This window comes from Mobula hypostoma, chromosome 3 (genome assembly GCF_963921235.1).
Source record: "Mobula hypostoma chromosome 3, sMobHyp1.1, whole genome shotgun sequence".
NCBI lineage: Eukaryota > Metazoa > Chordata > Chondrichthyes > Myliobatiformes > Myliobatidae > Mobula > Mobula hypostoma.
Window position 1 is genome coordinate 196739942 of NC_086099.1, and position 144179 is coordinate 196884120.

Sequence of the window (144179 nt, forward strand, 5' to 3'; positions counted from 1 at the left end):
AGTCCTTCCAGGCGAGGAGACACTTCACCTGTGGGTCTGTTGGGGTCATCTACTGTATCTCGTGCTCCCGGTGTGGCCTATTGTATATTGGTAAGACCCAAAGTAGATTTGAAGACTGCTTTGCCAAGCACCTATGCTCTGTCCGCCAGAAAAAGCACGATCTCCCAGTCGCCACCCACTTCAATTCTACTTCTCATTTCCATTCCGACATGTCAGTCCCTGGCCTCCTCTTGTGCCGCAATGAGTCAACACTCAGGTTGGAAGAGCAACACTTTATATTCCATCTGGGTAACCTCCAGCCTGATGGCATGAACATCAATTTCTCAAACTTCCGTTAATTGCCCCCCACTTTCACCATTCCCCATTTTCCTCTCTCACCTTACCTCCTTCATCACCACCTTCTGGTGCTTCTCCCCATTCCCTTTCTTCCAATGGCCTTCTGTTCTCTCCTATCGGTTTTCCCCTTTCTCCAGCCCTTTATCTCTTTCGACTACCAACTTCTCAGCTCTTTACTTCACCACTCCCCCTCTCCCGGTTTCACCAATCACCTTGTACTTCTTCCTCCCCTCTTCCACCTTCTCATCTTTTTTTCTAGTACCGATGAAGGGTTTCGGCCCAAAATATTGACTGTTTACTCTTTTCCACAGATGCTGCTAGCTTGCAGAGTTCCTCCAGTATTTAGTGTATGTTGATTAGATTTAAGTTTTGTATTGGCCAAAAGTGTATGAACATGCATTATGTGCAGAATAATCGGTTTAATCCAGACCAGTACGGGATTTCACTTTGGGAGGTCAACTGCCAGAGAAAAATATGTAGTGATTGCAGAGCCTTTGGATCATTTATCTACATAAAGCACCTTGGGTTGCAAGTCAGTAACTCCCTGGAAGTGCCAAGTTGTAAAGAAGGCATTTGGTCTTCATTGATTGGAAGTCACATTTGGAGCATTATGAGCAATTCTGGTCTCCACATTGCAGGATGTTGAGAGACTGCAGGAGAGGTTTATGAGCATGCTGCATGGCTGAGAGAATATTTGTTATGAGGAGAGTTTGGAGCAGCTTGGCTTATTTTCTTTGGAGGGCGAGTGGAGGTGTGAAAGGAGTATATAAAATTATTTAAATCATAGATCAGGCAAGTAGAGTCTTTTACCCACTAAGTGGAAATGTCAGAGGGAGAACTTTTAAGGGACAATTTAAAGCAAACTTAGGAGCTATGTTTTTTTTAACAAAAATCACAGAGGTGCATTGTCAACCATATTGTCAAGGGAGGCAGTTGAAGTTGATAATGTAACGATGCTTAAAGGCCTCCAGAAAGGCACATTAACAGGTTGGGTATGGAGGGAAACAGACCACATGTACACAGGGTTTGTTCCTATGCTGTATCAATCAAAATTAAATGCAATTTTTATATGTAACATAGCTGCACAAAACAATCTTACATTGGTTTAATTTCATATTCACAGTGTTTTGATTACCCTGAACAAGAACCCCTGCACGATAGGGGTACATTAAAAAAATTAGGATGGCGAAAATGTATATTGAGGTAGGTGGTTTATTGCCGGCAAGATTAAATACACTTGATCTGCTGCATTTAATTTAAAATACCAAGTGATCAGATGGAAACATACGAGGTTTATCAGTACAGAATCTTTTTCAACAGTCTAGAGTCAAGGATAACACCTTGCTTTTTTGAGTTTTGAAATATCTGATGAAGTCAATGTATGGCAGAAAATTCTTCGGCAGATGAGACAGGTGTGGGCAGGTAAAAGGTTTTGAAGTGCCACACTCCTATTGCTGCTGCCCACAGAACTCGTATACTCCCAATGCATGGCCTCCTGGTTTTCAATACCATTTAAAAATAAATGCAGATGTTTTCAGTTTCTGCCAACTTCTGACAAAAGGTTTACATCATGAAATGCTAACTTTTTCTTTTTCCACGTATTGCCTAATCGGTTGAGCATTGTTTCGAATAAGCATCTTTTCTGATTTTGTATTTGGTGTAGTTGAAATAAAAAGCCTGAAACATAATTGTTTATTTCCACCCCACCTTCCCTACCGCCAAAACAAAAGAAAAAAAAATGGGAAGAAGGGAAACAGTTTATTTTGGCTTAATTCAGTAACTGCAGCAGCTTCACTAACACCACGTTACCACGTGGAGGCGTCTACATTTCGAAGTGTGTCAGTGTTATGCGAGGTTCAATGTCACGCTTTAAAATACCAAGTTTCAACAAAGGGAAACTCCAATCTCTCCATTCAGCAAAAGCTGAAGCTGAAGCAGAACTAGAAGCGCTTAACAGTCACAGTAACGCGCGCCACTCAAAACACTGGACATAAAGGATTGCAAAAATCTCGGACTTGGTATTGCAAACATCAATTTTTACGAACGTTTATTCTGGGTGGGGAAGAAAATTTGCACCACAGCCACGAACCATCAGGCAGAAACAAAAACAGATGCTTCAAGCACCGCCGACATTACGGCGTCCCTAACCTCACCGCTGACCAGAATAGAAATCATCGACAGCAAATGACTAAATTTTACAGTACAATTGAATAAACGCATTAAAAAATTATTTTTGGGGGGTTTCCCACTAAATCTTCGTTTGCACCCCACCCCCCCGCCATGTCGCTCGGTTTCCCCCACAATGGAAACGGTGCCAAAGGAAGAAAGAAATGAGATCCGGGCTCGGCGCAGGGGAAGGCGGACTAGAAGCAAGAACACGAGAAGCAGGCGGCGCGGACCAATGGCTGCAGGGGGCGGCTCTCGCGAGGTTTGGAAGGCCGGGCCGTTGGGGGTCGGATCCAATCCGGCGTCGAGTTGGGGCAGCGGCGGCGCAACGATCGCGGGTGCGCGTGAGCCGAGTGCTGCGGCCTCGGCTGGTTTGAGGGGACTGTAGGTGACGCTCTCAGTGTATATTTTTGACGTGGCGGCTACGTATCAGCACAGCCATCCACTCCTAGCGCACCGTAATCTGTGACGAGTAAAACTACGTAAGTGGTAAGTGAGAGAGACGGAGGGAGAAGTCAATTGAGAGATGGTGGCACTAACAGCACACGCACGGCATGCACGTAGCATTAATGCAAAGAAGAGAAAGCCGGGTGGGGAATAGAGAGATAGAAAGAGAGGGAAAAGATTAAGGTGGCAATTGCACCGCTCCCCACCCCCACCCCACCTTTCTGCTTCCTCTTTTTTGCAGGGTTAAATTGAGGAGATCGGGATGGGGGGGAGGTGGAAGAAACTAGTGACTGGTGATGAGATCAGACTTTGCAGCCGATCGGTACTTTCAGCTCTGCGTTCAGATGGAGGAAACAGGCTTTTTAAACTCTTCGCGTTTCATTAAAATTAATAAAACCAGCCCCTCAAGTGCATCTTAAGTCCATGGTTAAACCACGGTGGCACAGTGAGAACCGTGATCGTCACTTTTCTTTCCTTTTAATATTCTCCCCATCCTGCAAGTTTGTTTTGGTATGAGTTGTATGATTGTTAGGCTTATAAATACAGAAGCAGATTTTTTTCCCTATCACTTTCTTTGTGGAATATTACAAGCAAAGGCTCCCATCGCTGGAGTGGGTTTATTTTGGTGGCATTTTAACAAATGTCTTCTTTAAAAAAATGTTGCCAATTTTAATTTATTTATTCCTAGTTTGAAATTGCAATTTTCAAGTGAGAAATTAGAAGACGCAATCTGGTGTTTTTTTTTAAAAAATCCTTAAATAGTCGGAGTTAACGACAGCTATCGGGGGAAAACAAGGCTCACCGACCCGTTTGTATGTGTATGTATTTTTGCAAAACAAAATGCATATTTTATTTTTGTTTGAATTTTATGTTTCCCTAACTATTTGCAGTCCCGAAATGCACAACTTGGTTAAATATGGGCAGAAGAGATGTTTAACGGGGTTTCTTTCTTAGTTGCGTGAGATGGCGAATCGCTCTATCACCCGCGCTTTGAATTAGCCCCCGTTTGTGTCGTTGTCAGAGTCTGGTTATTTTATGAATATCTGTGAGTATTTCTCCCACCTCCAAACACTGTAAAGATGACAGAAGAGGTGCTCGCCGTGTCTCCTTTTACTTTAGCCGCCCATTTTTTGTATGTAAGCTCCTGACGTTTGTCCACTTGCGACAACATGATCTGCTACAGTGTAACAACATGACGTTATCCTGGTTAGACTTTGTCACAGAAAATACGATCGAGACTGTCGGTGTGTGCGTGTGAGAGGGAGAGTGAGTGAGGAGAGAGACGTGGAAATTTATTTAAAGGGATTTTGATAGGGAGACACTCGGAGTCTCTGCGCCGTCTTTCCCGCTTTGCCATAAAAAGGAGATTCGGGTCTGGGAGTCACATCGTGGCCAAACAAAACATGTCGGGAAAGGCACAGCACGAAAGTATTCGGCGCCTGGACACAGATTCTTTCAGCAAACTTCACTTCGGGATTGTTTTAAACTATAAAATATCTCGCTTTAAAAATCGAATCTAAATTTAGATCAACGCGTTCTTGATGGAATATAACACCTATTAATGTGCCAGAATTTTTTTGTCTGTTCGGCTTAGCGCAGGGGAGGGGTGACGAGTTAATCTATGTGTTTTATTTTAAAACTGGAATCGGAGCTTTCGACAATCTTCCTTGATGCTTTTGAAACGATTTTCTCCAGTTTCAGTTCCGTTCAACTGAAACGTTTAACTGAGTGGAATCCCTTCTCTTTAAATCTAAGCCGGATCCTCGCGATTCATCTGCCTTGGTCGGAATATTCATGCGTGAAGCAGTTTCGTGTTTTAGGGTAAAAACCAACCGTCGTTAGTCCAAAATCCAAGGCTGCGGTTGTTGGAGCAATTTTTTAAAAAAATTCGGAAACCTAACTGCAACCGCAATAGGGCGGCGAATTTTGTGTTTTTAAAAACAATGAAAGTGAAATGTTGACACTTGGACTCATCTTAATTACTTAAACGTCGTGGTATTTTTTTCTTGGTAGGAGGATGAGAATAAGATAAAATAAGTTTATTTTTGGAGGTTCCCCTTAATTAAAATGGCGGCGGCTTGATCTGCAATGGAAGGTTCTAGAAATGGCGCAGTGTCTTCTGTAGTCTGGTTCGCCAGCACCCTCTTCCTAGTTAGTCTGTGAAATTGCAGTGGAAATGTACTGATGCGGCTCGGATGTAATTATGCAGTTGAACTGCAGGCGCTCTATCGCCTTCCATGTCTTCTATCCTCCCAAGCCCCTTGTGAATTGTGCTTATAAGTGGGAACAAGAGACAGTTTAATGCCAGAGAGTGATAGCTTTAGGTAATATTTACTCCACTTCCCCAAGCAAAGAACTGTCCAGTGGTTTTTTTTTTGTGCAACTGAATCGCAGGCAATTTTTTTCTACCCAAAAGCAATTTAAAATGTTGGAGTACTCAGTGTTGTCATCATCCAACTATAATAAGAAAAAAAGTATTTTGCTGTTTATCTTCAAGAAATTCGGGGGTGATTTCCTACAAGTGGATGTTAGATGTTTGGGAGAGAGAGGAAAAAACACTTAAATTTGCAAGCAGAGTGTTACGGTATTTGGAAATGGATTGCCTAAAAGGATAATGGAACAAAAATGGTCCTAACTTTCGAAACGGCAGTAGATACGTATCGGTAGAAGGAAAATGATAAATTCATTCGCCGTGGGACGAATAGTTTTTCAAACGGTGTCAGTTATTTCCCTCTGTGCTCCTTCGTGCATAGTGTGAATACGATGAAGGTACTGCCGAGATTGCCCTTAAAGTGGCATAGCTTGTTTTTGAAGTGAAAGTGAATTGTCAGTGGCCCTTTTAAGTAATATCGGCAGATTACTTCACTATCACTGAATAGGCAGACGCTATTTCCAATATTTCTATCCTCCAAATTTAAAAAAAGGTGGACTTGCATAAATGAAGACAAGGAGTTATGTAATTAGTTTATGCTCGACCTCCATCGATTTGTCGTTTGCAGCCTTTAAGGAAAAAGAATGCTAATTCTGATATTATGGTAATTGTTTATTTTGAATAAGTTTTGTTAATTTAGTGCTGATTTTTTTTATGGACAGTAGGAGGAATTTGGTAACACTTAAATGACCACTACCTTGGAATAATTTTGAGGTGATTGGTGGGATGTATAGGGGAATGTCACAGACAAGTTTTTTGAAAATATACTGTTGAGTATGAGGAACACCCTGCCAGGGTGGCAAATGACATTATGGACATTTATAAAAGCTCTTAGATAGGCACATGGATGATAGAGAAAAAATAAAGGGGTAAGTGGGAAGCAACACACAAAATGCTGGAGGAACTCAGTCGACTCGACAGCATCTCTGGAAAAGAGTACAGTGGACGTTTCAGGCAGAGACCTTCCAGAGGCTGAAGTTCCTCCAACATTTTGTGTGTTGTTTGGATTTCCTGCATCTGCAGATTTTCTCTTGTTTGTGATTAGACCATTCTTGATCTATTCACTCTATCAGTACAAGGCCCTGTAGGATCTTCATGAGAGAGAGTGCAGTTCAGTTGTATAGCAGTAATCGATCTTAGATTAAAATCGGTTAACAGGTTGGTGTAACACTGTTGGTGGAATGGCCTAGACTGTGCTGTAATGTTCTATGTTTGTGCCAACATGCATGTTAGTGCATCACGTTTGCTGTCAGATGTTAATTTAACAGATCTGTTCCTATGCTTGAAATACACAGTGAATTAAAATTTTATTGCATTTCATTGCCTTGTTTAATGAAAATTTAGTCAGAGGCCTTTACAAAATGGGGTTGAGTGTGTTTACACATGGTTAGAGATGTTCATGACTAAATAGGACTACATTGCAATTGGGAGGAACGTGAAATAGCTTCTCAAAAATTCTAGAAGGGGCCAAATTAGTTGGATTTGTGATTCTAGCAATCTTTGCTTTTCTGTATATCCCAAATTGTTCTGATAGTCATTGTCAAATTGGCTGTCTTTTGGGGGCACAAAACAATCATGAAATGGGCCCTCTATTAAAAACTAGCCAGTAAGGATTACCTAAATGATTTACTGTCTAGTTTTGTAATGGGAGAGGATGGATGGGGGAAAATATAACTCAATAAGACCAGGTCCATAAATTATTGTTTTATGTTAAAGTCTTTATCACCATTTGTCAAATTCACCATCAGTTTCCAACTCTGAGAGAATAGTTTATTTTGCCTGGCAATGTTGCTTATTGAACTATGGTGGTAAGTTCACTGGATTTTTGAGGTCTTTAAATACAGGTATATTTTGAAACATTTGTGTGACAAAATCAATGATCAAGGATATTGGATGAATTCTTGCCTCTTCATTTTAACTTAGAAAGTTATTTTCTAGTGGTGCCAACTGTGGTGTATAGAAAATACCCATTGAGAGAATTAGTTTGCTGAGTTCTAAGTAATCAGATAAAGCTATCAAGTTTTCAATTGTAAAATGCCAAGTAGCAACAATTAAATAGAGAATGAAATGATCATGGTTTATTACAATGGCATTACATTTGCAATTGACTGTAAATTTACATTTTTGGTTTTGCCAAATATAAATTGGCAAGGTGAATTTTGGGTTTGAACCTAGCTTAAAAAGTTAGTCAGATACTCCATAATTAAAACATTTAACTCTTAATATTAAAAGTATTATTTATAAAAATTCTGAAAAAGTACGAAAGGGAGAAGCAATCAATTCAACTAATCCATGCAGGTGTTTTTTTCCCCTGCTGTCTTCCTGCTTTCTCCCCTTTCAGCATTTTGTGTGTGTTGCTTGGATTTCCAGCATCTGCAGATTTTCTCTTGTTTGTGATTAGAGCATTCTTGATCTATTTACTCTATCAGTACAAGGCCCTATAGGATCTTCATGAGAGAGAGTGCAGTTCATTTGGATAGCAGCAATCGATTTGTATTGCTCTCAGCATGGATATGTGGCGCCTGGGTAAATGTATCTTTTTAAACCAGTTATTCAGCTGGATTGGATTATTTCTGGTCAGTATAACCACATAATCTTTAATAACCTTTATGCTGGAGAAACACTGTCATATCTTTATAGACAAGTGGCTAAATGAAGAAAATAAAAAGCTATCTTGGAGCTAATATTGAACTTCAGTGCTTGAAATGTTTTCACTTTTTACTGTAAAGCAGAGTATTTGAAACCAAATCCTCATTTTAAGGCCCCCAGCCAAGTCATGTTCAAGTATAAATTTCATGTTTCTTCTCATTCAGTCATTTTTGGAGGAAACTACTTAATGCTGATGCTGTCAAGGGAAGATGTGTCATTTTAAGGAACCTTTTTTTCCATTGGATACTGGGTGAAGAAAGATAGGTTTGTATGAGCCTGAGTAACGTGCATTTACCATAACCCAGTCAACTATGTACAACAAAAAATAGGGGTTCCAGCGTGATAAACAGATGAACTTGTGTTTTATTATATTTAACCACTTTGTTTTAGGGCTGTAAGTATATGCAGAATCTAATATGAATATGCTTGGAATTCTGTGAAAAATGGAATAAAACAATTTTGAATGGTGAAAAATACTTCTAAATATTCAGATATTGATTGATTTATCTATTTGATAAATTTGTCTTGTTATTTTCCTATATTATTGAAATAATTTTGTTGTCCACCTTGTCTTTTCAACCCCGTGGCCAAGTGGAACAAATTTGGATTAAATGCTCTCAGAACCCTTTATTTATGCACCTCTGTTAATTTTCACCTTTGCTGCTGCTTAATGGAAAACGAGAACAGCTTGTCAAATAACTGAATAGATCATTTTTTTTGATTCATGGTAAATATTTGTATACTCTAAAATTCGGTAATCCGAACAGTTGGGCTGAGTCAGTGATTCATAATAGTCAATCATGACTTTGATTTTTTTTTACACAGCTTGTTATTCTATATGCCCTATCCATTGCCTTGCCATTTTCAAAGATGTGCACATCTTTTATAAGGTGGGCGTTCAAGACTTGTAATACACACAAAAAATGCTGGTGAACGCAACAGGCCAGACAGCACCTATCGGAAGAAATACAGTCGACGTTTTGGGCTGGGAGACTTTTCCTCAGAATTGTGATTATGCTGTTTGCAATTTTTTCCCCTTCAAAATGCATAACTGTCTTGTTGTCTATGCTCATATAATCAGTAGACTAGGCTAGTAATTAATCACTGTTTTTGCTTCCTTTACCCATTTCCTGATAATTATACCTTTCAATAAATATTTGTGCTGCTTTCTCCCCTATAGTCAGGCACATAGCTATTCCAACATCAACTTCTGCCGCTGTGGTGAGCTACCACTGTTTCCCTGTTTGGTATGATGGGGAGGGGGGCTACTGCGCAAGATTGAAGGCAGTTTCAGAAAGTTGTAAAATTAGTCAGTTCTATCTTGTGTACTAGCCTCCGTAGTATCCAAGACATCTGCGAGGAACAGTGCCTCAGAAGGGCGGCACCCACTATTTAAGAACTCCTTCGCCCAGGACAAGCCCTTCTCTCATTGTTACAGTCAGAAAGGAGATACCGAAGTCTGAAGTCACACACTCAGCGATTCAGGGACTGTTTCTTTGCCTCTGCCATCTGATTACAAAATACACATTGCGCCCACGTTCTAAAAAATATATATTTTTGCACTATTTTTAATTTAACTTTATTAGACATACTGTAATTGGTTTATTTTTTAAATATGTATTGCATTCTGCTGCTGCTAAGTTAACAAATTCCAGGACATATGCTGGTGATATTAAAACTGATGGTGTTTCATTGATATGAAGTTTTTATTTCTTCCCCATGGAAGCATTACCTGGTTTCTTAAAATAGCTGGCCATTTTTTCAAAATGGTCATCTAAGCATTTTATATGTGCAGCAGTTGCTGTCCATTGATTTGGTTCATCAAAGATCATCATTCCTTCAGTTACACATGACATTCCTTTCACAAATCTCTGCTGATTGTTTATTAACTAAATCCAAATTTTGTACCACTACATCAATGAACATTTTCAATTTTGTGCAGAGAGGCTATGGGGCACTCATGCTCCCAAGGTGAACATAAGTGTAAGAGAATGAAGTAAAGGAAATGATTTAAAAGATATCCACATTGTATTAAGGACCAGAATAAATGTTTGATATTGAGTTAAAGTACTATTAATGGCTAACTGGGTAAGATGACAAAACTAGACAATTAATGGACCTCTTAATTGTACCCTGTGGCAATTCTTACGAAGGCTCTTGGTGTCATTGGATGATGGCAAAATATTTGAAATTCCTTCTAATTTCTCAAATAAAACTTCTTTGAGATGCAGCTGCTATTGTAGGGTATACAAAGGACTCAATTTTTTGAAAATTCAAAGCTGTCACTTTATAGTTATAGAGATTGGAAGCATTTTCAAGTGGGTGACCTCTGTGGGTAATGGGTTCATGAAAGGCCAGTGTGATACAATGCACTATGGACTGGGGCGGGGAGGAAGGGAGAACAACACTTTCATAAAAGGAATGGAGAGAGATGTAGTGAAATTTTGAGATTTGTTGAGTATGGGTTGAGTGAGTCTGTGTCTCGACTATAGATACTTGTACTCAAAGGACTTAAAGAAGTATTATCTTTTATGTCTCAAGAACAGGAGTGCAAACACAAGCTATTTAAATCCCTGATTGGGCCAGACCTTGAATAGAATGAATATTTAAGGACAGTTCCAGTTAAGAAACATCGGCTTTCAATGGAGGGGAGTGTGCGACATAGGAGAGTGATACTTGGTCTTTGAAGATATTACTGCAAGGGGAAGTGACATGATTCAAGTGCCTGGAATTCAGTGAGGGTAATTTAGTAAAAGTTTTCAAATTAGGGGAATAAAAGAAAGCTATTTTTTTTAAGTGATTGTGGAGCATAAGATTAGGGGACATAGTCTTGTAAATTTAGTGGACCTGTACAAAATACTTCTGCGAAGTGTTTTTGAAATTGGAAATTAACTCTAATCTGTAAGTGGGTAGTAATTGATTTTCTTTTAATTCTAAGAATTTATTAAATTATTGCGAGATGGAGGAAAACAATGTATTAACCAATCATATTCTCCTGAATATAACTGAATAGACACAAACTGATGAGCATGTTCCTCTGCTGCTAACAATAAAGAATGCAAGCAAGTGGATGATACCGATTGTAAGCTTTTTCCAGGATCATTCATTTGCAAACTTCATAAATGGTTTAAACAAAAAAATTACAAAATAATTGAGAGTGATTATCCTTAATATTTAACCTTTAAGTATAATGTGGAGCTTGAAAAGAAAAAGAAGTGGAAACTCAAAGTGAAAATGCCTTTTATTAGAGACATAGTTGTGGGAGCCTAGTTATATCACTTTGGATTTTGTTGCTGTGATGCCCAAGACAGGGTTTTCAAGTTAATATACATGGCTGCTCAGTGGGAAGTAAGATTTCTGCTCCATAGGTGCTTGGTAATTATCTCCATTAAATAGTGCGACTAGTTTCTCTTTCAATTTCATTAGAAACACTGCTAAATTCTCTCCTCCATGATACCTGATTAGAAACAAGTGAACCCAGTGCATCAACTAGAAAAGATCATTTTTTAAGTGTCACTGGCCGGGTCCAAAGTCTTTCCACCATCTGCAAGACACAAATTGAAAGCAAAATGACTCAATGAATGTAAGTCTAAAAATATTTATTCAGCACTATCAAGGATGAGACACCACTTGTTTCATTCATTTTCTTCACTATTTGCTAGGTTCCATCTGTAAAATATACTGCAGTAGAGCTATTAGGACTTGATGTTTCAATCCCTAGGGTAAGTGGGCACCCTTGATGGCAGTGGGCTTGGAGTGGTGACAAGGAGGGAGGGTAGGTATGTCATCGGGGTCATCAGGTGGGCACCCTCCTTCTCTGACATTTTGTTGATAAGCCTGCGACGTCTCCAGAGGGCTCAACGGTGCTACCTGGCATCCCAGATACACCCCCCTCAGTTCCATACCCTCCTGCCTTCATCTTGCAGCCCAGTTGTTGTCTTTCCTTTTAATCGAAATTCAATTGCTGTTTTCTTCTGCTGAGTTTGACAAGGACTTGATTGCTTGTTGGAGGGAGTGACCCCTCACCCCGATCTTCTTCAGTAGACTGGTCGTAGGTGTAGCAAAGAATCCCCTGCGTCCCACTTCTACGGGGAAAATCTTGGTCTTCCAGCCATTCTGGGCAGCTTCAGTTGCCAGTTCAGAGTACTTGGTCTTTTTCCTCTCAAGCTTCTTCGACACCATCTTCCCATGGTACTGTCAATTCCACAACATATGCCAGCTTGGCTGTTGTGGACCACAGGACCATGTCTGGCCGCAGTGTCTGGGGGAAACACAAGCTTTTTTTTCCAGGTCCACGGCCATTTTCCAATCCCAAGCAACCTGCAGAATGCTTACATCTTTTGATGTTATGTGGTGCCCTGGAGGTTGGCCTGCTGGTACAAATCGTGTGATGTGGACATTTCCTGCCGATGTTTGTGGGAGAGCATTTGTGATGATTCGCCTCTGTTCCAAGATTGATGCCAGCTGTCTGAGAACTTGGTTATGCTGCCAAGTGTACTGCCCCTGGATGAGGCTCGTGGTGCATCCTGCTAAAATGTGCCTTAGTGATCCAGGTGCTTGACAAAGAGAGTAAGCGGGGTCTTCTCCCCACCACTGGTTCAGGTTCTGGGGTGTGGGTAGGAGGTCATAAGTGGCTCTGATGACTGAACTTAGCTGAGATCCTGCCATCTCCCAGATGTCACACCAGCTAAGTTTCCTCTTTTCCAGGTTCTCCCAATTAGTCCAGTGGCCCTGCTTGGTCATTGAGATGGCCCTGGCATGTTGCTCTGCCTCCTCCTGTCAAAGCTTCCTTAACAATATTTATTTGAAACTTTGTCCAATTAGAGTCAAGGGGACAGTGGTGTACAGAATGTGAATACCACAACTTGCAGATTCTCTTGTTACAACGTGATTTCAAAGCTTATCTTTGCCCATCATTGGATAAAAATCTTTGAATTTACCTCATTACACCATAGAACATTACACAGACAGCCCACCCTGCAAAAACTCATTTCAGGGAGGTAGCATCATCAATTTGCGGGAGACTCCAGGAACTTCCGGGAGAGGTGGGATGTCTGCAATAGAGTAGCTCCTTAGCAGCTAGCCAGCTAGTTTAAATAATGTTAGCTATGCTAATGAATGAATGACACCTGTTAAACTCACCTCAACATGTCTTTTACAGTCTTAACCCACCATGGGCAATAGAAATGTCACTGTTGCAAACAGTGCAGTGAGCAACACTGTCATTATTTTTGACCCCTATTAGGCAGGGGTACACTTTAGTGTAGTCTGGGATGACGTACGTTTTATTTTGTTTGGAACACTCTGCCATGGCTCTCCCGCGCTCTCTCTCGCTGGCTCTCAAAAAAATCAATTTCCGGGATATTGTATATAATTTCTGGGCATCAGGGAGCCGCTATCAATATGCGGGAGAGTTCCAGGAGAGGTGGGATGTCTGCATTACAGCACAGAAACAGGCCTTTGGCCCTTCTTGGCTGTGCTGAACCATTTTTCTGCCTAATCCCACTGACCTGCACCTGGACCATATCCTTCCATACACCTCTCATCCATGTACCTGTCCAAGTTTTTCTTAAATGTTAAAAGTGAGCCCATATTTACCACTTCATCTGGCAGCTCATTCCACACTCCCACCACTCTCTGTGTGAAGAAGCCCTCCCAATGTTCCCTTTAAACTTCTTCCCCTTAAAACTGTATTCAAAACTGAGCTGGATCTGGAAGTGAAGCCTGAGAATTTAGTAACCTGGGGATTTGTCAGCACCATTCTGTACCAAGATGCAGACATGTCAGTGTCATCCAATTTGGGATTCCCATGTGCATTTTTTTGTGCTTAATTTTTGTTTTTCTTCTTAAGTTTTGCAGCACAGAGTAAACTTGCTGCATTTGTGTGTATTTACACAATGGAATATGCTTAGGTGAACATGGCCCAAGTTTGATTCCATTTATTTGAGTTGAATGGAAGGACTATGAAGAACCCAAAAAATTCAAAGTATTTTTGTCTTTAACTTGGTCTGTTCAAATATGAATAATTTTTCTAGTAGCTTGAGTATTGTGTTAAGGGACTTTTAATCATTAACTTTTAAATCATGTACAAAACAGTTGTTGCCTGTTGGATTTTTCTCTAGCTTTGCTGGTATTTTTTTGCACGGCCATATGCCAGTACAGTATTGTGCAAAACCTCAACGTTGTAAAGGTGTGAATATTTTGGATTAGCTTGTCTGTCATCAGTGTAGACGCCCATGGATCTGGAAAATGTTTTGTTTACTTACCCATATGGCTGGTTTATTGAGTGCAAGCAGCAAGTTTCCACTAACCAATTATGTTTTACTATTTCTAATTAAGTGTCATTTAGGATTTGGATGTAGCAATGCTGATCAATGAACTGGTATGAGCTGAGATTGACAATGGCTTAATACAGGAGTTTTAAACATGAGTAATGTAAATGAAAAATATGAACTCATTTTTAGTAGTTTCTGAAAATAGAGTAAGTTCAGATGCTTACACGTGCGGTATTGTGTTCTGTTCTGCTTGCCTCATTTTCGGGAGAACACAAAAACTTTAGCGGGGGTGTAGTGGATAGTGGAAACTTGCCAAGATTAGAGAGCATGTCTTATGAGATATACAACAAATACTGTAGTTAAACATACAGTATAATACCATTGGTGTTGTCATAAATAGTGTGTTGTTCAGAAGTCTCACAGCCTGGGGGAAGAAGTTGTTACCGAGCCTAACATTATCTGCATTTTCTGTGCAAGTTAGTTTTCATTAGAATCACTCAACTTGATGGTGACTTGACATTTGATGGAAAACACGAGCCTAAGGTGAAGTTAAAGTGACAGTTCCTGCTGTTTTCTGATAAAGTATCATTTCAAAAGCTGCTTGTGGAGAAGAAGTCGAGGGGAAAGCAGTCTAATGGTTGGAGTCATAGCTTGCATAAAGGAAGACTTATGGTTCTTGGTAATTAATCAATCTTTTCTCACAACGTAAGTGTACGAGTTTCTCAATGACTTTCCTACTAGAAATGGAGAAATCTTCCAATCATTGCACGATGTTCATTTGCAACAGCTCTGGTAATGAACTATTCTTCTCCAGCATGCAGAAAAACCAAGAGAACATTAAACACAGTCTGTTAAAAATTTATGGCAGAAAATCATAAGAAAGTAACCTACAACTTACATGTGATTTTCTGTGGCATTCCTTTCTGGACCCTTCTGTGATTGTTGTCCCATTGGTCACCATTATTTAGAAATTTACTTGGACAATTCACAGGTACCATGGCTACAAAAGCAGATCAGAGGTTGGGAATCACATTACATATCACTTGCCTTCCAACATTAAAACTTTACTGAATTAAGCCTTGTGGACAATAGAGTATGATGGAATATTATCCACTTGCCAGGGTGAAAATGATTCCAACAATAGAGTAATTCAGTGTCATTCAGGATTTAAAAAAAAGAGCCTCTTCAATTGATACCTAATTTACCATCCTGAACATTAGCAACAGACACAAAATACTGAAGGAACTTGGCAATTCAGGCAGTTTCTTTTGGGGAGTGGACATCTTGAGCTGAGACCCTTTATTGGGATTGGAACTATAGGAGGCAGAAGCCAAAATAAGTTGCAGGGAAGGAAATGAGTACAAGCTGGTAGGTGCGGGCCAAGACCTTTCATCAGTCCTGATGAAGGGTCTCGGCCTGAAACGTTGACAGTGGGCTCTTCCATAAATACTACCTGACCTGTTGAGTTTCTCCAGCATTTTGTGTATGTTGCTTGGATTTTCAGCATCTGCAGATGTTCTCTTTCTTGTTTGTGACAAGCTGTAAGGTGATAGGTGAAGGGGAAGGAAGGTTGGTGAGGGAGAGGAGATAGGTGGAAGAGGTAAAGGGCTAAAGATGAAAGAATCTAATAGGAGGGCATAGTGGACCATGGAAGAAAGAAAAGAACTTGTGTAACCAGGAGGAGGTGATGACCAAGTGAGAAAAAGGGCTGAGAGTGTAACCAGAATGGGGAATGGAAACACTTTACTTTTCCAGAAATCCAAAATGTTGACTTTTCCCCCCTCCATCAGTGATGCCTGACTTGCTGAGTTTCTCCAGCATCGTGTGTTGCTCAAGATTTCCAACATCTTCAGAATCTCTTGTGTTTATGACCCTAAACAGTAATTCCCTTTTCTATTCTCAAAGACATATCATTTTAGCTAAAGTGAACAACAGTAAACAGCTTTTATATATACATTCTCTTTAACTATGAAGGGCGAGGGCAGCAGGCATATGGGACTGTCACTTGCAAGGTTTCAGCTGGAAACGTCGACAGTTGTTTTCCTCCTACAGATACTGCATGACCCGATGAGTTCATCCAGCAGACTGTTTATTGCACCACCTACAGGCTTTCCTTCAAGTTGAAAATTTTTCTTCCTGGAAGTATGTTTTAGTTCCTTTTTCATTATCGGGTCTAAATCTTGGAACTCCCTACTCAATAGCAGGTACGCTTACGTGTAAATTATTTTCTTTTCTGAATGGTTAGTCTGAGGTATAACTGTTTGCTCAACATTCTGAGCTTCCCTACTATTAGTAGCGTTTCACTCAGTGGCCACTATATTGGGTAATTCGTACATTTGCTCATTAATGCAAATATCTAATCACTCATTAATTCAAATACCTAATCAGACAATTGTGGCAGCAATTCAAATGTATAAAAGCATACAAACATGATTAAGAGGTTCAGTTGTTGTTGTTTAGACTGAAACAAATATCAGAATAAGAAATAAATCTCTGACTTTGACTGTGGAATGATTGTTGGTGCCAGATGGGGTGGTTTGAGTATCACAGAAACTGCTGATCTCCTGGGATTTTCATGCACAAAAGTCTGTAGAGCTAACGGAGAATGGTGTGAAAAACAATAAGCATCCAGTTGTGTGGATGAAAACACCTTGTTAATGAGAGAGGGCAGAGAAGATTGGCCAGACTGGTTCAAGCTCACCAGGAAGGTAACCGTAATTCAAATAACAACGCGTTACAACAGTGACAACAAGAACATTGAACCTTGAAGTGATGGCCTGCAAAAGCAGAAGAACATACTGAGTACACTCCTATACCAAATAAAGTGACCACTCAGTGAAAATATGATTAGGTGCTTTGTTTTGCTGTGTGTATTTGCACATTGGAACATCAAGGACCTTTGTGCTGCTTTACATGATTACATTGCTATTGTGCTTTTTGAGACGAACCGAGGTTTCACATTTCTGTGTTTTAATTCCAACTTGTTTCTGTACATCTTGGTATGCTGTCTTCAATAAGGAAATTTGGGATTGTATCAATGAATTAAAAATTGGTTTATTATTGTTATATGTATCCAAGAATAGTGAAAAACTTGAATATGTTTCATAAAGACTAATTCATTACAGCATCACATTGAGGTAGTATGAGCTCAAACAATAACAGAATGAAGAGTAACACCTACGGAGAAGCTCAGTGTTGGTGGACAATGAGGTGCAAGAACACAATGAAGTAGATTATGAGGTCAAAAGTTCATCGTATAGTACTTAGAAACCATTCAACTATACAATAACAATGTAGTACAGATGCACATTCCTTTATCCGAAATTCTGAAATCCAAAAAGCTCTGAAAACCGAAGTTTTTTTTTGCCAACAGCTGACGTCACTCAAGTGTGATGTGGCAGCACTAGCAGAGGCCGCCAGACGTCAGTTGTGGCTCAGCGCTCGTACTGGTTACACGTGCATTTGCTGTTCACTGATATTTTGTGTTCACTGTTGACTTTGTGTTTAATTTCACTGTGAAAATGTCAAAAAGAGCTGCAGATACCCCTGTGGGTAACAATGAGAAAAAGAGAAGGAATCTTCGCTATCAATAATGCAGACAGTGGAGTTATTGCAGAAGCTTGATCGTGGTGTGTCTGTGCGTCGTTTTACTGAAGAAAATAGTGTTGGAACTACCACTGTATATGATTTAAATAAACAGAAAGACAAGTTATTGAAGTTTTATAGTGACAGTGACATTCTACATTTATTCCAATAAGTCGTTTATCATGTGTTTAATTCGGTTCGTTAGAAGCTGTATATTTTTTATGTTTTATTGAATGTTTTTATTGAAATAAAATTTCTTCTTGTCATTATTCCCTAAACAATACCGTATAACAATTATTTACATAGCATTTACATTGTATGAGGTATTATAAGTAATCTAAAGATGATTTAAAGTATACGGGAGGATGTGTGCAGGTTTGGTGTGCCGCTGGGTCCTAAAGTCCACTGCACTGAGACAGGTTAAATAAGGGACTTGAGCATATGTGTTTTTTGGTATCCGAAAAATTCTGAATTCTGAAATGCAACTGGCCCCAAGGATTTCGGATAAGGGATTGTGGACCTGTAGTTATTTCAAAATGACATGGGACAAATATGAAATCATAAGTACTTCAGTTGTATTTGGCTAAGTGTTTTAATATTTTTCATTTGAAGATTTTTTTTGTTTTCTAAAATATCTAAATCTCAAGGCTAACTGGAAATGTTCCAAATCCTTGACAAGTTTGACATTTGCAAATCCTGAATGAAAGAGCAATACATATCTTCGTCTGGATATTGTCTGACTTTCAGGACAATTCTGGGGTGCTAGTCTTCCATGTACAACTTGCTGTTTTTCATGGTGGTTCAGGCTTTGGGATTTGCAGGCTAAGGATAAATGTCGCAAAAGGAAAAGTATGTCGTATCTGGAGTTTCTCCGGTTAGTGGACGATTTCCCTCCACGCCTCTGACGTAGTGGGGAACCATGTACGCGGCAAGTTACAGCAATGGTTTGCCATTGCCTTCTGCTGGGTGAGTTTCCAAAGAGATCACCAGCTTGTAACCCAGCACAGTTGGAGAGTGTGCAGGGGAGCCAGCTGGATTCGAACTCAGGACCTTTCATTCCAAAGTCCGGCACTGATGCCACTATGCCACATTAATGTATTTCACAGTAAATCCAAGGTCGATTGGTGGTGGAGATATAGAAGTGATCAGGTGGTGATGGATGATCTATCAATAAATGGATTTTTTTTGGTCCTCTATTGTCATAGTTTTAGTGTTGCTTTATCTGTATGCAAATCTGCCATAAGACAGAAGAATTAGGTCATTCAGCCCATTGAGTTTGCTCCGCTATTCTATCATAACTGATACATTATTCCTCTCAACCCCATTTGCCTGCTTTCTCTCTGTAACTATTTGATGCCCGGACTAATCAAGAACCTATCAACCTCCACTTTTAAATATACTCATTGACTTCTTGGCCCTCACATTGTCTGTGGCAATGAATTCTACAGATTTACCATACTGTGGCAAAAGAAATTCCTCCACATCTTTGTTCTAACTGGACATTCCTGTATTCTGAGGCTGTGCCCTCTGGTCCTGGACTTGTCCACTATGGGAAATATCCTCTACATATTCACTATGTCTAGACCTTTTAATATTCATAGTGTTATGTTTTGTAATTTAAAAACATTAAACTAATTCAAAGGAAAACAAGGGAGCCCAAAATGTGAGTCTAACTTCATGTTTACTTTAAGTGAGATGAGGACTTTATCACATGGTAACGTGATGACATACAATTTCTGCATTTGTACATATAGCCCATATTGAATTTTTTAAACAAACAAGAATACTTATTCTCTCTCTCTATATATATGTATGTGTGTATTTTATATACACACTCAAATATTAAATACGCAACAGATAGATTTCAATGAGATCATACCTCATTCTTCCAAACTCCAGCAAGTGAGGCCCAGAGCCTTCACACAGTCCTCATTAACCATTTAATTCCCAGAATCATTCTCGTGACCCTCTTCCAATGCTAGCATGTCTTTTATTTGGTAAGGGGCCTATAACTGTTCACAATACTCCAAGGGTGTATTACTTCATAGTCTCAGCATTACATTCTTGCTTTTATATTCTAATCATCTCAAAACGAATACATTTGTCTTCTTACCATTAACTCAACCTGCAGGGAATCTTGCACAAGGATTCTTGTCATTTTACACCTCTGACTTTTGAATTTTCTCCCTGTTTAGAACATAGTTTATGCTTTGATTCCTTCTGCCAAAGTGCATGACCATACACTTGGTGACATTGTATTCCATCTGCCACTTCTCTGCCCATTTTCCCAATCTGTTGAAGTCCTCCTTCTTCAATACTACATGCTTGTACACCTATCCTCATCTCATCTGTAAACTTGGCCACAAAACCATCAACTCTGTCATCCAGATCATTGACTTATAACATGAAAAGAAGTGGTCCCAATACTAACCCTTGTGGAACACCTAATCACTGGCAGCCTATCAGAAAAGGCCCTTTTATTCCCACTGTTTGTCTCCAGCCAGTCAGCCAATCTGTCTTCTGTAATACCATGAGCTCATGTTAAGTAGCCTCATGAGTGACACCTTGTCAAAGGCCTTCTGAAAATCCAAATAAAAAACATCCGTTGACTCTCCTTTGCCTATTTTGCCTGTTATTTCCTCAAAGAATTCCAACAGGTTTGTCAGGTAAGATTTCCCCTTAAGGAAACTACTCTGACTTTGACCTATTTTATGTGCCTCCAAGTACCCTAAAACCACATCCTTAACAATCAGCTCTAACATTTTCCCAACCACTGGCCCATAATGTCCTTTCTTCTGCCTCCCTCCCTTCTTAGAGTGGATTGATAGTTGCAGTTTTCCAGAACCATTCCAGAATCTAGTGGTTCTTGAAAGATCATTACTAATGTCTCTGATTTCTTCAGCTACCTCTTTCAAAACTTCAGGGTGTTGTCCATCTGGTCCAGATGACTTTTCTACATTCAGACCTTTCAGTTTCCCAAGCACCTTTCTCCATAGTAATAGCAATTACACTCACTTCTGTCTCCTGGCACTTTGAATTTCTAGCATGCTGCCAGTGTTTTCCACTGTGAAGACTGATTCTGTGGATTCTGGCTAATTGGGACACATAGAGACCAGTACATTTTGGCCCAATAGGAAGCTGCCCCAATTAGCTGAAGTTCCTTGGAAATAGTAAACAAAGTATACAATAGACAGTCCATTGTTTAACTGAGTAACGTATTAGGTATTTACATGAAATGCAGAACAAATTGGAACATTACCAAGATTACTGGTGGTTGTTTGTCATATCCTATGATGACAGGAAATCTTAGCAGGAGAGTTTATAAAGTGGAAAAGCTGTTATACTGGGTCTGTTCCACTGCCTCGAGCTTGGATGTCTGGGTTTAGTGGGATGAGTAGACTGGTGTCTTACCTGGTTGTAGTGGGTGACCATGACAACTACTTCGTCTTGTCATGCCCTTTGTTATGTTATGTTGTAGAATTGCTCTCCTTACCATTAGATCTTATTGTAGGTCTCATATGCTCAGTCCACCAGAGCTGACTTCTCATGCTGGGACAGGCCAGGGGTGAGAGCTGAGTGTTGGGACCAAAGGTAACATTCAGGATGACTGTTGATACCTTCAAATTCTTGGTAATTTTTTTAACTTGTTGAAGTAGTGAAATGGTTTCATTTTCACTCCAGGCTGTTTCTGACATATCCAAACTTGAATGTTTGAAATTGTAGTAAATGAAACAATTCTGAATTGTCTTACTGCTTGCTTCTCGCCAACTATCAGCCACAAATGTCACTGTATTTTGAACACAAATGTACAGAGTTGATGTTATTTAAAAAGCCGATTGCTCTAAGCACAGTGTAGTGCAAATGTATGCGACTGATGCTCGTTAGAAACTGTCAGGCAACAGTCTCCTGTCCCATTTAAGTGGCATGGTGTCCCAAATAAACAAAGGGAATTCCAGCTGTTTTCTTGTTTCCATTTTCGTTGTTTTAAGAGTTGTCCCAAATAAATGACTGCCCTGATTCACCGTTGGCCTAATTAACCAGATTGATTTAAGTTCGCCTGCCATTTTTTCCTCCCCCATTACTACCTCTCCAGCATCTTTTTCCAGTGATCTGGTATCCACCCTCACCTCTTTTTTTACTTTTTATATTATTTGCAAAAACTTTTGGTATCCACTTTTATATTATTGGCTAGATTATTTTATTTAGATAAGTGAAGAGAATATTCATCACAGTCTTGATTTGTTCCTTGTTGATGTTTTGGAAAGTTCGGATATGATTCACTTCTGATATCCAGCTCGTACAGCACAGTAGTTATATGATATGTTGTTTTAAGCTTCTGGTCAGTTGTGTTCCCTAGATATTTGGCAGTGGGAATAGAGCTGAATGTCAAGATGAGTAATCATACAGTCATAAGTATTAGGCCACAATCAGATACTGTACACTTGCGACTATCTCTTGGTAAATACTTGAGCCATTAGAAAATGTTGTTACCGTTTCTTTCGCATGATGATAACTGTTATGAGGATTTGAATGGTAGAATTTTTTTGACACAGAAATGCCATTCAGCCAATTGAGTCTCAATTTAGAACTATATTTGCTGTGGCAGAAAGGATTCAAGGAAATGTTACAAATTTAACAATAATTTGAATCTGATTATTTTAAAAGCTTCAGAAAGCCCCAAGGTGCTAGAGAAGTGCTTTAGAAATAAAAATCAACTTCAGGCCCCATGATATTAGAGGACTTGACCAAAAGCAAATTGTGAGGGAGTTCAACTTCCCTAATATTGATTGACATCTCCTGAGTACAAAAGATTTGGATGGGGCAGGAAGGATCCCTGACTCAATATGTAGATAGGCTGACCAGAGGAGAGGCCATATTGTATTGGTACGAGGCAATGGACCATGTCAGGTGTCAGATCTCTTAGTTGGAGACAGAGATCACAACTCACTGACATTTACTATAGCCTTGGATAGGGATAGGAGCAGATATTTTTGGTAAATATTTAATGGGGGGGAGGGAGGAAGAATTATAATGTTAGTAGGTAGGAACTGTGGAGAACAAATTGGCAACAGATGTACTTGGGGGAACGCACATCAAAAATGTGGAAGTTGATCAGGGAGCACTTGATGGGGGTGGGTCTGGATAAGTTTGTCCCATTGAGTAAGGAAAAAATGGTAGGGTGAAGGAACCATGGTTGGCAAGAGAAGTGTAACATCTAGTCAAGAGGAAGAAGGAATCGTACTGAAGGTTTAGGAAGCAAGAATGGAGTTGGCAAGCTAGAGGAAAGAATGAGAAGACCTAGGTAGAAGGAGGCAGAGGAGCTATTTAATGAATACTTTGCTTCAGTATTCACCATGAGAGCGATGTTTAAGTTCACACTGGTCTCATAAAACATTCTGATATGCTTGAACTGTTGATATTAAGAAAGTGGACGTCTTAGAACTTTTGAAAAGTATTAGTATGGATATGTCCCCGGGGCTGGATGGAATATACCCCAGGTTACTACAAAAAGCAAGGGAACAGATTTTTGGGCTTTTGGTGATGATCTTTGTTTCCTCACTATCACAGGATTAGTCCCAGATGATTAGAATACTGCAAATGTTATTCCTTTGTTCAAGAAAAGGCGTAGGGATAACCCAGGGAATTATAGACCAATGAGTCTTAATCAGTCGTGGGCAAATTATTGGGGAAGTTTCTTACAGACAGGATTATGAGAATTTGGAGAAGCCTAGTTTGATTAGGGGTAGTCAAAATAGCTGTGCGAGGGGCAAGACATTCCTCATGAGCCTGATTGAATTCTTTGAGGATGTGACAAAACAAGTTGGTGAAGGTAGAGCGGTGGATGTGGTATATATGGATTTTAGTAAGGAGTTTGATAACGTTCCACTTGGTAAGCTCATTTAGAAAGTCACGAGCCATTGAGTACAGGGAAACTTGTCCGTGTGTATAGAGGATTCTTGGGCAGTATAAAGGAACAGAGGGATCTTGGGGTCTTGAGATCCGTTAAAGTTGCCACACAAGTTGATAGGGTTGTTGAGAAGATGTATGGTGAATTGGCTTGCCCATAGAAGGCAGAGGGTGGTAGTAGATAGAGAATACTCTTCCTGGAAGTCAGTGACTGGTGGTGTTCCTGTGATCTATCCTGCTTTTCCTGATTTAAAAAAAAATATATATAAGTGACTCAGATAAGGAAGTGGAAGGGTGGGTTAGCAAGTTTAATGGCAGGATTCTTGGGCAATGTGGAGGAACAAAGGGATCTTGGGGTCTTGAGACAAGTTGATAGGGTTGTTGAGATGGTGTATGGTGAGTAGTCAGGGAATTGAGTTCAAGAGCTACAAGGTAATGTTGCAGCTCTATAAAACCCTGGTTAGACCACACTTGGAATATTGTGTTCAGTTCTGGTTGCCTCATTATAGGAAGGATGGAAAAGCTTTTGGGAAGGTGGTGCAGAGGAGATTTACCAGGATACTTCCGGGATTAGAAGGCGTGTTTTATAAGTTAAGTTTAGTGAGCCAGGGCTTTTCTCTTTGGAGGGAGGAAAGATGAGAGATGACTTGATAGAGGTATACAAGATGATAAGAGGTATGGATAGAGTGCATAGCCAGAGACTTTTTCCCAGAGCAGATATAGCTATAATACAAAGAGATATAATTTTAATATGATTAGAGGAAAGGGTGAGGGAGATGTCAGAGGTAAATTCTGTACCAAGAGCCGTGGGTGCATGGAATGTCCTGCAAGAGGTGGTGGTAGAGGCAGATACATTAAGGGCATATAAGAAACTCTCAGAGAGGCACATGGATGATGGAAAAATGGAGGGCTATGTTGGAGGGAATGGTTAGATTGATCTTAGAAAAAGTTAAAAGGTTGGTCCAACATTGTGGATCGAAGGTCTTGTACTGTGCTGTTATGTTCTCTGTTCTAAATTTTAACCTGATAGTAGTCCAGAGGGAAAGGTACATGGTAGGGAATTGCAGAGCTATGTCAGAAGCAGAATCAAGTTTAATATCACTGGCATATGTCGTGAAATATGTTACGTGGCAGCAGTACATTGCAATACATAATAGAAGCTAAGTTGTAGTAAGAAGTATATGTAGTTACTGGAACAATAGTGCCACTGATTTAGCAACTGAAAACACAGTCATCAAATATGGAGCAATTAACTATTTAGATGGTCAAAAGGCAAGAAGTGGAATGCATTTGTCTTGGAGTTGTGTAATTAGCACAGACTACAGGAATATGGAGAAAGTGGGACTTGAGGCGGAATTTGAATAAAAGAGGGAATTGTTTTCAAACTTGTCTGGCTACAGTAAAAAAACATGGGCAGGTATATAACACTTCAGGCTTTCTCCATTGTGTAACAAAATATGCCAACGTTTGCACTTTATTTTTCCATCCCACCTATCTGAAGATTTCTTCAGTCTTCAGAACCCAAAGATGTGCTGCTCAGTTGGAAACAGTTTGCATAGCACCCTGATCCCAAAGTGAAGAATTATGTGGATTTGCAGATTGTGAATAAAGATATTCCTTATTTCAGTATTAAATGGACAAACTAATTCTGAGCTTTACAGGTTTTCTCCCTCTATCATTCTTATGCAGAATCTTGTATGTTTCAAAGAGCATTATTCATTCACTAACTTGCAGTAAGAACAAGCTGAGTTGATTTCACTTTATAGAACAGTTGATCATCTTTGGAGTAAATTGTGAATCCTTGTTTCACTGCCTTCAAGGCAAGTAATAGGCAGGCGCAGAATCCAGATCTGTGTGCAATACTTTCCGTTTGACCTTGCCTAAGCAAATTACAAACAAGACGTCCTCACTGTTGTAATTGTGGTGATAGGCCAATTGCCGCCTTGTTTGCTAATTATTAACCTTCTGTGAGTAAAGGCCTCAAATCTGCTGACTACTAGTAATTAAAGTTGCTTAATTTATTTCCCTCCCTGTTATGTGAATGGCCTATTTACTCACTTTATACTCTGTTTATTACTTGGTTGGCTTTCAACTTTGTCTTTAACTCCTTGAAACATTTTTATTTCTTCATAACATTTCTAAAATCTGAATGTATACTTCGGTAAATATGGATGCATTAGATTTTGCCACTTACCTAACTAATTGACATAAATGGCCATTATTTATATTCTATCTATTTCTTTTCTGTAAGCAACACACAAAATGCTGGAGGAACTCAGCAGGCCAGGCAGCTTCTCTGGAAAAGAGTAAACGGTCGATGTTTCAGGCCAAAACCTTTCTTCAAAATACTTCCAGTGCTTTGCGTGTGTTGCTTTGGATTTCCAGCATCTGCAGATTTTCTTCTTTTTTTGACTTTTCTGTGGTGAAAGTGATTTTTTTTTGTCATGTGGTTTTTCTATAATGGTAGCTGAGCCTTTGTCATGGCTGCAGAACCATTTTTTTTGTTCATTGAGTGCATTTAGTTAAACATGAAAACATGCCATAAGACCCAGAAGCAGAACGAGGCCATTTGGCCCATCAGGTTGATTCCGACATTCCATTATGGCTGCTACATTATCCCTCTCAACATTCTCCTGCCTTCTTCCTGTAACCTTTGATGTCCTGACTAATGTGGTACTTATCAACCTCCACTTTAAATATATCCAGCAACTTGGCCTCCACAGCTGTCTATGGCAATAAATTTCATAGTCATAGTCATACTTTATTGATCTCGGGGGGAAACTGATTTTCGTTGCAGTTGCACGAAATAGTAATTGAAATAGTAGTTTAAAAAACCATAAATAGTTAAATAGTAATATGTAAATTATGCCAGGAAATAAGTCCAGGATCGTCCTATTGGCTCAGGGTGTCTGACCCATCAAGGGAGGAGTTGTAAAGTTTGATGGCCACAGGCAGGAATGACCTCCTATGACGCTCTGTGTTGCATCTCGGTGGAATGAGTCTCTGGCTGAATGTACTCCTGTGCCCAACCAGAATATTATGTAGTGGATGGGAGACATTGTCCAAGATGGCATGCAACTTGGACAGCATCCTCTTTTCAGACACCACCGTGAGAGAGTCCAGTTCCATCCCCACAACATCACTGGCCTTACGAATGAGTTTGTTGATTCTGTTGGTGTCTGCTACCCTCAGCCTGCTTTCCCAGCACACAACAGCATACATGATCGCACTGGCCACCAGAGACTCGTAGAACATCCTCAGCATCGTCCGGCAGATGTTAAAGGACCCTCAGTCTCCTCAGGAAATAGAGACTGGTCTGACCCTTCTTGTAGACAGCCTCAGTGTTCTTTGACCAGTCCAGTTTATTCTCAATTCGTATCCCCAGCTATTTGTAATCCTCCACCATGTCCACACTGACCCTCTGGATGGAAACAGGGGTTGTCAGTACCTTAGCTCTCCTCAGGTCTACCACCAGCTCCTTAGTCTTTTTCACATTAAGCTGTAGATAATTCTGCTCACACCATGTGACAAAGTTTCCTACTGTAGCCCAGTACTCTGCCTCATCTCCCTTGCTGATGCATCCAACTATGGCAGAGTCATCTGAAAACTTCTGAAGATGACAAGACTCTGTGCAGTAGTTGAAGTCCGAGGTGTAAATGGTGAAGAGAAAGGGAGACAAGACAGTCCCCTGTGGAGTCCCGGTGCTGCTGATCACTCTGTCGGACACACAGTGTTGCAAGCACACGTACTGTGGTCTGCCAGTCAGGTAATCAAGAATCCATGACACCAGGAAAGCATCCATCTGCATCGCTGTCAGCTTCTCCCCTAGCAGAGCAGGGCGGATGGTGTTGAATGCACTGGAGAAGTCAAAAAACATGACCCTCACAGTGCTCACTGGCTTGTCCAGGTGGGCGTAGACACGGTTCAGCAGGTAGATGATGGCATCCTCAACTCCTCGTCGGGGCTGGTAGGCGAACTGGAGGGGATCTAAGTGTGGCCAGACCGTAGGCCGGAGCAGCTCCAGAACAAGTTTCTGTTCAAGTCTCCAGAACAATTTCACAGATTCACCACTTTTTGGCTGAAGAAATTCCTTCTCATCTTTTTTTTTATATATTCTTTATACCCATACTTTTATATTCTTGTACTCTTGAAATGAGTAAGAGACTCAACCTGCAAGTTCACTTTAAGGGAATCCTAAATTATATAATAATTTAGTTTAAAATAATATTATTTTACCTAAAATAATATAATTTACCATTTATATTAGGGTACTGTTGAATATCAGTGTGGAATAAAGTATTGTAATTATTTTAAAAAATGTGTTGAATTCAGCATCTTAATCTTGAATTTTTAATGTATGAATTTTGAAATTGCTCTTTGATTTTGCAATGATGTATTTGATCACAAAGTTAAAATGCCAGAGTGTTTTTACTCTGTTTTGTGTTCTTTACAGTGTGATTAGTTTCTTTATAATCAACTGGGCCCCAACATTTCAAAAAATCAATTTTCAATAAATCATTGTTCTGTAACTCATTTTCTTACAATCTGGCAAAAGTCACCAAACATAGAGCATAGAAAGAAGCCATTGGTCTTGTTGAGTTCAGGCTGGATCTGTGCAAGAACAATCCAGTTAGTCTCACTTTCCTCCCTCTCTCCACAACCTTTTTAAGTTTCTCCTTTTCAAGTCCTTCTCCAGTTCTTTGAACTTGGAATCGAATCTGCTTCCATTTCTTGTAACGGAGTACATTCCAGATTCTTGCCACTTATTTTGTTTAGAAGTTTTCCCTCCTGTCATTGTTTTTGTTCTTTGATTATTAAATTTGTGTTTTCACTTCTGATTCTATATCCTCCTACCTTCTTTAGAATTTTTTTAACCCACTCCATGTAGTGACCATTCTTGATATCAAATACCTCTATCACAGCTACTTTTAAGCACCTCTGTTTAGATGATGCTGTTTAGTGGAGACAATTATAACTTATCCAGTCTGCCCATGTAACTGAAGTCTCTTACACCTTGAATAATGCCCTGCTTTACTTTTTCCTTTTTTAAAGGAAACAGCTGAATGCATCTGAAGCTCGAAAATGACAGGATGTCATTGCTGTCTACATAGCTGAGTTTAAAAAAAAGTCTGTGGAAATTCAAAGTGGAAATAGTAAATAGTTGGAGATCCATTGAAACTGCTTCAATTTTGGAAGCACAGGGTGAGTTTTTAAAGTTTGATTTGACAAATACAATGCATATGGAAATGTTTGGAACATTGATGCAATAATAACTTTTATTTAAGCACATTAATTAGTTTGAGGCCAAATGCCTTTTTAAGAGGCCCTATTGAATCTCTGCAATTGCTCATTGCTTTCAGTCCTTCAGTACCTTAAGTAGCCTCTTTGCTGTATACTCCATGGGGATTTAATGTAAATCATAGACCCATTCACAGATGTGTGGTTGTTGCACAAAAATTCTCCCTGCCATTCTGGTCTTGACACTTAACTCAACAGATAGTAGAAGCAAAGGATTGACTCCGGATGATAAGCCTTATTGTCATGCCACACTTACCCTCTGTCATCTGGAAAATTCTATTTTAAGCCTGGAGTTGAAAATATGGTGGCAAAGAATTTTTTTGTTTAATTGATTCCTAATGCAATCAATAGAAAGTTCATTTTTGTTGTGTGGAATCGGCTTCCTTGTGAATTTTGTAAAACTTTTCCAGTGACACTTTGGTATACATAAAAGACAGATTACCTTTGGAAAGTCCATCAGCTAATTTCTTTGGGAAATATGGGATGAGCTCAAACTAAGTGATGCGGAAGGAGCATTAAACCAAAATAAATGCTTGTTGCATATTGGGTTTTGGAATGAGAGAGCAAAATATAATACCTGTATACAAGGGTAAATTTCAAGACTGGGTTTCATACCTTAGAAGTGTCCTGCGATTTAGTATGTACACCCAATATTCACCAGGTTATGCAAATATATAAATATAAGAATTTGGAAAAAAGTTATTTTCATTAGAACATAACATTTTAAAGCAGAGGGTCCCAACCTGGGGTTCATGGATCCTCGGTTAATGTTAAGTGTCCATAACATAAAAAAGGTTGGGAACCCCTGTTTTAAAGCAATGTTGATGAAAGTATAACTTCCAGTAGTTGTGGACTGTAGTATAAAGTTATGTATTTTCAAATTAAGGGTTAAAACTACATATTTATAACCTATTAACAAATTAATAATTCAAATGAGATTATTTATAAAACTGAAAATCATTGTTAAATAAAACATCTATGGGATTCAGGAGAAAATAATTAAATCTAAAACTAACTTTCAAGAAGCAAAAGTAAACAGTGCTGTCAAGCAGTGGAACAGTGATCTCATTGCCAAATGACTTGATGTGATATGAAGTCCTCAAACAATGCATCTTTGAGGGCTAGCGTTGGCAGACTAGGAAGAGCAGTTCATTGCTGGGATATAGATGTTGGGAATGCCCTGACTGGCATGTTGAGTGGGGGCTGCTGATGAAAACTGCCAGCTGCTGCTCCACTTGGTCACTGGCCATTGACAGACCACCATTATCTTGGATGTGATGTAAGCTGTTGTCATCACTCTCTTTTTGGCTGATGGCTTTGTCGAACCGGGAGTTGGGGGGGTGGTGGGACCTGCCTAGAAATGTCCATGCTCACTGTGCCTGCCTGGATAAAATCAGGAGACCCATATGTCAACACTGCTCGTCTTGGTCTGTCCAGCACCAGTCTTTGCACATAGACTCACTCCACATGGAAGCAGATGACAGTAAGATTAACTGTTTCCTAGTTGAGGGAGTGCCAACAGATTATAGAAATGCCAGCAGGGAGAGCAGGAACCCACACCAGGTTCCCAGCACAGCAGCTGTCATTAACACATGGATATATAAAATGTTACATTTTCTTTTTTTTTGAATGCTGATTCCATTCGTGCTCTCATGCCTGGAAATGGATTTTGTCTGATAATGGATGTACTGGTATATGCAAATGTAACAGGCTTCTCAGTTCCATTTGCAACTTATAGAGGATAAAATGCATAATTGGATTGTTTCATGGTCCTCTCTCCTTTCCTATAAGACTCCATTTTCTCTAGCCCTTTGCCTTTTCCATCTATCATCACCCAGCTTCTTACTTCTTCCCACCTCCCTACCTCATCCACTTGGTTTCACCTATCACCTTCTAGCTTGTCCTTCTTCCATGGCCCCACCTTATTCTACCACCTTCCCTTTTCCTTTCCAATCCTGGTGAAGGGTCTCTGTTTGAAACATCAACTGTTTATTCATTTCCATAGATGCTGCCAGACCTGCTGAGATCCTCCAGCATTTTGTGTGTATTGTTTAGAGGTCCCTCAGGCAGTTTGATGTTGTTTACAACTTCACTCTGGCAATCTCTGCGACAACACTGGTGCCAAGCTGTATCAGTGCTTACCTTTCCCTTGGGCTACATCAGTGACACAGAAAGGGAGAACCCACTGCATGGGCAGCAGCCGGTTCTTAAAATCTTCCTGACCAGTCTTGCGACCTGGAGAGGACCCAGTCCACCAGAGGTGCAAACCTGTGATCCCCTGGGATCGATAGCTGTTTCAGAAGACCATAAGATGTAGGAGCAGAATTAGCCCATTTGGCCCATTTCATCATGGCTGATCAAATTTTCCTCCCAGCCCCAATCTCTTGCCTTCTCCCAATATCCATTCATGCCCTGACCAAGCAAGAGTCTATCAACCTCTGCCTTAAATACTCATAAAGACTTGGCCTCCACACCTGCCTGTGGCAAAGAGTTCCACAGATTCGCCAGTCTCTGGCTAAAGAAATTCCTCTGCATCTCCATTCTAAAGAGATGCCCCTCTGTTTTGAGATAGTGTCCTGTGGTCTTAGACTCTCTCACCATAGGAAACATTCTATTCACATCCACTTTATCAAGGCCTTTCAACATTTAATAGGTTTCAATGAAGTCGCCCCTCATTCTTCTGAATTCTAGTGAATACAGACCCAGAGCCATCAAATGAAAAACCATTCAATCCTGGAATCATTTTCATGAACCTCTCTAGTTTCAGCACATCCTTTTAAAGATAAGGGGTCTAAACCTGCTCTCAATACTCGAAGTGAGGCCTCATCAGTGTTTGATAAAAGTTTCAACATAACATAGTTGCTTTTATATTCTAGTCCTCTTGAAATGAATACAAACATTACATTTGCCTTCCTTACCACAGACTCAGCCTGCAAATTGACCTGTAGGGAATCCTACACAAGGACTCCCAAGTCCCTTTGCACCTCCGTGTTTTGTATTTTCTCTCAATTTAGAAAATAGTCAACCCTTTCATTTCTTCTACCAAAATGTGTGACCACACACTTCCAAGTGCTATATTCCATCTGCCATTTCTTTGCTCATTCTCCTAATCTCCTAATCTGTCTAAGTCCTTCTGTAGCCACTCTACTTTCAGAAAGCTACCTATCGTCAGCAAACTTTGCAACAGAGCTATAAAATCCATCATCCAAATAACTGACATATAATGTAAAAAGTATCGGTCCCAACACAGACCCCTGTGGAACACCACTTGTCATCTGCAGCCAGCCTGAAAAGGCTCCCTTTATTCCCATTCTTTGTCTCCTGCCGAATCAACCAGTGGTTTATCCAGGCTAGAATCTTTCCTGTAATACCATGGGTTCACGGATTGTTAAGCAGCCTCATGTGGCACCTTGTCAAAGGGTTCCTGAAAATAAGTACACAACATCAACAAATTCTTTGTCTATCCTGCTTGTTATTTCTTCAAAGAATTCCAACAGGTTTGTTGGAAGATTTTCCCTTGAGGAAACCGTGCTAACTATGGCCTATTTTATCATGCTGCTCCAAGTACCCTGACTCCTCATCCTTAATAATCCAGTTTCTTCCTGAACACTGAGGTCAGCCTCCACAATTTCTTCAGCTACCCCTTTCAGAACCCTGGGTGACTTATCTACCTTTAGACCTTTCAGTTTCCCAAGAACCTTCTCTCTAGTTATGGTAATTTCACACTTCATGACCCCTGACACCCAGAACTTCCACCATACTGCTAGTGCCTTCCACAGTGAAGACTGATGCAAAATACTTAGTTTGTCCACCGTTTTGTTGTCCCTCATTACTCTTTGGCATTGTTTTCCAGCGGTCTGATATTCACTATCGCCTCTCTTTTACACTTTATGTATCCGAAGAAACTTTGGGATCCTCTTTAATATTACTGGCTTGCTTACTTTCGTATTCCATCTTTACCTTCTTAATGAAGTTGCCTTCTGTTAGTTTTTAAAAGCTTCCCAATCCTCTAACTTCACACTAATTTTTGCTCTATTATATGCTTTTTCTTTGGCTTTTATGTTGGCTTTGACTTCTCTTGTCGGCCATGGTTGTGTCATCTTTCCTTTAGAATATTTCTTCCTCTTTCAGATGTATATATCCTGTGCCTTGCAAATTGCTTCCCGAAATTCCACCTGTTGCTGCTCTGCCATCATCCCTGCCAGTGTTCTTTTCCAATCAGTTCTAGCCAACTCCTCTCTCATGCCTCTGTAATTCCCTTTACTCCACTGTAACACTGATACATGTGACTTTAGCTTCCCTTTCTCAAACTTCAGGTGAGTTCGATCATATTATGATCACTGTCTCCTAACCGTTCTTTTACCTTAAGCTCTCTGAAGGTAAAAGGGATTTCTTTGATTTCCTCCCCGCCCCCATTTTTGAGGTTTGAAGGAATGCAAATACAGTGCAAGGTTGAAGTGAACTGTGTTTATCAGAAAGTAATTTTGTTATCTCTTTTTACCCCCCCATCAATTTTCCTGTCGCTGTTATTTTGACCCCCAAATGGATTATGCAGGACTGAGGTACGTAAGTCATAGTGCAGTATTTACACATATGTTTAATTTGTAAATCAAGTATTATTTCTGTCTTTTGTTTTCCCCCCACTCCCTTTCAGGCAAATGACCATGGAATCAGTTGTTGAATCTCATCAAGATGGCAGTGTGACAGATTCAGTGACAGATAGTGAATCTATCCAGTTACAAGCTCAGAATTCCCAGACACAGATCCCCACCATTGCACAGGTAATATTGCAAGAATTATTTAACATGCAAGAAGATTGAATCTAGGGATTTGGCGTCAAAATGGGATAAGGCCACCTTCCACTCTCAAAACTTTATTGATTTTGTTTTTAAAACAAGAAGTACACACATTGTGGGCAAAGTATTATTATGCAGTAATTGTGAATTAAGAAGGGTCTGAGGGTATATTCTACTTAGTTTGCAATTGTAATTTGAATTATTTATCAAGTATTTTACTGTTTTTATGTACTCCCCGCCTCCCCATTTTTGTATATTGCAGCCTTCCCATGTCCCTTGATGTCCTGGCTCTTTCTTACTTGTCAAACCTTCCTTGTCTCTCAGCTTCTCTTTATATATATATATATATATATATATATATATATATATATAGTAATGCAATTGAAGATCACCAGGATTAATTACTGTTAACAGAATTTGAGATATTTTTGATGCAGATAACTCTTGATAGGTGTTTTGAATTGAAGAAAGTTGCCACTCTTTTCATTTGCACTAATTAAGAAATAAATAAGGTTAGAAACCAAACATTTATTGATTTGAGATTTTCCAGCAATTCTAAGGCTCAAACATACAGTGCATGCACGTGTATTTCCTTGAAAGGATTGTGGCAAGTCAGAATGTGTTTCCCACGTGCCCCGCCCCCCCAATGAAAAGCAAAATGATACAGATGCTGAGCATTTGAAATGAAAATTAAAATGCTGGAAACACTCAATAGTTCAAGAAGCATCTGTGGAAAGAGGATCAGAGTTCAAGTTTTGTTTCAAAGATGATCAGAACTCAAAGGGAGAAGAGTTGGAGAGGTTTCAGAGAGGTTTGGGAAAGGATGGATATAGGATAATGGGAATACCGCTGAATGAAGGAAATGACGGTTGCCATGATCATGTATTGGACATCAAGCCATCTGGTTGATGGATTGATGCGAGCAGTTAGAGAAAATCAACGGAGATATGTGTGGGGGGAAAAAAATAACAAAATGCAGGTCAGAGCTGTTATGGAGATCTGCAATCAAAATGTGAATTCTCTGGATGCTTGGGAGACCAGGCAGTGCCTCTGGAGAAAAGGAAAACTGAGTTAATGTTGCAGATGAGTACTCTTGCAGCAGAATTGACCAGTTTTGATGCAAAGATGGTGAGTTACCTGAAATGGTGGAATTCAGCATTGAATCCTGAAAGCTACAACGTGCCTAAATGAAAGATTAAGTTCTTCCTCAATGAAACCCCAAACAGAGGTGAGAGTGGCAGGAAATGGAGCTTTCAAATAACAGGCAATTGGAAGTTATTTGGAGCTCTGTAGACTGAAAGTGGTCACCCAATCTGCCCTAATTAGTGTTTTCAGCAATTTTTGATGCGTGCTTTTTCCCTTTTAAGTAAGTAACAATTTTTCCTTTTTTTAAAAAAAAAAATCCCTTTCAGAATATTTTACTGCCTTCAGCTTAAAACTTGTTTTCCAGCATTGCATCTAGGAAGAAGTTAACTGCTGATTGTAAAGCCTGGATGACACAGAAGCATTATAAACAATGTTGGTTGACTTTTTAAAAAAAAACTGACCTTTATGAAGGGAAAAGGCTTGTTTTTTATCCCCCATTTTTCAAAAGAAGTTCATAATAGATTTTTAATGTGAACTGGTAAAATGAATTTTGTATTTATGACCCTTTGAAACGACTACTTCTGAAAAGTCAATAACTCAATGCAGATTGTTTCTCAGTTCACAGAAGTTGTTTGACCTGGTGAATGTTGGCAGCATTTTCTGCATCCTGCAGTATTCTGCATATCAATTTAACTTTTATTCTGTAGTTCTCTATTTGATCAATTGAAATTTATTGCTTAGCTGTCTTAGTTTATGTTCCACAACGGAAATACTGTAATTGTAATATGTTTCTGTGATATTGTTGTTGGGAATTGAGTTATAGAGAGATACAGTATGGAAACATCTAACCGTGAACTCACTGAGTGCGAGTTAGATGAAATCCATGTGGTTGCAAAGGCAATGTGTAAACTCCACACAGATGTTTCCTAAAGTCAGTATTGCTGCTATGAGGAAATGACTCTACTTGCTGCACCATTGTGGCACTAAAATGAAGGAAGAATTTGTCTGCAGAGTACAAACTTAATTCTTTTAAAAAAGGTAATGAACAGGGATCAAATATTTTTGAGATTAAAGTGTTAGTTTTGTACATGATTTAAATTGTAATTTTTATTAAGGAATACTTCTTATTGAATAGTTATTCTACATATATATTCTCATTTGTCTTGCAGGTATCTGTGGCTGGTAGTCAAGTTGCATCAGGATCTCCAGCTGTAACTGTTGTACAGTTGCCTTCTGGTCAGACTGTACAGGTCCAAGGAGTAATTCAAACTGCTCAGCCCTCTGTGATTCAGTCACCACAGATACAAACTGTTCAGGTTGGCTCTGGCTTTATACCACATCTGCGCTAATAAGACAAATTAGAATAAAGTAAGCTCACCAATATTGCACAATAATAATGTGCAAGACAAAGTATTAAGGAAAGAAAGAATTTTTATTTGGTTGGCAAAACTGTTATTTTGTCAATTTCCCACCTCCAAAAATAAAAAAGCTGTTGTGTGTTTTTTTTTTGCACTGATGATTTGACCATATATGTTTCTCGCTGTTGAATAAGGTAAATGTAACCTTCCTGAATGTGGATTTGGAGGAATCATTTTCATATTTGCTTGCTTGGAAGTTGACTGAGGAGATTGTCCCAACTGAGATTAATGAACTGCAAATTAATCTGTTTCTGGAATTGGTGACCATTTAATGATGTATTAACAAATATGTAATTGACCCTCATCACACATGGAGTGCATCTCTTGTAGCAATCTGGGCCATGGGTTCTGCATGTTTCCACTTGAATTATGATCTATCTTTTTGGTTTCTTATATCTTTTGTGCCTAAAGATAATTAGATTTATTGAAAATCTGAGTGTCTTGCATATGGTTTATGATGACAAAAAGCTTACATGTTCAAAATCTCTCACTTGCTGTAAATTTTTGTGATAGGACAGTGCAGCCCAAAAACAAGGCCCTTGATCCATAATATCTTGCCAGACAAATGAGATCAGTAGTTATATACAGAACTAAACTAATCCCTTCTGCCTACACAATGTCCACATTTTCCCATTCCTTGCACATTTATATGCCTATGTAAAAGCCTCTTAAATGCTGTAAATATGTCTAAACATAGAACATAGAATAGTACAGCACATTACAGGCTCTTCAGCCCACAATGTTGTGCCAACCCTCAAACCCTGCCTCCCATATAACCCCCCACCTTAAATTCCTCCATATACCTGTCTAGTAGTCTCTTAAACTTCATTAGTGTATCTGCCTCCACCACTGACTCATGCAGTGCATTCCACGCACCAACCACTCTCTGAGTAAAAAACCTTCCTCTAATATCTCCCTTGAACTTCCCACCCCTTACCTTAAAGCCATGTCCTCTTGTATTGAGCAGTGGTGCTCTGGGGAAGAGGCGCTGGCTATCCGCTCTATCTATTCCTCTTATTATCTTGTACACCTCTATCACGTCTCCTCTCATCCTCCTTCTCTTCAAAGAGTAAAGCCCTAGCTCTCTTAATCTCTGATCATAATGCATACTTTCTAAACCAGGCAGCATCCTGGTAAATCTCTGTACCCTTTCCAATGCTTCCACATCCTTCCTATAGTGAGGCGACTAGAAATGGACACAGTACTCCAAGTGTGGCCTAACCAGAGTTTTATAGAGCTGCATCATTACATCGAGACTCTTAAACTCTATCCCTCGACTTATGAAAGCTAACACCCCATAAGCTTTCTTAACTACCCTATCTACCTGTGAGGGAACTTTCAGGAATCTGTGAACATGTACCCCCAGATCCCTCTGCTCCTCCACACTACCAAATATCCTGCCATTTACTTTGTACTCTGCCTTGGAGTTTGTCCTTCCAAAGTGTACCACCTCACATTTCTCCGGATTGAACTCCATCTGCCACTTCTCAGCCCACTTCTGCATCCTATCAATCTCTCTCTGCAATCTTTGACAATCCTCTACACTATCTACAACACCACCAACCTTTTTGTCATCTGCAAACTTGCCAACCCACCCCTCTGCCCCCACATCCAGGTCGTTAATAAAAATCACGAAAAGTAGAGGTCCCAGAACAGATCCTTGTGGGACACCACTAATCACAATCCTCCAATCTGAATGTACTCCCTCCACCATGACCCTCTGCCTTCTGCAGGCAAGCCAATTCTGAATCCACCTAGGCAAACTTCCCTGGATTTCATGCCTTCTGACTTTCTGAATAAGCCTACGGTGTGGAACCTTGTCAAATGCTTTACTAAAATCCATACAGATCACGTCCACTGCACTACCCTCATCTATATGCCTGGTCACCTCCTCAAAGAACACTATCAGGCTTGTTAGACACGATCTTCACAAAGCCATGCTGACTGTCCCTGATCAGACTATGATTCTCTAAATGTCCGTAGGTCCTATCGCTAAGAATCTTTTCCGACAGCTTTTCCCACCACAGACGTAAGGCTCACTGGTCTATAATTTGCCTCCACCACCATGCTAGAGCACACATTCCAGGCACATATACTAATAGACAGATCCAATGAGCAGGATTTGTAAAAGAAAACTGTTCAGGATAGTTTTTATCACAATAAATTGAAAAAAAAATTTTTTTTTCCCATTAATAACATGTACAGCAGCTTGTGCTCAGAGGTGGAATGCTTTGCTTGTGTTGTGGATTAACTTGGAACCTGGTTCTTGTTAATGTCATTCTTTTTAAAGTAATACAGTCCTCACTCTTTAATGTATTGGTGGGTTAAAACTGTGTTACACATTAGAATGTAAAAAAAAATCTTGCTCATGTTCTAAACTGGTCTCAACCACAGAGCTTGAAGTAAAGCTGTGTTAAATATTTACTAACAGCTTAAAGGACAATATGCTGTTAGATCATTAGAATTCGACATAGGTTAACTTTTAGCCCTGTGGGCCTCCTCTGCCATTTACTGAGGTCATGGTTGCTGTTTTATATCAGCATCATTTCCCTGCAGTAATCCCTCTGTGTTGAAACTGTTCAGTGACAACTCTCTTCAGTTGCAATTTCAAAAAGGTTCCACAGCTGAGTAAATGACTGTCTTTTCATCTTGTCTTTCTACATCTACCTTCCATGCTCCTCCATGAAATCGTAAGAATTTCAATGGAAACATGTTTCATTGTTCGTGAAGAGGATACTGTCAGTCTGCTTAATCGTTTGTCTGACAAAGCAGAAATCCCAGGAATTGAACTAGTGAACTTTTGCAGCATTCCTACACTTGATACTGTATTTCTTTGATGGGGAGAACATGTTTCTAGAATATTCCAGATACAGTGTCCCTCCAATGGTCTATGTAATTGGAGCATGATCACCCTATTCTTGTATTTGTATACTTTTGCAGTGAAGGCCACTGAACCAATTGTCTTTAATGACTGCTAATTTTCAGTGATTGGTGGACATTTAGATTGGGTCACTTACCATGTCCCCAGTGCTCAAATATATATTGGTCTCATTCTTCAACACAAATAGTGAGTGAATATCCACAGTTCTTTGGGGCAGAGAATTGAAGGAGATATTCTAATTTGCTGTAAGTTCTTCAGTTTAAAAAGATGGGGCTTGTTTGATTTAATAGAAATGATTTCCTCCACTTGCTGATGAAGACAATGTGAACGTTAACAGGAATCGATATCTTCAATTTCATGTAAGCAAAAGGAAAAGGAACAAAGTAACGAGGCCAGGAGACCTTGACACCTTCAATTAAAGGAAAATTTACATAATCCTGGTTAAGTTTTTTTTTGCATAATCAGTGGTTTAAAAGGAAAGATCGTAGCTGAGGATGCTGAATCTTTTTTTTCCTTTGGAGCGATAAAGAGGCTGGGATTTGGCATGATGAGGAAGACAAAGCCAGTAATAGTGTAAAGAGTTTGGAGGAAGGAGTTGATGGGGTTGGAGCAGTATCTGCTTTGTTTCAGATTGATGATGTAACTAAGCTCGAGGTTCGTGAAATAAAGAATCTTAACACAATCCAGAAACACAGAAGAAACTTAAGGTTTGGAAGTGGAGGTAATAAAATCATAATGCCAAACACAAAAAAGTGACATAAATTGGAAACCTTCCAGAAGTGCAACCTCTTATTTTATTGCATTAAACAAAATTTTCCAAATGTTTACCCATGACTGATTCATTTAAGCAATGAGCACAGTAAACTATTGAGAATAATTTCAGTTTTCTTCTTGCTTGGCTTTCATATTTTCCTGTTTGTTCTGTAACCTACCAAAAGGCAACATGGCAGGGGACCAATGCGCTATTAGTTCTTGTCTTGTTTTAACCCTGCTTTGTATTTCAACCAACCTTGTGGTCTCCTGCATTCTTACCATTACTTGCTACACATAATCACCTTCTTTAATTAATAACATTTCCTTCCCTTTTTGCCCATTCTTTTGGAATGTTGAATATTCTGAAATCTTGAGCTTGCATTGTTGTTCACTCTGTCTCTGTAAAAGCTGTTAATGCAAATTCATTTGTTTCTGCTTGTCCCTTGAATTTCTCCATCATTTTGAAAATGCTGCTGAACTCAAATTGAAAAACCTTAGCTTTTAACTTTTTAAAAATGTATTCCTCATTACAATTGCTGCTGCAGATTTTGTTCATATTTTCTGCTGCTTGCCATGGTTTGATTTCCCTCACTGCTTCACAATCCCATGCCCTTACTCTTTATTAAAATTACCTTTCTTTTGAACCCTTTCTTCTCAACTGTCTTTGCCATTTAAAGAATATTTTGTAACTCAAGTTAAATAACATGCCAAGACACAAGTCCCGGCACAGTTCAAATGAAGCTTATTCCAATTGATCAGTCTCTCTTTCCCCACTGCTGATTCCACTGCTCCACGAATCAATTTTTTTTTCACTGCTGATTCCATTGCTCCATGAATCAATCAATTTCTCCCACACTAATCATTGAGCCATTAATTTTACTTTGATTAATTTTATTTCCTATTTGCCAATTTGCACATACTTGGGTAAAAATATGTAGGTTATTATCATTTGTATTTCTTTTTCAAGTTTGCTCTCAGCTGCTCATAATCTTTCTGCAAAAGGAAAGTCCTACCTGTGTAATAATTGTCTACATGGACCTGGACAAGTGGATCCATGCTCTTTACTCTCCAAGTTTCGTTTTTTTTTTGCGTGTGCCTGCGTGCGTGCAAGTCTGTGCGTGTGCGTCTGTGTGTCCGTGCGTGCATCCATGGTGATGTCTTTTTCATGGCTTTTACAAGGCACAGAGAGAGAGAGACTGTGTGGCGCACCACTCCTCACACAGACACTTTTTGAGATATTTTCCCCTTTGTTTATGAGGTCGAGTTGTGTTCTCGACACTCAACTCGGCATGGATGGAAAGCGTACTTGGAGGCGGACCCGACTAGTTTCGAACCCGGGAACCTCCGCTCCCAGGTCTGGCGCCGATGTCGTTGCGCCACCAGCTGGCTCTACTTTCCAAGTTTCTAATGGTGACTTTGTCTTTCTGCAGAGAACAGTGTCAGTTTTTCCTCAGTTGTGCTGTCCCCTATGCCTAATTTTTTTTTTCTCCTCCCTCTGGTCCTCTATTCTAAACATAATGAGCTGCTCAATCAATAAACTTCTATCCACAGTAAAGCAAGAATTAAGGGTATTTCCTAATGTTTGCACAGCATTGGATGCCAATGAATTAGTCCAGGACTACCAAGGCAGCTTATGAATTAGTCCAGGACTACCAAGGCAATTTATGGTATTGGATTAATAAATCTTTAGAATAACTTGTATCACTCAAGCGGCAGATAGCAAACGTCTCCAACAAGAGAATGTATAATGGCTTTTGTTGCTGCACCCACTTTCAAAATATTGGCATTTAGTATTGAAGAGTTTATTGGGATCAGCAACATGTAAGTACTATTAACAATGGTGGGATGAAACGTAATATGTCATCACCTGATTAAACAAAGCCTTCCCATCATTTATTTGGCATATCAGGAGTGTGATGGAATACTTTCACTTCTATTTTATCATTCTACTGTTTTTTTTTACAAGCCACCTTAAACAAATTTTTTATATGTATTTTATTCTCTGGCTCTGCAACATATAACTCAAAAGTCATAACCTTGATGGTAGATGCTAACATTTGTGTGTAGAATTGGCAGTAGATTTGTAAATAAAGATCAAATACAGCATTGCTGTTTTTTGAAGTTGAGTTTCAGTGATTTCCCAGTTATCCTGAGTCATTGAACCCCAAAGAGCAGAAGAAATGAATTCCTACCATTTAAGCTGTGGAATGTATTTACAGAATCTCTACCTTAAACATGGTGGAGCATCATTTGAATGGAGAGGAATGCCTGCAAGAGAAGGCTGTAACTTAAGGTTATATTTAGTTTAATTTGCTCTAATGTTTATAACTTTTAATTTCTCTGTATTTTTAAAGCTTTTTGAAAACGTGACAACTGGTAGAGTTGGGCTTTTTTGTAGGTGAGACTTTCTGCTTAATAATTTGAATCTGAACTTAATATTAGGCATTCATGTTGGATCCACACAAAATAAGTCGATTATTGCATGGTGGGCTACCCCTGGCATTTTGTTTTGGGTCATTGTAGCTATAATAGACCTGGGATGTTGATTAATTTCTAATGTGAAATGAAAATTGTTGCTATTAACCAAAGATGATCCCGTTGAAACATTTTGCCTGCTCCATGCCTGGATTTACTCTCCTTATAGATCTCCTAGCCCCTCTTCATTCAACTTTCTCAGTACATCCTCCTTTCTTTTCTCCTCCTGTGTGCAGCTGAGGTTTCTTTAATTGCATCTATGTTTTTAACTTTATCACTGTTTGCAATATACAAGTTCCATTTTGTTACCATTCTGCTGTGTAGTTGGATCTTCAATTGTCTACATTTATTAGTGATCAAGTGAACCATATTCACCATTATCAAAGCCTTTATCATCTATCAGATCACACCTCATTCTCTTTATTAAAGATAATTTCAGCTTGTTTGCTTTCCACAATGAATAATTAGTTCCTTCTACTTTAGTATTCATAATGCTTAAATTAGAAATGTATGCCACACTCACAAATCAGTGGCAGTTTTGGTTTATTTGAATAATTTCTGCTGGACAACAGCTTAATCGAATCAACAAATTTGTTTTGGAAATTGAGAGACATGAGAATAGTGCAGTAAAGTAGAAATCTTACTGAAAAGCATTGTAAGCACAATGAGTTAAATAGTGGACTATAGTGTTCATCAAGGTTATTTTGATATCTCATAGTACATATCAAAGCTCTTAAAAAAATTATTACATACTGTCAGTCTTCCATGCAGTTAAGCCTTGTTAATATAAAATTGAAAGTGCCAGTTGAGCAATATTGCTCAGAATTAGGTGAACCAGGAGTCTTCCATTGAGCAGGATTTGAAGTTCCACCAAATTTTGGCTGTATTACTTATGTCATTTTCATTGTTCATTTGTATGGTTTTATTCACAGGTAGCTACAATAGCAGAAACGGATGAATCTGGAGATTCTGCTGAGGTTGTAACTGACTCCCAAAAACGAAGAGAAATCCTATCCAGACGACCATCTTATCGGTATGATGTAATTTTTTTTTTACAATTAACTATGTGGTGACAGGCCCTTCCACCCCAAAAAGCTTGTGCTGCCCAGTTACACTCATGTGACCTATTAACCTACTAACTCTTTGGAATAATTGGATGAAACGGGCACCTGGAGGAAAAACCACTCTCTTGTGGAGAGAGTGTACGAACTCCTTACAGTGTCAGAATTGAACCTGGTTTGCTGGTGCTGTAATTACATGTTGCCATGCCTTGAAAGCAGAGCTATTAATAGTGAAATAATTTCAAAATTAGATTTGAATTTTCAGCCAGGATTGGTGGAGTGCTTGGATCTTGGATGTGCGGTTGATGAATTTAGCTAAAGTGAAAACCAAGACCATTGGGAGATATGAGAATGAAATTAAAACTTGCCAGTCATTGTAGGTGGATGGTAAAATCTAGTGGAGTTGGTCAGAAGGAGACACAACATGGAAACCTGCTGTTCAGGCCGCTGACTCCACACCAACCATCAATCACCTATTTACACTCATCATGTTATTCTCATCTTTATTCTCATTTCTATATTCTACCACTCACCTACACTGTAGGGATAATATAAATGGCTAGTTAACTGCAACTTACTCATTTTAGTACAGATATATGGGAGAAACCAGAGACCGTGATTGAATTTGTGTCTCTCAGAGACAGTGGATCTTCTAGCTGTGCCTCTGCTGCCCACCGACTTGATCGGAATGTGAGGACAACTTATAAATGAGTTTGATGTAGCATTAGTATAAATTGTTGAAGGTGGTGCACACTCTGGACTGAGAGGCCTGTTTCAATGTTTGACTCTGACATTGTTTCTGGATTGGGAATTGAAGGCAATAAGTAGATTCAAGAATAGATAATTGTTGTGATTGAAGTAAAGAGTAAAAGAGTCAATTGGAGCAACTGCTAACCTTGCAGTTAAGAGATCCTCAAAATGCATCCTATGACTTGGCATTTGCATTTTGGTGAGATTTTTCGTAATCCATAAACTGTAATATTAACCAATATAAAATAATTTGTTTTCTGAATTACCTCTTTTGTATTCTCAGGATTTATTTACAATGGATATAAAACAGCATTTTAATGTTGATTTGTGCATATGCACATGTAGTTGTTTATATGGTCATGCAGTGCTCATGTCAAGAGCTTTTTGACTTGAAGGTAAAATTATGTAGATTTCAAAAACAAAAACTCATTCAAAACCCATGTGGACTGATATAAACATCTTTGATCTTATCAAATCAATATTTTTTTTTAAGATTATGAGAACACTCAGTCATCTTTTATTGTCATTTAGAAATGCATACATGCATTAAGAAATGATACAATGTTTCTCCGGAGTGATATCACAGAAAACAAGACAGACCAAAGACTAACACTGACAAAACCACATAATTATATAGTTACAGCAGTGCAAAGCAATACCAGAATTTGATAAAGAACAGACCACAAGCACAGTAAAAAAAAAGTTCTCAAAGTCCCGAGTTGATCGACTCCCGAGTCCCCAATAGCAGGCGGCAAAAGGGAGAAACTCCCTGCCCTAAACCTCCAGGCACTGTCAACTTGCCGATACCTTGGAAGCAGCTGACCCCAGCCGACCCTAAGTCCATCTGTCCGAAAACTCCAAGCTTCCGAGCAGCCTCTCCGATACAGCCTTCTGAGCGCCATCCTCTGCCGAGCACTTTCGACCTCGCCCCAGCCGCTGAAACATGCAAAGCTGAGGATTTCGGGGCCTTCAGCTCCGGAGATTCTGGTTACCACACAGTAGCAACAGTAGCAAATCAGTCATTTCTGAAGTTTTCCAGATGTTTTGCTGTGCTCTCACGTCTGACTCCATCAAATCAGGATTGTGCACGGTCCCCTACTTGACAAATAACAGACATCATCACCGAAGTGGCTGCGCGTGCTGCCGTTGCGCCATCTTCTCCCCCCTCCTGGGAGAAATTAATTCTGGAAAAGGACTATGTGGTACCGTGGTTTATATGTTTACAAAGAGGACTGATCACTTAAAACCCATTTGTTTGGAAATTTCTGTTCACTTCGTGGTACACCTCTGGACCTCTCTGCAGAATCATTGGAAATATTTGAGGTGGAGGTAGGTAAAGATTTGAAGGATTGATTAATTGAGGGCCATGATCAGCATAGCTTAACAATGGTCAAATTGAACTGGTTTGAGGGGTAGTTGGCCACCTTCCATTTTCTTGTTTTGTGCTTCCCATTATTTATATGACCACCCAGACAAAGTTGTTTGGATGAAAATGGTTCATTTTTTGCAGAGAGCTCTTTCCAGTATTATAAAAACTAGCCAAGTTTAGGTGTTAGATTTAATGTGGTTTGATTCAATTCTGCTTCCACATTGTTTAATTGGACTATTTTTATTTCCTTGCGTTCTTGCCATGTCAGTCAGAAAACAAAAGGATGATTAGGGAATGAGATTTAATGTGATTTAGGATATAGGCAATAGTTTTTGATGTTGGCAAGCGGGATGAAGAAGGCTAACCAGAGTACATTGGATTGGGCAGGTTTTAAGGTAATTAAGACAGATCTGGATTTTAACAGCAAGTGAGCTAATGCGTAAGAGAAACAGGTCAATGCTAAGCTTGGTGATTGTGTAGATATTTAGTCTGAAATTTGCTCTGAATCAAATATGACCAAAGTTAGTTATGGTTTGTCTCAGATTCACAAAGTTATTAAGAAGGTTGCAGTGGATGATTTGTGAACTGAATTTATAGCAAGGGTAGAATACAGTAGTTTTGATCTTACCAAAGTTGGAAGGAAATTATGCTGTGTTAGCACTGGATTTCAGAAAGAAGCTTGATCTGTAGACAGTGGAACTGAGAGGTTTGGTGGTGAAATTAAAACAGAAGTGGAAGTTCTGTTTTGTTTTCCTCCAGTTGCATGAAATAAAAATGAAATAAATTGCATTTGTGATCACCTCCAGGTCTCTATTTCCTGAGGAGACTGAGGTCCTTTAACATCTGCCGGACGATGCTGAGGATGTTCTACGAGTCTGTGGTGGCCAGTGCTATCATGTTTGCTGTTGTGTGCTGGGGCAGCAGGCTGAGGGTAGCAGACACCAACAGAATCGACAAACTCATTCGTAAGGCCAGTGATGTTGTAGGGATGGAACTGAACTCTCTCATGGTGGTGTCTGAAAAGAGGATGCTGTCTAAGTTGCATGCCATCTTGGTCAATGTCTCCCATCCACTACATAATGTACTGCGTGGGCACAGGAGTACATTCAGCCAGAGACTCATTCCTCCGAGATGCAGCACAGAGCGTCATAGGAAGTCATTCCTGCCTGTGGCCATCAAACTTTACAACTCCTCCCTTGGAGGGTCAGACACCCTGAGCCAATAGGCTGGTCCTGGACTTATTTCATAATTTACTGGCATAATTTACATATTACTATTTAACTATTTATGGTTCTATTACTATCTATTATTTATGGTGCAACTGTAATGAAAACCAATTTCCCCCGGGGTCAATGAAGTATGACCATGGCTATGACTATTTCCCACCAATCATGAAATGAGATTTGGCCTGCTCTGTTATGAGTTACTTTAGGCTTTACTGAGATTTGTTTTCATTATGATGTCATTCCTGATAAATTGCATCACAGTTTCAGGATGGGCTGTGTTGGTGGTAGCAAGGATGCTTGCTTTAGGGCATTTCCAGAAGAATATGGTCTTCACCCATGGGGACTGACTTGGGAAGCATGGAGGTAATTCTGAAAAAAAAATTCAGTCCTTGGGTCAGGCATCTATACATTTTTGTCCCCTGTTGCCGTGACCTCCAGACCATTACTGAACTGTTCTTTCAAGTCCTACCCATCTGCATCTTTGTTCTAGTCCTGTTTTTACCTGCCAGAACTTGCAAGACCATTTCCTCCCCACTCCCTGCCCCGTGCCCCACCAATGTCCCCTCTAATTTGTAATGGCCTGTGTGCGCAAAAATCTTGTGCTGTGTAATTTTTTGCCCAGTGACAACAACATGTGCACGCTATAGTTTATTACAGAGGTATTCATTTTAACATTTAGCAAAACACTGTCACTAAGAACTTTGATCTCCTCTGGGCTTGATTGTTTCCGCTTTTGTTCACCTGCACTTTCACAAAACATACATAGCAGGTAATGAAAAATTTTCTCGCCAGAGCTTTGACACACCTTCCATATCTGATTTGCTTGTTAAGTGGTGCTTTAAAAAGTCAAGTTTCCAAATATCACTCCACTTCTTCTCACTTGCAAATGCTCCACCAACTTTTTGCATCGTCACAATATGTGTATTTCTCATAGTTGCACATTCCTGATCTCATGAGCTTTTGGTGTAGCAGTTTCTACTGTTAAATTAGGCCATTTCGTTTTAACTGAATTGGCAGTTCTTTTGCACTTCATGCCCTTTGCTGCTTTGGAATTAGACTTATTGAATCAATATTTTCTTCAATAAGCCAGTTCTAAAATCTACAGACAAATCATTGCAAATACCAAGTTGTTAACACCGTCTGCATCAGAAACTGGAAAAGGAAATGTGATTGTGTATGAATGTGCCAGTGAAGTAGAGAGTGACAACCTTTTGTGCTCAGTTTAAATTCCTTTGTGTGCTAATAGCAAAAGATGTGAGTGCGCGAGCACACATTGGAGGGAACATTGCCCCCACTCTCCGCCATTCTGAAGAACAATAAGTGACTTGCATCTCTTCCACAAGCATCACTCTCCCTGATGTCATTACACTTTCTTTCCCTTACATACCAACCACAAGAAGTAAATCTGATTCCTCTCCACCACTTCATTCTTCCTGCTTTGGGTTTTAAATTGCAAGTGAATATGAAGCAGTTAGAAATAACCATACCTGTGGTCCTTTAATCATTTGGGGCAATCTTTGGGGTTCACTGAAATTTCAAGGCCATGGTGTTTGCTGATGCTGTTGTCAAGTGGCAGCAAACACATAGAAAACAGGGCAGTATCATGGAATCCTCTTTGGATACTCTAAAAGTACTGGTGTGCGAGTAAAAATAGATGCAGTCTCGGGTGAAGGTGGTATTTGAGTGGGTGTTGCTGATACCGTCGGGGCACACACTATTTATTAATTATTAAATTTCCATGGACCTTGTGCATTTGGATCATCTATTTCCTCACCTTGTAGACCTCAGTCAGTTCAGATTTGCAACATCTCCTTCACAACCTCCAGCAGCAAAGGTGCACCACAACGCTGTGTGCTCAGTCCCCTACTCTACTTGTTTTACACTTGTTGCTGTGTGGCTTAGCATAGTTCCAATGCCATATTTAAGTTTGCTGACAACATGACTGTCGTAGGCCGAATCAAAGGTGGTGACGAATCAGCAAATGGGGTGGGGGAGAGATTGAAAATCTGGCTGAGTGGTGCCATAATAGCGTCTCACTCTGTCAGGAGGACCGAGGAACTGATTATTAGTTCCAGGAGGAAGAAACAAGTGGTTCTTGAGTCAGTCATCATCAGGGGACCAGAGGTGGATTCCTTGGTGTTATCATTTCAGTGGACCTGTCCTGGGCCCAGCATGTAAGTGCAGTTATGAAGAAAGCACAGCAGTGCCTCTACTTCCTTTGGAGTTTGTAAAGATTTGGCATGACAAACCTCTATAGGTGTGTGGTGGAGAGTTTCTTGACTGGCTACATCACCACCTGGTGTGGAAATATCATTGTCCTTGGATGGAAAATACTAAGAAAAGTAGTGGATACGGCCAATTCATCGTGGATAAAGTCCTCCCCACCACTGAGCACATGTACACGGAGCATTGTTGCAGGAAAACAGCATCCATCATCAGGGACCACACCACCAGGTTTAGTAACAGTTACTAACCCTCAACCATCAGGCTCTTGAACCAAAAGGGATAACCTCACTGAACTTCATTTGCCCCATCATTGAACAGTTCCCACAACCTATGGACCCACATTCAAGGAATCTTCATCGATATTTATTGCTTACTTATTTATTAACATTATTCCTTTTCCCTTTTTGTAATATCAGTTTGTTGTCTTTTGCACACTGGTTGTCTGCCCTCTTAGTGTAGTCTTTCATTGATTCTTTTATGGATATTGAATTTTTTGAGTATGCCTGCAAAAAATGAATCTCAGGATTGTATATTGTCACGAACCCCATGACAGGTTGAAAAGGACCAGCAGAAATGGAACACACCTGGAGTCTGGTTTTTCCGTAAATGTGTGTATGGATACAAAAATAATAGTCCAGGAGGTAGATAGGAGGTAGATATCAGTCTTATGGTGTCAGGTAAGTTTAAGCAGTTCAGTTCACTTTGTGTTGCGTCGAGTTGAATTGATGGGGGGAGAGAGAGAGAGAGAGAGAGTTAATTGAATTGATGTTCAAGTTGGCAGCTTTAGTTGTTCTTGCTTCCGAAGTCTTCAGAGTCACTTTGTATGACCCCCCGCACAGACACCGATGGACAGAGCCCCTTCTAGGGAACGGTCTACTAACCCACGGCACGGGTTCACCACCAGCAGACCCACACAGGCAAGCTCTTACCCGCACTGGTAATCATGGGTCAAAATCAATTGGTCCGTCGCCTCCACCCTTGTGGTGGTCTTAAACTCCACCAGTGGTTTCTCGGGTAGCTTCCGCAGTTCTCTCGTGTCGTGTCTCCTCTGCCCTTCAGACCGAAGGATCAACTTTTTTATAATCCATCCAAAATTCCAGCATCCGTTAGCTCAACCGCTCTGAGCTATTACCATGGTGACTTCCCAGCTCGCACCGTCACAAACCCTCTCTTTTAATTGCCTCCTTGTTCATTAGACTGCTGAACTTTCCAGCAGTTTCTCACCTGCGTGACAATATGGTGACATGTATGTAATTTGATAATAAACTTTGAACTTTATATTTAAGCAGTGTAAGAGATAACAAGTTAACAACACTTAATTTAATACCATCATTGACTAAAGATAAATGTCAAGGTTTTACAAAGCTTATTTTACTATAGAATGCAAAGATATCTTTCCATTGTTTTAATTTTCCCATTGTCCACCATGATCCATGAGCTTAAAACCATTATGCATTATATCAGGGGTCCCCAACCTTTTTTGCACTGCGGACTGGTTTAATAGTGACAATATTCTTGTGCACCGGGGGAGGGGGAGTAGGGTTGCCAATGGACAAAAGTAGCAGTCAAATACGTTGAGCTTACCCCGAGAAAGACTACAATGACCATGAAGCCTTGCGCGGGCACCAGCGCGTGCCGATTTTTTTCTACAAATCATTTTTGCCGATTCTGTTCCGGGGTGGGGGCGGGGGTTGATCATGACCGGAATATAGGTGATAAGTGGCTAATACACTCAATTTCGTTTCTGAAAGGGTTTATCTAACGAATTTAATATTAAAAACACAGCACATATTTTTGTGGCATGAATATAGTGATAAGTCAATTAACAGGGGAGGACAGGGGAGCTTGAAGTAAGTGTGGAATGAATTTCCAGTAGAAGTGGTAGAGCAGGTTCGATATTATCATTTACAGAAAAATTGGATAGGTATATAGGCAGGAAAGGAATGGAGGGTTGTGGGCAGAGTGCAGATCGGTGGGACTAGGTGAGAGTAGCGTTCAGCACGGACTAGAAGGGCAGAGATGACCTGTTTCTGTGCTGTAATTGTTATATGGTTATGTAAGTTAATAGCATCATAACATTTTAAGTAACGTTTGGATATTGAACACACAGCACATATTTTCCCTGTATGAACGTATAAAATCATTGCAACACACCAATATCGCTGAATCAGCGGTCCTATCAAGGGGTGATGGGAGACAGTGATACTCGAAGGGGGTTCCTTATGTCCAGTCTATTATGCAATTTAGTTTTCGTTGCATTCATTGCAGAGATATGTTGGAAATGGAAGCAACGTTTTCCGTGCTTTCGTGACTATCTCAGGATATTTAGCCTTGACTTTGATCCAGAATGCCGACAGAGATGTTACGTCAAACATACTTTTCAGCCCATCGTCATTTGCAAGCTTGAGGAGTTGATCTCCTTCCCGCGCTGACATGGACGACGCGCGGGTAATGACCTCGTGTGCGTTCAATCTTAACAGTGGCCGTGACAAGGAATGAGGAAAGGTGCAGCTGACTCCTATTGCCAAATCATATCGTTTCCTCACGGCCCGGTAGCACATGGTTTGCGGCCCAGTACCGGTCCGCGGCCCGGTGGTTGGGGACCGCTGCATTACATGTATCTACAATTCTGTGAATGTGTCTTTGCTACCTTAATTATCTTTGTCATTGTTTGCTCAGTTAGGAAATATTGCAAATTGATGTATGAACATGCTTCAAAAGTGAGGAGTTCAGAAGAAAAAAGGTTATATTTTAGTCTTTGATGTGATATTAATAGTAAGTAGAGCCTTGTATTTGGCTGAAAGGGATAACATAACATATTCGCCATGATCTAAGAATGCTTTGGGTGACCTCATAATAACATCAACCCTGCACTGATGATGTTAAACAATTGATTATTTAAACCATGTTAGAGGTTCTTAACAGTCAAACTGCAGTATTTCAGGATCACACTGGGATGAGAGGAAAGTCATTTCTGTCAAATGAGGTGTGGTGCCACAACTAATGCTTTTTGAATTTTTTTTTTGTGAGATGACAAGTTATCAATAGTTCCCATGGAAGTGAAGCCTGCTTACTTTAGATTTTGTGTTGTAATTAATAAATCTTCAAGAAAAGACTGGATTATTTGAACAATTAGATTATAAATTGTATTTTACAGGTATATTGCGTGACTTTTAGATATGTACAATTTGTTCTGTTTCATGTAGGTTTGAAAATGGACTGTGAGTATTGTGCAGTACTTGCGACTCATCCTCACTTGAGGCCACCTTCTGCTGCCAGAAGCTATGTAATTGAGAACCCTGATTAATTTTTTTGTTGGCAGTGCATCCTTATGGCGTGCTAAGGATAATCTAGTTTAAATTGAAGCACAAGGTGCTCATCAGGCTTAACAATCCCTGGATCAGGTGAATTTTATATTGGAGCAGCAAATGTTCAGGCAAATTGAAAAACACATAAAATGCTGGAAATGTTTACAGCAGTTAGCATTTGTACAGTAAGAGACAAGTTACCATAATCTGTGCAAACAACAGGAATTCTGCAGATGCTGGAAATTCAAGCAACACACATCAAAGTTGCTGGTGAACGCAGCAGGCCAGGCAGCATCTGTAGGAAGAGGTGCAGTCGACGTTTCAGGCCGAGACCCTTCGTCAGGATGAAGGGTCTCGGTCTGAAACGTCGACTGCACCTCTTCCTACAGATGCTGCCTGGCCTGCTGCGTTCACCAGCAACTTTGATGTGTGTTGCTTACCATAATCTGTGATCTTTCACCTTTCTATTCCGAGGTTATGAAACTGAAATGTTAACTTTGTTCCACTCTTCACAAGTGCGGCTTGATCTGCCAGCAATTGTTTTTATTTTAAATTTCCAGATTTCCAATACCATTTTTTATTTAAAATATTAAAATAAGGAGAATTGTTTACATTTCATCATATGCTTAATAGGAGCGACCTATTTATGAATGAGCTTACTTGCTACAAAATATGAAACTAATGATCTGTTGTTCCAGCAGCCTGAGCATTTGTGCCTCATACAGTTTTTTGGACATTGGTAGCTTATAGGGTGTTAGGGTGAGCAACTTGGGAAGATGGTTACCTTTGATTCAGATGTTTATTGCCCAGTGCTTGTAAGCTAATGATATTATTTTGTATTTATCTGTTAATAATTGTTGCTTTTGGCTTGCATCTTGAATGCTTTGTGAACTAGTATTATCCAAATCTGTGCTGCTCATTTTGTAATTTATATGGTCCTTTTCTGATCAAACATTACTCACTGAATTTTACGGTTTCAGTATTCAAACATGTAAAAGTCTATTGGTCTCCTTATTTTTAGAACTTACTCCTGCTATTTACTGTTTCTATTCTTCACTATTTTGTGGGCCAAGTGGTTAAGGCATTGGACCAGCTACCTGAAGGTCGTGAGTTCGAGCCCCAGCCAAGGGAACGTGTTGTGTTGTCCTTGAGCAAGGCACTTAATCACACATTGCTCTGCGACGACACTGGTGCCAAGCTATATGGGTCTTAATGCCCTTCCCTTGGACTACATTGGTGTCATGGAGAGGGGACACTTGCAGCATGGGCAACTGTTGGTCTTCCATACAACCTTGCCCAGGCCTGCGCCCTGGAGAGAGAAGACTTTCCAGGCGCAGATCCATGGTCTCACAAGACTAATGGATGCCTTTAACTTCTCTATTTTGCTATGTGCATTCCTGATTTTTCAGAGCTTAATATTGAAGCCCATGCTGTGTAGTCCGTAACTTTTGAATTGCTTTCTATTTTACTCAGTGTTTTAAATTTTACTTAAAGTTTCAACTTGGACCCACCAGCTTTTTGACCACCTCCCCTGATATATTTTTGCATAGCTCAGTGTCATATTTTGGATGTCATTGTATATGTGAAATGTAATGTAAAGGCCCTATGTAAATGCAAACTTTTGTTGTACTGTATAGGTTCAAACTGTAGCATAAAACATCAGTAATAGCTCTATGTGATTTTAACTGAGGAGGGGTTAACCTTGGACAGTTTATTCGAAAGTTATTTCTGAAAGATGCGTATTTCTAATCCATGAAGTTCAAATATCTTTTCCTTAGTTAATTTTGGAAAGTAACTTCATGTGCCATCTGTGCTGTGTATGCTAGAGCTGTGGCATAGTCTCAAAAAATAAAAATGGTCGCAGTGTTATTTACCTGTGAGGGTGTCTTTCGGCTGGTTCTGGTGGCCTTCTTCAACTATCTTGGCAAGATTCTGAAATTATACTGTTTATTTAGGAATAATACCAGGCAATTGATTTGCTGGTAAGAGAGTGTACTTTCCATTCCAATTTTCATTTATAGCAGAATGTAACATGAATGCCTGCACTGAAGTTATAGTATTAACACTCAAAATTACTAAGTATTTACTTTCTCATGTTGTACTTTCCTAAGTTGTCTAGACAAGCCAATATAGTTCTTTTCCAGCTGTTGGAAGCAGTTGTGCTTTTATAAATGTAACCCTCAGGCTCGCCCAGCTCATGTTTGTCTAGGGGAAACAGCCTTTGGCCCCACCAAACTGAGAAATCAAGTTTGTGGGATGCTGTGTAATGTACCATCCAGTTACAAACCCACAACGCACAATATCAGAAAGTACATCATATGCAATTAAATGATTGAACTTTATGAATCTTAATCTGAATATAGGGTTAGTCATGAAAATAAAAAAGGGCCCATTCAAGGAAAAGTCAAAAGTTCACGTTGGAGCTCACTTAGTAGTCATTCTTCTACCATCGGTCTCCTCTGAGCGTCGCCGACCTTCGGACCCTTAGATCTCAGTCCACTCCGTCTGGTGGTCTACCAGCACTCTCCACATGCGTCTTCCCTCTTCATCTCTCCTTGACAAAAGACCACGAAAAACATCCTTCCAGATTCACAAGACAGAGCAACAATCTCCGATTGGCTAACATTCATAACCATAGTCCTGTTATCTCCAGTTATAATCCAAACATTGCTACTACAGAGAAACCGTTACCTCAGCAGTGAACATTAAAGAGAAGCTATTTCATTAGCCTTAGCAGTGAAACATTACAGCGCGTTACATAAGCATTAAAGTGTTTTTACTGTATGGACAAAATTATTTTCAAGCAATTCATTGATGAAAGTATTTGGTTTATTTCTGCATTCTGGTCACACAAAAACTAATATGTTGAGAATTGTTGAGTTTGCCTTATTTTATAATATTGGACATTTGTTAGTAGTTTTAGCTTTTAGTTGTATAGATAAAGAAATAGTTTTGACTGGTTTTGTGATTTTTGTTTTTACATTGCAAATTACATTGGGAACTGTTCATTTATCATAGTTAACTGAACATTGGCAATATTATTTCAGAAAAATCCTAAATGAATTGTCTTCTGATGCGCCTGGTGTTCCAAAGATTGATGAAGAAAAATCTGAGGAAGAAGGAGCAACAGCTGCTATCACTACAATGGCAGTACCAACTTCTATCTACCAGACAAGTACTGGCCAATACAGTATGTATTAATTTTACCTCACGATATTTTTTGACATCTTGAGATTTCAGTAGATAGCATTGAATAGCGATGTTATCGCTTTTCTAAACCATTTATTTGTAATTCATTACTGTGTTTCATTAGCATCATTAAGGCATTATCTGCAGTTAATGTTGAAGCATGAGGGAGTTTCCACAATGATTCAATAAGCAAAAAAAAAAATTGTTTTCAGAATGTTCTCCCATGGTCTCCCATTTCCACCCTTCCTCTCTCCACCCTGCCCATCAACCTCTGTCCAACAACCTCTGTCCAACAATCACTTTGGGCTCCTGTCTCTCTATTTCCCCTCCTTTTTATACAGGCCTTCTTCCCCCTCCACTCTCAGTTCTGATGCATGGCTTCGACCCAAATTATCAACAATTCTTTTCTCCTACAGAGACTGCTTGACTTTCTGAGTTACTCTAGCAGATTTTCTTTTGCTCCAGATGTCAGTATCTGCAGTCTTTTAAATCTGTGAAGTGAATGCTACCCAACTGAAAAGTAAAATCAGCATGTTGTTTCATGTGCTATTGTAGATCTTATACCATTTGAGACGTGGCCATGGTTCTAATGTTTTGCATAGCATAATATACTGGCTATTAGAATATGGGTTCATATTTGTCAATGTACTATAATTAAAAATCCAGAAAGGAGAAAACAGGTTAAAATGGAGCATTATGTGGAGTGCATAAGTCTGCTCTAAATTTGATACAAAATATTTTTTAATCATTTCAGAATCCCCAGCCTTAATATTTTTTATGGGGGAAAAGATATTGTAACAATATACTTCACCCCTTGTTTGATTACTTTATAACTTTTACTGAACAATGTTTCTCTCACAGCTTTTGCCTTTCTCGAATAGAATTTTGATACTTAAAACAATCTTTTCGAATGTATATTTGGTGACTTTAAACTTTTTGATCACACGCATTGATTTTTTTGCAGTAAATTTTCAATAAGATGGCAAATAAGAAATTGCTGGTCAATTGGAGAGAAATGGAACTTTCTGGGTTGACCTTTTATCTGAGGGGGAAAAAGAGCACAGCTGCTATCACTACAATGGCAATATTAATGGCTATTTACAAGATGAGTACTGGCCAATACTGTGCTTAGTTCTTGACCAATACCTTGTCCAGATTTGAGCTTTTTACATCTCGTCTTAATTAATTATTTTCAATAATTAATATATATGGTTGTTTTATTTTAATATTGAAAAGCAGAAACAAATCTGCACAAACAAGGGGTGATTGATAAGTTCGTGGCCTAAGGTAGAAGGAGATCAGTTATTAACTTCAAACTTAATGCATAATCACTCAAAGAGTTGAACTGCATGTGCATGTAACAAGAGCTGTATAACTCCCCTCTTCTACCATAGGCCACGAACTTATCAATCACCCACCTGTGGACACTTTCTGGAGGTCCAAGATCCGTATGCTGCATGACCATTGGACTAAGTGTGTAAATGTAGGAGGGGACTATGTTGAAAAATAAATGTGCTAGGTTTTCTGAAATTGACTCCTTCTACCTTAGGCCACGAACTAATATGAAAATTGCCTTTGTCGTATTTTTCTTTGTCAATAACATGCATAATATAGATTTTTTTTAACAGAAACTTTGGTAGATCAGAATTCCATTTTGCCATAGAGATTTCTGCAGTTTGGTCCCCTAATCTGAGGAAAGACATCTTTGCCATAGAGGGAGTACAAAGAAGGTTCACCAGATTGATTCCTGGGATGGCAGGTCTTTCATATGGAGAAAGACTGGATGAACTGGGCTTGTACTCGTTGGAATTTAGAAGATTGAGGGGGGATCTGATTGAAACGTATAAGATCCTAAAGGGATTGGACAGGCTAGATGCGGGAAGATTGTTCCCGATGTTGGGGAGGTCCAGAACGAGGGGTCACAGTTTGAGGATAGAGGGGAAGCCTTTTAGGACCGAGATTAGGAAAAACTTCTTCACACAGAGAGTGGTGAATCTGTGGAATTCTCTGCCACAGCAAACTGTTGAGGCCAGTTCATTAGCTATGTTTAAAAGGAAGTTAGATATGGCCCTTGTGGCTACAGGGGTCAGGGGGTATGGAGGGAAGGCTGGCTTCTGAGTTGGATGATCAGCCATGATCATAATAAATGGCGGTGCAGGCTCGAAGGGCCGAATGGCCTACTCCTGCACCTATTTTCTATGTTTCTATGTTTCTATTAAGTTTTTCTCCTTATCCCTACTTGTTTTGAACTGCAGTCGCAATCGCTCAAGGTGGAACTATTCAGATTGCAAATCCAGGAGCTGACGGTGTGCAAGGATTGCAGACACTGACCATGACAAATGCAGGAACACCTCAGCCTGGGGCAACTATTGTGCAATATGCTACACAGTCAAGTGATGGGACACAACAGTTCTTTGTTCCAGGCAGCCAAGTCGTCGTTCAAGGTACGAAAAAATGGCTAATTTGATAAAATGGTGCTTAAGTGGTATTTAAGTGAAGATTTTATCCAAAGATTATGCTCTCGTGAATAGAAAGATTTAACCTGTGTTAACCAAGTTGAGCTCGGCATGATGTAACCTTGCACAACCATGACTGGTGGAAGTGCCTTCAATCAACCAGTACAGTCTTTGGTTGCTTGGGAAAGAGGTACTTAAAACAGGTGCAAAACATGTGGTTTAGAGTCTTAGATACAGACCCTTCAAAATAGTCTGTGCTGATTATTAAGCACAAGAATCCCTTTTTATTCTTCACACATTCCTTAAAAACTTTGTCTGGATCATTTTACTAACCTGGAATCTAGGGGCATTTTACACTGTTTTGTATGCATTTACCTACAGTTTTATATGTGGGAGCACCTAGTTCAATTTTAGCTCTTCTAGCAGTTTGCTCTTTGCTCCAGATTCCAACAAGTGGACTCTTTTGTGCCACCAGTATGTATCTGTGCTAACCTCTTCCTTTTTTTTTGACTCTCATCCTGTAGACTTTCATGCCGTGATGTTTCAAGTGCTCATCTAATAATCTGATAATAATCACCCTCTGGTGACTGAAATAATTTTTCCAGTTTCTCTAAATCTCCAACCTCTGTTTAAATATGTGCGCACTGATGATGGACACCTTTTATTATCTATGCCCCGTATATGTCTCAATCGGGTCCACTCTCTAATCCAAGGAAAATGGAGTGAGCTGATCTAAAATCTCTAGAATGAAATGCTCCATTCTTAGTGAATCTCTTGCATCTTCTCCAGCACAATCAGAGTCTTCTTGTGATCAGATTGTCCATATTATTCAAGCTATGTTCTAACAAATGATAGTCATAGAGTTAATCAAATTATTAGAGGATGTTCCAATTTATCAACATTTTTATTTCACCCAAAATATGGTACTTATCTAGTGCATCAAAAATGGATCAAATCCAATTTCACACTTTTTTTTGTACTTTGTCTATTTTTTTACCCTACCCAATATTGATATTACCTTGGCCACATTTCCATAGGAGAAGGCAGATTCAAAAATGCTCATTTGCTGCCTTGAGTAATGTATTCTGCCTTCTAGAAAGTGTAATTTTATTGACCTCATTAGTCTTGCTGTTATTTTTGAGAAGCAGTCTTTGGTAATTGTGTGGTAAACTTCTGGGTTCCCTTTTACATTAGACACTTACCTGTTCTCATGCTTTTGTCAAATCACTGTATGTTTATTTAGCCTGATTTTTCCACTGCATTATCTTTTTTTTTGTTGGCATAGCATGAAAATTAGAAGCTTACTGTGGTTCGGCGAAGCCTATAAGAATTAAGAAATATGAATAGTTATGTCTTACAACATTATCCACATTACAAAAGATAAATTGCTGATGGTCCTAAAACATATTAAGGTAGGTAAATCACTGGTGTCTGATCAAGGATATCCTATGACCTTGTGGGAAGCTAGGTATGAAATAAACAGCAACCAGAACGGAAATATTTTTGGAATCTTTAGTCACAGGTGTGATACCGGGTGAATGGAGGATGGCTAAGGTTGTTCCTTTATTTAAAGACTGCAAGGACAAGCCAGGAAACTAAGACTGGTCAACTTAACATCAGTGATGGGAAATTTATTGGAGTTGATTCTGAAAGACAGAATATGCCTGCATTTGGAAAGGTGAGGAATGATTAGGGGTAGCATGGTTTTATGTTGTGAGAAATCATGTCTCACAAATTTGATCGTGTTTTTGAAGAAGACTTCAAGAGGTTTGAGGGCAGTATGGATTTGATCAAGGCCTTTGACAAAGTCATGCTTGGTAGATCATGTGGTTCTAATGTGGCTAACCAATTAAGTATACAATTAATTTGGTGGTGAAAGGCAGAGAGTGTTTGTAGAAAGCTGTTTTTCAGGTTGGAAGCCTCTTTACAGTGGTGTGGCACAGGGGAAGTGTTGAGTCCCTCTTTGTTATTATATGGTGGATTCCAGTTAAATGGGATACATCAGGACCAGTAAACTTTAGTCCAATTAAGCAGCTGCCCATCGTTTAATGGAATTTGTTTAAAAAAAAGGTAGAAGAAAGATAAACTGAGTATGAAATCACACATTTAAATGAAATACAGAACAAATTGGAACACTACCAATACAGGTTTCCCCCACCATCCGAAGGTACAGCGTTCCTATGAAACGGTTCGTAAGCTGAATGTCGTAAAGCAAAGAAGCAATTACCATTTATTTATATGGGAAAGTTTTGTGAGCGTTCACAGACCCAAAAACAACCTACCAAAGCATGCCAAATAACAAATAAAACCTAAAATAACAGTAACATATAGTAAAAGCAGGAATGATATGATAAATACACAGCCTATATAAAGTAGAAATACTTTTCCACAATCATTACTGCACTGTTCTCCGTACCGAAAATCTCACGCAAGTGCTCTCAGCAGAAAATCTCACGCAAGCGCTGTTGGCAAGACAGTCTCTACAGTAACCTTTAAGCTATGAAGCTGCCAAATCATACCAAATAACAGGTAAAAATACACAGCCTATATAAAGTAGAAATAATGTATGTACAGTGTAGTATCACTTACCGGAATTGGGAAGACAGCGCCGAGCACACTGATGACGGTGTGTTAGACTGAGTTGTCACAGGTTGGGGTGGTGCAGTGGCCCCCACCCTCCGGGCCACCAACCGATACCGATCCGCGAAGCATGCAGGGGTGTAGTGGTAGCCGGGAGGCACACAGCACATCTTTAAGAAAAAAGCCGAAATAAACAAGCTAATTAATTGCGTGCCGCCCGACACGTAATTGTCGGCCCAGATCAGTGCTGATTTCCGATTGTATCGCCTCTGATCTGGGCCGACAATTACGTGTCGGTGGCACCTAATTAATTAGCATGTTTATTTTGGCTTTTTTCTTAAAGATCTGCTGTGTGCCTCCCGGCTACCGTTGCACTCTCTGTGAATTGGTATCTGTCCGTGGCCTGGGGGTTGGGGTGGTGGGACACTGGGGTGTCATCTCGTCATCGTCTGCTTCCATTAGAGTAGGCAGCTCATCTTCTATCTCTGCCCGCCTCGATGTCGAAGGTTGAGGTTCGTCATCTGCTGTGGCTGATGTGGAAGACTTGCTTGACTGCTGAGCCGCGCGTATTTTTCTATCATACAGTTCTTTGTAAGGACTCAAACCATCCTGCAAATATCCCCCAAACCAATGTACCCTTTCAAAATTAAAGTCGTACTTTATCATTACTCATTCGGTTTCGATTGTTATCATTTTTTCTTCCAATTGCATCAGCTCTTCATCTATCAGTTCTTGGTCATGGGATGTCAAAACCTCTTCAACATCATGTTCGTCAGCTTCCACAAGCCAAACTCATTTTGTCCTTACTTCGTTCACCACGATCAAAACGCTTAATTATGTCTAGTCTTACGCTAAGTGTAACACCCTTATGAGCTCTTCAAGGCTTTTCCGATACCTTAGAACTCATCTTGCAAACGGCTGCTCACAGGCACATGTTAAAGCAATGCCGGCGAGAATGCCGTTCCAAATCTGAGGGAGAGCGGCTGCTCTGGGCGCACGCTGCCTCTTATCGCATGCTGGCTTTTATCGCACGCTGCTTTTTTTCGTAACAGTGAAAACATCTTCTGAAAGCGAAAACAGGGTACTAATGTAGGTCTTTCATAACAGTGAGGTTTTGTAAAGCGAACGTTCGAAAAGCGGGGGACACCTGTACTACTGTGCTAGTACTGTGTATTAGTTTCTAATACTTATCAATGGAGGAATTTATTCATGTCACCTTCTTTTGACTGTAAATGAACAAAATCAGTGCAGATACAGAGTGTAGATGATGGAGTGCTTGCAAACAATGCTGTAGATGATTGCATCCTGCAAATCTTCATTTTCATTGTAACATTCAAGATGATTGTCGATACCTTCAAATTCTTCGTAGTTTCTAACTTGTTGAAGCAGTGAAATCATTTTATTTTCATTGCTGACCGTTTCTGGCATTTGCAAGCCTAAATGCTTGAAACCGTATGAGCAAAACAGTTCTGAATTGTAGTGAAATCACTGCTTTTTAAACACAGACGCATACAACTGACACTACTAAAAAGCTGTTTGCACAGTGTTATCTCAATGGCCATACACTGACATTAGTTTGAAACTGTTCAGCAAAAGTCTCCTGCCCCAATTAAGTGGCACAGTGCCCCAAATAAATGAGGAAATCCCGGTTATTTTCTCAATTAGTTTTTGTTCTTCAAGAGATCTCCCAAGTAAACAGCTGCCCTGAATCCACTATATATTAATATTTAGGACGAGGTTGTTAGTGGCACAATTAGTAAGTTAGTGGATGATACTAAAATCTGTGGGTTTTTTTGTGGCTGGTGAAGTGGGTTATTTAAAATTACAACAGGATTAAGCTCAACTGGGTAAGTGAGATGAATGGCAGATGCGATTTAACTCGAACAATTGCGATTTTGGCGGTTAGCTGACACAGTGACGTCTGTGTCCTCAGCGATGTTTTTTGAAAAAAAAATTCTCTTAAAAACGCCTCAGAAAACATTGAATACTTAAGAACCATAACAACAGCCAGAAAAATACATCAGCTATCTCTTCAAAAAAGGGTGAGGAGGCAGAATTTAAGAAATCCTTCTTGCTTTTGAATGTGTGCTTGGTCATGAGTATGTTGTTAGGAATATTGAAATTAAAAACAGCAGCATTGACTTTAAATTATCATCTGTCTTCTCTGGACTCCACTTTGTTCTTGCCATTACCAATATATCATTATCCACAGCTCTACAAATATATGATGTGTAGTTGCTGTTGCCCATTTGGGCCTTGAAATGCTTTTGAGCACAAAAACCTTGATCCCAACTTCCGGCTCTTTAAATTTTTTTTTGTGCTTGGGCAATGAGAATGCTTTTGGAACATCACCCATCTTTTACTTGATTGTCCTCGTTTGTCTTCTATAGTCTCAGTTGTCATAAGGCTTTAAAATGTTTTTTAAACCTTGTATAGATAGTATCTCTACCAGTCTCATACCATTTCATGAATGCCTTAAAAATAAAAAATACTGGAACTTTTCAGCAGGTGTTCCCCTTGTAAATTTATTAATAAATTATAAGAGACTGTAAAACCTGTGTATCCTTTTTTTAAAAAATAGAAAATAGAAAGTTATTTTTCCAGTAAATGCTTTAAATGGTTCCATTGATTATAAATAGGATTTTTTACCCACAACTTTTTGTTACATAGCAAGGTATTATTGTTATAGAGAATAAGTCATTCATGTTTATTCTTTAACTATATATATTGTTTAGTGAAACAGCTCTAACAAATCTAAAAAAAATTACTATTTAAAATGAAACTCACAGTTACGTAGGGAACTTATTATTTTTGACCTTTATTGCATAGGAAAGATTTAGTTAGGAGCCTGCTGTTGACGGGCAGTGATGTCACTTTGATGTCATTGTTTCTTATTTTAATCCTATAAATACAAGTTGATTGAGAACCTTTTATGTAGAATGAATAGGAGATAAGCACCAGACTCCAAAGTAAGATGGTGCAAGATGAGACAGAAACAGGTAAAGAAATATTAAGATCTCAATGCTTTTACTGTAATGGAAGCACTTTATTTTCAAATACTTAGTAGGTGAACTTTAAAAAAAAATTTTCAGCCTTACAATCTTAAATTTTGATCATAATGTTTGTTAATCTTTGTTGCAAAGCTGGTTAGCAAAAAATCTGCAAAGTGCTGAAGTGTTTCTGTTTTGGAGGGCACTGCTAATTTTTCAATAAGTTTTGAGGCTTATTAGTGATATTTATTTCACTTGCAGTTTTGTCTAACTGTCCTCAGCTTAAATTTAAGTTATTTTCTTGTATGTCATTTTGCATTACTGGGTTTGAGGTTTCCATTTTTAATTTTAAATTGTAGAAAGAAAATAATCTTATAAAACAGATAAATATGCTTGTTTTTGATCAGTCAAGGTAACCATAATTTCAGTCAAAGTAATCTTGATTTGTATTTCTTGTGGAGAAGTGTCAATTGTGTGAAAACTCTGGAAGCATTGTCCAGAACAAAGATCTCATTTTTGTGCTTACCCGCTTTTGTATTTTAGATGGTAGATTCCACACAGTCTATTCAGTTTAGCTTTCAGGCATCATTAGATTTCCTGGAGTTTGTTGTTAGCGGGGAAATGTAGATGTTAAATAGAAAAGGGGAAGACTATTGATGTCAAAATGAAATCTTCAAATTTGGAGGTGTTGTGGTATTATCAAAGTCTGTTTAGATTCAGTTTTTAAAATGTAAACAATTAGATTCAGTTATGGCTATTACATGAGATGAAACAGTTATCAGTCAAGTTACACTAGATTATGTATTTGTATAATTAACCTATAATTTCATATTCTTCGGCAGTTACGTTAAATTACATATATGGTTTTCATCTCTGGTAATGCATGCATACATTTTCATAAATACATGTATTGGTGTGGTTGCTTCTTGTTCAGCTTGCTTGAAAGGATATTATACCTGTTCTACTTATTCCAATGGAGCTTAACTGGAATGTTTTTGCCCTTCATTTTTATCTAATTCTGTATTAAATTGTATAATTTTCTCTTGGCTGCTGGCCAAACCTGGTGGCACATTGGCTAGGGTGAGTGGTGTGAGGCTTAGCTACACACCTTTGTTGGTGCATTGACAGCAGGTGAGAGGAGACATGATAGAGGTATGCAAAATATTAAGAGGAATAGATAGAGGGGACAGCCAGCGCCTCTTCCCCAGGGCACTACTGCTCAATACAAGGGGACATGGCTTTAAGCTAAGGGTTGTGAAGTTCAAGGGGGATATTAGAGGAAGGTTTTTTACTCAGAGAGTGGTTGGTGCGTGGATTACACTGCCTGAGTCAGTGGTGGAGGCAGATACACTAGTAAAGTTTAAGAGACTACTAGACAGTTATATGGAGGAATTTAAGGTGGGGGATATATGTGAAAGGCAGGGTTTAAGGGTTGGCACAACATTGTGGGCCGAAAGGCCTGTACTGTGCTGTACTATTCTATGTTCTATCCTATGGTCTCTCTCATCATCTATCGTGATTGTGAAGGAAACTGCATTCTCATCTCCCAATCCCCCACAACCTCCTTTTTGCTTAGCTGCATGGCCCTCCTGGACCAGGAGATTTCTCAATGGTGATTGTTGCTGCAGTTGGGCAGTTTGTTCTACCTGGCAAATAGACTGCAGATATTCACCTTATCTATGGTTCCTCATGATTTTATCAACCTCCTCAGCCTCCTTTGCTCCAAGTAAAACAGTTCCAACCTATCCAGTCTTTTCTTGTAACTCCCTCCAGCATCCTTGTGAATCATTTTGGCATCCTCTAGTTTAATTACTTCCTTCCTCTAAAGCGGCAAGCAGAACTGCAGATGCTGGTCTTCCACTGCTGTAACATGGCATTGTAACTTGTGTACTCAATGCCCCTCTGAATGCCATGTCTTCATCTTATTTACCTGTGTCTCCACTTTCAGGGAACTGTGTTACCTGTCCTCCTTGGTTCTACAACACCCGTCAGGGCGCTGCTATTCAGTGCATAAAATTTGCCCTTATTTAATTGCCCAAATTGTTTGGAATGTACTGCCAGGGGAAGTGATGGAAACAGAGTATCAATTTTTAAGAGGAATTTGGACAGGTATGAATGGGCAAGGAATGGAAGGATATAGTGAATGTGCAGACGGATGGGATTACTTTGGATTGACATCATGGTCTGTACAGACATTTTGGGCCAAAGGGCCTCTTCCTGAAAGCATCATCTTGTAGCAGTGTGCTACACACAGCGCCAAAATAACCACACGTAGTCGGTGAGTTAGAGTTGCGATGAAAGAGGTTTATTCAAACTTCGTGGCCTGCTTCAAAGCCTTCCTGTTCCCGCCCTCCCTGGGCAGGACTGCTGTGGGGAATGCATATTCCCAGACACTTTCCGCGTGCGGGATTTTCCCCCTGCTGGTGAAGATGGCCTGGCGACCTTTTTGGGGCCGGCCTCTCTGCCTGCGCGTGTTGTTTCGTGAGCCAGTTCGTGTGTGCTAGAAAGTGGGTCGCCACATAACCACCCCGCCCCCCCCCCCCCAGAACCGGCGATACCTCCCCCAATGTCCACAGTCTGGATTGGCCTCTGTTTGGGAGGTCTGCCCCTGCGCCGCGGTGCCTGAGCCTGGACTGGCTGCGCCAAGTCCACATGGGTTGGTTTGAGTCGGTCCACCGTGAAGACCTCCTCTCTTCCCCCCAATGTCCAGCACGAACGTGGACCTGTTGTTCCTGATCACTTTAAATGGCCCCTCGTAGGGCAGCTGTAGTGGTGCCTGGTGTCCGCCCCCTTGTACAAAAAGAAACTTACAGTTCTGCAGGTCTTTGGGTAAGCAGGTCGGGCTCTGTCCGTGCTGTGAAGTGGGTATGGGGGCCAGGTTACCGAGCCTTTCACGTAGTCTATCCAGGACTGCTGTGGGTTCTTCCTCTTGCCCCCATGGGGCTGGTATGAACTCTCCTGGGACGACCAGGGGTGCGCCGTACACCAACTCGGCCGACGAGGGGCGCAGGTCCTCCTTGGGCGCCATGCGGATTCCGAGCAGGACCCAGGGAAGTTCGTCCACCCAGTTAGGCCCCTCCAGGCGGCCATGAAAGCCGACTTCAGGTGACCGTGGAGACGCTCCACTAGCCCGTTCGACTGTGGGTGGTAGGCAGTTGTGTGGTGTAGCTGCGATCCTAAAAGGCTGGCCATAGCTGACCACAGGCTGGAGGTGAATTGGGCGACCCTGTCGGAGGTAATGTGGGCCGGTACCCCGAGGCGGGCTACCCAGGTTGCGATCAGTGCTCGGGCGCAGGATTCGGAGGTGGTGTTGGTGAGCGGGACTGCCTCTGGCCATCTGGTGAACCGGTCTATCATAGTTAGGAGGTACCTCGCGACACTGGCAGGGGCCCCACGATATCCACATGAATGTGGTCGAACCTCCGGCGGGTGGGTTCGAACTGCTGCGGCGGAGCCTTGGTATGCCGCTGCACCTTGGCCGTTTGGCACTACATGCACGTTTTGGCCCATGCACTGACCTGTTTACGCAGTCCATGCCACACGAACCTGTTGACGACCTGCCGGACGGTTGTCCTGATGGAGAGGTGTGCTAAGTTGTGAATGGATTCGAAAACCCGCCGGCGCCAGGCTGCTGGGACGACGGGGTGGGGTTGGCCGGTAGCTACGTCACACAGGAGGGTCCTTTCACCTGGGCCTACGGGGAGGTCTTGGAGCTGCAAACCGGAGACCACAGTCCTGTAACTAGGGATCTCATCGTCTGCCTGCTGTGCCTCTGCCAACGCTGCATAGTCCACCCCCGGGACAGGGCCTGTATGGTAGGTCTGGATAGTGCGTCCGCCACGATGTTGTCCTTTCCCGAGACATGTCGAATGTCCGTCGTGTATTTGGAGATGTAGGACAGATGTCGCTGCTGGCTGGGTGACCAGGGGTCGGACACCTTCATGAACGCAAAGGTAAGCGGTTTGTGGTCTGTGAACGCGGTGAAGGGCCTACCTTCTAAGAAGTATCTGAAATGCCGGATTGCCAGGTATAGTGCCAATAGCTCCCGGTCGAAAGCGCTGTATTTGAGTTCGGGTAGTCGTAGGTGTTTGCTGAAGAACGCCAGGGGTTGCCAGCGACCCTCGATGAGTTGTTCCAGCACTCCACCGACGGCTGTGTTGGATGCGTCCACCGTGAGGGCAGTAGGAACGTCTGTTCTGGGGTGCATTAGCATCGCGGCGTTTGCCAAGGTTTCTTTGGTTTTAACGAAAGTGGCTACATCCTCTTCATCCCAGGTAATGTCCTTGCCCTTACCCGACATCAGAGTGAGCAGGGGGCGCATGGCTCAGGCTGCTGAGGGGAGGAAACGGTGGTAGAAATTCACCATACCCATGCATTCCTGCAGGCCTTTGATTGTGTTGGGTGGGGGAAGTGGCGGACCGCATTTACCTTGGCGGGCAGCGAGGTTGCCCCATCTTTAGTAATCCTGTGGCCCAGGAAGTTGATGGTGTTGAGTCCGAACTGGCATTTGGCTGGGTTGATTGTAAGGCCGAATTCGCTCAGGCGGGAGTAGAGCTGGCGGAGGTGGGACAGATGCTCCTGACGACTACTGCTGGCTATGAGGATGTCGTCCAAATAGATAAATGCAAAGTCCAGGTCGCGTCCCACCGCGTCCATTAGCCGCTGGAACGTCTGTGCAGCATTCTTTAGACCAAACGGCATTCGGAGGAATTTGAAAAGTCTGAACGGGGTGATGAGTGCTGTTTTGGGGATGTTGTCCGGATGTACCAGGATTTGATGTATCCCCGGACGAGGTCTACCTTGGAAAAGATCCTTGCGCCGTGTAGGTTTGCTGCGAAGTCTTGAATGTGCGGCACAGGGTAGCGGTCTGGCGTTGTAGCCTCGTTCAGTCTGCGGTAGTCACCGCATGGTCTCCAGCCCCCCGTTGCCTTGGGCACCATGTGCAGGGGGGAGGCACATGGGCTGTCGGACCGTCATACAATCCCCAATTCCTCCATCTTCTTGAACTCCTCCTTCGCCAGTTGGAGCTTGTCCGGGGGAAGCCTTCGAGCACGGGCGTGGAGGGGGTGGTCCCTGGGTCGGGATGTGGTGCTGTACTTCGTGTCTGGGCATGGCTGCCGTGAACTGCGGTGTCAGTACTGATGGGAAATCCGCCAGGACGCTGGTGAATTCGTCGTCGGACAGCGTGATGGAGTCTAGTGTGGGTCTGGCAACTTTGCTTCAGCCAGGAAGAATGTTTGAAAAGTCTTGGCGTGGACTGATCGCTTCCCTTGCAGGTTGACCAGCAGGCTGTGGGCTCGCAGAAAATCTGCCCCCAGGAGTGGTTGGGCCATGGCGGCCAGTGTGAAGTCCCACGTGAACCGGCTGGAGCTGAACTGTAGCCACACTGTGCGGGTGCCGTAGGTTCGTATTGTGCTGCCATTTGCGGCCCTCGGGGTGGGTCCCGGTTCTCTGTTGTGGGTGTCGTAACCGTTGGAGGTAAGACGCTGATCTCCGCTCCGGTGTCGACCAAAAAGCAATGTCCCTACTGCTTGTCCCAGACATACAGGAGGCTGTCCTGATGGCCAGCTGCCGTAGCCATCAGCGGCTGCTGCTGCTGGCCCTGGCCCTGGCGTTTCCCGGGAATTTGCAGGGTGGTTTGCAGCGGCGGGCCTCTGTGCCCCACCGCTGGTGGTAGAAGCACCATTGTTCGTTGGGCTCCTCACTCCCGTCGCTGGGTTTTGTAGGCTGTCCTGCCGGGCCTGGTCTGGTCTGGTCTGCCGTTGGGCATGCGGCTTGGTGATCTGTGCGACAGATGCCCCTCTCTCTTTCCTGGCATTCCACAGCGCATCTGCCCGGGCTGCCACCTCCCGGGGGTTGCTGAAATCTGCGTCGGACAGCAGCAGGCATATGTTATCGGGCAGTTGCTCTAGGAACGCCTGCTCAAACATGAGGCAGGGTTTGTGTCCTTCAGCTAGGGCCAGCATTTCGTTCATTAATGCTGACGGCGGCCTGTCTCCCAAACCATCCAGGTGCATTAAGCGGCGTGCTCGTTCGCGCCGTGAGAGTCCGAAAGTCCTTATGAGCAGGGCTTTGAATGCTGTGTATTTGCCGTCCTCCGGGGGCGTCCTCAACTTGTGCAGCTGTCTCCTGGTTGAGGGAGCTCAGCACGTAGTAGTAGCGAGTGGACTCCGAAGTTATCTGCCGAATGTGGAATTGAGCTTCTGCTTGTTCGAACCACAGATGGGGTTGCAGCGGCCAAAAGCTTGGCAGTTTTAACGAAACTGCGTGAACAGATGCAGTGTCGGTCATCTCTGGTCCAAATATCGTTTGGGCTGTCGGGGTCACCAATTGTAGCAGTGTGCTACACACAGCGCTAAAATAACCACACGTAACCAGTGAGTTAGAGTTGCGATGAAAGAGGTTTATTCAAACTTCGCGGCCTGCTTTAAAGCCTTCCCGTTCCCGTCCTCCCTGGGCGGGACTGCTGTGGGGAATGCATATTTCCAGACCCTTTCCGCGGGCGGGATTTTCCCCCTGCTGGTGAAGATGGTCTGGCGCCCTCTTTGGGGCCGGCCTCTCTGCCTGCACGCGCTGTTTCGTGAGCTGGTTCGTGTGTGCTAGAAAGTGGGTCGCCACAATCTATCACTTTTATGTAACACTAATGTAAAGCTCATGGGTCTGAATTTGCTGGATTATCCTTATTGCTGTTAAACAACGGAACAGCAATGATGTGATTAAGCTGGAAAAGGTGCAGAAAACAGTAATGCAAACTTTGCCTAGACTGGAATGTTTAAGTTATAGGAGAGACTAAATAGGCTAGCACTGTTTTCCCTGGAGTGTAGGATACTGAAGGCTAACTTTACAGAGGTATATAAAATCATGATGAAGGACATAGTTAAGGTAGATAGTCACAGTCTTTGTCCCAGGATATAGGATACTAAAACTGAAGAATATGGATTTAAGCTGAGAGGGGAAATATTTAAGAGATTTGAGCGGAAACTTTTTTTTGTGCAAAGGGTGTGGTGGGTATGTGGAATGAGCTACCAGAGGAAGCTGTCAAGGCAGGTATAATTACAATACAAAAATGTATTTGGAGAAGTACATGGATAGGGTAGGAGGTTATGGGTCAAAAGCAGCTAAATAGGACCTACTCAGATAGACATCTTGGTCGGCATGGATGAGTTGTGCTGAAGGCTTTGTTCTGTGCTGTTTCTTTCTTTGACTATGATTGTGGTGTTTGTATGACCCTTAAGGGAGGTGGACATTTCAGGCTGGACCAATACTTAATTGCCCCTTAATGGTGGTGACCTGCCACCTTGAATCACTTTTGTCCTTGAGGTATACCAAGTAGTCTGGGGACCTCCATTTGTGGAGACATAAAGTACTGCAGTATGGAAATGGGCTATTCTGCCCATCTAGTCTGTGCTAACCTGGTATTTTGCCTCGTCCATCTATATGAACACAGACCAATTTCCCACCCTTTCCCATGCAAGTACCTATCCGTATTTGTCTTAACTTTTACAATTGAACTCGTATCTACCACCTCTGCTGGCAGCTCATTCCACACTCACACCACTATCTCCGTGAAGAAGTTCACCCTCAGATTCCCCTTAATTTTTTAACTTTTCACCTGAAACCTATGACATCCATTTCTAATCTCAACTCACCTCAGTGGAAAAAGACTGCATGTATTCATGCTGTCTGTATCCTTCATAATTTTGTATAGCTCTTTCAAATCTGCCCTCATTCTTCTATGCTCCATGGAATAAAGTTGTAAACTATTCATCCTTTCCTTATAATTTTCTTTGTGCTTCTTCAATCTTATTGATATCGTTCCTGTAGGTAGATGACCAGAACTGTACACAATATTCCAAATTAGGCCTCACCAACACCTTATGTGCATCTTGTATATTTCCTCACCCCTTTTTCTTCTCATCCCCAAAAAGAAATGATAGGAGTTGACTTAGATTTGTTGTCTCTGTAACCTAAACTCAACTTGCTGATCTCTCCTTTTTTTTAAATGTAAATTGAAAGTGTTTAGAGGTATCAGTAATTTTCTTGAGAGAGATACCAATTCATTACTAAAATGTTTACGTGCTTTGTTCCCCTCTATTTGAAAGCAATTTTAATTTTGATGGATTTAGTTTCCATGAGGTTGAAAAATGCAGTAGGTTAGCAGGCTTCTGGCAAATTTAATTGGCAAGTAATTTTAAGTGCCTTGTTCATTGCCCAGAAGGAGCAGGAATATTTACATGCAGCTTTTGAGGAAATCCAGTGTTGTGGATGTCTACGAATACGTCTACCACAGTGACTCTCTTTCCTTGCCGCTATCTTTAGTAGAGGAGTATAGTTTTGCCTCCACCCCTCCCACTTCTTGTTCAATTGTTGGAGATTCTCCAGTCATCTGTCTGCACCCTCTTATTATCAGAGTTCACTCGTGGCTTTTTGCTAGCCTTTTGATTAGTCAAGTTCCTTGGTGGAAAATATTTTTTCAGTTATAAAGAAATCTTCATAATAAATTCCTTAGTACTTGACCTCCTTGAGCAGAAGTAACATCTGAAAATGATTATTCATGTTCATCGCCTAGATCTGGAAATTCAGTCAATAGGCATCATGTCTGAGGAAGGGTGTCATTGAGAATAGTGCCTACTCAATTATTGCCTTTGATATGGTTGTCCATCTTCTTGAATTTTCTTAAATCTTTTAACATGCCATTTTTAGATTAATATTTTGAATAATATATGTTAATTGCCTTTTTTGATGGTCCAATTTATATTAAAAATACTAATGAACCTTAAGAGCCTGAATTTTAGTTTACAGTAGACTGCCTGACTTTGTTACAATTTGTATTAAAAAAGGAGGTGAAGAACGTGTTGTATTAGCTTTTAAATATCACAGTGATGTGGGGTGATGGATTAGCACCTTCCTTGCAGATCTCTAGTTAAAATAATTTTATTTTATCCTTCATTCTTTCCCTTTCACTGAGACTGTGAATTAAAACCAAGATGAACTGATTTAAAAATATTAATTACAAGATTAAGCATGACAATATTTATCAATTAGTATACATTAATCAGTGTTTTATAAATATTACAATGTGATGAAGTGCTAATGCAAGCTTCCAGTGAGGAGTTAGATGCAAGTTTAATTTTCACACTGTACAGGTGTCCCCCGCTTTTTGAACGTTCGCTTTACGAAACCTCACTGTTACGAAAGATCTACGTTAGTACCTTGTTTTCGCTTTCAGAAGGCATTTTCACTGCTACATAAAAAATCAGCGCGCGATAAAAGGCAGCACGCATTCCGAGCAGCAGCTCTCCCCCGGATTCGGAACGGCATTGCTTAAACACGTGCCTGTGAGCAGCCGTTAGCAAGATGAGTTCTGAGGTATTGGAAAAGCCTAAAAGAGCTTGTAAGAGTGTTACACAGCGTAAAACTAGACATAATTAAGCGTTTCGATCGTGGTGAATGAAGCAAGGACAAAGTGAGTTTGGCTTGTGGAAGCTGATGAAGATGATGTTGAAGAGGTTTTGGCATCCCATGACCAAGAACTGATAGATGAAGAGCTGATGCAATTGGAAGTGGAAAGGATAACAATCGAAACCAAATGCAGTAGTAAACTGAACGTGAAGTAACTGTGTGAGATTTTCACTGCAATGATAAAGTACGGCTTAAATTTTGAAAGGGTACGTAGGTTTAGGGGATATTTGCAGGATGGTTTGAGTCCTTACAAACAACTGTATAATAGAAAAATACGCGAGGCTCAGAGTCAAGCAAGCCTTCCACATCAGCCACAGCAGACGACGAACCTTGATCTTCGACATCGAGGCGGGCAGTCATAGGAGAAGATGAGCTGTCTGCCCTGATCGACGATGAGATGACACCCCCGTGTCCCACCACCCCAACACCCAGGCCCCAGACAGATACTGTACCGATTCGCAGAGAATGCAGCAGTAGCCGGGAGGCACACAGCACATCTTTAAAAAAAAGCCGAAATAAACAAGCTAATTATTTAGGTGCTGCTGACATGTAATTGTCGGCCCAGATCAGTGCCGATTTCCGATTGCATCGCCTATGATCTGGGCCGACAATTACGTGTCGGCGGCACCTAATTAATTAGCATGTTTATTTTGGCTTTTTTCTTAAAGATGTGCTGTGTGCCTCCCGACTAGTGCTGCATTCTTCGCAGCAATGTATCAGGTCGGCGGCCCGGAGGGTAGGGGCCACTGCACCACCCAACCTGCGATGACTCAGCCTAACACACCATCATCAGTTTGCTCAGCAAGCTGTCTTCCCGATTCTGGTAAGTGATACTACACTGTACATACATTATTTCTACTTTATATAGGCTGTGTATTTTTATGTGTTATTTGGTAGATTTGGCAGCCTCATAGTTCAAAGGTTACTGGAGAGCGCGTTTATGCCAACAGCGCTTGCGTGAGATTTTCTGCCGAGAGTGCTTGCGTGAGATTTTTGCTACGGAGATCTGTGCAGGCAATCGTAGAGAAGTATTTCTACTTTATATAGGCTGTGTATTTATCATATCATTCCTGCTTTTACTATATGTTACTGTTATTTTAGGTTTTATGTGTTATTTGGCATGATTTGGTAGGTTATTTTTGGGTCTGCAAACGCTCACAAAATTTTCCCATATAAATAAATGGTAATTGCTTCTTCACTTTACGACATTTCGGCTTACGAACCGTTTCATAGGAGCGCTCTACCTTCAGATGGCGGGGGAAACCTGTACTAAGTTTTCAGTATTCGATGGGACAACTTGCTTCTGTAGATGACATTCACAGGCAGCCCAGTTGAAAGACAGTTGAGTTCTGTAATAGTCTTCTTTCCTTCCACAGTTCTTTTAATGTTTTCATTGCCATTATTATGTTCACTTCTGTAATTCATGTTTTTGAATCCTCTGGAACCCACTTGTTTAGCCTTACCTGCAGAATCAACATGGTTATGATCAGTTATCAGTTAAATAACTTGTAAGTGATAACATTGCTTGTCCTATGTCACTAATTTTTCACTATCTTCCAGTACATCTTCAACATCATCTTCACAGTCCTTCAGCGAATTGCCCTTCTGTTGCTCTTCCACTTCAACATGTCCCACTTCTTTGTTTTTACATCTGAAGCACAATTACATCATTATTTTTATGATTTCAACTTTTGCTTCCATTTTCTTGAAATTAAGTTTTCATGTTGTATAACATCAAGTAAATGTTTTAAAACTGGGCGTTGGTCATGGTAAATTGGCACCAGCATTGTTATAGAAGAGAAGTCTAGGGTTTAGGACTGAGTTAATAAACATTACTTATTCTCTGAGCGGTGTTACCTTGTCTAAAAGAGTTATTTATTCATGTTGGTTGATTGCACGTACCTTTAGTCTCTGAATCACTACTCTTCACAAGACCTCTATGAAGTCATAATAATTCTGTGCCTGAGGAGGGCTAGAAAAACATTATTAAGCTTTTGTCATAAACTCATAACCATTATCGTGACTCAATGGGTGTCCTAGATTGAAGTGGGTGACTTTCATCCAAAGTATTGTATTTGATTTTCAGTTCTGAACGGTTGTTCAGGTGGCAGAACAGTGAAGCTATTAAGTTGTTGCCTCATAACTCCAGCATCCTGACCTCTCGTGCTGTCAGTATGGAGATAACCCATTCTCTCTGTAACTGCTTGGGTTTTCCCCAGGTACACTGGTTTCTTTCCACTTACCAAAGAAGTGCAGGTTGGCAGGTTCATTTGCTATCTTAAGTTGCACCTTGTCAGTGGGTGAGTATTACAAACTAGAGAGTGTTGCTGAAGATATGGGGTCAAAAGCTTGCAGTGAAAAGTAATTGAGGAGGGGGAATTAGGGAATAGGATAGCTCAGTGAGCTAACATTGATTTGTTATGTTGATAATAGCCGATGGTTATGTTACTAGCTTGCATAATACTAAAAATGTAAATTTTCATATATCCATTATTTATTCTCTCATGCAGCTGCAACTGGAGATATGCCAACTTACCAAATCCGGACTCCAACTACCACCCTACCTCAGGGAGTAGTGATGGCAACTTCGCCTGGAACATTGCATAGTCCGCAACAACTTGCAGAAGAGGCAACCCGTAAACGGGAACTAAGGCTAATGAAAAACAGGTAAGGTTTGAGAAATCATTTAAAAATGTTGTTTCAGGGAAAAGCATATGCTACAAATTTAGAGAAATAAATCATTCTTGATGTTTGAGAAATTTCTAATGTGCTTCACTCTTGGGCTCTGTTTTTAATGTGCTACTAAATTCTTTGATTCCACGTCAATGAAGAATTTAATTCTTGCTTCAAAGTTTACTGTGCTGAATTAAAAAAAAACTTGCTATGACATGTACCTTTTTTCTCGAGTAATGTTTCCACTTTAGACATGGATATGGTCATGCTTTTGACGTGAATATATTTCTCACTCCCTTGTATAGAAATGAAAGAATGATTTATTTAACACCTCCCTCAGAAGTGTAGGATATTTATTTTGGAGTTTGTGGAGAAACTTGTTCTCTTTTATGCTGGATGCATGTAAGAATACTAGCTAAGGTTTTGAAGATAGTTCTATCCTCAAGCTCGGTGTAATTGACTTCAGCAGAATTGAATATTTGGCAGCTGGGTGCAATTCATATCTGGTATCCTTCTCTGCATTTAGTCGAGATGAATTTTTCTTTTTGACTTTCCAATTTATGGAACTATTTTAAAAAAAAATAAATTGTTTATTTACTGACTATAACTTTTATGGAAGTAGTTTTGCACAGTGAATAAATTTGTAGTTAGAGTATTGATGACCATTTGCAACAGCCTTCCAATTGTGATATCTTTGTGCTTACTATGGTAATGCATCCTACTTTACAATGATGGTATTTCTTGAACATTTGAATTTAATTTTTTATTTGATTTGAAAGCCTGTGAACCAATAGTCTTTATGAGAAGTATGTTAAATGTACTAGGTATGAGTATTATTTTTTTTATTCTTTTAAAGGCATCAGTAACACTAAAGCTTTTTTATTGTACTATTTTAATGTGCCATTGAAGATTCAGATATCTGCTTCATTTTGTGAAGAACAAATATTTCACATCCTTTTTTGACTATCTGTATTTGATTAAAATGTACTCATATAGCAATGATAAATGTATTTTAGAAAAACATAACTTGTGCAGGTAAATTTGCATCAGTAGGAATTTTGTATGTGCAGATTGGTTTCTCATTTTCATGTCTGATTTTTCAAATCTTGCCATGTGCCTACTACATGTAGTCTAGCTGTGGGTCAGTAGCATGCCCTCCCCCTGGTATGTCCTTGGTTTTGCTTTATCCTCATGCGTAGATTACTGCCTGCTGACGGCTGTCTCTATTTGTTTTTTTTATTTTTTGCCTCCTGCATGATTTCTTCAAAAATTGTGTGGCTATATTGATCTGTTCTGACTGAAGTATCCTGAACTCCTTAAGTCATTGCTATTCACATAGTATATAAGGAAAAAGCTTTCTCTTCGAAGTGAAGTGCAAGAAACTGCTTTCAGGACTGACTTTGTTTCCTGCTTGAACATCAGAGAACTCCGTCATGCAAGATGTGCACCTTGAATATACAACTTGACAAATGGAATGGGAAGCTTACCAATATTTTACAAACAAAAGTTGATTTTAATTAAAGTTAAATTGTTTGATAAAGTTATAATTGTAGAGAATTAGTAGTAAATAGGTACTTCAAAGCACCAGTATGAATTATTTTAACAGTTCATAGATATTATGTTGGAAAAACATCTGAGCCTGGAGAAATTAGTTAAAGATGATCATCGTCTATGTGTCTTTATCTTCTGGCATGTATGTTTTGTATTACCTTGCAAGCAGTAAGGGGAACAATGTTCTGCAAAACTAAAATTACATTTTAACTTACTGAACATGGTATTGTTGGCTAAATCCATTATGTTGTTTTATAACTTGGTCAATAATATGATCTTTATAAGTTCAGTGTATGTTATGGGTGTATTAATTTAATGCAGTCAATTTTAATATGTTAAATGTTTATGCTTGCCTTTAAGGATTGCATTATGATTGCAGCTGACAAGTATTTTCATTGTAAAGTGACTGTTGTCATTTTCTTACAAATATATATTTTCAGAAGATTTGTATTGAACTTCAGTCACTAATAATTCATTATTTATCATCTTGCTAATTTTAGAGAAAAATACACAAGAAAATGGGTAAGGATTAGAAAAGTACAGAAGCAGCTTTTAAGTTTTTAAGTGTTACTTTGCCATAGATAACTCAATGGAGATGGGACAGAAACATTTTTCTTCTAAAATTAGCAATTAGTCAAAATTTTTTTTAAAAAAGTGACTTTGTTTTTAACTTTTAGTACATTTAATATTTTTATGAAAGGTAGAGTTAGAGGAAATAACAAATACTGAGCTAATAGTTCTATTAGAATTGATATGGAAAATTTGTTGGGAGATTTTTGGCACTTTTTGATTGTCTTAAATAAGTGCCTGCTTGAACATCTATTTTTAAAAAGTAGAATGGTCTTTGGTTCACAAGTTTGAACTGGTACAAATTTCAATGTAGCTTTTCATTTTCTTGCATGATATGTACAAAAACAAAATGATGCTTCCGGGATCTGTGGTCCAAATAAATGCTTCATTCCTGAGTCTAAGTACTTCAAACGAGACAGAGAATTAACATCTGACTGCAGCACTTCAGTTTGATGTGGTGTGTCACCTTTCAAAAGTCGTTCGATGGGGGTGAATCAACTGCATTCCGTTCCTGAGGTTGACACTGGTTGGCTGCAAGTAATCCCATAAATATGATTTAGTGTTGGAGGGTTTTAAGGGATTCAGCAAAGCCAGCAGCTTCTGATTTGGTTGGTGCAAGCCATAGGACAAGAACTGGGGATGCGCAAGTGGCACTCTAAGGATGGCATTACAAAGACAAAGTATACAGATTAGTCGGTTTCTTCCCTTTTTCGGCTGTCGCTATGATGTGCCTTCTGTTAATTCCAGGGAGGCTGCTCGTGAATGTCGCAAAAAGAAGAAGGAATATGTCAAGTGTCTTGAAAATCGAGTCGCTGTGCTTGAAAATCAAAACAAGACTCTTATCGAGGAACTCAAGGCCCTAAAAGACTTGTACTGCCATAAAACAGATTAACAGCTTCAAACTGCCACTTTCATACTTTTTGAACTCTGACCCAGGCATGAGATGTTGCAGTTCCATGGAATACCAGGTGGAGTTGGGACAGGGACACTTTTGAGTATGCTGGACTCCAATTTGCTTTGAATTTTAACCTAGCCTGAGCTTGGGAGGGTGGGAAGAAATCATGTTGGCCTATAATGCTGGAATTGTTCCAGAAGCCCTGATGTTGCATAGCATATCAAGTATTTCTCGTTCCTTTTTTTTTTGCTTCTGCTGTTTGTAGGGAGGCTGCCAAAGAATGTCGACGTCGAAAAAAAGAATATGTAAAGTGTCTGGAAAGCCGTGTTGCAGTGCTGGAAACCCAAAACAAGCAGCTAATCGAGGAACTCAAAACTTTGAAAGAACTTTATTGTGATAAATCAGAGTAGTATTTGTAATATGAGTCCTGACCAGTTTGATGTCTACAGCATCTTTCTTTGAAGATAAAGCCTCTGCAGCTTCAGACTGCTTTTTTTATTTTTTGCTTTGCAAAACTACGTAGAAAACATTGGAACCTTTAACATGTAACATTTCTCAAAAGTTATTCACAGTAATATATTTTGTTAAGTGTTTGTTGTATAACTGAAATATGTGGGGAAAAATGAACAAAAAAAAACTTTTGTAAAAACAATTAGTTCAATGTATATACATATACTGTACCCTGTTACAATGTAATGCAGTACTTGCTAAGTTCTATTTGTTAAGCATTTGCATTTAAGATTTTTATGTGTTGCTCATATGCTATCCTGAAGACACATGTAATATTATTTTTACACGTGTTTATTGCTTTTAGTACCCTATTAAATTTGAAATTAAAATAGAAAAGTATGCAAGGCAATTGAATTAAATAATTCAGAAAATTTGACCTATATAGAAAGCATCTACCTTTGAAAGAGGGAATTTAGAAAGGAAAATGTATGTTATTGATTAATTATATGTAAAGAGAGTGTTATATTCAGTAGCATTGCAAAAACAAATGGAATTTATAGTTAATTTCTGACTTTCTTTTATACATTTTTGTGAAATGTAGCATTGTACTACTGTCAGTTTATGCTTATGTAGTTCGAGAATCAAAAATGAATTTTAATAGAACCACATTGGTTAAAAAACACATTTCTTGTTGTTACTTGTATTTAAAAAATGTTCAACTTTAGTTGCCTTAATAAGTAAGCCATCTTTTGAAGAAACCATTTTGATTCTGGTAATCACCTATCAAGAATGAAATGTGTGTATTCAACTTAACCTCTGTCTCTTACCCCCTCCCCCACCCCATGAGTTTACACCTAATAACATGGAATTTATTTTAATTGGCTGTGAAATTTATTCTACTGTAAGTTTTTTTGTAATACACATGTGCTTAAAAGATTTCAATATTATTTCAATGTAGCTTTCCTGACCAGATATAAAATAGGAATTCAAATTTTTAATTTCTCCATGGACTATTATGTAAATTTGGTTATGTTTAAGTTCTTTGTAGTAATAGAATTAATTCCCCTGTAGAGGAAAATTATATTTAGGGGCCCTGTTTTCTAAAATACTCAATTGGTATTGGATTATATTCACAAATTACAATATTACTTTTCTTTCTGTAAATAGGAAGTTTGCAGTTTCTGTGACTAGATAAGATTTTTTTTTAAGTTACTGTATCATTCTTTCCACTACTTCATTTGGACATCGTTATTCTTTAAACTGCTAAGTCAATGCTGCACCCTTCCAGATGTTTTTCTATCATCTGAAGATTCTGATGATATTTTGAAGTAGCCGTTACATTTATTATATGCCTCTTGGAACACCAACATTTTCTGATGTTGAACATGGCAGTGTCTGCTGGATTCTTCTATTTAGAATTGACAGTAAGTTCAGAAAAAATTACTTTCTACTCTTTGTCTTACTCATTGAATTCTGCTTCTTGGTAAACTGTATTCTGTTCAGCAGCTCACTCTTATATCCTGGAAAAAGAGAGGGGGAATATTCAAGTGCTAAACATATAATTATGTGTCTTGTTTTGCAGAGCTATATTTTATCTCATCCAATTGTTACTCATAAACTTATAAATAAGTTTAAGAATTTGTAAATATTGTGCATTTGAATTAATCTTATTTGTTAAGGTGCATCCTTCACTATTACCAAATGAAATACTGTATTCAACAAGCAAGTTCAGGCAAGGTGATCATCTTTTTAGTCTTGAAAATGAACGTGATTACAATTTTTTGAGTTCTAAAATTGTGAGCATGGCAAAAGACCAAAGTTCCACTTGTAAGGACTCTCTTTTTCAAACAAAAATCTTTGCCCACCAATTTTATATTTCTTTTGACAGAAAATTGTTGTTTTGGCTGTGGTTAGTACATTTCTCTAACAATTTGTCAATAATGAAAAATATGGTTGTTGAAAGCCAGTCATCTCACAACTCGGACACCAATGCAAAAAATTCCTGAGGTAATACCTTGGGTATAAACAGATTTTAGATAGAGGACAAAACCAAAGGAGATACGAAGAAGCACAGTTCAGAAATCATTAACCTAAGTTACTAGCCTTTATTTTTGTTACTCCAAGTGATGTTTGGCCTGCTATTTTTGACAGTTTTTAAAAAATCTCTAAGGAAATTTCATGAAAGAAGGTATGACCCAAAGTCTAAAGAGTGATAGAGACATATTAAATTGTGATTCTGAAAATTAAATGGACAAATATTTGAATTGAAAAATTGGGTTCTGAGGAAAGTATAGGAGAAAAGATCTTATTGCAGAGTGCTGAAGATTTGAAGGTGAAATGACAACATTATGCTGTATTTTTTTGTCAACTGATCTGAGGAAGAGTTTTTAAAAAAAGAACTAGAAAATATTATACAGTACAGCACATTACATGTGAAACAGGTTTATTGGTATTGGAGCTCTTAGCTCATTCCAAACTCTCAACATCTAGCTAGAAGGACAAGGGCAGCAAAAGCATGGGAACACCACACCTCAAAGCTGCCATACATTCTACATACCATCCTGACTTTGCTGTCACTGAGTCAAACTCCCTCTCTGTTGACATTATGAGTATACCCACACCTCAAGCATTGCAGTGGTTCAAGAAGGCAACTCATCACCACCCTCTCAAGGGCAATTAGAGATGGACATTATGTGTTGGCTCAGCCTGGTAAGTGGCTGTCCCATAATTTAAAATAGTCTTGATCTTTGTCATGCAATCTTTTCCAGTGATCAAATGGTAACTGCGTTGGTGGTATGAAAGGCAAATGCAATGTTGGCATTCATTTCAAAAGGACTAGAACGTAAAAGCAAGGCTGTGATGCTGTGGCTTAATGAAATGTTGGTCAGACTACACATGGAATAATCAGGTCAGTTTTGGACCCTTTAAGAAAACGTGCTGGCAGTGGAGAAGGTGCAGATGTGATTAGTGAGAATGATTCTGGGAATGAAAGTGTTAACATGAAGAGTGTTTGTTCTCTCTGGAGTTTAGAAGAATGGTCGGTGGCGGGATCTTATTGAAACCTATTGACTATTGAAAAGCGTAGATAGAGTGGGTGTGAAGAGGATGTTTCCTATCGTAGGGGATTCTGGGACTAGAGGGAACAGCCTCAGAGTAGAGGGTTGCCCATTTTGAACAGAGATGTGGAGGAACACACACAAAATGCTGGAGGAACTCAGCAAGCCAGGCAGCATCCATGGAAAAGAGTAAGTAGTTAATGTTTTGGGCCGAGACCATTCATCTGGACTGGAAAAAAGGATGAGAAGTCAGACCAAGGTGGGAGGGGACGAAGAAGTACAAGGTGGTAGATTATGGGTGAAACTGGGAGAGAAGGGTGAAGTAAAGAGCTGGGAAATTGATTGGTGAAAGAGATGAAGGGCTGGAGAAGGGGGAATATGATAGAAGAGGGTAGAAGACCATGGAAGAAAAGGAAGGGGGAGGAGCACCAGACAGAGCTGATGGGCAGGTAAAGAGAGAAGGTGAGAGGGGGAAACTGGAATGAGGGAATGGTGAAGTCGGGGGTGGGACAATTAACTTACTGAAAATTCATGAAATTTATGTTCAAGCAATCAGGTTGCAAGCTACCCAGACGGAACATAAGGTCTTGCTCCTCCAAACTGAGCGTTACCTTATCGCGCCAATAGAGAAGGTCATGGACTGACATGTCGGAGTGGGACTGGGAAGTAGAATTGAAACGAGTAGCCACTGGGAAATCCCACTTTTTCTGACAAATAGAATGGAGCGTATGTACTCAGCGAAGTGGTCTACCAATCAATGTCAGATTTCACCAATATACAGAAGGCCACACTGGGAGCACTGGGCACAGTAGATGACCGGACCAGACACACTGGTAAAGTGTTGCCTCACCTGGAATGACTGTTTGGGGCCCTGAGTGGTAGTGAGGGAGAAGGTGTCGGGGCAGGTATGGCATTTGTTCCGCTTGCAAGGAAAAGTACCAGGAGGGAGATGAGTGGGGAGGGACAAATGGAAAAGGGTGTCAGGTAGGGAGAGATCCCTGCAGAAAGTGAGGATGGGCTTGGTGGTGGGAACCCTTTAGAGAAGGCATTGTCTCTTTCACTATGGACATCCAGTCCCTATACACCTCTGCCCCCCCCCCACCTGGAGGGCGTAAAAGCTCTCCACTTCTCCTCTGGATAACAGACCCAACCTGTTCCCCTTACCACCACTTTCCTCTGTCTGATGGAACTGGTCCTCACTCTCTAAATAATTTCTCCTTTGGCTCCTCCCATCTTGTTCAAACCAAAGGTGTAGCCATGTGCACTCTCATGGGTTCCAGTTCTTCCACCATCACTGCTGCCTCACCTGCTTCTCTTCCATTTTGTGCATGTCTGCCCTCACCCGATCCTCCCACCCCACTAGCCTCCACATCCAAAGCATAATTCTCTGTAACTTGCACCATCTTCAACAGGATCCCACCACCAAGCACTTCTACCCCCTCCCCCAACTTTCTACTTTCTGTGGGAATTGCTCCTTAGATGACTCCCTTGTCCATTCGTCCCTTCCCACTGATCTCCCTTGGGACTTGTCCTTGCAAGCAGAACAAATACTGTACCTGCCCCTACACCTTTCTCACTACCATTCAGGACCCCAAACAGTCCTTCAAGATGAGGTGCCACTTCACCCAAGAGTCTTTTGGAGTCAACTACTGTATCTGGTGCTCCTGGTGTGGCCTTGTTTATAGGTAAGATCCGAAGTAGATTGGGAGACTGCCTCTCCGAATACCTACATTCTGCTCTGTCCACCAGAAAAAGCGGGATCTCCCAGTGGCCACCCATTTCAATCCTACTTCCCTCTATCATTCTGACATGTCAGTTCATGGCTTCCTCTGCTGCTGCGATGAGGCCACAGATTGGAGGAGCAACACCTTGTATTCTTTCTGGGCGGCTTCCAACCTGATGGCATGAGCATCAATTTCCCGAGCTTCTGGTAATTGTCTCCCCATCACCCTCATCATTCCCCCATTCTAGATTCCCTCTCTCACCATATCTCCTTAACTGCCCATCACCTCTCTCTGGTGCTCATCCCCCTTCCCTTTCTTCCATGGTCTTCTACCCTGTCCTATCAGGCTCCCCTTATCCAGCCCTTTATGTAATTCATCAATCAACTTCACAGCTCTTTCCTTTACCCCTCTCCCTCTCCCAATTTCACCTGTCACCTGCCACCTTGTACTTCCTCCTCTCTTCCCACCCCCACCTTCTAACTCTGACTTCTCATCCTTTTTATCAGTCCCAATGAAGGGTTTGGGCTCAAAATGCCAACTGTTTAGTCTTTTCCATAGATGCTGCGTGGCCTGCTGAGTTCCTCCAGCATTTTGTGTGTGCTGCTCTTGGATTTTCCAGCATCTGCAGATTTTTTCATGTGAGAGATGGGGAGGAATTTCTTGGGCCAGAGGGTAATGAATCTGGAATGTATTACCACAGATGGCTGTGGAGCGCAAGTCATGTATTCAAAGTGGAGGTTGATAGCTTACTAATTAGGTCATGAAAGGTTATAGAGTTGTAGGGAAGTACAGGACAGAAACTGGCCATTTGGCCCATTGAGTCCACGCTAAAACCATTTAAACTGACTACTCCTATTGACTGTAGCCCTCCATTTCCCTACCATCCATGTACCTATCCAAACTTCTCAAATGTTGAAATTGAGCTCACATGCACCACTTGTGCTGGCAGCTCATTCCACACTCACACGACCCCCTGAGTGAAGAAGTTTTCCCTTGAGTTCCCCTTAAACTTTTCACCTTTCACCCTTAATGCATTACCTCTGGTTGTAGTCCCATCCAACCTCAGTGGAAAAAGTCTGCTTACATTAACTCTTATCTATACCCCTCATAATTTTGTATACCTCCATCAAATCTCCTCTCTATCTTATGTTTTAATGAATACAGTCCTAACCTATTCAATCTTGCCTTATAACTCAAGTCCTCTAATTTTACAATGTTCTTCTAAATTTTCTCCACTCTTTCAATCTTATTTACATCTTTCCTGTAGGTAGGTGACCAAAACTGTACACAATACTCCGAATTAGACCATAAGACAAAGGAGCAGAAGTCGGCCATTGGCCCATCGAGTCTGCTCTGCCATTTTATCATGAGCTGATCCATTCTCCCATTTAGTCCCACTCCCCTGCCTTCTCACCATAACCTTTGATGCCCTGGCTACTCAGATACCTATCAATCTCTGCCTTAAATTACACCCAATGATTTGGCTTCCACTGCTGCCCGTGGCAAAAAATTCCATCAATTCACCACCCTCTGACTAAAAAATTTTCTTCACAATTCTGTTCTGAATGGGTGCCCTTCAATCCTTAAGTCATGCCCTCTCATACTAGACTCCTCCATCATGGGAAACAACTTTGCCACATCCACTCTGTCCATGCCTTTCAACATTCGAAATGTTTCTATGAGGTCTCTCCTCATTCTTCTAAACTCCAAGGAATACAGTCCAAGAGCAGACAAACGTTCCTCATATTTTAACCCTCTCATTCCCAGAATCATTCTAGTGAATCTTCTCTGTACCCTCTTCAACGTCAGCACATCCTTTCTTAAATAAGAAGACCAAAACTGCCCACAGTACTCCAAGTGAGGTCTCACCAGTGCCTTATAGAGCCTCAACGTCACATCCCTGCTCCTATACTCTATTCCTCTAGAAATGAATGCCAACATTGCATTCACCTTCTTCACCATCAACTCAATCTGGAGGTTAACCTTAAGGGTATCCTGTAAGAGGACTCCCAAGTCCCATTGCATCTCAGAACTTTGAATTCTTTCCCCATTTAAATAATAGTCTGCTCATTTATTTCTCCTGCCAAAGTGCATAACCATACACTTTCCAACATTGTATTTCATTTGCCACTTCTTTGCCCATTCTTCCAATCTATCCAAGTCCCTTTGCAGACTCTCCGTTTCCTCAGCACTACCGGCCCCTCCACCTATCTTCGTATCGTCAGCAAACTTAGCCACAAAGCGTTGATGTACAATGTAAAAAGAAGCGGTCCCAGCAGGGACCCCTGTGGAACACCACTGGTAACAGGCAGCCAACCAGAATAAGATCCCCTTATTCCCACTCTCTGTTTCCTGCCAATCAGCTAATGCTCTATCCACATATGTAACTTTCCCGTAATTCCATGGGCTCTTATCTTGTTAAGTAGCCTCATGTGTGGCACCTTGTCAAAGGCTTTCTGAAAATCCAAATATACAACATCCACTGCATCTCCCTTGTTCAGCCTACTTGTAATTTCCTCAAAAAATTGTAATAGGTTTGTCGGGCAGGATTTTCCTTGAAGGAATCCATGCTGAGTTCTGCCTATCTTGTCATATGCCTCCAGGTACTCTGTAACCTCATCCTTGACAATTGACTCCAACAACTTCCCAACCACCGACGTCAAGCTAACAGGTCTATAATTTCCTTTTTGCTTCCTTGCCCCCTTCTTAAATAGCGGAGTGACAGTTGCAATCTTCCAGTCCTCCGGAACCATGCCAGAATCTATTGACTTTTGAAAGATCATCTCTAATGCCTCTGCAATCTCCACAGCTACTTCCCTCAGAACACGAGGGTGCATTCCATCTGGTCCAGGAGATTTATCTACCTTTAGACTATTCAGCTTCCTGAGTACTTTCTCTGTCGTAATTGTGACTGCGCACACTTCTCTGCCCTGCTGCCCTTGTGTGTCTGGTATACTGCTGATGTCTTCCTTAGTGAAGACTGATGCAAAATACTCGTTCAGTTCCTCCGCCATCTCCTTATCTCCCAGTACAATTTCTCCAGCATCATTTTCTATCAGTCCTATATCTACTCTCACCAGTCTTTTACTCTTTATATACTTGAAAAAAGCTTTTAGTATCCTCTTTGGTATTATTTGCTAGCTTCCTTTCATAGTTAATCTTTTCCCTCTTAATGACCTTCTTAGTTTCCTTTCGTAAGCTTTTTAAAAACTTCCCAACCCTCCGTCTTCCCACTAATTTTTGCTTCCTTGTACGCCCTCTCCTTTGCTTTAACTTTGGCTTTGACTTGTCTTGTCAACCACGGTTGCATCCTTTTTCCATTCGAAAATTTCTTCTTTTTTGGAATATACCTGTCTTGCACCTTCCTCACTTCTCGCATAAACTCCAGCCACTGCTACTCTGCTGTCTTTCCTGCCAGTGTCCCTTTCCAAACAACAGGAATTCTGCAGATGCTGGAAATTCAAGCAACACACATCAAATTTGCTTGAATTTCCAGCATCTGCAGAATTCCTGTTGGCCTGCTGTGTTCACCAGCAACTTTGATGAGTGTCCCTTTCCAGTCAACTTTGGCCAGTTCCTCTCTCATGCCACTGTAATTTCCTTTACTCCACTGAAATACCAACACATCAGATTTCGGCTTCTGTTTTTCAAATTTCACAGTGAACTCAATCATGTTATGATCACTGCCTCCCAAGGGTTCCTTCACCTCAATCTCTCTAATCACCTCCGGTTCATTACACAATACCCAATCCAGTACAGTCGATCCCCTAGTGGGCTCAACAACAAGCTGTTCTAAAAAGCCATCTCGCAGACATTCTATAAATTCTCTCTCTCAAGATCCAGTGCCGACCTGACTTTCCCAATCCACTCGCATGTTAAAATCCCCCGCAATTATCATAACACTGCCCTTCTCACAAGCCTTTTCTATTTCCTGTTGTAATTTGTAGTCCACATCACTGCAGCTGTTTGGAGGCCTATAAATAACTGCCATCAGGGTCCTTTTACCCCTCCGATTTCTTAGCTCAACCCATAAAAATTCTGTACCTTATGATCCTATATCACCTCCTTCTAATGATTTAATATCATTTCTTATCAATAAAGGTTCGCCTCCCCCTCTGCCTATCTTCCTATCCTTCTGATACACCGTGTATCCTTGGATGTTCAGCTCCCAGAGACATGCATCCTTTAGCCACGTCTCAGTGATGGCCACAATATCATACCTGCTTCATCAATTAGGCTTCATCAACGGTTTAATCAACTTCAATATAACATCTCATCTCCTGTGCTCAGTACCTTGACTTATGAAGGCTGTTACGTCAAAAGCTTTCTTTACAATCCTACCTGTGACACCACTTTCAATGAATTATGGACCTGTATTTTCAAATCCCTTTGTTCTACCACACCCGTTAGTGCCCTACCATTGCTGTATAAGACCTATCCTGGTTGGTCCTACCAAAGTGCAAAATCATAAGACATAGGAGCAGAAATAGGCCATTTGGTCCATTGAGTCTGCTCCACCATTTAACCGTGATCCTTATTTGCCTTTGTCAACCCCACTCCCTGGCCTTCTCCACGTAACCTTTTTTTTTGTCATGTCTAATCAAGAACCTATCAAGTTCTGCCTTAAATGCACCTAATGACCTGGCCTCCTCAGCTGCCAGTTGTAACAATTTCTACAATTCACCACCCTCTGGCTAAAGGAATTTCTCCTCCACATCTGTGTTTTAAATGGATGCTCCTCTAACCTGAGGTTGTACCCTCTTGTCCAAGACTCCCCCACCATGGGAAACATCCTTTCCACATTTACTCTGTGCATGGCCTTTCAACTTTAGAAAGATTTCACTGAGATCCCCTCCCCCGCCCACCCTGTCCTACTAAAGTCCAGAGAGTACAGCCCCAGGAACATCAAATGTGCCTCATATGATAACCCTTTCATTCCTGGAACTTTCTTGGGGACCTCCTTTGAATTCTCTCCAATGTTAGCGCATTTTTTCTTAGATAAGAAGCCCAAAACTATGTTCACAATACTCAAGGTGAGGTCTTACAAGTGCATTATAAATCCTCAGCGTCACATCCCTGCTCTTGTATTCCAGACCTCTTGAAATGAATGCTAACATTGCATTTGCCTCCCTCACCACCAACTTAGCCTGCAAGTTAACTTTTAGGGTGTTCTGCACAAGGACTCCCAGGTCCCTTTGCATCTCAGATATTTGGATTTTCTCACCATTTAGAAAATAGTCTGCACATTTATTTCTACTACTAAAGTGCATGACCATGCATTTTCCAATGTTGTATTTCATTTTCCACTTTCTTGCCTGTTCTCCTAATCTAAGTCCTTCTGCAGCCTTCCTGTTTCTTCAACACTACCTGCTCCTCCACCAATCTTAATATCATATGCAAAAAAGCCATCTATTCTGTTATCTAAGTCATTGATCATAAAATGAATCAGTCCCAACACAGATCCCTGTGGAACACCACTAGTCACTGACAGCCAACCAGAAAGGGATCCTTTTATTCCCGCTTATTGCCTCCTACCAATTAACCAATGCTCTAACCATGCTAGTAACTTTCCTGTGGTACCATGGGCTCTTAACTTGGTAAGCAGCCCCATGTGTGGCACCTTGTCAAAGATCCAATTATACAACATCTCGTGCATTCCCTTTATCTTTACCTACTTGTAATCTACCGAAAGAAATCCAGCAGGTTCATCAGACAAGATTTTCCCTGAAGGGAACCAATCGGAGAGATTATACGTGATGTACATATGTATAATATGATCTCTACAGTTAGGATGGGGTTGCCAATACAGTTAGTTGCAATGTTAGGCATACAGAGATTCAGCTTCAACTCTTCAAAAGGCTTTGTTGTAATCGGTTGTTCTTTATGCTTTGAACAAGGTATTAGATGAATTCATGAGTTTTTAACAATACTGAAATTGCAGTTTCACGAACATATAACTTGTATTTTAAATTCTATTTTCATAATATGTGGTGTTAGACCCCACCTACTGGTGGCAAGCAATATAACAGTTAAATAATGGTTTATCATCTTTCAGTTATCCATTGGCTAAGCGTTATATCTGTGCATCTTCTAATAGGCCCTTTGCTTATCTCAGGAATTTGCCTTAACTCGCTATAAAAATGTCTGTCTCTTCAAAAATTGATCCTATCTTTGCCTTTGCCTTAGTTCTTTGCTCTTTAGTTTCATGTACTCTGTGCCTGTTCCTTTGTTTAAGCTTTCAATAAATGATAATGAAGCAACAAGTTTTCAACTTATTTTTGGGCCCCTAAAAGAACCTGCAGATTGAAAATCACCAGATCCAACAGCTTAATCCAGGATCTGGAGCACAGAAAATGATCTAGTAACCTGCTTTGACAGATTGCTGAAGAGCTTCCTTAAGAAATTGGTAGTAGCTACAATATTAATTTGTGATCCATTGGGTCAGCAGTCAAAAAGGGAGACATGGCCCAACTGGAGAAGACGAACCATGCTGCGGGGTGCCTCCATTACTGAGAGAATGGCCCAGATTGGAGTTGAGAAACCAGATCCTATACTGGGTCATCACCTCCAGACCAGCCTTGGTGTTCCCAGCTGGTTCTGCCTGAGAAGTATTGGAGGACTGTGTTGAAGTCACTTAATGATGATTCTGGACATTTGGGGGGTTGAAAAGATCTATGGATTGCTCAGAGATTGGTTCTACTGGCCCCGAATGAAGCTGGAGGTCGAAGAGTACTAAAAGTTGTGCATTCGATGCATAAGGAGGAAGACACTGCCTACGAGGGCCACTCCGTTGTCCCACTTGCTGAATGCAGGCCCCTTGATCTGGTGTGTATGGATTTCCTGTCAATAGAGCCAGATGTCAGCAACATGGCAAATGTCTCAGTCATCATGGATCACTACAGCAGATATGTGCTAGCTTTCCCTACCAAGGATTAGAGGGCATCCACAGTGGCCAAACTATTAAAGAAGAAGCATTTCATTTATTCTGGCCTCCCCAGGCATATACATAGTGATCGGGAACAGGATTTTGAGAGTAGGCGCATACATGAGTTACTGAGCATGCTTGGATTCGAAGTCAAGGACAACTCCTTATCACCTGCAGGGTGATCCCCAGCCAGAGAGGTTTAATCGGACCTTTCTAGACGTGCTTGGAACCTTGGAAATCAGCAAGAAGAACAAGTGGAGTCAACGTATTGGACATCTGGTTCACTGCCACAACTGTCTACAAAATGAAGCTACTGGGTACTCACCATTATATATAGGCATCCATTAGTCTCATGAGACCATGGATTTGCACCTTGGAAGGTTTCCAGGGCGCAGGCAGGCCTGGGCAATGTTGTATGGAAGACCGACAGTTGCCCATGCTGCAAGTCTCTCCTCTCCACGCCACCAATGTTGTCCAAGGGAAGGGCACGAGGGCTGATACAGCTTGGCACCAGTGTCGTCGCAGAGCAATGTGTGGTTAAGTGCCTTGCTCAAGGACACAACACGCTGCCTCAGCTGAGGCTCGAACTAGCGATCTTCAGATCACTAGACCGATGCCTTAACCACTTGGACACGCGCCAACACTATTCGCCATATTATCTGATGTTTGGGTATGAGGCGAGGTTGCCCATTGACCTTTGTTTAGGGACTGGCGAGAAAGACCTACCACTGAAGACTTATCTGAAGTATGTGTCTGATATGAGAAGGGAGCTGAAAAAGGCTTATGAATTAGCTGAGGTCAGGGCTGCCAAGCAGAATCAAGGAAATAAGAGGAGTTATGATTAAAAGTTAGGTTTTCCCCAACTCACGCTAGGAGACTAGTTCCTCATAAATAATTTGGGGCTACCTGGGAAGCATATGTTGGCTAACGGCTGGGCAGCTATGCCCTAGGTAGTGGAGAGTCAGATGCCAACCATACCAGTTTTCAGGTGAAACCAGAGGATGGGAATGGGCCTGTCAAGATTCTCCATCAGAACCACCTTCTGCCTCTGGGACAAGAGGTGTAGGTTAACCCAGAGCTCGACCTGGAGCCTACACCTAGTAAGACGATTCTGCAGCAACACGGAGTGACTGAAGGACAAACAGCAGGAGAGATTAGACTGGCCCCGGCCCCGGCCCCTGAATGGGATATGGACTCAGAGGATGAGGAAATGGGGGTGTGGTATATACGGCCTTTTGCTAATGTCCCACGGATTAAGGAAAACATTCCCAACCCTTTTCACCCTGAGTCAGGAGAAATTGGGGGGGACTATCTGTGGACGGACTGGGTTTCAGCAGGACCATGAAAGAGATGAAGCAGGGCTCAGCCAAGTGGCAGAGGGGTTCGAGTTGTAAGAGGGTATGAGTGATAGACTGGGCGGAGGCCTTGCCATGTAGACCAGAAGTATCCCAAGGAGTGTCTGAACCTGAAGATGTAGATGATGGGGTAAGGAGGTTTTAAAGAAGCAGGGACTAGCAGATAAGCTGGCCCATGTAGCACTCTGGGAACAGAGTGTGGCACCTATCGCCCTGGTGAGCTATGTCACTGTCATTTATACCTGGATTGGACTTTGTGCTTTGTATGAAGGGGTGGTAAATTATCTCAATGTCATGAGGACATTACTAATTTTGGTGGGGGAGATTGTAACACCCTGGGAAAGGTTTCACTGTTAATGTAATGGTCTTTCTGTAGAAGCAGTGTTTGGGTTATGGCTAGAGAGAAAGGGTGCTTTGGAATGTGAGCCGTCCAATGAAGGGAGTGTGTTTTCGTGTTGTGCGCCTGACATGGGGATGAGCTGGGTCTTTTGTTCGGCGGGAGATGAAGGAAGAAGATGCTGGAGAGAAGAGGTCATCGGACTCGACCTGGAGTGGGGCCATGATCTGATGAAGCCCAGGGTGATTGAAGGAGGATCAGTGAAGGGGAAACTTGTCCACATTAAACTGTTTCATTGAAATGGGCTGTTTTCTTTTTTTTTGCTTTTTCTTTACTAACCCTTTAGTCGAATTAAGAATTATAAAGCTGAATCATAATGGTAACAAATCACGCAGCATCCACCCAAACAAGGGGTTCCGGGTTGGGCTCGTACCTCAATCTCACACAGTTGGCAGGGCTAGAGATGGTCTTCTGTAGACTTACGGAAGCTGGGACCAGAGTGTTTCAACTGTGTCAGTAATCCCACTTAGTCACTGCACTGGTGTTTCCCATCAGCTATGAGCCACCTGTACCTACTAGGTAAATCATAAACACAAGAGAGTCTGCAGATTCTAAAAATCCAGAGTACCACCTACAAAATATTGGAGGAATTCAGCAGGGCAGGCGGCATCCATGGAAATGAATAAACAGTTGGCATTAGGGGTTGAGAATATTCTTTAGGACTGGAAAGGTAAGGGGAAGAAGTCAAAGTGAGGAGGTGCAGGGAGGGAAAGGAGTATAAGCTAGATTGTGATGGCTGAAGTGAACTGGAGGGGGAGAGGTGTGATGAAGTGAGAAGCTGGGTAGTATAGGTGGCAAGGGTATAAGGCTGAAGAAGGACAAATCTGATAGAGGAGAGATGGAAGGCACTGGGGAGGTGGTAGGTGAGGAGTAAAGCAGAGGTAAAAGGGGAGTCAGAATGGGGAATTAGAGAAGAGGGAGGGGGTAAAAAATTACTGAGTGTTCATGGGATAGATTCTTTGCTGTATCATTGAAGGGTTGCATTCTCAATCAAGCACCTCTACCCAAACATTTGCAGTATGTTACAACAAATGACCCCTTTTTAACAGCTACACAGACAAACCATTGCTCTGAGCAGGAAATCTTTACATGACCTGAAAACTGGGTGGCAATTTATATCAACATTACCTGAAAAAAAATCCTTTTGTGCAGCAACAAAGGCCATGTGAGCATTTCAGTTACTGTGCAGCCATACACACACGTAGCTTAGAGGAAACTGTAGTTACAACACTGGCATTCACTTGACTGTGGAAAAAGTGCCCAGGTACATCTCATCCACAAAAACTAGGACAAGTAAAATCTGACCTATACTGCATAAGCAGTCTGCCTCAAACTATCAGCAAGATAGTCATAGTCATAGTCATACTTTATTGATCCCAAGGGAAATTGGTTTTTGTTACAGATGCACCATAAATAATTAAATAGTAATAAACCATAAATAGTTAAATAGTAATATGCAAATTATACCAGGAAATAAGTCCAGGACCAGCCTATTGGCTCAGGGTGTCTGACCCTCCAAGGGAGGAGTTGTAAAGTTTGATGGCCACAGGCAGGAATGACTTCCTATGACGCTCAATGTTGCATCTTGGTGGAATGAGTCTCTGGCTGAATGTACTCCTGTGCCCAACCAGTACATTATATAGTGGATGGGAGACATTGTCCAAGATGGCATGCAACTTGGACAGCATCCTCTTTTCAGTCACCACTGTCAAAGATTCCAGTTCCATCCCCACAACATCACTGGCCTTACGAATGAGTTTATTGATTCTGTTGGTGTCTGCTACCCTCAGCCTGCTGCCCCCAGCACACAACAGGAAACATGATAGCACTGGCCACTACAGACTCGTAGAACATCCTCAGCATCGTCCGACAGATGTTAAAGGATGTCAGTCTCCTCAGGAAATAGAGACGGATCTGACCCTTCTTGTAGACAGCCTCAGTGTTCTTTGACCAGTCCAGTTTATTGTCAATTCATATCCCCAGGTATTTGTAATCCTCCACCATGTCCACACTGACCGCCTGGATGGAAACAGGGGTCACCGGTACCTTAGCTCTCCTCAGATCTACCACCAGCTCCTTAGGCTTTTTCACATTAAGCTGCAGATAATTCTGCTCACACCATGTGACAAAGTTTCCTACTGTAGCCCAGTACTCAGCCTCATCTCCCCTGCTGATGCATCCAACTATGGCAGAGTCATCTGAAAACTTCTGAAGATGACAAGACTCTGTGCAGTAGTTGAAGTCCGAGGTGTAAATGGTGAAGAGAAAGGGAGACAAGACAGTCCCCTGTGGAGCCCCAGTGCTGCTGATCACTCTGTCGGACACACTGTTGCAAGCACACGTACTGTGGTCTGCCAGTCAGTTAATCAAGAATCCATGACACCAGCAAAGCATCCATCTGCATCGCTATCAGCTTCTCCCCCAGCAGAGCAGGGAGGATGGTGTTGAATGCACTGGAGAAGTCAAAAAACATGACCCTCACAGTTCTTGCTGGCTTGTCCAGGTGGGCGTAGACACGGTTCAGCAGGTAGACGAAGGCATCCTCAACTCCTAGTTGGGGCTGGTAGGCAAACTGGAGGGGATCTAAGTGTGGCCTGACCATAGGCCGGAGCAGCTCCAGAACAAGTCTCTCCAGGGTCTTCATGATGTGGGAGGTCAATGCCACTGGTCTGTAGTCATTGAGGCTGCTGGGGCGCGGCGTCTTAGGCACAAGAATGAGGCAGGACGTCTTCCACAGCACAGGAACTCTCTGGAGATTCAGGTTGACGATATGGTGAAGTACTCCACATAGCTGAGGGGCACAGGCTTTGAGCACCCTGGTACTGACACCATCCGGCCCTGCAGCCTTGCTTGGGTTGAGACATTTCAACTGTCTTCACAAGATCACAAGACAAAGGAGCAGAAGTAGGCCATTCGGCCCATCGAGTCTGCTCCGCAGCTCCCCCATGAGCTAAACAATTCACCCAGCTAGTTCCAATTTCTGGCTTTTTCCCCATATCCCATGATACCCTGACTAATTAGATACCTGTCAATCTCCTCCTTAAGCACCCTTAATGATCGGGCCTCCACAGCCATATGTGGCAACGAATTCCACAAATCCACGACCCTCTAGCTAAAAAAATTTCTCCTCATCTCTGTTTTAACTGGGTACCCTCTAATTCTAAGACTATGGCCTCTTGTCCTGGACTCACCCACCAAGGGAAACAACCTTTCCACATCTACTCTGTCCAACCCTTTCAACATTCGAAACTTTTCTATGAGATCCCCTCTCATTCTTCTGTACTCTAATGAATACAATCCAAGAGCCGACAGATGCTCCTCATATGTTAGCCCCTGCATTCCAGGAATCATCCTTGTAAATCTTCTCTGAACTCTCTCCAACATCAGTATATCCTTTCTAAGATAGGGGGCCCAAAACTGCATACAGTATTCCAAATGAGGTCTCACTAATGCCCCACAGAGCCTCATCAACACCTCCTTACTCTTATACACTATTCCTCTTGAAATGAATGCCAACATAGCATTCGCTTTCCTTACCGCCAATCCAACTTAGTGGTTAACCTTTAGGGTATCCTGCACGAGGACCCCCAAGTCCCTTTGCACTTCCGATTTTTGAATTTTCTCCCCATCTAAATAATAATCTGCTTGATTATTTCTTCTTCCGAAATGTACAACCGTACATTTGTCAATGTTGTATCTCATCTGCCATTTCTTTGCCCACTCTCCTAAACTGACTAAGTCTCTCTGCAACCTTTCCGTTTCTTCAACATTTCCTGCTCCTCCACCTATCTTGGTGTCATCCGCAAACTTGGCCACAAAACTATTTAATCCATAATCCAAATCATCGATATACATCGTAAAAAGAAGCGGCCCCAACACCGACCCCTGCGGAACACCACTAGTAACCAGCAACCAATCAGAATAGGATCCCTTTATTCCCACCCTTTGCTTTCTGCCTATCAGCCAATGCTCCACCTATTGCAATATCTTTCCTATAATTCCATGGGCTCTCATCTTATTAAGCAGCCTCATATGCGGCACCTTATCGAAGGCCTTTTGAAAATCCAAATACACAACATCCACAGCCTTTCCCTTGTCAATCTTATTCGAGATTACCTCAAAAAATTCCAATAAGTTGGTAAGGCAGGATCTTCCCTTCATGAAACCATGCTGGCTTCGGCCTATCTTGTCATGCGCCTCGAGGTATTTCATAACCTGGTCCTTAAGGATTGACTCCAATAACTTTCCAAACACCGATGTCAGACTAATACGTCTGTAATTTTCTTTTTGCTGCCTTCTTCCTTTCTTAAATAGTGGAAATACATTTGCAACCTTCCAGTCCTCCGGAACCATGCCAGAGTCTATTGATTCCTGGAAGATCATTTCCAATGCTTCCACAATCTCCAAAGCCACCTCGTTCAGAACCCTTGGGTGCACCTCACCTGGGCCGGGAAACTTATCTATTCTTAGTCCACTTAGCTTCCCAAGCACTTTCTCTCTAGTTATCTTGACTGTACCTAGTTCTATTCCCTGATACCTCTGGCTATCAGGTATATTGCTCATGTCTTCCACTGTGAAGACTGATGCAAAATACTCATTCAGTTCCTCCGCCATCTCTTTGTTATCCATTATAATTACTCCAGCATCATTTTCAATCGGTCCCATATCTACCCTTGTCACTCTTTTACTCTTCATATATTTAAAAAAACTCTTAGTATCCTTTTCTATGTTAATCGCCAACTTCCTTTCATAATTCATCTTTTCTTTCCTAATGACTTTCTTAGTTTCTTTCTGTAAGTTTTTAAAGGTCTACCAGTCCTCATTTTCCCCACTAATTTTTGCTTCCTTGTACGCCGTTTCTTTTGCTTTTATTTTTGCCTTAACCTCTCTCGTTAGCCACATTTGTGCCATTTTTCCATTCATAATTTTCTTCTTTCTTGGAATATATTTTCCCTGCATTTTCCTTATTTCTTGTAGGAATTTCATCCAATTCTGCTCTGCTGTCCCTCCATTTAGTTTATTTTCCAATTGACTTGGGCCAGTTCCTCTCTCATACCACTGTAATTTCCCCTGTTCCACTGAAATATCGATACACCTGATACCAGCTTCTCCTTTTCAAATTTGAAACTGAACTCAATCATATTATGATCACTACTTCCAAGAGGTTCCTTTACCTCCAGCTCCCTAATCGCCTCAGGTTCATTACACGGCACCCAATCCAAAACAGCCGGTCCCCTGGTGGGCTTCTGGACAAGTTGCTCCAAAAAGCCATCCTGTAGACATTCTACAAACTCCCTCTCCTGAGATCCATTACCTTCCCGACTTTCCCAATCCACTTTCATATTAAAATCCCCCATAATTATCTTGACATTGTCCTTCTGACACGCTTTTTCTATTTCCAGCTGCAACTTGTAGTCCACATCCCAACTGCTGTTTGGAGGCCTGTATATAACTGCTATTAGTGTCTTTTTACCCTTGCCATTTCTTAATTCTACCCATAAGGATTCTACCTCTTCTGATCCTATGTCCCTTCTTTCTATTGATTTGATATCGTTACTTACCATCAGGGCCATGCCACCCCCTTTACCTACCTTCCTATCCTTCCTGTACACTGTGTATCCTGGGATATTCAGCTCCCAATCACATCCATCATTAAGCCATGGCTCGGTGATGGCCACAATGTCATACCTTTTAACCTGCAGCTGTGTAGCAAGGTCATCCACTTTATTTCTAATGCTGCGTGCATTTAAGTACAGTACATTTAGATCGGTACCTGTTGCCACTTGTGCTATATTTCTATTTTGCAGCAAATTATCCTGTATATTCACCGGCCTGTCCTTCTTACCATCTTTGCTGCCCAGTATTTTTGACTTATTTCTATTTTCCTCTTCCTCGATCCTAACACCTTGGTTTCCTTCCCCTTGCCAACTTAGTTTAAACCTTCCCTAACAGCTATATTAAACAATCCTGCTAGGATATTAGTACCTTTTGAGTTCAGGTGTAATCCATCTTTTTTGTACAAGTCATACCTTCCCCAAAATAGATCCCAATGATTCAAGAATTTGAAACCCTGTCCCTTGCACCAGTTACTTAGCCACACATTCATCCGCTTAATTTTGCTATTCTTACCATCATTAGCGTGCAGCTCAGGCAGCAATCCTGATATTATTACTCTGGAGGTCCGGCTTTTCAACTTTCTTCCTAGCTCCCAGTAATCTTCCTTCAGGACCTCCTCTCTTTTTCTGTCTATGTCATTGGTACCAACATGTACCAAGACTTCCGGCTGCTCGCCCTCTCTCCTTAGAATACTCTGGACTCGATCTGAGACACCTGCTCACCTGTTTAGCTGTGAAGCCCGCCGTGGTGGCTCCATGTGGGGAAGGGGTATAGTCATGAGAGCAGGGTGGGGGACTGTGGGGAGGGGTAGGAGGGGAGAGTGGAATATGTGTTGGTTGGGGGCCCACAACAGATGAATCATGTGGGGGATGGGCAGGGGCCACAATGTCAAATCTGTTAAAGAACAGGTTAAGTTCGTTGGCCCTGTCCACACTGCCTTCAGCTCCTCTGTTGCTAGTTTGCCGGAACCCAGTGATGGTCCTCATCCCACTCCAGACCTCTCTCATGTTGTTCTGCTGGAGTTTCCACTCAAGCTTCCTCCTATACCTGTCTTTAGCCTCCCTGATTCTGGCTTTCAGGTCTCTCTGTATTGCCCTCAGATCCTCCCTATTTCCATCTCTGAACACCCTCTTTTTAGCGTTCAGGATGTCCTTAATGTCCTTTGTTACCCATGGCTTGTTATTTGAGTAACAAAGGACAGTTCTTGTCGGAACATTGCAGTCCACACAGAAGTTGATGTAACCAGTGATGCACTCTGTGAGCCCATCAATATCCTCTCCATGTGGCTCACAGAGTGCCTGCCAGTCTGTCACCTTGAAACAACCCTGGAGTGCCTCATAAGCCTCCTCCGACCATTTCCTCATTGTCCTCGAGGTTGCAGGTTTACTCTTCACCAGAGGCACGTAGCAGGGTTTGAGATGCACCCTGTCTTGAGATGGTGGAGATGTAGTTGATAATGCTATCAAGTGGCTCTAATGGATCATTCTTGTACCTATGTTCAATTAGATTTTCGCCAGGATCGCTTAGCTTCAGATCTCAATACGGCCCTAGAGCATAAGATGTTTAATGATAGATGCTGCTCTTGAAATTGGCAAGATTTAACTGAAAATGCTATCAGGGAGTTCTGATAGAACTGAAGTCAATGGGAATGAAGGAAAAAACTTGGTTTCTTACATTACACAAAGGAAGATCATTCTGGTTGTCAGAGCTTTGGGGCACTGGTGGAGGAGTCCTAGGCATACAGTATCCCAGGTCAAGCAATCTTCTGCTTCTTTTATCATTAGATCAGAAGTGGTGATTTCTGTGGAATTTGCTGCCACAGGCGGCTGTGGAGACCAAGCCATTGGGTATATTTAAGACCATAGACCATAAGACAAAAGACTTTCAAGTCCCTTTGCACCTCAGTTTTTCTGTATTTTCTCTCCATTTAGAAAATAGTCAACCCTTTCATTTCCTCTACCAAAGTGCATGACCATACGCTTCCCAACACTGTATTCCATCTGCCATTCTCCTAATCTGTCTGTCCTTCTGTAGCCTCTCTACTTCCTCAAAACTTCCTGCCCTCCACCTACCTTCATATTGTCTGCAAACTTTGCAACAAAACCATCAAATCCATCATCTAGATCACTGACATCACTGACATATAACATAAAAAGTCACAACACAGACCCCTGTGGGAATACCACTGGTTACTTGCAGCCAGCCAGAAAAGGCTCCCTTTATTCCTACTCTTTGATTCCTGCCAATCAGCCACTGCTTTATCCATGCTAGAATCTTTCCTATAATACCATGAACTCTTATCTTGTTAAGCAGCCTCATGTGTGGCACCTTGTCAAAGGCCTTCTGAAAATCCAAATACACAACATCAATCGATTATCCTTTGTCTATCCTGCTTGTTATTTCTTCAAAGAATTTCAAGATTTGTCAGGCAATATTTTCCCTTGTTAAAACCATATTGACTACGGCTTATTTTATCATTGCCTCCAAATACCCTGAGATTTCATCCTTAATAATCGACTCCAACATCTTCCCAACCACAGAGATTGGATTAACTGGCCTATAGTTTCCTTTCTTCTGCCTCTCTCCCTTCTTGAAGAGTGGAGTGACATTTACAACTTTCCAGTCTTCTGGAACCATTCCAGAATCTGGAGATTGTTGAAAGGTCATTAGTAATGCCTCCATGATCTCTTCAGCCACCTCTTTCAGACCCCTTTCCATCTGGTCCAGGTGACTTATCTACCTTCAGACCTTTCAGTTCCCAATGAACCTTCCCTCTAGTCATGGTAACTTCACATGCTTCATGACCCCGACACCTGGAACTTCTACAATCTTCCTCCTTGAAGACAGATGGAAAATACTTATTCAGTTTGTCTGCCATTTCATTGTCCCCTATTATTACCTCTCCAACATTGTTTTCCAGTGGTCTGATATCCATTCTCCCCTCTGGTTTACACTTTATGTATCTGAAGAACCTTTGGTATTTTCTTTAATATTATTGGCTCGCTTACTTTTTGTTCCATCTTTTCCTCCTTAATACTTTTTTAATTGCCTTCTGTTAGCTTTTAAAAGCTTCCCAATCCTCTAACTTCCCACTAATTTTTGTTCTGTTGTATGCCCTCTCTTTGGCTTTTATGTTGGCTTTGACTTCTCTCGTTAGCCACGGTTATGTTATCTTTCCTTTAGAATACTTCTTCCTCTTTGGGATGCATATATCCTATGCCTTCCAAATTGCTTCCAGAAATTGCAGCCATTGCTGCTCTGCTGTCATCCATGCCAGTGATCTTTTCCAATCAGTTCCAGCCAACTCCTCTCTCATACCTCTGCAATTCCCTTTACTCCTACTTTAATACTGATACATCTGACTTCAGTTTCTGCTTCTCGAATTTCACAGTGAATTCTGTCATTTTATGATCACTGGCCCCTTAGGGTTCTTTTACCTTAAGCTCTCTAATCAATTCTGGTTCATTGCACAACACCCAATCCAGAATAGCTGATCCCCTAGTAGGCTGCTCTAAAAAGCCATCTCATAGGCATTCTAGAAATTCCCCCTCTGGGAATCCAACCTACCTGCGTATTAAAGTCCCCCATGATCATTGTAACATTACCCTTTTGGCAAGCATTTTTTAAATTTCCCATTGTAACTCCCATCAGCTCCCATGAATTCCCATCAGGGTATTTTTACCCTTACAGTTCCTTAGCTTTATCCTTAATGATTTGATTTCATTTTTTACCAACAGAGCAATGTCACCTCCTCTGCCTTCCTGCTTGTCCTTTCAATGCAATGTATATCCTTGGATATTTTAGCTCCATGCTATAATCTTCTTTCAGCCATGATTCAGTGATGCCTACAATATCATACCTGCCCATTTCCAACTGTGCTGCAAGTTCATCTACTTTATTCTGTACACTGTGCACATTCAAATACAATACCTTCAGTCCCGTATTCACCCTTTTTGATTTTGTCTGCCTTTTACATTGCAACATATCTCGTTGACTGCAATTTTGCCCCGTCAACAGCCTCTCCTCACTACACATTGCCTCTGTTTGTAAACCAGCTACCTCACCTTCAGCACTATTATCTGCCTTTCCTACGATACTTCTTGCATTGAAATAAATGCAGCTCAGGATACTGGTCACACCATGCTCAAACTTTCGATTCCTAACTTTGTCTGAGGTCTTACCAACATCTGCCTCCACAACCTCTCCACTCACTGTTCTGGTACTCTGGTTCCATCCCCCCGCAACTCCAGTTTAAACCCCACCGTGCAGCATCAACAAACCTTTCAACTAGGATATTAGTTCCACTTCTGTACAGGTCCCACTTTGCCTGGAAGAGAGCCCAATGATCCAAAAATCTTATGTCCTCTCTCCTACACCAACTCCTTAGCCACATATTAAATGATATAATCTTCTTAGTTCCTTCCTCACTAGCATGGGGCATGAGTATCAATCCTGAGATCACAACCCTGGAAGTCCTGCCCTTTAACCTAGCACCTAACTCCCTGAACTCTCTATGCGGAACCTCATCACTCGTCCTACCCACGTCATTGATACCTACGTGGACCATGACTTCTGTCTGTTCACCCTCCCACTTAAGAATGCTGAGGACTCAATCTGAGATATCCTGGACCCTGGAACCCAGGAGGCAACATATCATCCTGGAATCTCGTTCTCGCCCACAGAACCTCCTTTCCATTACCCTAACTCTCAAATCCCCTGTCACCACAGCATGCCTCTTCGCCCCCCCCCCCATCCCTCCTGAGTCACAGAGGCAGACTCAGTGCCAGAGACTCGACCACAGTGACTTTCCTGACGAAGGGTCTCGGCCTGAAACGTCGACCGTACCTCTTCCTAAAGATGCTGCCTGGCCTGCTGCATTCACCAGCAACTTTGATGTGTGTTGCTTGAATTTCCAGCATCTGCAGTATTCCTGTTGTTTTGTGACTTTCCTCTGTTAGGTCATCCCCCCGACAGTATCCAAATATACCTGTTGTTGAGGGGGATGGCCACAGGGGTACTCTGCACTGCTCCTGAACCCCTTTCCCCTTCTTGACTGTCGGTCAGTTTCCTGTGTCCTGCACCTTGGGTGTAACTACCTCTCTTTATGTCCTATCTATCACCCCCTCAGCCTCCTGAATGATCCGGAGTTCATGCAGTTCCAGCTCCAGCTCATTAACTTAGTTTGTTAGAATCTGCAGCTGGGTGCATCTCTTGCGGTTGTAGTTGTCAGGGACACTGGAGATCTCCCTGCCTTCCCACATCCCGCAAGAGGAGCTCTCCACTATCCTGCCTGTCATCCCTGCTGTCCTAGCTGAGCAGATATAAAGAAGAGAACAAAAACACTTGAGCTTTTCTTTCCTTTGCTTTCTCTGACTGAAGCTTCTCTTTGTGGAAGCCTCGAAGAGCTCTAAGGCCTCAAGGTCACCCCTCAGACTCTGTCTTCTCAGGTGATGGCCACTGCGATGTCTTAAGGCAGAGGTTGACAGATTCTTGATTAGACAGGGCATGAAAGGATATGGGAAGAAGGCAGGAGATTGGGGCCGAGAGGAAAAATGAACCAGCCGTGATGAAATGGCTGATCCGACTTAATGGGCCAAATGGCCTAATTCTGCTCCTATATCTTATGAAATTTTTGTTGATTATTGAATAATGTTTAATTCCAATCACAGCCTCTCAATGAAGCAGCAAAAACAAAACAGCATTTAGAGGTGGGCTGTTTAGTGACAAGTGACATTGCTCAACACAAGAGGTGAGCAATGATTATCAACATGAGAATGTCCAACCAACTGACTTTGGTGAATAATGGTAAATCTTTTACCATTGACCAAGGATAAAAGGGAAAAGAGTCCCTGATGGCAGTTATATAAAGGCCTCTAAACAGTAGCTGGGATGTTGACTACAGATTACAACGGGAAATAGAAAAGGCATGTCAAAAGGGTAATATTATGATAGTCATAGGAGATTTTAGAATGTAAGGTAGATTGAGAAAATCAGGTTGGTAATGGATCCCAAGAGGGTGAATTTGTTGAGTGCCTACAAGATGGCATTTTAGAGTAGTTTGTAGTTGACCCTACTAGGGGATCAGCTATTCTGGATTGGTTGTTTTGTAATGAACTAGAGGTGATTGGGGAGCTTAAGGTAAAGGAACCCTTAGGAAACAGTGATCACAATATGACTGAGTTCAACTTGAAATTTGATAGGGAGAAAGTAAAGTCTGACATTGCAGTATTACAGTGGTATGAGAGGAGCTGGCCAAAGTAAATTGGAAGGAGATGCTGGCAGGGATGACAGCAAGCAGCAATGGCTTGATTTTCTGGAAAAAATGAGGAAGGTGCAGGATAGATATATTCCAAAAACAAATAAATACTCAAATAGAAAAATAGTACAATTGTGGCTGACAGGGGAAGTCAAAGGTAATGTAAAAGCAAAAGTGAGGCATACAACAAAGCAATAAGACAGAGGATTGGGAAGCTTTAAAAAAACCTATAGAAAGCAACTAAAAGAATCATTAGGAGGAAAAAGATGAAATATGAAAGCAAGCTAGCAAACAATATCAAGGTGGATAGAAAAAGCTTTCTCATGTATATAAAAATAAAAGAGAGGAGAGTGGATATAGGACCACTAGAAAATGAGGCCAGAAAAATAATCACGGGGAGAAAGGTGATGGCAGATGAAATAAATGAGTATTTTGCATCAGTCTTCACTGTGGAAGACACTAGCAGTGTGCCAAGTGTTGAAGGGTGTGAAGGAAGAGAAGTGAGTACAATTACTATGACAAAGAAAAAGTGCTCAAAAAGCTGAAGGACTTAAGGGTACATAGGTCACTTGGACCATATGAACTGCACCCTAGGGTTTTAAAAGAGATAGTGGTAGAGATTGTAAAGGCATTAGATCTTTCAAGAAGTATTGGAGTTTGGCATTGTTCTGAAGGATTGGAAAATTGCAAATATCAGTCCACTCTTTAAGAAAGGAGGGAGGCAACAGAAAGGAAATTATAGACCAGTTAGCCTGACCTCAGTGGTTGGGAAGATGTTGGAGTCAATTGTTAAGGATGAGGTTATGGAGGACTTGGTGACACAGGACAAGAAAGGACAAAGTCAACATGGTTCCCTTCAGGGAAAATCTTGCCTGACGAACCTGTTGGAATTCTTTGAGGAGATTACAAGTAGGTAAAGATAAAGGGGATGCAGTGGATGTTGTATATTTGGACTTTCAGAAAGCCTTTGACAAGGTGCTACACATGGTTAAGAGCCCAAGGTATTAGAGGACAGTTACTAGCATGGTTAGGGTATTGGTTAATTGGTAGGAGGCAGCAAGTGGGAATGAAAGGATCCTTTTCAGGTTGTCTGCCAGGGATCCATGTTGGGACTGCTTATTTATGCTGTATATCAATGATTTAGATAATTGAATAGATGGCTTTGTTGCCAGGTTTACAGATGATATGAAGATTGGTGGAGGGGAAGGTAATGTTGAGGAAACAGGAAGGCTGAAGAAGGACTTGGATTAGGAAAATGGTCAAGAAAGTGGCAAATGAAGCCTGTTGGACATTGGTAATATAGAACACTGCAAGTTCAGTTCACTGGTTTATCAGCGAGACCGATTGTGAAGCAGCTGCATTGCTTCAGTTATGGCAGGGACTAGGCCTAAGCTGCGGGGTTGACTGTTGCTGTTGTCCAGCGGGAGTTGCTGAGGCAGTGTGGGAGACACCCCTGTGGGTGCTCTGCAATTTCTTGGGTTATCCAGTAGGAGGCCCTGAGGCAGTGTGGGAGACACCCCTGTGGGTGCTCTGCAATCTCTTGGGTTTGGGGCTGGTCCCTCCCTTTGGTGCTGCTCTGCAGTGTTTGCTTAGTGCTGCTCTTGTTACTTGCTCACTGGAAGAACAAGCTGAGCGCTCAGGGACTTGCGATATATAATGTTTGTGACTGTATGTTTTTCAGAAATTGTAACCATATGTGCTATTTGTAGTTTGTGCTGTGTGTTGTTGTTAATGTGTTTTGTAAGTTGTCCCTTGAGGAAGTTGGGGCTGAGAGGAAAATGGTGGAGCAGACTTGATGGGCCAAATGGACTAATTGTACTCCTACATCTTGTGGCCTTATTCCTTTTTGTGGCTTGTTGTTGGTTCTGGAGCTCCTTATTCAGAGCATCATAAGATCGCTTCAGAAGGGGCTAAAGTGCTCAAGAAGTTCCTGACCACCAGCTTCTCAAGGACAAATGGGCATGGTCAATTAAGACAAACAATGTTTACAAACAAATATAAATTGTAAAAAATCTTGTGGTGTGGTCGCCAGAAGTGTATACTGAACCTCATTTGAGAATTAGTCTTTTATATGCTCAAGCATGTTCCCCCTGTTCTTTTCACAGTGACCAGTCAATAAAGTAGCCTGTGTACCTTCTTATTCACTTTATATCCTGCTGCCGTTAAGGATCTGTGGCTTCTACGGCTACTATGCTCTTCTGCTCTACATTCTATTGTACCATTTATTACTTAGTCCCTTATCTTGATAGATTTCCCCTTATGTTATACTTTACATTATTCTGAATTGATTTCTATCTGCCATGTGTCATTGCCTTTCAGTATTCTTGAACTTTCTTCTCTGTAATGCCAGTTTTAATGCCATCTGCACTCCTCTAGTCTTAGCACCTGCATTTACCCTAATCACAAACAACTGGAGTCATTTCACTGAACACTCCAAAACCTCATAGCCAAGAGCCTTCCAGTCGTTGATCTTCCATTCAATATTCCAGTTTTCTGCCTGCCAATTTTGAAATCAATGAGTCACTTTTCTCAGATCCTGAGGGCTTTTATTTTTCTGATCAGTCAGCCAATTCTAACTTCAGGCTTTGAATTTGGCTGTGCTCATATCTTTGTGTTGTCTTCTCTGAAAAACCTCAAAGTACTTTCCAAGAAGTGTTATAGATTCTGACCAACCAAGGACTCAGAAAGAACAGAACACCTAAGACCTGAAAACAGGAGCATGACTATGTATTTGGATTTGGCTACCAACATTAATGCATTCCTATACTTAAGAAGTATTGTTCAAATGGATGCATTCCTGATTTAATGTGTGAAAATATGCATCCATGGTGTATTCAAGCCTGTAAACTCATATCCTGGCTACATAACAATGGAAGAATATAAACAGTAATCTGCACACATTTTCCTATTCCAAAAGCCTGGAAGAAACACTGCTTGATTTGCCTATTGTGGAACAGCAATGTGTTTGTGGACAGTCTGTTCTCTCATTTGGAGAAAAAGTTGATGATATAAATCTTGGTCCATCTTATGTAAAAGATTTTCTCTATAGTCAAAGTACCATGACTGGCTGTTTAGTATTAGGAATGAAAATTGAGTTACCATTCCAGCTGCCCCTGAATCTGCTTTACAAAGTTCAACATGCCACTCTTCTCTTTCCTCTAAATATGACACTCTCTCTTATATTTAAACACATCTAAACAAACATACTAATTTGCTGGAGGAACTCAGCAGGCCAGGCAGCATCTATGGAAAAGAGTAAACAGTCAACCTTTTGCGCTGAGACCCAACGTGTCATCTGTTTACTCTTTTCCACAGATGCTGCCTGGCCTGCTGAATTCCTCCAGCATTTTGTGTGTGTTGCTTGGATTTCCAGCATCTGCACATTTTCTCTTATTTGTGATATATACTAATTGATTTAGTTCGGCATAACATTGTGGGCCAAAGGGCCTGTTCCTGAGCCAGACTGTTCTACGTTCTACATCCTTTCTATTAACGTGTTACGTAACTGGCAACAATGAATATCAATTGAGACAGGTTATATAAAAACAACCAAACATTTATTAAACACAGATAAATGATTAAAAAAAACAAAAACCTTAACCAGAAGTTAACCGCTATGCAGCCGTTTAACAAATCGTCACTCGGCCTTGGTTCTTAAAGCGTTAAATGCGAAACCAGTTCTTAAAGCGGTAAAGTCAGATATAGTTCTTAAAATGGTACATTCGAAAGTCCAACAGATTTATATGTTCAATTGGGAGAGACTTCCCTTGAGAAAGATTTCTTCATAGATGCGACTTTCCTGCTTGTTCTGTCCGAAGGATTCACGATGCAGTAAATTAACAGTTTAAAATAACTGACCTTAATTTCTTTTAGAGACCAAACCTTGCATGAACTCTTTGCTCTTTTGGCAAGAGTTATCTCCGATGCAGGTCACTACTCCTCCAACGAAGACTCAATAAGGTCGATCCTTTGTTAAACTGCCAAACGATGTGGACTCCTCTCAATCCTTCAGGTCCTGTACTTCGATAAAGTCTTCACTCTCCCTTCTACTACTAGAATAAGGTACATCAACACATCGAGCAAAAATTTCGGTCCAGCAATACCTTGCAACAGAACGTAACAACCATTTAAAAAAATGAAACTGCGTCATAGAAACAAATATGCAACAGAAACGGAGACACAGTACGTTCTAGCTGGAAATCTAAAAAGTAAAAACTAACTGCGTCATCTGGGGGTCTTCCCTTATATACCCGTGGTGCACATGTCATCACGTGACCTCACATCGGCGGGAAAATTACATCAGGTGACCTCCAAAAGACCATTACATCATTCTCACAACAAAAAAAATCACGGACCTCCGTGAGGCATGTAACAACAGTATATTAAATAAGTTTGGACTGGCCCAAAATACTGTATCACGTTAGTTTGTATTTGATTTATGAAGATTGTGGTTACTGTGAAAAGTAAGACTATGACAAAAACACTATTTTGTTTTGGAACGTATCTGAAACTGCTTTTTTAGAAATTAACCCTTCCCTTTGCCACTCATTTTCTATTTGGTCTTTTGAATTTTAATGTTTTTTAGAAAGCATTTTGAAACATGCCACATATTTTATACATAATCAACACTCAGAGAATATTAGTACAAATCTGTCATGGTTTCACAACACATCCCTCAGAGACTATGAATCAATTTTTTATGCTGACTTTAATCAGGATTTTGAAAAGTCAGAACAGTGAAAACATTGGGTGTACAGGCCAGATGTGCAGCCTGAACTGTGGATCAAGTATGTGGGCTAATGTGTGCCTCATGTTGGAATTCCAGAATGTGGGCTGTGTGTCTGGCTGAAGCCAAGGGTTGGGAATGTGGGCAGACACACGGCAGGTGTGGGGTTCAAGAACATGGAGCATTGATAGATGTGTGCAGTTTCAATGAAATATACGTAGATTTGCGGCTGGAGCTGGGGACGAGGTATGAAGTGAAGAAGGTGGCAGTAAGTAAGGGCTTGAGCCCACATATATAAGTCTGTGTGCCTGTGAGTGAACGAGTATACATACTTCTGGTGGGGCACTTGCATATTTGTACATCTTTATGTGGGACGATTAATATTCATGCAGCAGAGTCAGGTCTCTGTTTGTCCTGGTTCCCCCTTGCCACTGGATCAAGACCTTATCCTCTGAACCCGAGAGATACCTGGTGTGCAACACCACCTACCCCACATTAAAATTAAGCACACACCAGGCAAGCTCCACTCCACAATATGACATACAGGACCTGGGTTGTTAGAACCTTCATGGACGGCCCCAACAGCAAGAGACCTTATCATTTTTTACTATCATTGCTCAGAAACTCTTATCTTTAATGTTGATATTGTTACATTGAACGAGACATAATGGACGGGGATGGCCAGTTTAAAGATCACATTGGTTGGTACACTTCTGGAGGGACAAATCAGAAGTACGATATCATCACAGAGAGAACTACATCATCAAGAATGTTAGTTTTGTATCTTGGCAGCCCACTCTGTGGAGATGGTGAACATCTTCATTTACTAAGATGTTCAGCCTACTCTAACATGGAATTTAACACGTTGCAATTATCAGCAAATACAACCCAACCGTAGAAGTTCAGATGAAGCTTGGGAGAATCCCTATTTTAATTTATTCTATTTTTATTTAGAGATAAAGCATGGTAACAGGCCCTCCCAGCCCAACGAGCCAATGTCGTCCAATTACACCCATGTGAATAATTAATCTAGTAACCATTTAGAAACATAGAAAACCTACAGCACAGTACAGACCCTTTGACCCACAAAGCTGTGCTGAGCATGTCCTTACCTTAGAAATTACCAAGGGTTAACCCGTAGCCCTCTATTTTTCTGAGCTCCATATACCTGTCCAGGATTCTCTTGAAAGACCCTATTGTATCCACCTCCATTACCATCACTGGCAGCCCATTCCACACACTCACCACTCTCTGCGTAAGAAAAATTACCCCTGGCATCTCCTCTATTCCTGCTTCCAAGCACCTTAAAACTGTGCCCTCTCGTGTTAGCCATTTCAGCCCTAGGAAATAGCCTCTGACTATCCACACGATCAATGCCTGTCATCATTTTATACACCTCTATCAGGTCACCTCTGTCTGTTAGTCTTTGGAATATGGGAGGAATCCAGAGCACCCAGAGGAGACACATGCAGTCATGGGGGTCGGGGAGGGGAACGCAGAAACTCCTTACAGATAGCAGTGGGAAAATATGAAAACCTTGAAAATTTCTGTCCACATCCTAGACTTATTTCCTCCTAAGTACATCAAACCATGGGTGGGAAGAGTCAAAACCCTCTGGCAAGGTGGGAGTAGAGAAGATTAACCAGCACGGTTCTTCTCTTGAAAGGTTGTTTGGAGCATGTCCTGGTCATAACAAGCACTTGTTCCAAACACTGGCACCAGTTTGGCTTATCTTATTGCCCAAGTAAAGAGTTGTAAAGATATCCTCATGACATGCGGCAGTGACTGTTGGACTGACCACCAACCCATCAACACTATTATCAACCTGGTACCAAATGAATAGCATCAACAAAAGTGTTGTCAACAGAAGACTGGTGTTGAACCTCAACTGATCATCACCAAGGTAGCTCTTAGTCAGTGCCAACTTGGTGGGTTAAGGCTCATTGTCATGCTGTGTGTCTCCATGGCTCAGACAATTGCCATGGAAACGCCCAGTCTACAGAAGCTGCTGACCACACAAAACTGACTTGAAATCTAACATAATAGCCAGAGGTAAGGAGATTTGTGGCTTCTCTTCTAAGCAGAACTATACCTAGTTTGATGAAAATGACAAAGAGGCTGAGGAGTGTATCAAGCACAAAGGATTAATTCACTTCAGAAAGCTGCACCATAAATCAAGAGAAAAGAGACAGTGCTGCAGGCTCGTGAAGACAAGTTCCAGCAGAAAACCAGTCGTGTAATGAAGAGATAGAGAATGCAGAGAGTGCAGGAAGCTCGGCAACTTGCTGACAGCCATGACATGCATAGGTCCTTCAGTGCTGTAAAAACCATTTCAGTACAAAACTCCAATGCCTCACCACAGTGAGTGCCGAGAACATGGAACACAGAACTTTGTGCAGCAGAGCACTAGAAAAGTCTCTTCAGCCCAATATGTAGAGCCAAACTAATTACACAAGTGTGAGGTCTGCTCCCGCTGACACCACCTAGCCTGCACATGCAGGCACATACTCCAGCCAGTCTCCACCCAACTAATAGGATTTACCTGCCGTTCATTCCAGTTTCATCACCTGTAGTCTATTTAACCCTAGTTCTCATCTGCAGTCCTTGTTCACCCATCGAACAGGCAGTCCAGCCTCAACCAGTTGCTCCTAGATTTTACTCTCTCTCATGTTTTGTGGTTCCTCGTGGCTTATTATTTTCTGGTTTATTATTAACGTTATTGTTCATCACGGAATTGTCTCCACTGCTCTGCTTTTGGGTCAAGCCTTCTCAACATTTCCTGACAGGATGAGAGAACCATTGGTTGAGTGTGCTGAACTGAAGGTAGTCATCCGCTGACACGTGCACACGATCCAGAAGGAGCAGAAAGCTATTGACCGTCTGTCTGTCACTTTCATCCAACTCTCCTCCTCCATGCAACTCAAACCTCCTCCCTCTGAGCCCCAGATTCCTGTACCTGGACGCTTTGATGGATCTCCAATCGGATGCCACAATTTCCTGTCCCGGTGCGTCTTATACTTGGAGCTCCAGCTGTCTCTATATTCTATGGACTGAGCCAAGGTCACCTTCCTCATATCTCTTGTGACCGGGTGAGCTCTGAACTGGGTCACTGCTAACTGGGACAATAAAGCTATCATTTGCAACAACAGTGAGGATCTCACCTCTGAGATGTACTGGACTTTCGACTATCCGGGAAGAGGATCTGATACTTCACCTATGCCAGAGCTCACAATCTGCTAGATTACACCGTGAAACTCAGGACCCTTGTGACAGAGTGTAGCTGGAATGCAGAAGTGCTGCTGGCCCATTACCACACAGCCTCTCAGAGCACTTGAAAGGTGAGCTGTCTACCCAGGAGATGGCCACCGAGGTCGAAAACCTCAACACTTGGCTCTCTGTATTCACAAGTGCCTTATGGACAATGCACTGGATCATCAGCAATGCCTCAAGAAGCCAGGCAGTTATAGAGAGTTTCCTTAAATCCCCCCACCCACCCCCACCCCCACCCCCACCACCAAGAGTGTAAACATTGGTGAAGAAACATCTTGTGCGCCTAACCTACTGTGGAACAGCCAACCACCAATGCATCAAATGTCCACTGCACTGGGACAACAGCACCTTCAGGTAGACACGAGGGGCCTCCTATCCGTCAAGCTTTCCCCGGCCCCTCGTTCCAGCACCATAGCTCATTTCACTCTCTCTGTCCTCATCTACACTTCATTGGCCCGACACACACAGGAGGCTCTGGTGGATTCCGGTGCAGCAGGCAACTTTCTGGATTGGACTCTGTGTGCAGCTTGGCCTCTCTACTGAACCTGTCTCTCAACCATTTAACATCGTGGCCATTTACAGACATCCAAAGGGATCAGGTACAGTCAGAGTGTGCACACACCCTGTGGACATGAGCGTCGGAGAGCACCGAGAGTCCATCCAGTTCCTCCAGCCAGCGGCCCTTTGGGCTCCTGTGGCACCTACTGGTTCCTTGGCGCCTGAGATCCCACATTGTCATCGAATTCATCGCGGGTTTGTCACCTTCTGATGGAACCAACGTGATTATGAGCAGCAGACATGTTCTCCAATGCGGCCCATTCATTGCCCTCCCCAAGCTTCCATCAGTCACTGAGATGGCGGGTTTGGTTATATTCTAGTCCTCTTAAATGAATGCTAGCATTACTTCTGTTTTCCTCAACACTGACACAAGCTGCAATTTAACCATTTGTGAATCCTGCATGAAGACTCGCAAGTCCCTTTGCAAGTTTGATTGTTTAGAAAATAACGTACACCTTTATTCCTTCTACCAAAATGCATGTTGATGCACTTCCTGACACTGTATTCCATCTGGCACACCTTTGCCCATTCTCTGAATCTAAGTCCTTCTGCAGCCTCCCTTCTTCCGCCTATCTTCGTATCGTCCGCAAACCTGGCCAGAAGACCATCAATTTTATCATCCAAATCAATGATATACAACATAAACAGAAGGTGAGCAACACAGACACCTGCAGAACACCATTAGTCACTGGCAGCCAATCAGAAAATGCTCCCTTTTCTCCCCACTCTGTAGCCTCCTGCCAATCAGCCAATTCTCTGTCCATGTTAGTATCTTCCCTGTAATACCATGAGCTCTTATCTTGTTAAGCAGCCTCATGTGTGGCACCTTGTCAAAGGCCTTCTGAAAATCCAAGTACTGTACACAACAGCCACTGATTCTCATTTGACTATCCTACTTGTTATTTACAGTCATACAGAAATACAGCACAGAAACAGGCCCTACAGTCCATCTAGTCAATGGCAAAACCATTTAAACTGCCTGCTCCCATTGACCTGCAGCGGGACAATAGCCCTACATATCCCTAACATCCATGTACTTATCCAATCTTCTTTTAAACTTCTCTCATGGTCAGCACACCATTGTGGGCTATAGATTTCTATGTAAGCATTGAAATCGAGCTCACATGCACACGTCACATTTCCTCAAAGAATTCCAACAGATTTGTCAAGCAAGAGTTTCCCTGAGGAAAACGGTGCTGATTTTGGCCCATTTTATCACGTTCCTCCAAGTACCACAAAACCTCATCCTTATCAATCGCCTCCAACATCTTCCCTACCACTGAGGTCAGGCTAACTGACCTAGAATTTCTTTTCTTTTGCTTCCCTCCCTTGAAGAGTGGAGTGATATTTGCAATCTTCCAGTCCGCTGGAGCTCTGCAGGCTCTAGTGCTTCTTGAAAGATCATTACAACCGCCTCCACAATCTTTTCAGTTATCTCTTTCAATAACCTTGGTGTAGTCCACCCGGTCCAGATAACTTATCTACCTTCAGACCTTTCAGTTTCCCTAGCACCTTCTCCCCAGTAATAGGCACTGCACTCACTTCTGCCTTGACTCTCTTGAACATCCAGCATCTTGCTCTTGTCTTCCACAGTGAAGATTAATGCAAAATACTTATTTAGTTCATTCACCATTTCCTTGTCCTCCATTACTACCTCCCCAGCATTGTTTTCCAGTGGACAATATTCACTCTCACCTTTCTTTTACTCTTTATGTATCTGAAAAAGCTTTTTATATCCTCTTTGATATTTGATCCTTTCACTGCTTATGGCTTTTTTAGTTGCCTTCTGTTGGTTTTTAAAAGCTTCACAATCCTCTAACTTCCCACTAATTTTTGCTTTATTACATGCCCTCACTTTTGCTTTTATGTTGGCTTTGACTTCCCTTGTCAGCCACGGTTGTGTCATCCTGCCTTTCGAGTATTTCTTTCTATCCTATGCCTTCTGAATTGCTCCCAGAAACTCCAGCCATTGCTGTTCTGGCGTCATCCCTACTAGTGTCCCCTTCCAATCAACTTTGTCCAGCTCCTTTCTCTTGCCTCTGTAATTACCTTTACTCCACTGCGACACTGATACATCTAACTTTACCTTTTCCCTCTCAAATTGCAGGGTGAATTCCATCATGTTATCATCACTGACTCTTTTACCTTAGGCTCCCTAATCAATCTGGTTCATTACACAACGCCGAATCCAGAATTGCTGATTCCATAGTCGACTAAACCACAAGCTACTCTAAAAAGCCATCTTGTAGGCATTCTACAAATTGTGTCTCTTGGGATCGAAAATCAGCACCAACCTGATTTTTCCAATCTACCTGCACATTGAAATCCCCCATGACTATCGTAACTTTGCTCTTTTGACATGTATTTCCTATCTCACATAATTTGTAGTCCACGTCCTGGCTTCTGTTTGGAGGTCTGTATATAACTCCCATTAGGGTCTTCTTACACTTGCAGTTCTTAAACTCTAACCATACGGTTCTACATCTTCCTGATCCTATGTCATCCCTTTCAAAGGATCTGATTTCATTACTTATCAACAGAGCTACCCCACTCCCCCTGACCCCCACCATGCCTAGCTGCCTGTCCTTTTGCTACACTGTGTATCATTGGATGTTAAGCTCCTAACTATAATTTTCTTTCAGCCACAATTCAATGATGCCCACAATGTCATACCTGCCGATCTCTAACTGCGCTACAAGATCATTACCTTATTTTTTATATTATGTGTATTCAAATATAACACCTTCAGTCCTGTATTCATCACCCTTTTTTCAATTTTGTCCCCCTGTTGCATTGCAACTTATTGCACTGACTTTAATTTTGCCCTCTTATCTGGCTGTCCTTCCTGACAGTCTCACTACACACTGCCTCTGCTATTTACCAACTGCCCCATTCTCATCCTGACCACTCAGCTTCCCATCCCCCTGCCAAATCAGTTTAAAACCTTCTGAACAGTTCCATCAAGTCTGCTGGCAAGGATATCAGATCTCATCAGGTTCAGATGTAACCCATCCTTTCTCTACAGGTCATACCTTTCCCAGAAGAGATCCCAATGATCCAGAAATCTGACACCCTGCCCCCTGCACCAGTTCCTTGGCCACACCTTCATCTGGCAAATAATTCTATCCTTACCCTTGCTGTTGTGTGGCACATACAGCATTTCAGAGATTTCTACACTAGATATCCTGCTTTTCAGCTTTCTACTAACTCCCTATATGCTCACTTCAGGACCTCCTCCCTTTTACTACCTATGGTGTTGATACAAATATGTGTCACCACTTCTGGCTGCTCACCCTCCCACTTTAGAATGCTGTGGACCCAATTTGAGCCGTCCCTGACTCTGACACCTGGGAGGCAAAATACCATCTGGATGACCTTTTTATGTCCACAGAATCCCTTGTCTGCTCCTCTAACTATGGAATCCCCTATCCTCATGGCACTCTTCTTCTCCCCCTCCCCTTCCCCTTCTGAACCTCAGAGCCAGACAGCTGTTCACTGTGGCTTCTTTCTGGTAGGTCATCCCCCCAACAGTATCCAACGCATTATTGAGATGAGTGGCCACAGGGGTACTGTGCACTGGCTGTCTATTCGCTTTCCCTCTCCTCTACATTTCCTGACAGCTGGTAATTAAATGCCAAAGTCAACTCATCCGAAGAGATTCAGAGTGAACTCTCCAGGAGTAGAGAGCACATTAACCAATCAGTTGTCCTATTAACTGAGCCCTGCGTCACTTGTGGAAGTATTGTTCCCACATTAGTCTCATTAGCCACTTCAGATCGCACATATCAAGAGAGGAAGAAAACCATTCTTGACCCTGGGGGGCAGCCTAGAAAGAAGATCGCAAATACTGAAGCATCCACAAAATGCTGGATGAAGTCCTCAAGTCTGTAAAGTCGACTGTTTATTGGTCTCTGCAGATGCTGCCCGTCCCGTTGAGTTGGTCCCCAGCATTTTGTGTTTATTACTCTGGATTTCCAGCATCTGCAGTATTACTTGTGTTTCTGAATAATGCAGCACTCCAGGTTTAGTCAAACCATGCTGTGTCTACTGGAGAATCACCTGCACTTAATTTTGCAAAGTTCCATTCATTTTGTTTCTTGGCACTTTGTATTGTGGGTGGTGAGCCAATAACCAGACCAAGTCTTTCTGAATTTCCCTGGCATTCTGTATATTATTTTTATTTATGATTCTTTGGACTTCTCTGAGGAGGGTGAAAGGAAAATAAAAACAGATTATAACAGGGTTGTTTGGTGGAGACAAATGAGGGTAATATGAGAGCATGCTATTGTTGCCTTGTAGAGGAGAGGTAAGTGTGCAAAACATGGTTTTGAATGTGTCTGAAATCCATGATGACTCAGCTGGAAGTCACACCTCTATGTAGCGCTTTGCTTTCCTTCCAGGCCTGGCAGTCTTCAGTATCTTGGCAAATGATAGATATGGTAATTAGCAAAATGGTAAATTTAAAGAATTCATAGTTAAAGGTGGATGGACCAGAATGCCCAGCGGTGCCTTGGGAAAACAAAGCCTTTAAAGCTAGTGTTCTCCAAGGATAGCATGAGTGTGTGTTAACCACTCAAATATAAATGGAGCAACCATGGAGAACCGGGATCTTGTGCCTTAGTGTGAGAACACTTAGAGAATGCATTGCTAATTTTTACCTGACTGCACAGAAAGGGAGAGCTGGATATTTTAAAGTGTTCATGTAACAAAAATTATTAGTTCAAGCAAGGTCAACTTTCCTGGTTATTGTCTAATGGCTATTTTCAACACATGGCCGTTCTTGCTCTGCACTTGTACGATTTCTTTCATTCTATTGATTTAAGTTAATTGCTTTGGTTTTGGAATTTACTTTGTCACCTTTTTTTCCTTGACTCTGCTTCAAAAAATAACTACTTTTTATGGCATTTATACCTTTATGTGTGCCTATGATAATGAATTTGAGTTTTACCTTGAAATATGACTGTCCTTACTCAATTCCATGGACTGGGAGGTAGATCAGGATCCTTGCTTTACCTGTATCTTTGTTAGCTGGTGCTCTTTGACCAGGCAATGTGCTATTGCTCCTTTTTCATTGTAATTTATCCGCATGTTCAAATACAAAGGGATAGATCTTATCCAATCCCGAGGAAGGTTCCTTACTATGTCACAGAATAACATTGTGGGCTGAGGGGGCTGTACTGTGCTGTAATGTTCCATGTTGTCACAAGACCACATACTAGTTTTACTTGTAGCCTCTTAGCAGTGAAATTTGATTGCTTGTGGGGCTCAAGGCACTGGAGGTACACAAGTGGCATTATGCTAGATGAAAAAAATCAGAGGGACAGTGGATTGCAATATGGATGTATGAGTGGGAGGTGAGGAATGTTGGGACTTGATTGAGTTGATGGAGAAGAGAAATCTCGACTATAACTCTTCCCACCCGGCCACATGCAAAAATGCCATTCCCTATTCCCAGTTCCTCCGTCTCCGCCGCATCTGCTCTAGACGTTCTAGGACATCTCAAATGTCCTCTTTCTTTAAGGATCGTGGTCATCAATGAGGCCCTTACCTGCATCTCCTCCATTTCCCGCACTTCAGCCCTCACCCCATCCTCCCGTCACCACAACAGGGACAGAGTTCCCCTTGTCCTCACCTACCACCCCACCAGCCTCCGGATCCAGCACATTATCCTCCACAACTTCTGCCACCTTCAACAGGACCCCACTACTAAGCACATCTTTCCCTCTCCACCCCTCTCCACTTTCTGCAGGGATTGTTCCCTCCGCGACTCCCTGGTCCACACGTCCCTCTGCATGGATCTCCCACCTGGCACCTATCCCTGTAAGCGTAAGTGTTACACCTGTCCCTACACCTCTTCTCTTGCCACCGTTCAGTGCCCCAAGCAGTCCTTCCAGGTGAGGCAACACTTGTGAGTCTGTTGGGGTCATCTATTGCATCCGGTGCTCCCGGTGTGGCCTCCTCTACATCGGTGATACCCGACGCAGATTGGGGGACCGCTTCGTCGAGCACCTCCGCTCCGTCTGCCGCAACAGACAGGATCTCCCAGTAGCCACCAACATCAACTCTGCTTCACATTCCCATTTGGATATGTCCATACATGGCCTCCTCTACTGCCATGATGAGGCTAAACTCAGGTTGGAGGAGCAACACCTCATATACCGTCTGGGTAGTCTCCAGCCCCTTGGCATGAACATTGAATTCTCCAACTTCTGGTAATTCCCTTCCCCTCTCTTCCCCTATCCCAGTTTCACTCTGCCCCCTCCTCCAGCTGCCTACTATCTCCCTCATGGTTCTGCCTCCTTCTACTACCCATTGTGCTTTCCCCTATTCCTTCTTCACCTTTCCTGCCGATCCCCTCCCTGCTTCCTCTCCCCTACCCCTTTATCTTTCCCCTTACTGGTTTTTCACCTGGAACCTACCAGCCTTCTCCTTCCCACCCTCCCCCCACCTTCTTTATAGGGCCTCTGCCCCTTCCCTCTACAGTCCTGACAAAGGGTTCCGGCCCGAAACGTTGACTGTTCATTTCCACGGATGCTGCCCGACCTGCTGAGTTCCTCCAGTGTGTTGTGAGTGTTGCTTTGTCCCCAGCAATCTGCAGATTATTTTGTGTTTGGAGAAGAGGAACGTTAGAAGGGATGTGCTGTAGCTGCTGGGATGGCAGAAGGCTCAAGGAGGGCAGTGGGATAGGGGTTGAAAACAACTGAAGAATCAGGTTGACCAGTTAAGAGTTGCAGGTTGGGAAAAGAGGGGAGGTGAACTAGTGCGCGGTGATTCAAGATTCAGGATTGGTTAATGTCATTTTATCTGCACAAGTGTAAAGGAGAACAAAATGCAGCACAAAAAATCTGTAAAAGATAAAGAATATAATCATAGTATAACTACACAATAAATATAAAGACAGGCAGTCAATGATAAGGAGAGAGGAGATCGACTCTGGAGAGGATGGGGATCCGTAGAGGGACTGCAGAGAGGGCTGGGTATCATTGGGTGGGGGGGGGGAGAAAACAGAAAATTGTCTAAAAAGTTACTACTGATAGGAAGATGTCAGATACCCCAACTTACTGTTATTAGATTACATTAGGTTATGCAGAGCCTCCTTGAGCTAATGTTCAATCGGGACTTGATCCTCCGTCTTAAGTGGGCAAGGCAGTTTTCAGTATTTATGAACTCAGACGATCATGTGTAAGGGGTATCAAAATGTACCATTTAGAGTTCACCTTGTGTGAATTGTTGTCTCTTTGCAAGTTCATGAAAAACCAGGAACAAACTGGTGATCATCTAGTCATGATCGAACACAGCATTATTCTGCTATGCTAGACTTTAAGTATGTGAACATCACAACATCTCACTTGTAGAATTTCCAGCAAGATTATTTCCCTGATTTCAATGGGAAGTTATGGATTCAATGCACATAAGATTATTAATTTAAATATACTGTAAAAATTTATAATTCTTTCTATCAAACCATATGGGTGTAGTAACTTGAGTTTTAGAATCTTTTATTCAACACAGGAAGCTAAAGGTAAAGAGATTAAGTAATCTTAGATAAAATAGTTTGTGATCATTTATAGAACCATTGTTCTAATACCTATTGGTATATCGGTATTGAAAGTGAAGAGACTGGAGAGAGAAAGGCACATTGTGATCTTTATATCATAGAATAGAGGGTTCTAAGTTCTTTAGCTTTAGTGCTCAGCCACTGAGTCTCAATTCAGGGAAAAGTCTTTACAGACCTACCACAATTTGGCAGCCCTTTTTTTGCCTTTTCTCTTATTAATTCGTTTTCTGCGTAAATCAGTGTGACTAAACCATTACTCAGGAGCCCTTTCTAGTGCATATAGAATAATATTACCCAGGATGGAAAATTTCATCTCCTTACGCATTTTCTTTTTGTGGCAGAGAAGTCCAAAATTGTGAAAACAATGACTCACATTATATCTGATCTGTGCATTCAGTCTCCCCAACCATATTTTTTAACAGAAGAATCATGCCCTCTGGTGGTGCGTTACATGGCCACACATATTCACAATATGAGACGGAACAGTTCCTAGTCTGAATGGAATTTTCCATTTCCTTCATTAACTGTTCAACCCTTAATATTTGTTATATTTTACAAGGAGGCCCTAAGAGCCATCCTGTTGCTGCAGGAGGCCAGAAACATCAATTTCCATGCTGAGTGGTATTACACTGCCATCTGGTGGCAGGAAACTTAACTGACATTAACGATGACAATTTCAATCTTTAAATTATGATAACTGGTTCAAGTTTCTTCGAATAATGTTGATGCCAATTCAGCCAAATATCATTCACCTGAAATTTTAATTCTGCTTTATGTCCACTGGTGCTGCTTGTCTGACTATTTTCAGTATTTTGTTTTTTTTCTTACTCCACCCCTGTATAAGACCATAAGACGATAAAACATAGGAGTAGAATTAGACCATCTGGCCCATCGAGTCTGCTCCGCCATTCAATCATGGTTGACCCTTTTTTTTCTCCCCCTCAACCCCAGTTCGCGCCCTTCTCCCCGTAACCTTTGATGCCATGTCCAATCAAGAGCCTATCAATCTCTGCCTTAAGTATACCCAACGACTTGGTCTCCACAGCTACATGTGGTAACAAATTCCACAAATTCACCACCCTTTGGCTAAAGAAATTTCTCTGCTTCTCTGTTTTGAAAGGGAGCTCCTCCATCCTAAGGCTGTGCCCTCTTGTCCTAGACTCTCCCACCATGGGAAGCATCCTTTCCATATCTACTCTGTCTAGGCCTTTCAACATTTGAAAAGTTTCAATGAGATCCTCCCCCATCCTTCTGAATTCCAGCGAGTACAGACCAGAGCCATCAAACGTTCCTCATATGATAACCCTTTCATTCCTGCAATCATCCTTGTGAACCTCCTCTGGACTCTCTCCAATGCCAGCACATCTTTTCTAAGATGAGGAGCCCAAAACTGTTCACAATACTCAAGGTGAGGTCTCACCAGTGCCTTATAAAGCCTCAGCATCACATCCTTGTTCTTGTATTCTAGACCTCTTGAAATGAACGCTAACATGGCATTTGCCTTCCTCAGCAACGACTCAACCTGCAAGTTACCCTCAAGGGTGTTCTGTACAAGGACTCCCAAGTCCCTTTGCATCTCAGATTTTTGGATTTTCTCCCAGTTTAGGAAATCCACCAGTCTTCGTATCATCTGCAAACTTGGCAACAAAGCCATCTATTCCATCATCTAAATTATTTATATACAGCATAAAAAGAAGTGGTCCCAGCTGACCTTTGCGGAACACCACTAGTCACCACTAGGCAGCCAACCAGAAAAGGATCCTTTTATTCCCACTCGCTGCCTCCTACCAATCAGCCAATGCTCTAACCATGTTAGTAACTTTCCGTAATACCAGGGCTCTTAACTCGGTAAGCAGGCTCATGTGTGGCACCTTGTCAAAGGCCTTCTGAAAGTCCAAATATACAACATCCGCTGCATCTCCTTTATCTATTGCTGCAAACATTATCTTCGGTTACTTCTTGACTTGCAGTTCCAGCGTATCCCTAATTGGTTAACACCAATCTACACGGTGTAAGCCTCGGATCACCTAGGGCAGAAAATCAAAGTTAAAAAAATGCAGATGCTGAAACTTGACATAAAGCAGAAAATGCTGAAACACTCAGCAGTCGGGCAGCGACTGTGGGAAGAGAAACAGAGCTAACATTTAATATTTGACAAAGGATCTTTTACCAGAAACATTAACTCTGTTTCTCATTCCACAGACGATGACTGACCTTCTTGGTATTCCCAGTATTTTCCATTTTTTATGTCAGTCGGACAGTTTGTGTCCTATCTCGCTCCAAGTGCATTTGCCCACCGCCTTTGTATCTGCTGTCCTGAACTAATCTCAAATTTAAGTAGTGCGTTGATTTAAAAATTCTTATCTTTGTTACCATACGCTTCTAGAGTTCTCCCAATTCCTTTTCTCTACAATATCCTCAGCTTTAACCTTCTGTAATATCAGTTGGGAAATGCAGGCTCATGGACTGGCGGGGGGTGCCTGGTACAATGCTGTATCTCTAAATAAAATAAAGATAAATTAAAAAATATTGGCCATGTCGTCACCCACCAAGTCTCTTAAACTGTGGAATTTCCTCTTTAAAACACATTCTGCTTCTTTGCCTGCTTTTCTTTCTTTAGGACGTTGCTTTAAACCTCCCTTTATGGCCATTTGTCTTTAAACGTGACAATGTTAAATTTGATAACACTTTTGTAAAGCGAGTTGAAGTGCAACTCTCTGGTATTTAAATGGTAGTGGTTGTTATTTTAGAAACAAAATGCCAGCAGTTTAGGAAGGGGCGTTGTACAGCTGGTTGATGCAGAAAAGTTTTCCACAGTAAAAAGATACTTATTGGTACACAACAGGGTATTTAGTCCATAAACATAGGACATGGAAAGAACTGTATTGTACAGGAACACCCCCTTTAGCCCACAACATTGTGCTGAAGCAACAAGTTTTGTAAACAAATGCCCAACTAAACTAATCCCTTCTGCCTATGCAATGTCTATACCATTTCCTGCACCTTTATCACATAAGATTCTCTTGAACTGTGTTTCCCTGGACCACCACCCCTGGAACGCATTCCAGGTACCCACCACTCTACATAAAAATCTTGTCCCACACATCTCCTTTGAACTTATCTCTTCTCATCTTAAATGCATGGCCTCTGGTACTAGACACTTCCACCATGGGGAAAAAGTACTGGCTATATATTCTGTCTATGCCTTTCATACTCTTACAAACTTCTAACAGTACTCCCCTCAGCCTCCCCTGCTCCAGAAAAAAAACAACCCAGGATTGTCCTACTTCTCCTTATAGAACATGCCCTTTAATACAGGCAGCACCCTGGTAAACCTATTCTGCACCCTCTCCAAAGCCTCCAAGTGCTTTTTATAATGGAGTGACCAGAAATGAATAAAATACTCCAGATGCAGCCTAACTAGAATCTTATAAGCTGCAACATAAATGCCTGATTCTTGTACTATCTGCCATTTCTCTGCCTATATCTACAATTGATTTATATCTTGCTGTTTTCTTTGGCAGTCTTCTACATGCTCTGCAGCACCACCAATTTTCTATAAGTTTACAAACACACCCATCTATCTCTATACTGTGTGTTTGTATCTCTGCAGAACACCACTGGCCGCAGATCTCCTAGTGGAATAATTCCTGTTGCCTACTACTCTCTGTCTTCAATGGGATTTGTTGACTCAGTAAAGAAATCCCATCGATCTCATTTCCCTCTACCTCAGCGGCTTACTCTTTCTTACATGCCCAACAATTCCTGTTTGATTCTCTGTCAGTTACGCACACTAGAGTACTTCATCTGTGAGCGCAACCTTGCGATGTGGGAGGAATCCCTTGGACCCAGGAGAAAGCTCTGAGGGCCAGAGCAGAATGTTCAAACTCCGTACAGACAGAATCAGGTCTCTGCAACTGTGAGGCCGGAAACAAAACTGAGAACTAACGAACATCTTGGATAGAGGCATCAGGGTTGTGAAGGAGGGAGGGGTGTGTGTGTGTGTGTGTGGGGGGGGGCGAGGTTGATGGTGTTGTTTTGGTGGTATTCTGGGGCTTAACCTAAAAAAAAAGGACATGGTTATTATCATGCTCCGCTTTGTGAGACGTTGCTCTGTACAAACTGGCTGTTGTGTTTCCAGTATTGCTTCACAAAATATTTCAATGGCTGCAAGGCCAGTGAAAGGAACTATTCAAGTGCATATCTTAACTGTCCCGATATTCAGTAACTCTTCCACTAAAGTTGCAAGCAATCAGCTTGATTGAAATCACTGATGGAAATTTATTCCCCACTGTTATTGCCTCCATTTGTAGCTTGTAGTGGAGAATGTAGAGTCAGAGGACAGAAACAGGTCTTTTGGGCCAAGTCCATGTTGTCCATCAAACATCCATTTGACGATCCCATACTATATCATTTATTTCCCCACTTTCCAATCAACTCCCCCACATTCCACGACTCATCCACACACTCTGGACAATGTATGGTGGCCAATTAAACTACTAATTAAACCATTAATTATTAATCTGCATGTGATGTGGGAGAAAACCCATATGTTCACAGGGACAACTTGCAAACTCCACATGGAAAGCACCAGAAGTCAGGATCGAATCTAGGTCAACATACTTCAATTATTACTTTGGTTAGTTCTGTTGTTCTTTGTAGGTTAGAATAATTTTTTGAAGTAGTGTATTAAAATCCAGACGGTTTTGATTTCCATGAAGGAGAATGAAAAGCGCGCCCATAGAGTGATGTTAGGTGAGGGGCTCCGCTGGTCAGAATTGATCTATGGAGTATATCAGAAATATCTGAACTACTGTAAAAGCTGTATTCAAGGTATATGTGAGGTGATCACTGCTCAGCTGACTAAGGTAATACTTTCTGCCCATTATACTGCTGACATGTAGGGTAGCAATGAAGGTCCTCTACCTCTTGTGGTGTTCAGGGCATCCTTCATCACGTAGTAGCTTTGTCTCAATTTTCAGTACTGTCAGTCATGCAAGTCCCGAGTAGAGACCCAGGAATACCTTGACACTCAGATGTATAAGGACTGTTCCTTGTTGTTTCCATAACAATTTTGTTTTACCAGCCAGGGTTGTTAGCCCTGAGCTGAACCCCTAAACATGGAGAACCAGTAGACTGCTCTTTGTCTGACCTCTACCCTTTGGCCTATTTGGCCTGGGAAACCCTACCAAGAGCCATAAAGCGCTGATTCCAGCCAACATAGCTCTCCAAGACACTGAGGCACACAAGACTCCAAACCATGACAAGGTTGTGGTCCTCTTGGAGGGACTAAGATGATAAAGAGTACAAAATACAATAAATTGAGAACTTCATGTTCATGGTCAGACAATTATTAGAACCTCTTAGGAATTGTGGTGTTTTTATAACTTTCCATTCCATTAATTGCAATAGGCTGTCCCTTGGAGTTGAGGATGACTTGCTTCCACTCTGTTTCTGTGGGTGTTGAGGTGGCTGATGATGATGGGGAACCACAGGCACCGCCCAGGCACAACACTGTATGTTTTGATGTACATGTGAGCCATGAATCCAAATCTGCTGCAGGTGGGAGAGTAGATGTTCCTTCATTCTGAGCAGTTATTGACTGGAGATCCCCAAGGAGGCTTTCAGAAGATTCTTCAATAATTTCCTCCTTCTTCCTACTAATTTTTTTGCCTAAATGGAGTTCGGAAGAGATAGCCTGCTGCAGAACCCTCATTTAATGCCATACTACCGAACAAGCTGACCGTCCAGCTCCACAATCTAGATCTCGGCACACCAGCCTGTAATTGGATCTTGGACTTCCTCAAAAATCGTACCCAGACTGTGAAGCTAGGCAACAGTACATCAACCCCACCCCTCCCCCCCAAACCCTGAACAAGGGTGCCCCACAGGGGTGTGCACCGAGCCCACTTTTCTACTCTCTCTTCAACTAGACTGCACTCCTGCTTGTGCTACAAACTCAATCATCGAACTTGCAGATGACAAAACCGTGATTGGCCTTATCATAAACAGTAACGAAACTGCATGCGGAGAGCAGGTGCTGAAACTGTCCGATTGATGCAGGAACCACAACCTATCACGCAACATCAAGAAGTCAGAAGAAATGATAATTGACTTCAGGAAGGCGAGAGTTCCCAAACAAGCCCCACTATTCATAAATGGTGAGGTAATGGAAAGGGTCTCCAACTTCAAGTTTTTGGGGATTACCATCACCAAGGAGCTTTCTTGGTCTGTCAACACTACCTTGATAGTAGTGAAGGCACAACAGTGACAATATTTCCTAAGGTGTTGAAGGAGAGCTAATCTGCCCCAAAAATGGCTGGCCAATTTTTATTGATATGCGGCAGGGAGCATACTGACATATAGGATATCAGCGTGTACTCTGGCTCAGCAAGACAGATCACAAAGCACTCTGTCGGGTGATTAGGATAGTTCAGCACATCACTGAGACTCAACCACTGGACCGGGAGACAATTTATAATCCTCAATGCCTTTGGTGTGTTCATAGAACATGGAAATCTACAGCTCATTACAGGCCCTTTGGCCCACAATATTGTGCCGACCATGTAACCATGTAAATTGCATAGCTCTCTATTTTTCTAAGCTGCATGTACCTATCTTAAAAGACCCTATTGTATCTGCCTCTACCACTGCTGCTGGCAGTGCATTCCACACACCTGAGTGAAAAACTTCCCTCTGACATCCCTTTGTGCCTACTTCCAAGCCCCTTAAAACTATGCTCCCTCATGTTAGCCATTTCAGACCCGGAAAAAAAGCCTCTAGCTATCCACACAATCAATGCTTCTCATCATCTTATACACCTCTATCAGGTCACCAGGTTCGTAACATCATTAAAGCCCCATCCCATCCTGGACACAGTCTGTTCAATCTCCAGCGATCTGGTAGGAGATACAGAAACATTTTAGCCGTGACAGTAAGACTGAAAAACAGCATCTTCCCAAGGGCTGTTGTGCAGCTGAATAATTCTACCCACAGGCTTGCCAATGGCCTTTAAGTGTTACGGTTATCTACGTTATCTACGTCACTTATTGCATGTAAATATGGGATTTTAAAAAATGAGCTTTATTGTAAAGCCAATGCTCTTTTTTGCTGGTGGGGGGAGGGGGGATAGTTGCTTGCTGCCACTTATGCGTGGGAGGGAGGGGAGCTGGGGGGTACTTTAGGGTTCAAACATTTAACTATCATTCATTCTTGGGGCACTCTTCTGTTTTTGTGGATGGTTGGGAAGAAAAAGCATTTCAGAATGTATATTGTATACATTTTTCTGACATTAAATGTACCTTTGAAACCTTTGAAAATATCTGTTTTGCAAGGACTGGAGTAGCACCTCAATCTTGTTGTCTTGACCAATGACAATAAAATTCCATTCTATTTTATTAATGCATTGGAACTAGTCATGTGCAATTAGAAAAGGCTGCAAATACTCCATGTGTTTTTATCTTCTTGTAGCAATACTTCTAGATTTCCAGCATCTGCAGTTTTCTTGATTTTCACTCATATGTAATTAGAGCCTCGACACTGAAGATGTTGGTTTGGGAGAAGATACAGACATTGGTTTGCAAATGGATTTGCTGGGTTTTGTGGAAGCAGCTTTGATGGTACCTTTCCCATCAATTGATGTGACTTCTGGATGGATTCCATGTCTATGAAATATACGGAAGGGAAGGAGCTGCTCCTACTCTGTAGAACATGGCTTCATGCTGGATTTGAGGACTTAATCTTTAAAAGACTGTCTCAGAGGACTGTGCCAGGTAACTATAGGTGATTGTGAATTTCAGGATTGACGTCCCTTTTGCTGAGAAGAGAAGGATTGAAATTCAAGTTTTCCATGGTCTCCCAGTACAGCCTTACTATTGGATGTTGGTGTTTTGCAGTGAGGACAAATTGGTATTTTGCAAGTATTAAGAGTAAGGCCCATTTGGTGAATGAGTCAACAATGTCTTCAGAAAATATGAGCTGCTGGAGGAACTCAGTGAGTCAGGCATCATCTATGGACAGCTGGCATTCCAGTGTCAAGACCCTTCATCTGGAAAATCCAGCATCTGCCGTGTCCTGTGCCAACAATAGCTTGAACATAGCTTCCCAATGTACACAAATGCAAATCTAGATAACCTACTGTAGCTCAATGACTGAGGTTAGACTGACACAGATTCTCAGGTGAAAGGAAAGTGATTTGAATTATCTTGCATTTGTCCTGTAGATTCTACAATGAGTTGTAAGGACTCTACAGCTCATATAATGCAAAAACTCTTCTTGGGCTTCCAGCCAGGTCCATTTGTCAATTTTGGAACCCCTTACTGGTTTATCACCTGGAACCTTCCAGCCTTCTCCTTCCCACCCTCCCCCCACCTTCTTTACAGGCCTCTGCCCCTTCCCCCTACAGTCCTGACGAAGGGTTCCGGCCCAAAACATCGACCGATCTTTTCCACGGATGCTGCCCGACCTGCTGAGTTCCTCCAGCATGTTGTGAGTGTTGCTTTGGCCCCAGCATCTGCAGATTATTTTGTGTTGTCAATTTTGTCCGATGTTTGGATGACAAATTCTGCCATCTTCATTGGCGATGATGCCTTGGCATATCCAGTCCGGTGGTATACATACTCAATTCCTGTCATCTGTTCCGGCTGATTGGTTGGTCCTCAACCAATCAGGTTTCTGCTGTCCCAGCTTGTTTAAAATCATATTCCAGCTCTTACTTAGAGTGAGACCTTCATCTTTGTTGAAATTCTAATTCTCTAGTCTTATTTCAATAGCTTCCTTCACCAGGCAGTCCCAAAAGCCAATGGCGTGGCACAGTAGTTTTGTGTCATCAAAGTCAATCCTGCGGTCATTGCGTATGCAATGTTCTGCAATGGCCAATTCCTCCGGGTAACCCAAACGGATAAACCTCTATGCTCCTTGATGTGGGTTAACGCCGCGTGCCCCGTCTGGCTGATATACGGTGCTCTGCATTCACAGGGAATCCTGTAAAGGTCAGCCATCTTGAGTCCCAGGTCTTTAACCCTGCATAAGTTGGGATTTGAGCTTCCTTTTGGGTTTGTGGATGGTATTTATCCGGTATTTCTTCAGGATCCTGGTGATCCTTTCAGAAATAAGCCATTGAAATAAGAAATAAGACTAGAGAATAAGAATTTTAACAAAGATGAAAGTCTCACTCTAAGTAAGAACTGGAACACGATTTTAAACAAGGTGGGACAGCGGAAACATGATTGGTTGAGGACAAACTAATCAGAAGGAACAGATGATGAGAATTGAGTATATATACCACCAGACTAGACACGCCTAGACATCATCCCTGATGAAGGTGGTGAAGCTTGTCATCAAAACGTCAATTAAAGTTGACACCTGGACCTGGCTGGAAGTCCAAGAAGAGGTCATGCGTCATATACGCTGGGAAAGCAGTAGATCCTTTTTCATCCACAACTCATGTTATCAGTATCATTCATTCATTTATCTATTTATCTGTCTATTTATTTATTATTTGTTTCTTTCTGTATTTGCAGTTTGTCTTCTTTTGCACATTGATTCTTGTCAGTCTATTTGTGTAGTTTTTTATTGATTCTATTGTATTATGTTCTGCTGTGAATGCCTATAAGAAATCGATTCTCAGGGTGGTACTTGGTGAATAGATATTTTGATAATAAATTGACTTTGAACTTTGAGAATAGTTACAGTTCAATTAGAGTGTATAGATTCCCACTGAGAAAGAACGTGAAGAGATTAAGAGTGATGCCACAGCCTTGCTTGTCCCAAGTGAACGTTGGGATTAGGTTTGCGGTGGATCCATTGGTTAGAATTACTGAATGAGAATAAGACAAAAACACAGGAAACACTTAGCAGTTAACGGAGACACGAAAGAAATTGCTGGAAATCTGGAGTAACCCACAAAGGAGCTGAAGTAACTCAATAGGCCAGGCAGCAACTGCTCAAGGAAATGGATCAGTTAGATAGTTCTTGTCTGCGTCTCATAAACTTTCCACACTCCTGCTTTCATATCTCTCCTCCCAGAGAGAATAAGGATGGATTCCCCTGCTCATTGCCTTCTAATCCATCAGCCTCTCATTGGGAATGAACCTTCCTTTGCAAGTTCCATCAGACTCTATTAGAACCACCATCATTCCAGCCTCTTCCAGCATTTTAAAGGTATGTTCCTCTGTGATTTCCTGTTCCACTCAGCTACTCCCCTTCTTATGGAACTTTTCTTTGTGAGCAATATTTACCCCTTTCTTTTCCACCTTCAGAAACTCAAAGTGAAGCAGCTATTCACTTGTACTTTGCCCAATCTAGTGTAGTGCTTTAAGTGTTCACAGGGTGATCTCTACATTGGGTGACCATTTTGCATAACAGACGCTTCCTGTTTGTTGCTGCTTTAATTCTCCATCTCACTCTGTTCTGTCTGTCTTTGGCCTCTACCACTGTTTTAATGTGGTTAACTCTGCTCCCCTTTTCCACAGGTGCTGAGAATTCTGTGTATTCATTTCATATTTCCAGCATCATCATTTTTTTTTATTTTCAGTTTAGAATTATTACACGAACGTCAGCAGGTTGCAGATGTAGAATGGAGATAAATTTCTGAATGTTCTTGATTGATAGAATCAGAGGCTTTTGTGAGCTTGAAAAGACTACGCATTGAAGAACAGCACATCATCTTCATTCTCGGTATATTGGTGCTTTTAAATATTAAATTTCTTACAAGTCATAGAGTTATGCAGCACAGAAATGGGCCCTTGGGCACATCACGTTTACAGTAAATGCCCTACTATTTGACTTCGCAAAATGCACCCTCTGCACTTTCAGGATTAAATTTCATCTGCCAATGTCATGCCCAAATTCCCATCTGTTCTACTGTATCTCCTGCTAAAAAAAATGTAGAACTTCAGATAACTTGTTTTCTCTGTCTGTACTAGAACTAGCTGCTTTTGTTGTAGTCATCTGCCTGTGATATACTGTAGGCTCAGTTTCTGCTCTCCTGCCCAGCACAGCCTAGCTGATGGGCATGTGCTGCAGCTCTGCATTTCATTTTTTTATGTTCTCCCCCTATAGTTAGCCTTATTTCATACTTTTTGTTCATTTCTTCTTTCTCTAACTGACCCATTGACCTAATGATCCCCAGTTTATCCTCACACCAATCCTGCTCTCACCCTGTCAGACATAACCCTTTGTCCTGTCCCGTAGCTCCCTCTCTTCCCCAGTTCTGATGAGATGATTTTGACCTGAAGCTTTAACTCTGCTTCTGTTTCTGTCCACTTGTTCTTGGTCAATCATTTGGTGATAAAGCCTTCGGGGGGAGCCAATCTTGAACACTTCCATACACACTTCAGAACAGAGCTGAGCTGGAAACTGGCCTTAGGAGATCTCAATCCCTAGCACAGGATTCAACAAGTCTGGTTGGCTGCTAGTGACGAGTGGTGTCCCGCAAGCATCCATGTTGGGACCGCTTCTTTGTATGCAGTATATCAGTGCCTTAGATGATGGAGTAGATGGCTTTGTTGTCGAGTTTGCAGATGATATGAAGATTAGTGGAGGGGCAGGTAGTGTTGAGGAAACAGCTAGGCTGCAGAAAGACTTAGAAAGATTAGCAGAATGGGCAAAAAAAGTGGCAAATGGAATACATGAACCTTGGTAGTAGAAATAAATGTGCAGACAATTTTCTAAATAGGGAGAAAATCCAAAAATATGAGATACAAAGGGACTTGGGAATCCTTGTGCAGAATACCCTAAAGGTTAACTTGCAGGTTGAATCGGAGGTGAGGAAGGCAAATGCAAAGTTAGCATTCATTTCAAGAATACAACAGCAGGGATGTGATGCTGAGGCTTTGTAAAGCACTGGGGAGGACTCACCTTGAGTATTGTGAACAGTTTTGGGCTCCTCATCTAAGAAAAGATGTGCTGGCATTGGAGAGGGTTCAGAGGAGGTTCACAAGGATGAATCTAGGAATGAAAGAGTTATCATATGAGGAATGTCTGATGGCTCTGGGTCTGTACTCGCTGGAATTCAGAAGAATGGTGGGGGGCAGGGATCTCATTGAAACCTTTCGAATATTGAAAGGCCTAGATAGAGTAGATGTGGAAAGCATGTTTCCCATGGTGGGGGAGTCTAGGACAAGAGGGCACAGCCTCAGGTTAGAGGGGCATCCATTTAAAACAGAGATGCCGGGAAATTTCTTTAGCCAGAGGGTGACACATTTGTGGAACATATTACCACAGGCAGCTGTGGAAGCCAGCCCATTGGATGTATTTAAGGCAAAGTTTGATAGGTTCTTGATTGGACACAGCATCAAAGGTTAAGGGCTGAAGGCCGGGGAGTGGAGCTGAGGAGGGGAAAAAAGGATCAGCCATGATTGAATAGTGGAGCAGACTTGTTGGGCCAAATGGCTGAATTCTGCTCCTATCTCATGATCTTGTGGTCTAAGTCAAATGTATACTGGAAATTTTCTGTACTCTCTTTCACTTTTCTGAACATGAACCATGTACAATACGTATTATGTTTTCAATATCACTGCACAAGCTAAATGATTTTCCCAAGAAAGACTGGAGATTATGTAAACCGAGATTGTGGCAGGCAGTGAGCAGGCCTACTCTGGCAAGGTTAGAGTTCTGGAATTGTGAGGATTAAGTAATCCAATCACTTGCCTAAAACCAGCATTGTGGGGTTTGGTGGGGGCAGTGTAATAGGGGGTTCTCATTTCTTTCAGTCTGTGATATTCATGATGAAATAGTAACAATGAGTTGATGCTTATGGCCATTTCTAGCCTTTCTCATATGCAGACTCTTTGTGGCTAGTGAAACATCAGAAGGTAAGCTTCACTCTCAACCTGTCAACTTCCAGCCTACTGAAGATGCAAACTGAACAGAGCTTGTGGTCTACCCTGTTCCATTATAATTAACACATCGTTCTTAAGGGTTTGCACAAAATATATCTGTATTTCAGTTTATCTTTTCATACAGAGACAAAATTAATTAAAAACAGGTAAATTTGCATATTAGTTTCTGCTTAACCTGTGAGGTCTGGCATTTTTTTTAGGTAAATGTTTGTCAGCACTAGACTTCTTGCTTTAATAACTGCAGTAATATTTGGAGCTGCATTGGGTTTCATGCTGGTACTCACCAACACCGGTTGAAGTGTCTGCAATTAATATTTGCTAATTCCAATGTACCAACGGTAATTTGTAAGTAAAATGACACAATATCACTCTGGTGCAAATATTTAACTTTGAAACTTGTAGCCTGAACAAAGATTGTGAACTGATTGTAAATGAGCTTACAAAAGGATTTTGTTTGTTTTTCCATTGGAAAAAGCTCCTTTGCTTCTCATGGTCTGCAGGCCTGAAGGCTTTCACTGAAACACTGGTTTGTACATTTTTGATTATTATTAGTCAAGCAATAGGGGCACTGCAGTGATGAGTGAGAGAGGTCCAGGCAGGATTTCCGGGGATGGGTCCTGTAAGATTATACCCCAGCTGAAGAATTTATAGATAGTACAAATCTCAACGCCTCAGTCTTTAAGATCCGAAAGACCGCGTATTAAAGCTCCTTTTGGGCAGAATGCATTTCAGTCAAGATTACCAAATTAAACAGCCTTGTAGAGGTAGTTAAAGCAAATCAACTCCTGTGCAAACACCAAAAGGGGTCTGTGTAATATCGCCTGGACAATCAAGGGTTCTGAGGCCAGGGTAGGACAGTGGACTGGAGGTAGACGATCAGCAGTCGCCTACTTAATAAAGGTGCTGCTTGGAGCGGTAATCTGACCACCTCCTACTCCTAGTTCTTTGTTCTTGTGTGTGAACAGGAAAGTTTACTCAGTATATCTCAAATGCCCAGAAGTAATGTGATTAAGTTTAATCAAATTGTTGCATTTTCCAAGGTGCAGGGAGTGTACATTTAAAGAAACAATGAAAAGGGTACATGTTATGCATAGGAATGTCTCCCAAGCTGAGAGTACACATCCTACAAACTCACCTATTCACCTATTCAGGATATTAAGACTTACCAAAGAAAATAAAAACCGGTAATGATTAGCAAGAACAGTATGTTCCACAACATAATTACTAGCAAAGTGAAAGGTTCCTGACTCCCTGATAAAACAGAACCTCACAGAGAAAGTTAGTTGTTAAACCCTAGTAAACATTATTGAAAACTAAATTACTTCTGACTTAGTTCCCCTGCAAATGCCATAACTGAAATACACCAAGGGTTTATAAAGATAGGTACAAATATGTAAATTATTATTGATGCAATAACCAAGTGTTAACTATGCAAGAAACTGATATTTTAATTCAAAATGATCTGAGAAAATGTATGAAAATATTAGTGATAATATAAAATACAATTTTAAAAAAGCAATTATAAAGTAAGTTAATAAAATAAAGCCAATTAAAAAAAGATGGGTTTAAACAGAGTGGCCTTTGTGTGAGTGGTTCAGTGTTGGAGTGTGGAGTTGAGGCTTTGGCTCATTGAGGCATTGGTGAGGAGAGACGTAGACTATAGGTAGGTTTTTTTTTGACATTATTTATGTATTCTTTCTTTATTTCTTATTGCACATTTAGAGAAGTGAGGATGCAGACAGGATACTGGAATGCTCCTCCTGCAGGATACGGTTGGGGGGGAATGGCCTAGCAGACAAAAGCCATAGTAGTCAGGTCTCTGACACTGAGTGTGGCTCTGTGACTCAGAAGAGATGGGGGCAAGCTATAGTGATAGGGGATACATTGGTCACGGAGTTTGGTGCCACATCTAAAGGACAGGAGTTCCAGGGTTGTGATCTCGGCATTGCTATCTGTGCCACATACTAGTGAGGTCAGAAATAGAAAGATCATGGAATTTAACATGTGGCTAAGGAGCTGGTGGAGAAGGGAGGGCTTCATATTTTTGGATCATTGAGCTCTCTTCCAGGGAAGATGGGACCTGTAGAAAAGAGACAGTTTTCATGTGAAATGGAGGGAGACTAGTATCCTAGCAGGAAGTTTGCTAGTGCTATACGGGGAGTGGCGGGTGTGTGTGTGTGTGTGTGTTAAATTAGATTTGCAGGGGGATGGGAACCAGAGCACCAGAACAGATAGTGGAGTGGTTGTGGAGAAAGATGTTGTTAAGCCTACATACAAAGTCAGGAATCAAATGTTCGAGCATGATGGGACTAATGTTCGGGTCTTTATGCTTCAATGCAAAGAGTATTGCAGGAAAGGCGAATGGGCTTAGGGCATGGATCAACATATGGAATTATGACATTGTAGCCAGTAGTGAGACTTAGTTGCAGGAGGGACATAACATGCACCTCCCGAGCTTATACTCAATGTTCTCATTTAGCTCAATGTTCCAGTGTTCTGTTGTTTTAGACATGACAGAGCGGGAGGGATTAAAGATGGAGAGGTGGCATTACTAGTCAGGAAAATGTCACGGAAGTGCTCAAACAGGACAGACTGGAGAGCTTGTCTAGTGAGGCTTTATGAATAGAACTGAGGAATAGGAAAGCTATTACCACATTAATGGGATTATATTATAGACCACCCATGGGATTTAGAGGAGCGAATATGTAGAAACATGATGTTATGTTAAAAGGTGATTTTAATTTTCAACATATTGACTGGGACTCCCAAACTGGCTGGATGGAAAAGAGTTTATCAGAGGTGTCCAGGACAGTTTCTTTCATCAGTACATAGAAGTCCCAACTAGGGAGAGCGCGATACAAGATCTCCGGTAAGGAAATGAGACAGGGCAGGTGACAGAAGTTTGTGTTGAGGAACACTTTGCATCTACCATGAGTTTCAAGGTAATTGTAGAAAAGGATTGTTCTGGTCCTCGGGCTGAGATTCTAAATTGGAGAAAAGTCAATTTTGATGGTATCAGAAAGGATACGGCAAGTGTGGACTGAGACAGGTTGTTTTCTGGCAAAGGTGTACTTGGTAAGTGTGGGGCCTTCAAAAGTGAAATTTTGAGAGTACAGAATAAAAGGCAAGGATAACAAGTTTAGAAAACTTCTGTTTTCATAAGATACTGAGGCACTGGTTAAGGAAAAGGAGATATATAGCAGATATAGGCAGGCAGGAACAAATAAGGTGCTATGACTATAAGAAATGCAAGAGGACACTAGAAGGCAATCAGAAGGGCTAACAGAAGGCATGAGATTGCTCTAGCAAACAAGGTGAAGGGGAATCCTTAGGGCTTTTACAGATATATTGTGAACAAAGGGATTATGAGCAAAATTAGTCATCAGGAGGATCAGAGTGATCATCAATGCATAGAGCTGAAAGAGATAGGTGAGAGCTTAAATGGATTTCTTTCATCTGTATTTACGTGGGATATGGATACAGTCTATAGATGTGAGGCAAAGTGGTAGCGAAGTCATGGACCCTATACTGATTATGGAGGAGGAGATGTTTGCAGTCTTGAGGTAAATGAGGGCGAATAAATCTTCAGGGCCTGACAGTGTGTTCCCTCAAACCCTGTGGGAAGTTAGTGCAGAAATTGTAGGGGTCCAAGCAGACATATATAAAATATCCTTAACAAGGGTAATGTGCCGGAGAATTGGAGGATAGCAAATGTTGTACTGTCATTTAAGAAAGGCTCTAAGAATAAGCCAGGAACTGACAGGCCAGTGATCCTGACATTAGTAGTGGGAAACTTATTGGAAGGTATTCTATGGGACCAGATATATAAGAATTTGGATAGACAGGGAGAGATTAGAGATAGTCAACATGGCTTTATGCATGGTAAGTCGTGTCTAACCAACCTAATAGTTTTTTTTTGAGGAAGTTACCAGGAAAGTTGATGAAGGCAAGGCAGTGGATGTTGTCTATGTGGACTTAGGCAAAGTCTTTGACAAGGTCCTGCATAGGAGGTTGGTCAAGAAGGTTTAGTTACTTGGCATTCAAGATGAGGTAGTAAATTGGATTAGACATTGGCTTCATGGAAGAAGCCAGAGAGTGGTTGTAAATGGTTGCCTTTCTGAGTGGAGCCTGTGACTTGTGGTGTGCTGCAGGGATCAGTGCTGGGTTTCTCATTGTTCGTCATCAATATCAGCCACCTGGATGATAATGTTGTCAACGGAATCAGCAAATTTGCAGATGACACCAAGATGGGGGCAGAGAAGAAGACTACCAAGCTTGCAGCGGGATCCGGACCAGCTGGTGAAATGGAATGCAAAGTGGCAAATGGAATTTAATGCAGACAAGTGCGAGGTGTTGCACTTTAGGACAACCAACCAGGGTAGCGGTAGGGCACTGAGGAGTGCAAGAGAACAAAGGGATCTGGGAATACAGATCATTAATTCCTTGAATATGGCGTCACAAGTAAGGAAAGCTTTCGGCACATTGGTCTTTATTAATCAATGTATTGAGTACAGGGAGTTGGGATGGTATGTTGAAATTGTATAAGATGCTGGTGAGGCCTAATTTGGAGTACTGTGTGGAGTTTTGGTCACCTACCTGTAGGAAAGATGTAAGTAAGATTGAGAGTGCAGAGAAAATTTCCAAGGACGTTGCTGGGACTTGAGGACCTGAGTTGTAGGGAGAGGTGGAATAGGTTAGGTTACGACTTTATTCCCTGGAGTGTAGAGGGTTGAGGGGAGATTTGACAGATGTTGTAGGGAGAGGTGGAATAGGTTAGGTTACGACTTTATTCCCTGGAGTGTAGAGGGTTGAGGGGAGATTTGACAGAGCTATACAGAATTATGAGGGGTTTCGATAGGGTAAATGCAAGCAGGCTTATTCCACCAAGGTTGAAGTAGAACTGCCAATGCAAGTGGTGGATATAGGGTCAATATCAATGTTTAAGAGAAATTTAGATAGGTACATGGTTGGGAGGAGTATGGAGGGCTATGGTCCGAGTGCAGGTTGATGGGACTGGAGAGATTAATCGTTTGGCATGGACTAGATGGGCCAAAGGGCTTGTTTCTGTGTCCTTTGTGTTCTATGACTCTATAATCTACTTAGATCCAAGGCTAGTGCACGATTGAACATCATACTTAAAAAGTATTTTTATTTTATTTTACAAATATTTGATAATAGGAAACAGAATAGCATCATTAATTATTTTTCCAAATAATTCAGAGCAGTTTAATGTTTTCAAACTGGTAGCTTACTTATGCTCATAAAAGATGAGAACTGGTGAAGGCTCTGTGGAAATGTGTCAGAGATAAGAATGCTTGGATTAAGCTGTAGTTTCATTATTATCTTTGACACAAAAGTTGGAGGGCTATTATTTCATGAAACTGTTATGATTCCCTAAACAACTGGACTCCAGAAAAGGAAGAGGAGTTGTGACATTATTGATGGACCATATTTCTACGGAAGCCTGTAAAGCTTGCTGCGCTTATTTTACAGGAGACTGGAAAAAAGAATCGATATATCTGAGATCTCCCATTCATTCCCACTACTTGGTTATGTGGAGGTGATGATAGACCAACGTGACAATGGTGTCTTTCTTCACAGTTCTGGTTTTGGTTGTTTTTGTTGATGTCCCAGAATTTCTCAAACTCACCAAAATGTACAGATTGATGCAAGCAAATGATCACTTATCACAAATGCAAAAATGATTTCCATCCTGATCCAAAAGTTTAAGCATTTCTAATTTAATCCAATCTTGAAATGCGTAAGTGTGGTGATGATCTAAACACAGCAGAAACATGGCCCCCATGGAAAAAATACAAGATCTTGAAAAATGTGCGGAGATAGAATTAGAAAGTTTAATAGATAAACTGTCCCAAAATGCTACAACAATAGTTGCGAAGAATGGTTCCCAGTCTGATGACTGAAAGTCCAAGTTGTTCATGAGTAAACTACGTATCCTGTTTGCAAATGCCCTATGACATAAGACTTGGAGCAGTCCTAGGATCACTGGGAACTTTCAGTAGCTCTCCATTGGAGCAACTAGTCTGACAAATGCATTTTTATTTATTATTAATATTTTCACAAAGTTTCTAAGTAAATTGCTGAAACATTAGTAAAGTCCCATAGGTCCCTGGTAACTTTGGAATCTCCCCTTCCTTTTGCCAAGTGAGTGGAGATGATAGGTTGGGATCCATTGTACTGCATGAACGATATACTGTATATAGGTAGATATACTCAGATAGTCAGACTTCAAAAATGTCTACTCAAGTGAAATATTAAAAAATGATTACTGATGTGTTTGGCAACCTTCCTAGTTTTCAGAACAACGCCTTACTCATCCTTTCATCTAAAATATATAGAGATGTTGAGGCATCAGTTTTCTGAAATTCACTTATAGCTTAAGAAAAACTATTGCCAATTTAATTTAACCTACTATATTCAGTCTGCCCTGGAATTTTAAACAATCCATGTTAATGTCATTGCACTGCAATATAGTAAGGCAAAAATTGGTGGAAATAAAACTTCTAAAAAAACCCCAGCAACAATCCTAGATGTACAATCCAGCGTGTAACACTTTTTTTGTTTTTTTAAATTTGAGAACAAATTTGAAAGCAGCAAAAATGTTCCATAGCTACAACTCACCTATCTTTGCAAAGAGCTACTTGTACCTTGTGCCCCACGATCATTAAAAGTTTTTAATTAAGATATTTAATCTTTTCATGAGAATTCACTGGTGATTTTAGTTTTAATGAAAGAATGTGTTCCCTACAGAATCTACCTTATTATTCCAAGAGCTCAGTGGCTAGTTAAACAACCAGGGGTTAGAATCAAAACCTAACAATTAATTATAACTGGGAAATTATTTTACAGTTGGCATGATAATACTGCTTTACATAAAACAGTTGTAATCAAGTTCATTCTTTATAAACATGTTTGACAACAGGGTTGTTGTGATGGGAGATTTTAACTTCCCCTGGATGGAGTTTATTAGATGTGTTCAGGAAGGTTTCTTGACACAATATGTAGATAAGCCTACAAGAGGAGAGGCTGTACTTGATCTGGTATTGGGAAATGAACCTGGTCAGGTGTCAGGTCTCTCAGTGGGAGAGCATTTTGGAGATAGTGATCACAATTCTATCTCCTTTACCATAGCATTGGAGAGAGATAGGAACAGACAAGTTAGGGAAACGTTTAATTGGAGTAAGGGGAAATATGAGGCTATCAGGCAGGAACTTAGAAGTATAAATTGGGAGCAGATGTTCTCAGGGAAATGTACATCAGAAATGTGGCAAATGTTCAGAGGATATTTGCATGGCGTCCTGCATAGGTATGTTCTAATGAGACAAGGAAAGGATGGTAGGGTACAGGAACCGTGGAGTACAAAGGCTGTTGAAAAATTAGTTAAGAGAAAAGAAAAGCTTATGTAAGGTTCAAAAAAATTAGGTAATGATAGAGATCCAGGAAATTATAAGGCTAGCAGGAAGAAGCTTAAGAATTAAGAATTAGGATAGCCAGACGAGGCCATGAGAAGGCCTTGGTGAGCAGGATTAAGGAAAACCCCAAGGCATTCTACAAGTATGTGAAGAGCAAAAGAATAAGACATGAGGGAGTAGGACCAATCAAGTGTGACAGTGGAAAAGTGTGTATGGAACCGGAGAAGGTGGTGGAGGTACTTAGTGAATACTTTGCTGCAGTATTCACTATGGAAAAGGATCTTTGCAATTGTAGGGATGGCTTACAGTGGACTGAAAGGCTTGAGCATATAGACATTAACAAAGGATCTGCTGGAGCTTTTGGAAAGCATCAAGTTAGATAAGTCACCAGGACCGGATGAGATATACCCCAGGCTACTGTGGGAGGCGAAGGAGGAGATTGCTGAGCCTCTTTGCATCATCAATGGGGACGGGAGATGTTCCGGACGATTGGAAGGTTGCGGATGTTGTTCCCTTATTCATGAAAGGGAGTAGAGATAGCCCAGGAAATTATAGACCAGTGAGTCTTACTTCAGTGGTTGGTAAGTTGATGGAGAAGATCCTGAGAGGCAGGATTTATGAACATTTGGAGAGGTGTAATATGATTACGAATAGTCAGCATGGCTTTGTCAAAGGCAGGTTGTGCCTTATGAGCCTGATTGAATTTTTTGAGGGTGTGACTAAACACATTGATGAAGGTAGAGCAGTAGATGTAGTGTATATGGATTTTAGCAAGGCATTTGATAAGGTACCCCATGCAAGGCTTATTGAGAAAGTAAGGAGGCATGGGATCCAAGGGGACTTTGCTTAGTGGATCCAGAAATGGCTTACCCTCAGAAGGCAAAGAGTGGTTGTAGTCGGGTCATATTCTGCATGGAGGTTAGTGACCAGTGGTGTGCCTCAGGGATCTGTTCTGGGACCCCTTCTCTTTGTACTTTTTATAAATGATCTGGATGAGGAAGTGGAGGGATAGGTTAGTAAATTTGCTGATGACACAAAGGTTGGAGGTGTTGTGGATAGTGTGGAAGGCTGTCAGAGGTTGCAGCGGGACATCAATAGGATGCAAAACTGGTCTGAGAAGTGGCAGATGGAGTTCAACCCAGGTAAGGGTGTGAGGTGGTTCATTTTGGTAGGTCAAATATGATGGCAGAATATAGTATTAATGGTAAGACTCTTGGCAGTGTGGAGGATCAGAGGGATCTTGTGCTCTGAATCCACAGGATACTCAAAGTTGCTGCGTAGGTTGCCTGTGTGGTTAAGAAGGCATACGGTGTATTGGCCTTCATCAATTGTGGGATTGTGTTTAGGAGCCAAGAGGTAATGTTGCAGCTGTAGAGGACCCTGTTCAGACCCCACTTGGAGTACTGTGCCCAGTTCTGGTCTCCTCAATACAGGAAGGATGTGGAAACCATGGAAAGGGTGCAGAGGAGATTTACAAGGATGTTGCCTGGATTGAGGAGCATGTCTTATGAGAATAGGTTGCGTGAACTTGGCCTTTTCTCCTTGGAGCAATGGAGGATAAGATAGAGGTGTATAAGATGATGAGAGGCATTGATCGTGTGGATAGTTAGAGGCTTTTTCTCAGGGCTGAAATGGCTAATATGAGAGGATACAGTTTTAAGGTGCTTGGAAGTAGGTACATGGGAGATGTCAAGGGCAATTTTTTTATGCAGAGAGTGGTGAGTGCGTGGAATGGGCTGCCGGCAATGGTGGTTGAGGCGGATACAATAGGATCTTTTAAGAGACTCTTGGATAGGTACATGGAGCTTAGAAAAATAGAGGGCTACGGGTAAAATGAGGTAATTTCTAAAGTAAGTACATGTTCAGCACAGCATTGTGGGCTGAAGGGCCTGTATTGTGCTGTATGTTTTCTATGTTCTATGTTTTATTCCTAGGAACTTGTTAGCCTAGTATGTAAATTATTGGGCATAGTTTCAGAAATCTAGACTACCGATATAGAGATGTGAGGCCGAAAGCAATATCCATCATCAAACACCCCCACCATCCAGGCCATGCCCTCTTCTCACCACCACCTTCGGGCAGGAGGTACAGAAGCTGTAGGTCCCACGCTACCAAGTTCAGGAACAGTTATTACCCTACAACCATCAGGCTCCTGAATCAGCATGGATAATATTTATCACTATCACAGTCCAAAGACGTTAATTGCTCACCGTACTTTGTCCTGTGATTAGGCTAGAATTAAATCAGGGGTAAATCGAGGGTTGCTTGTTGGTGTAGCTCAAAGGGATGATGCACCTATTCCACGTTGTATCTCAATAATAAAAAAAAAATTTGATTCTACAGTCTACAGACTCACTTACATGGACTCTTTGTAACTCACCCTTGTTCACAGTGTTGTAGTTTTGGAAAGTTTGTCTTCATTTGCACATTGGTTGTTTGTTAGTCTTTGTTTATGTGTAGTTTTCTGTGAAATTATATTGATATTTATTTTTTTCCTGTAAATGCCTGAAAGAAAATGAATGTAAAAGTAGTATATGGTAATGCATACATACTTTAATAATAAATTTACTTTGAACTTGTGAATTTTGAGGTTATATTGCATTTAACCTCAAGAAATGAAATAATTTTGGAACAAATGTTGGTAATAGTGAAAGTGAAACTAGTGAATAGTCTTAAAAATAATGTATTTTTGGGAAATGATAACTCGATTCCATATTAAAGCAGTTAAAATAATTCCCTATAAACTATCATGGTTATTGGAGATACTTATTCCCTACAATTCTTATCCTACTTTTCAACATAACACAATTACTTGGAGATTTGTCTCCTGGTAGGTTTACATTAACCCGGGTTTTACTGTTACATACCAGGAATATGTTTTTATGGGAATAGTGGAAGACAACTATTGTGAGGACAGATACGCTGTTTAACTCGTGTCCCAAAGCAACAGTCACCATCATTAGCTTTGCCAGCATGCCCTCACGTTGTCTAAGTCTCACTGGTCAAGGAAATGCACTGTGCTTTTCCTGTCATCTTCTTCACTCATCAATGTTACCAGCAGCTTGCTATGAAACTTTAAACAAGTTTAACTGCTTGATGCCCTATCAATAGAAAGATAGCTCAATATTATGAACTGAACTGAGGTAGTGAGTTTCATAAAATAAAGAAAAAACAAAATGCTGGAGGAGCTCAGCAGATCAGGCA

The 144179-nt window shown here is 41.3% G+C and overlaps 1 protein-coding gene across 7 annotated transcripts; it reads left to right on the plus strand.

Annotated features, from left to right (window-relative positions):
* Window positions 1–2842: 2842 nt before the first annotated feature.
* On the plus strand, window positions 2843–81068 carry LOC134344484 (cAMP-responsive element modulator-like). Of its 7 annotated transcripts, none has more exons than XM_063044368.1 (9): window positions 2843–2991; window positions 28849–28998; window positions 33749–33875; window positions 36146–36292; window positions 43436–43536; window positions 55491–55633; window positions 57888–58076; window positions 75631–75787; window positions 79075–81068. In XM_063044368.1, the coding sequence occupies exons 3-9, from the start codon at window positions 33753–33755 to the stop codon at window positions 79217–79219; spliced, it is 1005 nt and encodes a 334-aa protein (XP_062900438.1). In that variant the 5' UTR covers window positions 2843–2991; window positions 28849–28998; window positions 33749–33752; the 3' UTR covers window positions 79220–81068. The 7 variants fall into 7 exon arrangements, with proteins under 7 accessions (XP_062900438.1, XP_062900440.1, XP_062900437.1 ...); XM_063044370.1 differs by having other exon boundaries at window positions 33650–33875; window positions 78662–79218; XM_063044367.1 differs by having other exon boundaries at window positions 78662–79218.
* The last annotated feature ends 63111 nt before the right edge of the window (window positions 81069–144179 follow it).

Coding starts and splice junctions, on each gene's coding strand:
- LOC134344484 (XM_063044368.1), top strand. CDS start 33,753: ATGACCATGGAATCAGTTGTTGAATCTCATCAAGATGGCAGTGTGACA. Junction 36,293..43,435: donor CACAGATACAAACTGTTCAG/GTTGGCTCTGGC, acceptor TTTTATTCACAG/GTAGCTACAATAGCAGAAAC. Junction 55,634..57,887: donor GACAAGTACTGGCCAATACA/GTATGTATTAAT, acceptor TTTGAACTGCAG/TCGCAATCGCTCAAGGTGGA.